General features: G+C 36.1%; 21 protein-coding genes, 2 long non-coding RNA genes and 3 pseudogenes across 43 annotated transcripts; 10 read left to right on the top strand and 16 right to left on the bottom strand.

Annotated features, from left to right (window-relative positions):
- Positions 1–6,520: 6,520 nt before the first annotated feature.
- Positions 6,521–11,310, bottom strand: LOC104751649 (polyadenylate-binding protein 5-like; annotated as a pseudogene). The gene is made up of 19 exons (XR_015585347.1): positions 10,627–11,310; positions 10,446–10,519; positions 10,289–10,357; positions 10,006–10,073; positions 9,666–9,922; positions 9,343–9,374; positions 9,181–9,230; positions 8,981–9,099; positions 8,738–8,824; positions 8,524–8,588; positions 8,321–8,441; positions 7,999–8,081; positions 7,880–7,903; positions 7,698–7,785; positions 7,424–7,494; positions 7,218–7,335; positions 7,044–7,132; positions 6,938–6,961; positions 6,521–6,834 (listed from the first exon to the last, which is right to left on the bottom strand). The product of XR_015585347.1 is annotated as a polyadenylate-binding protein 5-like (transcript).
- A 250-nt stretch (positions 11,311–11,560) lies between these two features.
- LOC104751650 (indole glucosinolate O-methyltransferase 4) lies at positions 11,561–13,595 on the bottom strand. Its single transcript, XM_010473644.3, has 4 exons — positions 12,940–13,595; positions 12,484–12,794; positions 12,262–12,326; positions 11,561–12,111 (listed from the first exon to the last, which is right to left on the bottom strand). Exons 1-4 carry the CDS (start codon positions 13,398–13,400, stop codon positions 11,812–11,814), a joined length of 1,137 nt encoding a protein of 378 aa, XP_010471946.1. The 5' UTR covers positions 13,401–13,595; the 3' UTR covers positions 11,561–11,811.
- A 2,048-nt stretch (positions 13,596–15,643) lies between these two features.
- On the bottom strand, positions 15,644–19,024 carry LOC109129583 (protein disulfide isomerase-like 1-2). The gene is made up of 10 exons (XM_019238010.2): positions 18,528–19,024; positions 18,174–18,204; positions 17,772–18,059; positions 17,483–17,671; positions 17,250–17,375; positions 16,754–16,891; positions 16,543–16,662; positions 16,329–16,446; positions 16,134–16,246; positions 15,644–16,050 (listed from the first exon to the last, which is right to left on the bottom strand). The coding sequence occupies exons 1-10, from the start codon at positions 18,692–18,694 to the stop codon at positions 15,811–15,813; spliced, it is 1,530 nt and encodes a 509-aa protein (XP_019093555.2). The 5' UTR covers positions 18,695–19,024; the 3' UTR covers positions 15,644–15,810.
- Positions 19,025–20,547: 1,523 nt separating this feature from the next.
- On the bottom strand, positions 20,548–24,875 carry LOC104751646 (uncharacterized). 2 transcript variants are annotated; one of them, XR_015583994.1, is made up of 4 exons: positions 22,578–24,767; positions 21,897–22,083; positions 21,555–21,778; positions 20,548–21,472 (listed from the first exon to the last, which is right to left on the bottom strand). XR_015583994.1 is itself a non-coding variant. In XM_010473642.2 (4 exons), exons 1-4 carry the CDS (start codon positions 24,094–24,096, stop codon positions 20,740–20,742), a joined length of 2,676 nt encoding a protein of 891 aa, XP_010471944.2. In that variant the 5' UTR covers positions 24,097–24,875; the 3' UTR covers positions 20,548–20,739. The 2 variants fall into 2 exon arrangements, 1 of the variants encoding a protein (XP_010471944.2); XM_010473642.2 differs by having other exon boundaries at positions 21,897–22,096; positions 22,578–24,875.
- Positions 24,876–26,072: 1,197 nt separating this feature from the next.
- On the bottom strand, positions 26,073–27,527 carry LOC147925904 (uncharacterized). The gene has a single exon (XM_087492806.1). It carries the CDS (start codon positions 27,525–27,527, stop codon positions 26,073–26,075), a length of 1,455 nt encoding a protein of 484 aa, XP_087348932.1.
- A 3,798-nt stretch (positions 27,528–31,325) lies between these two features.
- Positions 31,326–40,185, top strand: LOC104751644 (uncharacterized). Of its 6 annotated transcripts, XM_087490596.1 has the most exons (34): positions 31,326–31,378; positions 31,508–31,589; positions 31,732–31,824; positions 31,911–32,008; positions 32,116–32,175; positions 32,269–32,312; positions 32,421–32,497; positions 32,573–32,683; positions 32,771–32,948; positions 33,045–33,106; positions 33,207–33,479; positions 33,566–33,665; positions 33,759–33,892; positions 33,977–34,052; positions 34,143–34,214; positions 34,305–34,386; positions 34,481–34,538; positions 34,629–34,694; positions 34,776–34,877; positions 35,042–35,133; positions 35,241–35,266; positions 35,358–35,428; positions 35,506–35,597; positions 35,714–35,859; positions 35,967–36,030; positions 36,114–36,188; positions 36,297–36,366; positions 36,529–36,574; positions 36,763–36,815; positions 36,898–36,988; positions 37,129–37,153; positions 38,843–38,894; positions 39,298–39,500; positions 39,676–40,185. In XM_087490596.1, the coding sequence occupies exons 19-24, from the start codon at positions 34,808–34,810 to the stop codon at positions 35,813–35,815; spliced, it is 453 nt and encodes a 150-aa protein (XP_087346722.1). In that variant the 5' UTR covers positions 31,326–31,378; positions 31,508–31,589; positions 31,732–31,824; positions 31,911–32,008; positions 32,116–32,175; positions 32,269–32,312; positions 32,421–32,497; positions 32,573–32,683; positions 32,771–32,948; positions 33,045–33,106; positions 33,207–33,479; positions 33,566–33,665; positions 33,759–33,892; positions 33,977–34,052; positions 34,143–34,214; positions 34,305–34,386; positions 34,481–34,538; positions 34,629–34,694; positions 34,776–34,807; the 3' UTR covers positions 35,816–35,859; positions 35,967–36,030; positions 36,114–36,188; positions 36,297–36,366; positions 36,529–36,574; positions 36,763–36,815; positions 36,898–36,988; positions 37,129–37,153; positions 38,843–38,894; positions 39,298–39,500; positions 39,676–40,185. The 6 variants fall into 6 exon arrangements, 4 of the variants coding, with proteins under 4 accessions (XP_087346722.1, XP_087346725.1, XP_087346723.1 ...); XM_087490599.1 differs by lacking the exons at positions 31,326–31,378; positions 31,508–31,589; positions 39,298–39,500; positions 39,676–40,185 and adding an exon at positions 38,982–39,064 and having other exon boundaries at positions 31,698–31,824; positions 33,566–33,659; positions 35,241–35,277; XR_015583992.1 differs by lacking the exons at positions 31,326–31,378; positions 31,508–31,589; positions 37,129–37,153; ... (1 more) ...; positions 39,298–39,500; positions 39,676–40,185 and having other exon boundaries at positions 31,698–31,824; positions 33,566–33,659; positions 33,977–34,038; ... (1 more) ...; positions 35,358–35,421; positions 36,898–37,037.
- On the bottom strand, positions 33,470–42,785 carry LOC104702532 (L-ascorbate peroxidase T, chloroplastic-like). Of its 3 annotated transcripts, none has more exons than XM_010418390.3 (12): positions 42,372–42,785; positions 42,171–42,308; positions 41,887–42,007; positions 41,694–41,794; positions 41,518–41,605; positions 41,345–41,412; positions 41,169–41,255; positions 41,009–41,083; positions 40,821–40,898; positions 40,633–40,737; positions 40,435–40,494; positions 39,995–40,326 (listed from the first exon to the last, which is right to left on the bottom strand). In XM_010418390.3, exons 1-12 carry the CDS (start codon positions 42,549–42,551, stop codon positions 40,144–40,146), a joined length of 1,284 nt encoding a protein of 427 aa, XP_010416692.2. In that variant the 5' UTR covers positions 42,552–42,785; the 3' UTR covers positions 39,995–40,143. The 3 variants fall into 3 exon arrangements, with proteins under 3 accessions (XP_087346718.1, XP_010416692.2, XP_087346719.1); XM_087490593.1 differs by having other exon boundaries at positions 41,498–41,605; positions 42,372–42,707; XM_087490592.1 differs by lacking the exons at positions 39,995–40,326; positions 40,435–40,494; positions 40,633–40,737; positions 40,821–40,898; positions 41,009–41,083 and adding an exon at positions 33,470–33,619 and having other exon boundaries at positions 41,126–41,255; positions 42,372–42,669.
- Positions 42,786–43,139: 354 nt separating this feature from the next.
- On the top strand, positions 43,140–46,086 carry LOC104751643 (aspartic proteinase Asp1). The gene is made up of 9 exons (XM_010473640.3): positions 43,140–43,607; positions 43,973–44,090; positions 44,166–44,392; positions 44,509–44,742; positions 44,838–44,976; positions 45,061–45,255; positions 45,347–45,419; positions 45,531–45,618; positions 45,775–46,086. The coding sequence occupies exons 1-9, from the start codon at positions 43,411–43,413 to the stop codon at positions 45,893–45,895; spliced, it is 1,392 nt and encodes a 463-aa protein (XP_010471942.2). The 5' UTR covers positions 43,140–43,410; the 3' UTR covers positions 45,896–46,086.
- A 1-nt stretch (position 46,087) lies between these two features.
- On the top strand, positions 46,088–48,783 carry LOC104751642 (replication factor C subunit 5). The gene is made up of 10 exons (XM_010473638.3): positions 46,088–46,464; positions 46,727–46,940; positions 47,171–47,250; positions 47,344–47,503; positions 47,622–47,703; positions 47,829–47,891; positions 48,001–48,130; positions 48,207–48,270; positions 48,355–48,423; positions 48,552–48,783. The coding sequence occupies exons 1-10, from the start codon at positions 46,275–46,277 to the stop codon at positions 48,649–48,651; spliced, it is 1,152 nt and encodes a 383-aa protein (XP_010471940.1). The 5' UTR covers positions 46,088–46,274; the 3' UTR covers positions 48,652–48,783.
- Positions 48,784–48,979: 196 nt separating this feature from the next.
- Positions 48,980–57,568, bottom strand: LOC104753892 (protein CELLULOSE SYNTHASE INTERACTIVE 3-like). 3 transcript variants are annotated; one of them, XM_087490589.1, is made up of 8 exons: positions 57,475–57,568; positions 57,010–57,163; positions 56,541–56,624; positions 53,216–56,282; positions 50,434–52,981; positions 49,827–50,281; positions 49,618–49,734; positions 48,980–49,499 (listed from the first exon to the last, which is right to left on the bottom strand). In XM_087490589.1, the coding sequence occupies exons 3-8, from the start codon at positions 56,603–56,605 to the stop codon at positions 49,338–49,340; spliced, it is 6,414 nt and encodes a 2,137-aa protein (XP_087346715.1). In that variant the 5' UTR covers positions 56,606–56,624; positions 57,010–57,163; positions 57,475–57,568; the 3' UTR covers positions 48,980–49,337. The 3 variants fall into 3 exon arrangements, with proteins under 3 accessions (XP_087346715.1, XP_087346713.1, XP_087346714.1); XM_087490587.1 differs by having other exon boundaries at positions 57,398–57,530; XM_087490588.1 differs by having other exon boundaries at positions 57,349–57,523.
- Positions 57,569–62,072: 4,504 nt separating this feature from the next.
- LOC104751641 (NAC transcription factor 32) lies at positions 62,073–63,422 on the bottom strand. The gene is made up of 3 exons (XM_010473637.3): positions 63,062–63,422; positions 62,707–62,981; positions 62,073–62,623 (listed from the first exon to the last, which is right to left on the bottom strand). Exons 1-3 carry the CDS (start codon positions 63,228–63,230, stop codon positions 62,315–62,317), a joined length of 753 nt encoding a protein of 250 aa, XP_010471939.1. The 5' UTR covers positions 63,231–63,422; the 3' UTR covers positions 62,073–62,314.
- Positions 63,423–64,783: 1,361 nt separating this feature from the next.
- On the bottom strand, positions 64,784–66,938 carry LOC104751639 (proteasome subunit beta type-3-B). Of its 2 annotated transcripts, XM_010473635.3 has the most exons (7): positions 66,798–66,938; positions 66,523–66,704; positions 66,293–66,400; positions 66,120–66,209; positions 65,712–65,796; positions 65,246–65,340; positions 64,784–65,133 (listed from the first exon to the last, which is right to left on the bottom strand). In XM_010473635.3, the coding sequence occupies exons 1-7, from the start codon at positions 66,801–66,803 to the stop codon at positions 65,085–65,087; spliced, it is 615 nt and encodes a 204-aa protein (XP_010471937.1). In that variant the 5' UTR covers positions 66,804–66,938; the 3' UTR covers positions 64,784–65,084. The 2 variants fall into 2 exon arrangements, with proteins under 2 accessions (XP_010471937.1, XP_010471938.1); XM_010473636.3 differs by lacking the exon at positions 66,798–66,938 and having other exon boundaries at positions 66,523–66,710.
- A 376-nt stretch (positions 66,939–67,314) lies between these two features.
- Positions 67,315–69,399, bottom strand: LOC104751638 (caffeoylshikimate esterase). Of its 2 annotated transcripts, none has more exons than XR_015583991.1 (8): positions 69,030–69,399; positions 68,921–68,950; positions 68,703–68,832; positions 68,463–68,609; positions 68,253–68,383; positions 67,930–68,060; positions 67,743–67,841; positions 67,315–67,655 (listed from the first exon to the last, which is right to left on the bottom strand). XR_015583991.1 is itself a non-coding variant. In XM_087490595.1 (8 exons), exons 1-8 carry the CDS (start codon positions 69,285–69,287, stop codon positions 67,437–67,439), a joined length of 1,152 nt encoding a protein of 383 aa, XP_087346721.1. In that variant the 5' UTR covers positions 69,288–69,399; the 3' UTR covers positions 67,315–67,436. The 2 variants fall into 2 exon arrangements, 1 of the variants encoding a protein (XP_087346721.1); XM_087490595.1 differs by having other exon boundaries at positions 67,930–68,067.
- A 270-nt stretch (positions 69,400–69,669) lies between these two features.
- Positions 69,670–74,370, top strand: LOC104751636 (beta-galactosidase 16-like). 3 transcript variants are annotated; one of them, XM_019238387.2, is made up of 19 exons: positions 69,670–69,955; positions 70,387–70,482; positions 70,575–70,671; positions 70,806–70,872; positions 70,963–71,055; positions 71,147–71,290; positions 71,377–71,471; positions 71,561–71,666; positions 71,763–71,847; positions 71,928–72,046; positions 72,133–72,294; positions 72,375–72,556; positions 72,662–72,750; positions 72,841–72,950; positions 73,085–73,189; positions 73,276–73,383; positions 73,458–73,603; positions 73,694–74,057; positions 74,140–74,370. In XM_019238387.2, exons 5-19 carry the CDS (start codon positions 70,969–70,971, stop codon positions 74,248–74,250), a joined length of 2,013 nt encoding a protein of 670 aa, XP_019093932.2. In that variant the 5' UTR covers positions 69,670–69,955; positions 70,387–70,482; positions 70,575–70,671; positions 70,806–70,872; positions 70,963–70,968; the 3' UTR covers positions 74,251–74,370. The 3 variants fall into 3 exon arrangements, with proteins under 3 accessions (XP_019093932.2, XP_087346717.1, XP_010471934.2); XM_010473632.3 differs by having other exon boundaries at positions 69,720–69,955; positions 70,575–70,687; XM_087490591.1 differs by lacking the exon at positions 70,387–70,482 and having other exon boundaries at positions 69,695–69,955; positions 70,575–70,687.
- LOC104751637 (pentatricopeptide repeat-containing protein At1g77405) lies at positions 74,315–76,250 on the bottom strand. The gene has a single exon (XM_010473633.3). It carries the CDS (start codon positions 75,858–75,860, stop codon positions 74,544–74,546), a length of 1,317 nt encoding a protein of 438 aa, XP_010471935.1. The 5' UTR covers positions 75,861–76,250; the 3' UTR covers positions 74,315–74,543.
- LOC104751635 (uncharacterized) lies at positions 76,250–77,207 on the bottom strand. The gene has a single exon (XM_010473631.3). The coding sequence runs from the start codon at positions 77,094–77,096 to the stop codon at positions 76,389–76,391; it is 708 nt and encodes a 235-aa protein (XP_010471933.1). The 5' UTR covers positions 77,097–77,207; the 3' UTR covers positions 76,250–76,388.
- Positions 77,208–83,176: 5,969 nt separating this feature from the next.
- On the bottom strand, positions 83,177–84,620 carry LOC147925903 (uncharacterized). Its single transcript, XR_015583377.1, has 3 exons — positions 84,365–84,620; positions 83,671–83,819; positions 83,177–83,583 (listed from the first exon to the last, which is right to left on the bottom strand). It is a non-coding gene; the product is annotated as an uncharacterized LOC147925903 (long non-coding RNA).
- Positions 84,621–85,301: 681 nt separating this feature from the next.
- Positions 85,302–87,897, top strand: LOC104751634 (cyclin-A1-2). The gene is made up of 10 exons (XM_010473630.2): positions 85,302–85,630; positions 85,767–86,198; positions 86,284–86,376; positions 86,526–86,659; positions 86,752–86,827; positions 86,917–86,993; positions 87,079–87,112; positions 87,197–87,346; positions 87,435–87,569; positions 87,657–87,897. The coding sequence occupies exons 1-10, from the start codon at positions 85,454–85,456 to the stop codon at positions 87,717–87,719; spliced, it is 1,371 nt and encodes a 456-aa protein (XP_010471932.1). The 5' UTR covers positions 85,302–85,453; the 3' UTR covers positions 87,720–87,897.
- Positions 87,898–91,156: 3,259 nt separating this feature from the next.
- LOC104751633 (amino acid permease 3-like) lies at positions 91,157–93,866 on the top strand. The gene is made up of 7 exons (XM_010473629.3): positions 91,157–91,533; positions 91,678–91,911; positions 92,007–92,100; positions 92,202–92,416; positions 92,535–92,674; positions 92,766–93,124; positions 93,203–93,866. Exons 1-7 carry the CDS (start codon positions 91,437–91,439, stop codon positions 93,495–93,497), a joined length of 1,434 nt encoding a protein of 477 aa, XP_010471931.1. The 5' UTR covers positions 91,157–91,436; the 3' UTR covers positions 93,498–93,866.
- Positions 93,867–93,955: 89 nt separating this feature from the next.
- LOC104751632 (glutaredoxin-C3-like) lies at positions 93,956–94,998 on the bottom strand. 2 transcript variants are annotated; one of them, XM_010473627.3, is made up of 4 exons: positions 94,671–94,998; positions 94,482–94,555; positions 94,280–94,378; positions 93,956–94,162 (listed from the first exon to the last, which is right to left on the bottom strand). In XM_010473627.3, the coding sequence occupies exons 1-4, from the start codon at positions 94,841–94,843 to the stop codon at positions 94,107–94,109; spliced, it is 402 nt and encodes a 133-aa protein (XP_010471929.1). In that variant the 5' UTR covers positions 94,844–94,998; the 3' UTR covers positions 93,956–94,106. The 2 variants fall into 2 exon arrangements, with proteins under 2 accessions (XP_010471929.1, XP_010471930.1); XM_010473628.3 differs by having other exon boundaries at positions 94,304–94,378; positions 94,671–94,939.
- Positions 94,999–95,512: 514 nt separating this feature from the next.
- Positions 95,513–98,363, bottom strand: LOC104751631 (auxilin-related protein 2-like). 3 transcript variants are annotated; one of them, XR_015584999.1, is made up of 10 exons: positions 98,126–98,363; positions 97,699–98,024; positions 97,516–97,592; positions 97,179–97,369; positions 96,976–97,084; positions 96,799–96,896; positions 96,441–96,506; positions 96,218–96,351; positions 95,957–96,127; positions 95,513–95,738 (listed from the first exon to the last, which is right to left on the bottom strand). XR_015584999.1 is itself a non-coding variant. In XM_019238604.2 (10 exons), exons 2-10 carry the CDS (start codon positions 98,016–98,018, stop codon positions 95,700–95,702), a joined length of 1,161 nt encoding a protein of 386 aa, XP_019094149.1. In that variant the 5' UTR covers positions 98,019–98,024; positions 98,126–98,278; the 3' UTR covers positions 95,513–95,699. The 3 variants fall into 3 exon arrangements, 2 of the variants coding, with proteins under 2 accessions (XP_019094149.1, XP_087348597.1); XM_019238604.2 differs by having other exon boundaries at positions 96,218–96,307; positions 98,126–98,278; XM_087492471.1 differs by having other exon boundaries at positions 96,218–96,307; positions 98,137–98,257.
- Positions 98,364–98,653: 290 nt separating this feature from the next.
- Positions 98,654–100,260, top strand: LOC104753890 (pentatricopeptide repeat-containing protein At1g77360, mitochondrial pseudogene; annotated as a pseudogene). The gene has a single exon (XR_015584998.1). The product of XR_015584998.1 is annotated as a pentatricopeptide repeat-containing protein At1g77360, mitochondrial pseudogene (transcript).
- A 7-nt stretch (positions 100,261–100,267) lies between these two features.
- Positions 100,268–101,833, bottom strand: LOC104751630 (uncharacterized). The gene is made up of 5 exons (XM_010473625.3): positions 101,688–101,833; positions 101,410–101,569; positions 101,204–101,255; positions 100,782–100,848; positions 100,268–100,660 (listed from the first exon to the last, which is right to left on the bottom strand). Exons 2-5 carry the CDS (start codon positions 101,563–101,565, stop codon positions 100,570–100,572), a joined length of 366 nt encoding a protein of 121 aa, XP_010471927.1. The 5' UTR covers positions 101,566–101,569; positions 101,688–101,833; the 3' UTR covers positions 100,268–100,569.
- A 304-nt stretch (positions 101,834–102,137) lies between these two features.
- LOC109129539 (uncharacterized) lies at positions 102,138–103,872 on the top strand (annotated as a pseudogene).
- Positions 103,873–106,965: 3,093 nt separating this feature from the next.
- On the top strand, positions 106,966–111,389 carry LOC147925902 (uncharacterized). 2 transcript variants are annotated; one of them, XR_015583770.1, is made up of 4 exons: positions 106,966–107,028; positions 107,261–107,317; positions 107,415–107,745; positions 111,170–111,389. It is a non-coding gene; the product is annotated as an uncharacterized LOC147925902 (long non-coding RNA). The 2 variants fall into 2 exon arrangements; XR_015583771.1 differs by lacking the exon at positions 107,261–107,317.
- On the top strand, positions 108,440–111,088 carry LOC104737117 (uncharacterized). The gene is made up of 9 exons (XM_087490416.1): positions 108,440–108,484; positions 108,573–108,776; positions 108,846–108,935; positions 109,018–109,125; positions 109,206–109,457; positions 109,538–109,576; positions 109,665–109,964; positions 110,061–110,579; positions 110,657–111,088. The coding sequence occupies exons 2-9, from the start codon at positions 108,624–108,626 to the stop codon at positions 110,930–110,932; spliced, it is 1,737 nt and encodes a 578-aa protein (XP_087346542.1). The 5' UTR covers positions 108,440–108,484; positions 108,573–108,623; the 3' UTR covers positions 110,933–111,088.
- Positions 111,390–112,146: the final 757 nt, after the last annotated feature.

Raw genomic sequence — 112,146 nt, 5'->3', positions numbered from 1 at the left:
GTTATATGGTATATATGGAACAAAGACCATATTATCATGCTAAACAAGAAGAAAACGTACGTGAGAGAGAAAGAGATGAAAAATAAAAACAAATATATCTTTGTAATCTTTCAGTTATTGGAAATTTGAAATAATCTTCCAATTAACACCAATCAATATCTTGCATACATATGCTCTCGGCCGCGTTTAATAGATCTCTTTGCAACGCACCCTTTAAAAATACGGTATTAAAAATCGTTTAGGTATTAACAGGAGCGTCCCACGTGAATCAGGGGGCTATCACTTTATGGAACCACAAGAGCTTATTATATGCCATTTGGATTGGTGTGTCAAAATATTTTGGTCTTTTTTTATTGGTTAAGTATTGAATTTTTGATCATTTGTCTTTGTCATGTCATATATGATTTCCGTTTTAAAGTAGCAGCTGAAGATCAAATAATAGTTTGTTTAATTAATACATCGTATCTGAGCAGCGGTCATACAAAATCTAGAGGTTAGTTGTATATACATAAAGTTGGAAAGGGAGAAACACTCAAACACATTATTAATAAACATTGACACAATTGCAATTATCACTACTTTTCCAATACTTCATCTACACCCACTTTCCTCTTTCCATCCATGGTGTACATTTGAGGGGTTTTTTACAAGTTTGACATAAAAACTAGACAATTTTGCCCTTGTCTTTCTCTCTCTCTTTTTCTCTCGTTCTTTTATTTTTATTATCATTTATTTAATTATTATTAATAAATTTTGTATTATTTTTGCACAAAGATTGTAACTACATTTTTCTACATTTTAAGATGCATTTGCTATATTTTAGATAAATAAGTTATATATTATACAATTTTAGCTGAAACATTTGTTTTATGATAAGTGGATGGTAAATTGTGGATACTTACTTGATTAAATTCTTAAATTCATAATTTGAGTATTGTAATGTGGTTGGTTGAATGTGGTTTTGTGAATGTTTTCTGTATGTTAAGTAACATGCATGACTTCTGGTTTAGGGTTAAAGTTTTAGGGCTTAAGGTTTAGGTATTAGGACTTATGTGATGATGTGTCTATGTTTTGGGTTCAGGATTTAGGATATTAGATTCACTAAAGTTTAGGGTTTTAGGTTTAAGGTGTAGAGTTTTGATTTTGGGTTCAGAGTTCATGTTTTAGAGTTTAGGGTTTAGGATTTAGAATTTAGGGTTTTTGGTTTAGGCTGAAGAATTTAGGTTTTTTTTACTTAGAATGATGTATGTGGATTCATTGTCTATGTTTTGGGTTTATGTTGTAGGGGTAGGGTTCAGGGGGTATAGATTCGAAGGTACTAACTCCATATGGATTTGAAGGTACTATCCACATGTGTAACTTGTATTGTAATGATATCCACATGATCATGATCGTATGGATTCGATGTATCGTTGTACCCAAACCATAATCATGGTCATATACACATGATCATGATGGTATGGATACAATGAGTTTTTAAAATCAAATTCAATAGAGTAGCAGTGGATATATGAATTCTGGGTTTTTTTTTTCTAAAATCATCGTCGTCAATTTTTTTTCTGGCAATCGAGTTATCCCAAAAATTTATAGGTTTTATATTAAATGAAGTTTTTAAATTTAATTTCAAGGGAGTGGTAGTGAGTGTATGAATTTTGGGTTTTCTTTTAAAATCATGTTCTAGCTTCAATTTTTTTTTTTGCAATCCAGTTTTTCTTAAAAATTATTGACTTTTGATGTTCAGTTTTTTGTTTGTTGTTTTGGATTTTTAAAAAAGAAAACTAAGAAAAAATGAGGTTGGAAAATTTTTTTTTTTGAATACATACCTTAATTTTAGTAGAAATTTGAATTCTATACTAAAATTTTTAAGTCTTTGAAATATACCTTATATATTGCACAAAATGACTATTTTGTCCTTAATTAAAAATTAAGTAAAAAATTAAAATAAATACAATATAACTAAATTAATTCATTAGACAAAATTATTTCTAAAAACTTTGCCTAAACTAGATATTCGAAATTTTGTTAATTCTTTTAAGAAAATGAAGAAATAATTTATTATATATAATATTAATCAATAACTAAAAGATTAATATTCAGATAAAATAAATAAAATATGCCCTTAAGTAATAATTAATATATCTGGTATTATTTAGTAATTTAATTTCAATAATTTATTATATAAAGATAAAATAAAATTAATTAGAATTATTATTTTTGGATTTATGTTTAGTAAAATTTCAGATAATAATAGTTTTAAATATATATATATATATATATATATATATATATATATATAATTCACTAATCATTCTTTAATTTTTTTCAATCAATAAAATTTTTTGAAAAATAAATATATATTTCGATATATTAAATATGTTACTAAAAATTTGAGTATAAGTTACATAAATCTAATATATTTTAAAAATTATTAAGTTTAATAAAATAATCAAATATTATGAGCTTTTAGAAAATAAATCAACAGTCCGAAAAATCGACTATGTAATAAATCAATTAATAAAAAAAAAAGTAGGCTTTTTAAAAATAAGTCAACAATGAAAAAACATAAATCAGCAAGAATAAAATATAAGTCGACAGTTCAAAAAGTTAAAAATATTAATAAGTCAACGTAAAATGAAATAAGTCTACTAAGACCAAACAAATCGATGAAAAAAATTATAAATCAACAAACAAAACAAATAAGTCAACATCGTAAGAAGTCGACTATGAAAAAAAACAATCAAACATAAAAAAAGTCGAGAATTTTAAAATAAATCGATGGAAAAATAAATAAGTCAACAAAAATTAAACTTTAATCAATCATTCAAAACATCGACCTTATTAATGAATCAATATAAAATGTAATAAATCAACAATGAATAAACAAATCAACAGAATATATATATATATATATATATATATATAAATCGATGAACAAAAAAATAAGTCAACAATTAAAAAAATCGATTATATTATAAATCCACTAGCCATAACATAAGTCAATTGTTTTAATATAAGTCGATGACAAAGATAATTGAGTCAACATAAGTAAAAAACAAAACGATTGTTCAAAAAGTCGACATTACAAATAAATCAACATTGATTAAAATCAATACAATAAAACTTGGATGTTTTTCACCAGGTGATGACACATCAACTTTAACATTCAAGCTGGTGTTGACACATCAATTAAAACCAATAGCCAATAAAAACATTTGAATTAATACAACTAAGATTTCTAAATCAATAAAAAAAACTATGTTACATTAGACATATCAATTAGGCCCAGAGCCCAAAGGCTGTTCCGCCCGACCGAACTTTGAAAAACACTGAGCTCAGACTTAAATACAGCCCGTTCGGGTTTAAGAGTTTTATGACTTAGCCCAATGGGGCTCGGACCAGCCCGAAAAGCCCCAGAGCCCTAAGGCTGGTCCGGCCCGACCCGACTTTGAAAAACACTGAGCTCAGACTTAAATATATGTCCATAAAATTGGGCTTTTTGGTCTCAGCCTATTCGGGCTTAAGAGTTTTAGGACTTAGCCCAATGCGGCTCGGACCGGCCCGAAAAGCCATTATACAAATATAATTATATATTTTTTCTCATGATTGTTTGATTGCAATATTTGATTGTAAATAAAGTTTAAAACTCTAATCTTAGTTTTCATATTTACTTAATGCCCTTACTTAATATTTTTAAAATCTTTATCTATGATATTTTATATGAATATATATATTTTTATTTGGTTAAAGTATAAAAATTTATTTGGTTTTAAGTTATTTATTTGTTTTAGATTAAGTTGGTTTTAGTGAATATAGATGAATTTTTTAAGTTTTGATTGATTTGTTTTATATTGCACCTTTAAACATTGCTTTTTAAGACATGTTATAAACTAACTTATAAGTTTGAGTTTTTGATCAGTAAGATAAGCCCGGAAAAGCCTGAAAAGTCTTGTAGCTCTGTTAGAGCCGAACCGGACTTTGAAATATACGCTCAAATATATGTGGGTTTTGTGGATTTCAAGCGGACCGGGTCGAGCCAGCCTGATTGACATCCCTATGTGCCACATCACGTTGTCTTTCACTTCATAAACTCTTACACACATAATAAAAGAAAAACACCAAGACTCTAATTGTTTGTTCGTCTCCTTCACACTAACTTCTCTTGAATTCAGTTAGAGAGAAGAAACAAAAGAATCGTCACAAAGATTTGTCTTCAATAAAACAATCAAAAAGAGAAGAAAACGCATGACTTGTGCGGCAAGAGACATGGAAGAAGCTTAGGTCATTGTTTAATAGGCAAAGCAATCTCACCAAATTCACCTTTGATTAATTCGAACAATAATTTTATCAAAATCTACAGATTATGAAATCAAATTATCTGGTTATCGAGAACTTTTTGGAAGAAGAAGCGAAGTTAAAAGTTAGGATAGGGAAGAAATTTGAAAAGATATACTAGAGAGAGAGAGAGAGAGAAAGAAAGAGAGAGAGAGAGAGAGAGAGAGAGAGAGAGAGAGAGATAGTGATGTGAAGATGAAGGAAGAAGAGAAGAGAGACATAGAGATATCAATTTCTCAGGTAAGCCCCTCCCTAACCACACAATTGTGGTCTGATATACAAAAAAATTAATAAAATTCACGAAAGAGCAACTTAGGCATAACAAAGTTCATTAATTTCTTTTAGAATCGGAGGTCTAATTGAGGTAAAGATGTCGTTTGTGTAAATTGACTCACCTCTTTTTTATTGACTTAGGTCTTGAATGAAGATGATGTTGAGCAAATTGATGCTTTGGACTAGAACGTTTTTTTTTCAAGGTTTAGTACAATAAATGTTACTTACTACTACTCCAGAACTCTCTATGTGAAAATTATCATTATTTATTTCCCTTTCGATCTTAGTAAATTTCAAAATCTTCATCTTTGATTTGTAGCAAACAACAGATGATAAATTGGAATCATGATCAGTTATGTAGTTGCAGTATCTAAAATGGTTGGAAGCGTGCTTCAATATATGAGTTATGGACAAAACGAAACAACTAACACATGCCATATAGAGAACACCATTAAAAACAGAATCACCACCTTCATATGAGAAAGTGATTCTAAGATGTTTGGTTCAAACCGTTGGTTCTTCTAAGCATGGCCAAGACTTCAAAGCTTTATAAAGGATATCTTGTGGAGAAGTTGATAATGATTTAAACCAAACACTTTATTCTAAAGTCGTCAAGCTAACTAATCAACGTCCACTAATAATACTTACAAAGGAAAATATTATCCCGGTTTATCATGTTGTATTGGAAAATTGAACTAAATTGGATGGCTTCAATTATTGAGCTTGATTGACAAAAATATTGTATTTGGTAGTGATATATATATATATATATATATAATGAGTAAGTTTAAATTATAATAAAAAGTCACATTTATATACAATATCATCCAATTTATATATCATTAAAGTAAATTTTAATGTTTATTTATCTAACTATTTAATTTTTCTAAAAACCATTTATGCGGACTCACGTACCAATGTGTAACAAAAATTATAGTAACCACAATTTGTTTAACTCTAATTTTTTTTCTTCAATTTTTACTTTGAAACCTAAAACAAATTATATAAATAAGAATACAAAAAAATTATTATTAACCACTACAAAAAACTTTATTAATTATGATATATTTAATTCCAAACAATATAAAAAACAAATAGTATTCCAAAAAATACAAAATAAAATTAATAAATAAAAAATAATCTAAAACAACCCGCGGCGTAGCGCAGGTACCAGCCTAGTAAGTCTGAAACATTGATATTATATATATATATATATATATATATATATATATTAGAAATTGTATAATCATGAATTATTTATTTTTAAATTCAACAAAAATATTTTAATTCTTTTTCTTTATTCAAAATTTTAAGATAAAAATTTGATTTATGTAATCATTATTTAAAACACAACAAATACATTTTTATTATAATTTATATTTATTAATAAGTTATTTCGAATTTAAATTTTTAAAAAGTAATTTATTTTAAAATTTGAATTACTTTAAAATTTTAAATTTAGTTCATTTTTTAATTGTTAAAATAATTTTTAATAAAAAGGGTATATCTGTCCATTTTTATTTCAAAATGTGTAGTTTTCAAATAACTATAATATTGAATGTAATTTTCAAATTTCTTAAAAATTTAAGTATCTTCTTAAAAATGTCCAAAAAAAAATGAAAAAGCAAAAAGACAAATGGGAAAGAATAATATTTATTGTTTGATTGAGAAAAAAAAATAAAGTTTAAAAAAATAAAGTATAAGAGAATAGGAAGAAAGAAAATGATAGATGTAGAGAGAGAAAGTTAGAGATAGTTTAATAAATTTAAGGGCAAAATGTCATTTCATACTGTAAAAGTATAGTAATAACAAAAAGTGTATGTATTTGTTATTTGCTGTTTTCTCATAAACATTTTATTATTTTAGCCAAATAGTCAAATGTCCAATACTCGTAAAATATAAGCCTGATTATGTAAACGGTAAACCTGATTATTCATTTTAATTAGGTGAAAGAAAAACTTCCTGTCTGTATTGAATATAGGGAACCAGAAGGCAATTAATTAATTATGCGGCTTAAACACATTGTCATGCAAGGCGGGGTCCGTGTTCGGTTTCTCATCATCGTCGTCAGAGAAGGTAATCTTCTTACCGCAGAACAAACCCATCACCTTCATAGGAACCTCCTGTTTCTTCAGATTCTGTTTGGTCTTCATTATTCCTTGTCCAAGTTCCTGTTTCTTCAGATTCGGTTTGGTCATCATTATTCCTCGTCGAAGGTTGTCGTCGTAACTGGAATATATCAAAAAAACCCTAGTGATCATCTCTCCCCATTCACCCAATGGGATAGCTCTTGATAACAAAACACAAAAGGCAAAATAGTTAAATCCCTTACCAAAGCTTCTTTGCAAGGTTGTACCTAATAATTAACAAAGATAATAGCGTTAATCTTCTGTTAATGACATTTCAAAACAAATCTTTATATGGAAAAATCACTTTACTTGGGTCCGACAGGGTATGGAGGAGCTATCTCAGCCACGTCAACAAAAATGTTCATGTATCCCAAATATTTCTTCTTTTGCAGCAGCGCCTACCGCATAGAAAATGTTAAATCAGAAATCCTACTTTCAAATATACACTACTTCTACTTCATCGCAAGTATACACTACTCTCACCTTCTCTGCTTCGTTAGAAGAAGCAAACTCAACATAGCCACAGCCCAAATGCTCGCCCATGTTGTCTACCATAATTCGAACATGAACAATTTCTCCAACATGTCTGAAGTAACTGATGCTGTAAAAATGGAGGGTAAAAGAATATGAGTCATTAGAAACTTGCTCCAAACAGAGAAGAGGAAATTAAAAAAAAAAGTGCTACTTACATAGTTGGTATTATCTGACAGTCGTAAGGGAGATTGGCAAGAAATAGTGTCTTTTTCCTTGCAGCAACTTCCTGAATTTAACACCCAAATGTGTTAGCACGACTCTAAGAATACAAGGACGACTTAAAAAGTGCAATAACAACAAAAAAGTAGCCTCATCCCCAGAATAAGTCATCTTTCGATTTTGTGGTGGCAAAAAAAAACCTGTTATTAAACGCTACGCGTTTCTTCTTAGCCTGACATATTTTGAAGAGAGTCAAAACAGGTACGGTACCTCAAGAAAATTGGGAGTTTCATAAAGTCCTTTCACTGCCTCATCTTCTCCCATCAGAAGGCTTTCTTGTCGAAGGTAGTCTTCGTACCTTGGGAATATCGAAAACCTTGGTGATCACTCCATGTATCCCAAAAACTTCACCCAATGAACAAACTCCAGGTGCAGATAGTTAAATCCCTTACCAAACCTTGTGATCTAGGCAAAACCTAATTAACAAAACAAAAAGCGTTAAGTCTTCTGTAGTGGCATCAAAGCTCCAGCAATAAGTTACAACCAGTGTTACAGAACCAAATCAATTTACTTGGGTGGACTGAGTGGAACTGTCTTAGCCGCCTCAAGACACATCTTGCGTCCGTGCAAATATTCACCGTTCTTTACCAGCGCCTACAGTATAAAAGATTTAATCAGCAATCGTACTTTCAGATGACCACTTGTATATATGTTTCATCACCAATTATACACTACTTTTCAACTGACTACTAAAATGTTATTTTCATCAGTTCTACAGAACGACACTCTCCCACCTTCTCTACTTTCAAATGACCACTTGTATACACTACTTTTCAACTGAATACTACTAAAATGATTTTCTCATCATCACTACTACAGAACGACACTCTCACCTTCTCTACTTCGGTGGCAGAAGCGAACTCAACAAAACCCCAGGGCCTAGGCTCCTGCCCCTGGCTGTTTGCAATAAGTCGAACATGAGCAACTTCTCCAACAACTTTGAAGAAATTGATGCTGTCAATACGGAGGATTAATTATTATTAGTCATGAAAAACTTGCTCCGAGAACGAAAGTGGAAATTTAAGATGCTACTTACATATCTGATATCTTAATGGTTTTAGAGAGGTTGGAAATAAAGAGCGTTTTAGTTATGGCAGCTTCCTGAATATAACAGCCAATTGAGTTAGCAAGACTCTTTAGGAGAAAAGGACTTTAAAAATTGCAGAAAAACAAAAAAAGATCCACTCTAGGAAAGACATTTTTTGGCAACAGCCGGAGGACATTATTTAGAAGATAAGAAGGACAGGTACCTCAACAAAAGCAGGAGTTTGATAATGTCCCTTCATCAACAAAATCTTGTGATCATGCAAATATTCACCATTCTTAAGTTCCAGAGCCTACAGCACAAAAGATTGAATCAGGTATTGTACTTTCAAATAACTAGTTATGTATACATTTTCATAATAAATAAGTAAAGAGACTACTTTTCGAATTATTTGAATACTTTTTTTTCATCATTACTACAAAACAAAACAAAACAAAACTACTCTCACCGTGTTTGCATGGTGAGCAGAAGCAAACTCAACAAAGCCATAGCCCACATTCTTACCCTCGCCGTTTACAACAAGTCGAACACTAACAACTCTTTGCAACATGATGGAAGAAATTTCGGCTGCGAAAGTGGAGGTTAAAATATCAGTGAAGGAAAACTTGCTCCAGAGAACGAAAAGTGGAAATGTAAGGTGCGGCTTACATGTGTGATATTTTAGTGTGGGGAGAGAGATTGGCAATAACGAGTAATTCCTGAATTTAACAGCCAAGTGTTAGCACGACTCAAAGGAGAGAAGGACTTACTTAAACTGCATAACCAAAAAAAAAGTAGCCTCATCTGAAGCAGATAATAAGAACAGGGCACCTCAACAACAAAATCAGAAGGTGTCTCATCTTCTTCTTTTTCTTTTTCTAGTTGAAGGGAGTCTACGTTCCTGATATATCGAAAACCTTAGTGGTGATCACTCCATGTATACCAAAAAGTACACCTAATGAGCTCTTCTTGATAACAAACTCAAGATGCAAAGAGTTAGATCCCTTACCAAACCTTGTGATCTAGGCAAAACCTAATTAACAAAAAAAAACAAAATAAAAGCGTTAGTCTTCTGTAGTGGCATCAAAACTCTAGCAATAAGTTACAACGAGTGTTACAGAAACAAATCTCCGTAACATGGAAGATCATTTTACTTGGGTGGATGGTATGTAGATGTCTCAACCACTCCAATAAAAATCTTGCAACTGTGCAAATATTCACCGTTCTTCGTTTCCAGTGCCTAGCGTATAAAAGATTGATTTAATACGCAATAAGGGTTAATTTCAAATTGAATAGTTGAATAATTGATTCAGAAGCAAACTCAACAAAGGCAGAGTGCGCATGTTCACCGTGGTCATTTACACAAAGTCGAACATGAACAACTTGTCCAACATCTTTGAAGAAATCGATGCTGTAAAAAGTGGAGGGTAAAATATCAGTCATTGAAAAACTTGCTCCGAGAAGGAGAGTGGAAGTTTAAGGTGATTTGCTTACATATCTGATATGTTTGTTTGCCTAGAGAGACCGGCGACAAAGAGCGTCTTTTGTGTTACGGGAACGGCCTGAATATAACAGCCAAGTGAGTTAGCACGACTCTAAAGAGAAAAAACAAAGGACTTAATATTGCATAACAAATCTAATTTGTGGCGAAAGTTGTGTTATTAAATGTCTGAGCCTGACATATTTTGGAGGTAGTAAGAACAGGATGCTTTACCGTACAATATATGCAGACTATATAACAAAGAATGCAATATATATATTTTTGTAAAGTGTATACCTTTACTGAGATTAAATTATTCTGACCAGGCTTCTGCTCAAGACTACAAGCAAAGCCTTCCGTTGTCTCCTGTTACGAGTAGCCATTCGAACAACACAGTGTAAAGCAAAATTGTAGTAAAAGAAAGAACAAGAGGAATCCGACAATCTTAGGTTACCTTCACTTTGGATGTTTCCTTATGTTTCTTAGGAAACGGTTTGGTCTCCAAATCATCTTCGGGCTTTCGCTTACCTAAGAGAAGAGCAGCAAAAAAATAAAGTTAAAATCAACAGACAAGTAAGTGAACAGCACAGTATAAAACATAAGATAAGAAGAGCTCAGAGCCATGCAAAACAAACCAAATAAAATAACTTTGGCGGACGATTCCTTGCTAGAACTGGCCATGGAGAAGATGAAAACGGCGACGGCTTATTTTCCCAGCAAGGGTTGAGAGCACTTTCATATAAGTTAGTTATATAACTAATCTGCTTCGGGCTGGGCTTTGATTGGTTTGTCGGTTTATGTGCACCATGACTTTTTCGGTTATAAATATGATCCTAGAAAAATTTGTTAATGCATTGATCAAAAACATCCTCTTCGTTTCCTCTAACTCCCCAGATTTCACATAACGCTACAATTAAAGCTGTCCAAGAAACCTCATTTTCTCTTAGGCATTTCACCAAACCCCTTACGTGCACTAAAAAAACAATCCTTAGAATTAGCCACAACAACATCTGTGTCAAACACAATTCTCAGGACCAACCCATGATTCCATGAACCAGTACGAACCTGCCCATTGTTAGAACAAACCTTCATAACCAATGGAAGAGTATACTCATCAGGTCGAGCTTAACAAGTTCTCATCATACCTACACACAAGAAACGAAATCCAAAGCTTTTCTATTTGTTTAGTGTTACTATTATATTGTGTTTAATTATTTGTTTAGGGTTATTGGTTCGGTTTGGTGTTTCAAACTGAACCATTCGGGTTGAACAAAAGCTTAACCGGAATGGATTGTATGTACACTAAACCATATATTACCAACCAAACTAAAGCTCAAGGCTGCATACATAACCCACGGTAATTTACCCTTTTGGTACCTTTCCACGGTGTCGATGACGCAAAGCTCCATATTCATTTTCCACGGTTACCCTTAGGATAACAATGTCCATATTCATTTTTCAATATATATATATATATGCTGATTTAATAGTATTGCGAATGTGTAATCAACTCAACGTTTGAAAATCCGGACCGTTCCGGTCGGACTGTTAAACCCGCGATCATAAACATAATGCAAAACACACTTTCATAAAAGCAAAAGGACCCCCCCCCCCCCCCCCCCCCAAGCCAGCACCATATAACATTGTATTACAATAAAAACCATTACCAAAATTAAAAAAAAAAAACAAACAAACTCCTCGTACGTAACTTTTTCATTTTACATATGTAAGAGTAGAAGAGTTGTAGGCTTGTAGCCCCCATAATTTCTCACATAAACCAAACCAGTGAATATTGTATTATTTTGGTAAATTCCAAGATCTTATTTGTGGAGTTCGATAACAGAATATGAATAGGCAAGGCAAATGATGTCACATCGAACAAAACCTGACGCAAATGCTAAACTCTCGAACTGTGAAAGAGATCTCTCTTTACCACCTGAGCACTGTGTTAACATCAACAAGTCCATGGCAAACACAGTGTTAGAGGAAAAGTCACCACTCTTTGGTTCTGTTGGTGTAATCATCTCTACCATTATCACTTTCCCTTTTTCTGGTAGACTCTTCCAACAATTTTTCAGAATCTTTATACAATGCTCGTCCGTCCAGTCATGTAGTATCCACTGTCAGTCATTGTAACCATTTTAGTTCGAATAAATGATTTTCTTAGATAATAACATATTAACATTAAATATATAAATTTATATATCAAGCCTTCTAGCAAAATAAATAAAATATAAAGTTTATCTCTTCAAATATATTTGTAAACTTACTTTCATAAAGATGGCATCTCCCTTTGGAACTTCTATAAACATGTCTCCGGAGACATGCTGGACTCCTATCATTAGTATAATTAAACAATACACAATGTTTAATTAAGAGGTGTAGTTATTAAAAACTAGCAATTCAATATAAATCTGATCAAATGTATATATATATATATATATATATATTAAGAAGTTGTTTAACAAAGAATAGTATTAAATAGTGTGTACCTGGATAAAAAGGAGCCTGGGTTAAAACCTGAGCTAAGTCGAAATTAACACCTTTAATATGAGGGTACTTGGAAGTGACAAGACCTGAAATGGTGCCATTTCCTCCACCAACATCCACCAAAGTGTTAACATCTTCAAATCCTCTGTATACTTCTAGAACCTTCTTCATGATCATGGTTGAAGGTTCCGACATGGCGCGATTAAACATCTCAGCGAATTGTTCATCGGAATTAATGTATTCAAAAATTCTCATGCCGTGGGCAGAGCTGAATGCATCGCTTCCTTCTAGTACCACATCTTTAAGATTTGTCCTGTGAAGACAAAAATCTTCAATTGTTCATTTATGATATATATAGGTTTATATATAGAGAATATTATTTTTGTGTACGTTGGTTATTAATGAACTGGTTTAATGTAATTGGCAACCAACTCGAATGTACTTGCATGATCACTTACCAAGTCTTGAAAAACACTTGGCTATGGAACATTAAGAACAGAGACAAGAGAGAACCAGAGCCGTCACTATCTTTCAAGAAATACTTGCAAACCGGTTCGGTTGCATATTCTCTCTTGATCTTTCCGGTTCGACCATTTTCTCTGGCTTCAACCAGACGACACTTCAAGATCGAGTGGCTGACGAGTAATCGTAGCATCCGGTCCAGAAACACCGGTGCCTCCGGGTTGGTGGGTTTGGTTGGGAGACTAACCACTATCTCAGATGGTGAGAGCCATGCGCCTATTCCTGCAGCAACGATTGTGTCGATGACACCAAGCTCCAAGGCTGCTTTGAGAACCATAGGGAAAGCCACGGTGTTCACGATGCTTTCCGCTTGCAAACTCACCATTTTCTCGTCTTCTTCTTTGATTAAAACCGGTTTAGGGTCAGTGGTTAAGGGATCTTGAAGGTGGTTGGTCATTGTTTTCGTGGTTAGAGAAGTTAATTACGAAAGAAGAGTTTAAGTTCTCGAGTGTGGTTTCAACATTCTTAATTAGTGACATTTTTATAAGGAAACAATGTGAAGCCAAGTAGCCACTAGCCAGCCAAGTGGACGCAAGGGCTTTCCATTTGATTGCCAAACCAATACACAAGACTATGGCAATTGGCAAATTGTATTTTATTTTTCTTCGTGATTCACGAAATAATGAAAAGTTTCATGATCATGGATTGTGGGGACAATGGTTTCAACTTTTATTATAACGAAAATACATGTTTTATGATTTTTACACATGCAAATGAAAAAATAAGACTTAATACCAAATCCATCCCTTTTTTACTACTGTTATTTTAAAAATCTATGTTATTGATATACACATAGAAAGCACAATTTTTTTTCTATCAAACATGGTTATAAAATATATACATGTACCTATATCAAATTCATGATTATAAAAGTGTATATACATAGAAAGCATGAAACACATAGTACTTATTTAAAACAAAGCTAATAAAGGACATGGTATTGATTAGCTTTTACATGGTATTGTATAAATAATTTTTTTTGTGTGGTATTATTAACAGGAGCCGTTGGGTCCACGAAACCACGTGAAATCAGGCTATCACTTTATGGAACCACCAAAGCTAAAGTATATTGTTACTTTACTATTTGATTGGTGTCAAATGGACGAGTACATATTTTTTGTCGTTTTTTTTCTTCTTCTAATCATTCTGATTAAAAATACATTTGATTCTTTATCGTCAATTGTTCATATATTGCGATCATTTGTCATGTGATTTCAGTTTAAAATTGCAGCGAAATTGTAACATTATATTTAAGCACATCGTATCTCAGCGACGTCATACAAAATCTCGAGGTTTAGTTGAATATAATGTGGAAAAGGAGAAAAACTCTTAACTTAACACAGTATTAAAATCGAAAGTAACATTTTGAAGCCGTACAATGTTAATTGTTTAGTATGACCGCAAGAAAAAGGAATTTAGTATGTAAAAATCTAGATAATATTATATTCCATGATTAAAGGTGCTCGATAAGATATAAATCCATTATAGAATCACGTCTTATAATTTACTCCATCTGTTTCAAAATATAAGATGTTTTAGCCAAAGCACACATAATAAGAAATGTTTACTTTTAAAAAGTTTAACCAATCAGAAACAACACTGCATAAAATAAATTATAAAAAAATATAAAAATAGTCTAAAAGTTATCTCAAAAATTGAAAACATCTTATATTATGAAAAAAGCAAAAACCTCGAAAACATCCTATATTATGAAACGGAGGAAGTAGCTTTTAGTATTAGTGATGTTATATCATCAATCCAATTCAAATCACGTGAAATGTATGTTTTTATTATGGGGGAAAATTACATATTTATATGGTCAATTGCATCCTATGTTGCATGGAAACTCTTTTTGAGGTGTGTTTCCCGTTTTCGAAACGTTTCGGAAACGGAAACTCGGAAACAAGCCACAGAAACACGTTTCCTAAAAATCCCAGTTTGGAAACACGATGGAAACTCCATTTCTGTTTTGGAAACACGTTGGAAACTCTGTTTCCGTTTTGGAAACGCGAAGGAAACTCTTTTTTATAATTTTGAAATTTAATAAATAAATAATATAATTTCAACTCTTAAATAATATGTTACCTGTCTATGATCAACTCTGCAATAAATAATATAATTTCAACACAAACAGTCTATGATCAACTCTACAATAATATGTTACAGTTTTTAATTAAACTATTTAATATTTATGTTTTGAATTTGTGTTGTTTCAAAATTTTTTTTTATTAAGATTTTTATGTTTAAGGATTTATTATATCTATATTATATATATATAGATATTATATATATATATATACGTTTCCATTACCTATTTTTCAAAAAAACCCGTTTCCCGTTTCCGAAACGTTTCATTTCCGCGTTTCCGTTTCCGTTTCTATGCAACATAGATTGCATCCACTACACAACCATTAAAAACGTCAGTAGTAAGTAGCTGCTACAACAACTGAGATGCAGGCGCAGGCAGCATATGTGACTTCTATCTCATAGATATGATGAAAATGTTAGCCCTATGTCGTTTTTGGTTTGGTATTGCCACCGCACATGACTTCGAGAGTCATGATGATATTAGGATGACTTACTAAATAGTCCACAAGGAACCATATACCAAACCCTTTGATCAAACAGATAAGATGATTATTATTAGGAGGTTCCTCTGATCGGAACTTTTTTATTAACGGCAGAGAATTTGGGTTTCGAACAAGATAGCCAAAAAAGAAGAAACTATAAAAGAAAAAAGAAGATTCTGATGGATAGGGAGGAGAAGAAGAGAAATGCTCCTACTTCAAAAAAAAAACTCAAGACTTCTACAGTTCGTCCTTTGCAGCTGCTTCCTCGGTAGTCTTCTTTGGTTCCTCAGTCTTGGTAGACTCTTCCCCATGAGAAGCTGCCTTCTTCTCACTGTTCTTCTTAACGAAGTTTATGAAGTCTTCCTTTGTCCTGTCTCCTTCGTACACTATAACGTTTCCGCTTGCTGATCTGAAGTAGATGGTCGGGAACCCTTTCACATCAAAGGTATCACTTGAGATATCATTTGCAGTTGCGTCCTGTACGCACACACAAACGGTTTAGTCACTCCAGTAGAACTATCAAGTGATTGATTTACATGTAAACAATTAAAAGAACTTACTAGCTTTGCTATGATAACACTTGGGTCGTTCTGGAATGACAAAGCCACTTCGTCCAAGATTGGAGCAAGTTTTTGGCAATGTCCACACCACGGTGCGTAGAATTCAATCAAAACTGATACATGAATTGATGTTTATCAGTCTTGGTTTTGCACAAATATTGAAACGATCACTAGAGTTTTCAAAAATGTACTCACCATTCTTTCCAGACTTGAAAACTATGTCGTCAAGGCTCTCGGCTACAACAACCTTCACTGGTTCGTTGTTCTCAGCTGGAATAGGTTGAGATTTTTTGTGGGCGGCAACTTTTCCGTCCTGAAGAAAACATATTCTTTGGTTAAGTTATACTGATTCTATACGTACTTTTTATTACATAAAGCTAGTGTGATAGTCTGCAAAAGAGAATGAAACCTTAAAGTCCTTGATCCATGATTCAATCTGGTCAACCTCAACATTTGCTTTCAAATACTTCTTGCTATCAGGAGTTTGGATGATGATGAGTGGAACTTGGCTTTCTTCAAGTCCAAAGTACTGTTTCACAGATACATGCAAATAAATTGTTTAGAGATGTGTTAACACTGACAGGAGAAAATGACTGTGAGAGACGAAGTTCTATAGTAACCTGGAAAGCGCCTTGGCTGCTCTCAGCATCACCAACAAGGAAGGCAAGATCTTGACCTTTGTTGGATGTAGCAACTTCACGGTACTTTGATTTTAGAGATTCAGCTGTTGCCCCGGTGAAGTTAACGAACATCATTGCCTGATATTCAAAATATTACTATCCATAAAAACCAGAATGTCATAGAAGACTGGAAACAAATGAAAAAACAAAAAGAAAACAGAACAGAACAAATGCTTTCAATAAACTCATATCGACATCAAAAGGGGAACTCAACAATTATCAAGAGAATTATGATCCAGTTACCAAATTTAATTAACGCGTTCTGCTATCAGAGCCTTTGCTACAGTTTACACTATCTAAATTCTAAAAGCTTTAAACCTTCACGCACATACTAATTACTAAACTACCATTTTCAATGACTCTAAAATACTTGTCAAGTAAAAATGAAAGGCATAACTAAAATATCCATTTATGTAAATAAATTCACAAATGATACCTTAGTGGCAGGGCTTTCAAAGAATTTGGCAACATATGGGTGGTTGTTGGGATCACTGTCAAAGACGGTGACAAGTGGAATGCTCGATTCTTTGACGAATTTCTCTAGAGCTTCCCCATTGAAATCCTGAATTCATGATTCGTCAATCAAATAAGTAATCTGTAACATTACTGCGTAAACCATGACTACTCAGTGATGTAATATGTAAAAAATGAAAAAGGGTTCCTATGTACCTTGGAATCAACAAAGAGTTCATCAAAAGGCTTGAATAGCCTGACGACAGGTCCTTGCACAGAAGAATCTCCACGAGGAAGATGCTTGGCATCCAAAGTGTGTGCGAAATCATAGTCAGCACGCAATTTCTCAGCAAGGGCCATGAAAGAATCGAACTCGTCGCCGGATAATTTAGGGAACACTCCAACCTAAGACAACAGAGATAGACATTATAATGGTTGGTTGCAGAACTCGTGGACTGAAAATAAAATCAAGAAAAAAAGAGGATATATAAGAGGCAGTACTTACAGCAACAACATTCTTATCACCAACAACCTCAGCTGCAACATCAGCTGACTTGATTTCAACAGAAGCAGGGCCACTTTGCTTCTTGATATAAGTGACAATACCGTCGGCTTCACGAGGTCCATTGTAATCTTGAATAGTTTTCCCACCATTTCTCAGAATCTTGATAGTGGGGAAACCCTGAATCTTGTACTCGTTAGCGATTCCTTTGTTGGAATCCTCACTGGCATCAATCTTGGCAAGAGCTAGGGGAGGGTTATGACTGCTCAACTCTGATGCAGCCTTCTCATACTGTAAGCAATCACACATATCACACCCATCTTAGTTAGCCCATATAAAACTGGTTTCTCAATAAATAATTAAAAATCCTCATGTAGTTAAGTGATTGAAAGCCAAATTTCTCACCTCAGGAGCAAGCTTCTGACAGTGACCACACCTGAATACAAAGCAATACACATCAAGTTACTCAAATGAAACGAAGATAATTAAAAATCCTAATAGCTTATAGACGCATCAATTACAGACGAAAATAAATCAAAGCATAATTATCACAAATTATTATTCTAAACAAGTATTGTATTCTAAAGTGAATCCAAAACAACACCAATCAAAATCAATCAGCTTCACCGTTCAAAATCAAATACTAGACAACAACAGCAAGAGAGCCACAAAAAAAATCACGAGGACAGAGATGGACCTCACGATTGAGATTGAAACACAAGAGAAATAGAGAGAGAGAGAGAGTAATTGAGGACTTACCAAGGGGCGTAGAACTCGACGACGATGAAATCGTGCTTGTTGATGGTATCGGTGAAGTTAGAGTGATCGAGAGTCAAGACGAACTCCTTCGTCTGTTCGCTTCTGATAGAAGAAGCGAACAAAGACAACACAAGGATCGAAAACCACGCTAAACCCTTAATCGCCATTATTATCTCTGTACGACGACGAAGTGTATTCTTATGTTCTTCTTCTTCTTCTTCTTCTTCTTCTTCTTCTTTATCAGAGAGAGGAGAGGAGGAATAGGATTTGATTATGCCTCCTGCACTGCACTCACTGATTTATATATTAGCGCTATGGATTATAGAAATTTACAAAATCTCTGGATGCTTAGTGGCCATAGTTACACGTGGCGTGTTTTCATTTGAAAATGCCTCGTCATTGGTTTTCATTTAACTTGGCAAGTAAAATATTTTCATTGACTCTTTGACCCACAACGGTTATTGATTTTCTCAATATTTACTTCCATAATCTGCAGTGTCAAAAATTAATACACTTTATTGACTCATTATAATTCTGCTGAGTCAACACTCAAAATTAATGTGCATCTTTTGAAAAGTTACTGACCAAAATTAAATTTATGAAGATTTGACTTTGATCTTTTGCCAGGATTATCATTAACATCCTATAGGTTATGCCTAACCATGATCTCTCTTCTTTTCCTTATGATGTTGCTACCCTGGCTTCACTATGGCAACATTTATAGCCTACTTATATATAACATAATTGTATTTTGAGGAGTATATATTAATGTGGTTTAAGACATAATTTTATCGATATATAACAACCGATATATATTAAAACTTCCGGTAATGAACATAACATTATATTTTAACTCACGGTACACCGCGGGCATATAATTTATATTTTATATTGTATCTATTTGTTAAATATTGAATATTTTGTAAATAGAGGAATAACTAAATTTTCTAGTTGTTGTGCGGCTAAATATTTATATTATTATTTAACCCGCAATACACTTCATGACCATTTGTTGTTATATTTAGTTTGTTTCGTTTAGTGTTTGAGATTCTATTTTGATTTTTTATTATTATAACAAAAAATAAGGGATCTAAATACATAATCAGTAATTATACGCTGTGATTAAGTCACATTTTTCCTAATGATTTAATTATTTTATACAATCTTAGTTAAATCAACTTGATTTTATGTCAAATATTCTAATATTAATAGTGTTGATAAATAATTAAATGAGGATTTAACTCGTATTAACACAAATTTAATAATATTTTATTAATTTCAACATGTTCTCTTTATAATTCATCTACTATATAACCACATTATATAGTATTTTAGAATTTTTTAATTTTACATATTAGTGATAAGTAAATTTTTATTAAGTTTATATATGTTAATTCTAATATTTAAATAATTGTGAATCGAAGTTTTTCTTAAGTTAAGAATCAAATCTCATAGATTTTGGAAAAAAAAATAGGAATCAAATTGTTTTTTCTTTGTTTACGAAGGATTCAGATATTGAATATCTTCAAAACACAACATAATGTATGGTTAAATATATGATAGTTTCTATTCTCATATTGATTGTTGTTATTTTTTTAATTAAAATAAAATGTAAAATATTTAGGAAACAAAATTTGGAGTAATGTTAGTTTTGAAAATTTTGTAAGGGGTAATGTTGTAAATAACTTTTTAAATAAACAAAACTAAAAGGAGAAAATGTACTTCAAAAATGTTAATATAGATGTGAACCATAATATTCGAACACAAAACATGTGAAATCTTTGACATTTCTCTAGTTTTTACATTTTTTTTAACTTGTGAAACGTCTAGCCATTAAAGAAGTATCATAGGCTGCCAAAGAAAAAGTATTAATACTCTATCATAGACATAGAGAGAGCATGCCAAACCATGAGACACTATATTCTTTTTTAAATCCTTGATACTGTTGTGAATTTCAAAATCTTATTTATGTATTCTTGTAAATTTGTAACCAATATCAGTCAGGATCGTTTACAGCGCATTTTCATAGATAATCTCAATTGAATGAGAAAACTTGATCATTTCTTCTTCACCATTTCAAAACGGGTTACAAAGCAAACTAACCAACCAATAAATGAATATGAGCATCAGCATATCTATACCAAAGTTTTCCTATATAATAAACCTATGTATATCTAATTTGTTAAGTAACAAAAACTTCAAAACTCTCTGCTCAAGAAGAAGTCTGAGGATGTTGTAGCCTAACAATTTCATGAGCTTTCACAACTTCTGCTGTGAATTTTCTCAATGCCCCAAAAATGGGAACTAAACCATTTTTCAAGCTACTAGATGACTCGTTGTTCACAAGCTTAACAGTTTCTTTACGCTTTCCTCTTTCCTCTACTAACTTCTTCCTCATTGAATCCAAATCCACTTTCAGATCATCCAAAGCCGATATCCCGTTCTCTGACTTACCTCTCGAAACCAAACTTCTCTCTGACTCCGCATCTCGCTGCTCAAATTGCGCTTTTGCCCTTTGCTCTTCTTCTTGCTTCTCCCATAGCTCGTGTAGGCTTGAAGCGAAACTTTGCATAGCATTACTCACATTATCTTCAGATATTCTACCCATTGCTTCTTGCCAATCTTTGCAAATGATAAAAATGGGCGGTGCACCTATCTGACTAGGAGAGAAAGGAGCGATTCCGTCCTCTGTTGCCTCGGGTTCATAGTGAAGGCATCTCGAGAGCCATCCGTTTAGGGACTGGACGTATAACTTCTGGGTGTTAACCCAGTTGTTGAAGCTGCTAGACCATTCTCTTAGCTCCATCTCAAGATCAAGAATTGCGTTCGAGCCAGAGTCTTTTTGTAAGGTTGTGTTTGCTTTGAGAGATCGAACCTTGCTCTCCATGATTGCCTGGAACTGTTTCTGGTGGCACTTAAGCATCGATCTCCACATTCTTATCAACCTTCAAACACACACAAAAAGTATCAGTTTTGTTTGACAGCTTAATTTGCTCATAGATATCGAAATATAGAAAGATGATTTACCCGTGTATTAACTGTGTCAACTGTGGCTGCAATTCTTCATCTCTGAGTATGTGGATTCTGCTGGAAATTGAATCAACTGATCTTATACAAACATCAATTTTGGTCATAAGCTTCCTAATGGCTGCCCGAGTAGCCTCGATCTTGATAGCTTCTGCTCCATCACTATCCATTTTTTTTAGTCTCCTGCACTTCTCTTCATAAACGGCACGAAACTTTTCTTCGTCCTGCCATCAAACGCAAACCACGATGTAACAACAGGCAAGAATCTATAAGTGACATAAAGTCACATTAGAGCTTCAGAAAAACAAAGCTACTGTACATCATATATAAAAGCATTAATACCTTAACTTCCTTATACAGTTTCTTTTCCCACGCATACAGTTTCTCCAAGGTTGATGAGAGGTTCCCATTGAAGCCTCCATTAACATCTTGTCCATTGTACGCTTTCGCCATTTTCCGTGTCCTTGATGTTAAACGTATGGGCTGAGAATGTGATGACTGTGTGGATGGTGCTACCAGATACATGATCCTGGATAAGATAACTGCAAAGTATAACATTTCATTTAAAACTTCACCAAGCAGCAACAAGAACTCATCCAAAAAGCAGTGTGCACATAATATACGGTTCATAGTTCATTCAACACAAATCAAATCAGTCTAAACCACAACAACAAGATGCTTTCCCCAATCCCCACTATATTAGAATTTAGAGTTTCCAACATTTTTGTTCATAATTCAATTATTTCAGGAAAATCTAGCAGACAGGAGAAATTCCTATTCAGTCAATATAACTTCCCATTACATCAAAGTTTATACAATTCCCGGAGGCACGTCTAAACACGTCATCAGATAACCATTAAACTTAAGTTAATCAGCATTACCTGGTAACTATGACTTATTCTGAATCATGATTTTTAATTATATAGGTTTTCATACATAGATTTGCAAAAAGGAAGGAGCTATATCATCAAGGAGTATCAGAATATCAGACCAGCAAAACATACAAGAGTTAAGACAGGGTACCTTTAAAGCCATTGTTTTTATGCTGATAAGGCAACTTGCCAACCTCAAGTAACACAGCAACCTCCTTCCCACACGAAGAAGCAACCTCGAACTCGCTTTTGATCTCCTTCACAGTTTCTCTGAGATCCCTAGTGGCATGGTACGACAAACTGGATAAACTACTTATCTTGGAAGATTCAACATCAAAAGAGGAAGTGCTCGTCGTTTCCTCCAACTCAAAGCTCACTCCTTTCTTCCTCCCGTACTCTTCCTCTACCGAAATCTTCGTCCCCATTGCCGTCTCATGACTATTAGAAGAACTGTTGCTGCTCTTTCCTTCACCACCATTAACATAGTGAAACTCAGATTCTACATCACTCCCTGAGAAAGAAGACACCGTCTCCGAATCGAATGAGCTCTCAGTGGCTTTATCTGGCACCGGCACTGCCCTCATAGTTTCCTCACCAACATTACCTCTTTTGTTAATACTGTTCTTCTCACGAACAACGTTGTAATCGTCCTCGTCTCTGTGTTCTTTCACCTTCTCCAATCCTGTTCTCTTGGGACGTCTATATACTTGCTTGATCACTTCTTCCCCAGTTATTTCTTCCAGTTCAGGGATCCCTTCTCTTTCTCTAACTTCCTTAGAATCAGGACTGCTTGAGATTGACGTCATTCCCATCGGATAATATCCGGGAGCACGAGAACGACCGTTGCTGTAGTCATATGTATCAAATACGTTCAAGAAATCCCAAGTTGAAACCTTTGGCGGTGACGGAGGAGGAGCCGCTGACGGCGATTTCCGTTGCGCTCCAGCGTTTCCGAATCCAGAATCCGACGGCCACTGTGCGTTCTCCACTCGATGATTCTCCGGCTGAAAGATGAACGGTCGAGATTGCGGCGCGGATTTCTTCATAAAATACATTCCTCGATTTGCGTTTGGGTTGAAACTCGGGTAACCCGGTGGGTACCCCGGTGGATAACCCGGTTGATAACCGGGCATATAACCCTGTGGGTAACTTGGTGGATAACCGGGTGGGTAAACCGGTGGAGCATAGCTAGTTGGATCATAACCGGAATGAAATGTTTGAGTTTGAGTTGACCGTTCTTGTTCAGGAGTGCTATCAATTTGGAGATGATCATTAGATCCAGCTTCTGTTTCGGATTCGGAGTCGGATCCGGAGCTTAGATGCAAATGCGAATCATCTTCGTCTTCGATGATGGAATGAGAAATAGAGGTGGTTGAAGAAGGAGAGATCTTTTTCTGGTATTTCTTCGGCGGCTTCCCTTCGTCGGACGGTAACGTAAGAGCTGGAGAATCCGGCGAAAAAGAAGAAGAAGACGAAGAAGCAAGTAACAAGCCTTCCTCGTCGACGAAACGTTGAATAGCTTCGCCGACGTCGGAGAGAGACTGGAAGTAAGTAAGGTGAGCGACGGCGAGAGCAGAGCGATGATACGACGCCGCTTTAATATGTTCCTTACGCTCTCTGCAGAGAATCACAATCTGTTGATTATCTAGTTTTGATCCTCCGCAACCCATAATAACGTCTTCTTCCTCGGGGGAACTCTAGCCTCTGTTCATTCTGCTTACACTCCGATCATCGTCGGACATGGAGTAGCAACAACAACCATCGTTGGCCTCAGATTTAGTCGAAGAAAACGGCGGCAAAACTGAATGGAATAAAATCGTAGGAAGAGAGCAAAGTTTGTTTGTTTTTTTTTTTTTTTTGTAAGAACAGAGCAAAGTTTGGGTTTTTTTTTCCTGGAGGAGAAACAGAGCAAGAATGTGATTTGAAGAAACAACTACGAAACTGTAATTTTAGTGATCATGTAAGAAAACAAATTTATATTATATGAAGTCTCTTTGTGCATGGGTAAGAGAGGAGAAGGAAAAAGCAGAAGAAGCCATGGTTGCTGATTAATTTGAAAACGTGTTCACGAATCAGACTAGAGAGAGGGACACACACACGCAAGGGTAAAGAAACCAAAAGAGAAAATTCAAAGTCGCCAGGTTGCAATTAATTTTCAGCTTTTTTCTACTAAATTTTATGGATAAAAGATGTGGGAGGAAAAGGTAGGGGGGGGATCTGGGAAAATATTTATTGTGAACTGTGAATTGGAGAAGGAGAAGAAGAAAGTGGCAACGACGAGGAAACAAAATAAAATTTGACAATATATATACTTTATTTAGTTTTGGTCCCCAGATTTCCTACCAATTTGACTAATTTCACAACGTTTTATAATGCTTTCCATTCTTCCTCTCCTGTCCTGGTAAAAGAAGTCAATGGGTGCGTTTCCATTTTTTTCGTTTGTTGTAATGTCGGTATGTCATATGAAGTTTTACTATTCAATTGACATGTTTCTACTAGTATGTATTAAGATTTGTTTAGTTTTAGCCCCTACCAATTTAGTCTGATTATTTCTAACTTTGTGCAGGCAACACGATACTTGGCCGTAAACAATTACTGAACTAATACTAGTCATTGTTTCAGTGGATTATATATTAAGGGGGAAAAAAATGGACATAGATTACCTAAAATTGATATTTGTGGATTTAATCTTCCCCATGACCCCTTTTTATCCTCTCTCTCTCTCTTCTACGTTCTTGTTTTCCTATTGAAAACATCCCAAACAATATTGACAACTATTTTGTCAAAAGCAATGAATCCAATCTCATTTTCAGAAGTCGTTAATAGTATTTGTCAAACTAAATTATCTTCATGAGTAAGTCTCATATCCAAATCATCAAATCCCATCAATTTATATGTTTCCTTTACAAGACAAATTTAAAAGTCTCATTTGTTTTGTAAATTTGTATAACTAATTGCATGTATTATTAACATGAGACATTAAGACTATTGGATGACAAAAGTAGGTCATGTGCTGCCAAATCCAGTTCCACATGCACCTCCTTAATCACAATCCTGAATCTCATAAGAGCCAAAACCATACCATAATTTGTTTTGTTCTTATCATCAAGATCAATATCCTTTTGAATATTGATTGTTTTGTTTAACAATTTGGTCCTTATCAACTCATTCATTTTAGTTCAAATTCGGTTATATATGTCTGGATTGTACAAGAAGGTGGGTCGTCGTCGGTGTGTCTATTTTGATGATATTATTATGATTATCATTTCGAACGAGAAAACATGACCTCATGATTCAGAAGAAAGAAAGAAAAGGTAAAAGAAAAAGAAAAGTTTTTTAAAAAGCGATTAGGAAAATGAGAATGAGTCTGACCAATCCCATCGGCTCATCGTCGTAAGCTTCTTGCGTCACTAGAAGAAGGAAGGCATATCATTTTCCATACCAACCAATTTGTTACATTTTTTTTCTTTTGTTAAAAGGCTTTTAATTAAAATGCATAAAAAGTAATACAGGAATATAATTTGTAGATCATATAGTTTTTGAAAGTAAAGCAATGGGAGATTATACAATGAAACATATTCTAAAAGGAGAAAGATAGAACTAGTGGGAACTGGAAAGTTAATCTTCTAGCTATTTTCTGGATCGATCATCTTCGACCACCACGGCCACCACGACCACGCTTGCCTCGTCCTCTGACCGTAATCCATTGATCTTGGAGTTTCTGGGTAGGTTTGATTGTCCTTCCTCCTCGGGTACGTTGAGAAGATTCATCACCCATCTCATAACCATAATCTCCAACATCGAAGTCAGCAAGTTGATTACTTCCTACGATATTTTTCTGCACAAACTCATTTTGCAAGGAACTTGAACAAGGTGTTGAAAATGGGACAGATACCATTGGAGAAGATGACAATACAACTTCAGTGTTGATGGGGATGGGGTTGCATAAGGCAGTGGTGATGGTAGTAGCTTCAACTGTAGTAGTAGTATGCCCAACCACAAAGGCTGGTGAGGGTGTGCGGACTGTAGTCTCACCAAGTGCAGCTTCAACTGAGTGAGTAGGGGAGACATAAGTGCAGGCAGAAACAGAACCTGCACATAGCACTGCAGCAGCTGCTTGAGAGAGGAGAAGACATCTAGTTTCTTTGTGGCCTACAAACCCACATTTACTACATTTTGATGGAAGCCAAGAATACCCCACATCCACTATAGAGACATTGCCTCTTTTGTCCTCGACAACAACTCTATCTGGAAATCCTTTTTCTAGCTCAACTTCAACTATGAGCTTAGCCACTCCCATTAGAGACGGATCCAACCTAGGTTTATCAGTAGCCATAGGTTCACCTAAACCTGAAGCTATCCAACTGATTCCCCAGTGCGAGTAAAGACGACTAAGGATTTTTTTTAGCGTAACCCAGACCGGCACAGATGTGATCTCTGGCAGAGCTAATGTATCAGCAGAAGTCCATGGAGCAACGAACATGATGCAATCATCAATGTGCCATACACCACGCTGTAAAACCCAGACTCTAGTTGGTGCATCCGGAATATGAAACAAATAAGAGGATTCCCCAAGTTTTCGTGAAAATTTTTTACATTTTTTCCCCCAAATTCTATTAGCCACTGCATTGATGAGACCTCCAGATGGTGTAAGGCAACGATTAAACTGACCTATCACATATTCTTGTTGATTCTCAAGCCCTCTCAACAAGACATGATTTGGAATGTGTACCTTGGGGATGCCATCTTCCATGTATGTTGGTGTTGTTGTCCGATGGAGATTTCGGATGGAAGGGTCCATCTTTGCTGCCCATGGAAATCGTAGTTGTCCATCCTCTTTAATCGCTGGAGGAACGATGTCTAAAGCCGGATCAGATTTGCTTCTTTCTATTGGAATTAGAGTTTCGTGACGGTAAGGCACAGTTTCTGAGATGATCTTAGGTGGTTTTGCCCATGCTAAAATAGTTGGAACAAAAAGAGTAGATACAGGAGCTGTCAGAAGCGGAGAAGAGTGATGCAAGGTTTGAGTTACATCTTCCGTTGCGAGAGGAAAGTTCAAAGCGACGGAGTTCTGACGAGAATCAGTGGCAACAGAATCCATCAAGTCAAATAGGAGTGACTAGATAGCTCACCGGAGAAGAGATTACCGGAATCAGTCAGTGATGACTACACGACGGCGGCGTAGTTGTTGAAGTGAATTGAGATTTACTTTAGGTTTTTCGTCTTCAAGAGAGAAATTTGGGACCTACCGAGAGATTGATGAAATAGTTTAATTTGTTACATCTTTCTAGTTTCAGAATTTAATATTTAAAGTTGGTAGTTGTAAAGGAAACATTGATTTTTCCTAACAACACTTTAATAATCAAATTCTTGAGAAGAAGAAGAATAGATGGAGTTGACGTCAAAAAGTAAAAAAAAAAAAAAAAAAAAAAGAATAGATATATGGAGCATAACTATGCACGTCTCTATGTGGCATGTGGTGTTGAAAAAGTTATCTAAAGTCCCTTTGTATAGATTTAGAAACAAGTACGATGGTTAACCTAATCCAATAGAGAAGCCTTTTCTTTCTTTAGTATCCAAATGGCAGAAGAATATTGAATGAATCTTTAAAAGGCCAAGCAACAGCAAGCCTTATTTAAATGTTTCAAAAATATTCGTGCAAAGGCGTAGCAGTGTGATTCACACACTTTTTATATTAGTTTCTAGTATTTGAATAGCTCCACACTAATCTCATATCTAAAACCACCACACAAGATATTATTAAAGGTGACTTTTCCCAAGCAAACTATATATACCAAAGAATATGTGAACACCAATTGTAAATATGTCTTCAGGTAAGAAAAATCATAGTATATGTATTTTCTAATTTTTCAATTTGGAGTTGTTATTACCACCAAAAAGAATAACAGATTGGACGACAAAAGCCCCAAAACGCCAATGGCAATTATGATGTTGAGGAAGTAATTAGTAGGTAATGGCTTATCTGGATTCCTCCTATGTATTGCTCCTTTACTCTGCTCTTATCTTCTTCTTCATAGAATCCGAAAGCTTCTTGTTGGTGCGGGATTTGGCTGTTACAATAAGAAAGCTACTTCACAAATCATTTTGTAAATCGATTCTATCATGGTAAGCTGTTACAATGTACCGTTTACTATTTTTTTTATGCGATCCGAGAACCGTAATCTGTTTACTCGGTTTGATATGAAACCTAAAACTCTAGACAAAGGAAGATAACTTGTTGCGCAAGTACCAAATGTTTAGCAAAGAAACGTGAAAATTTATCAACTTAAACCATATATAAACCACGCAAATCTGTGTATTTTACCTTCTATACCAAATAAATTAGTTATTGACAAAGAAAAACTCAAGACATTAATTCGGTTCATGCAGGTCGATCAAATGACTTGGTAGTCGTCGCAGAGATGGGAGATGAAAACGAAGAGGGAGAGAAACGCGGGAGTGTTGAATAAGAGGAGTCCAAGAGGAACCATCCAAAGATTAGAATTTGTGGGATGGTATTTGTAAAGCCAATAACTTAGAAACATTAAATCCTCCACATATAATAACACACCATTGGAGACGTTCTCTCGGTTCTCCTTCTTCGTCTTCATCTTCTTCATATTCCTATTCAGGTTGCTTTCGTGGCTTATTAGCATGCAAGAGGATCGAAACAAACATGAAACGATGATTCGAGCTATTTAATCCTTTATTTGGTGAGAGATTAGACGAAGTGAAAGTAAAGAGATGGTAGATTTAATATTAACTTTAATTTCGAGTGTATGAGTAAGTGTATACGCAGTCGGATTTAGAAAATATAATTTCAAGATGAGACCTGATTTAATTTGGTTTGCGTTATTTTTCTAGCAAACGTATAATTTGTTTCCGGTTTAGTTTGACCAATGAATACATTGAAGTTGAATGAAAGAAAAGAAAAAAGGAAAAAGGAAAGAATCAGAGCATAGCAGTTAGCAAGAACAACAAAAAGGAAAATAGAAGAAAAAAAGATATTGTGTATTACAACACATCGAAGCCTATTCGAAAAATAATAAGGAAAAAAAAAAATATATTTTTTTTTAATAAAATTTCTGATAAGAAAAAATAATAATAAGCATATGAATAAAAGGATATTGGAAAAGGAAAAAAAGAAATAGCTAAACCGACAATGTAGTTTTCTAACCTCATCTATAAAAGAAGGCTCTCTCACTCTTTTCTCAGATCATCACATCTTTCCTTATTTTTATTTTTTCTTCTTAGTTCCTCTCTATCGATGTACAACGGTTACTCCGACTCCGAGCGTACGGTGGTGGTCGGTGACATTCTTCTTAACTCGTCTATGTTTCTTTTTCTTTCTAATCGATCATTGGATTTTCACCTTTGCTTTTTTCTAGGGTTTGGTGGTGTCTAGCATATATAGCTTGTACTGTCTCTCCGATCGAACCGCGATCATTGGATTTCACTTGCTTGTTTCTTTTCTAGGGTTTCGTTTTTAAATATTGCGCATCGGTTGCTTTGCTTTACATATATATATATATATGTTCATGTGATTTAATTACTTGTCGTTATGTACCTATTTCAGGTTTTGGATGACGCTTTTATGTATCAGTGATGGGATGGAAACGCTTCTTCTCTGTGCTAACGACGTCTTCAGGGATTTTGTTCTGCTTCTTCTAAAACTCAGTCTCTGTTTTTTTTTTTTTGAACCGATCGATCATTGGATTTTCTAGGGTTTGGTTTCTATATTGCATAGGTTTGCTTTATCTATGTCCATGCTATTTACTTGTTGTTATGTTGTTTCAGGTTTTGGATGATGAGAGTGCTGGATACGCTTCTTCTCTGTGCTACTTCTTCAAAGGGTTTTCTTCTTCCTCTTCACACACGTCTTTAGTTTACTTCTTCTTTTTGTTCATGTTCCTTACGTTTTTTTGCAGGTGGTTTGGAAGCCAGTTATGATATGATCATGGCTTTCTCGCAGGTTCCTTGATCTAAACCCATCTCTATTTGATTATGTATTTGTCTCTTTGGTTCGGTGGTTTTTTCTATTTACATGTTATTAACTTTTCGTTTTTTGGTTTTGTTGGTTTAGGTTTGTGGAGGCTTTGATCGGTGATGGCTTTCATTGATCCTTGTCACTCTAATTCATGATATTCTTCCAGGGTTTGCTCTTTTTAACTAATCTTGGCTCTGTTAATATTTTACATTGTGGAGGAAGGAGGATGCTTCGATCGGTTAGTGATGGTTTTGATGGATCGTTTTTGTTTTCTCTGCGCTACATCTTCAGGTAGTCTTTTTCATCTTTTCATTAACTTGTCCATAACTCCACCTTTGTTCTGTTTTATGTCTCAGTTTATCTTGAACTTGAAGGATGCCTTTGATCTGTCGACGTCGTCGGATCCTGTTACCTCTTTGACGGTCTCCTTTTTCCCTTTTATTTTATTTTAGTGTTTTTAGATCAGCTAATGTCTCTCTTTGATGCAGATCACGACGAACCAGAATTCCTAAACAGAGAACCAACATTCAGATAAGAGATCGATGGTCCACAGATTCTTTTAATTATTCTTAAACTTTGTCCTCTTTAACTATTTTATTCAATATGTCTTTTTAACGAGAATGCATTTCTCTTCGATGCAGATCGTGAAGGCACTGGGAGGAGTGATATGGTAAATCTAAGCCTCTGGTCTGTCATCTCTTTAAGGTTTCTTCTGTGCTACATCTTTTAATTATCATCCGTTTTCTTTACAACCACAAGTTAACCTCTGTTCTTTTATGTCTCAGTTTATCTTGAAGGAGGATGCCTTTGACCTGTCGTTTGTCCCTGTTGCCTCTTTGACAATCTCCTCTTCCCTTTGTTATATTCTTGCTGTTCACACAGCTCAGCTAATGTTTTTCTTTGCTTGTGTTAGATCGTTGGAGGGAAGGCTGGTTACTTCACATCTATACTAATGGCTATTGTTGGTGAGGGTATATATGTTTATCTATACTAATGTTTCTCTAGGGTTTGGTTTTTTAAATATTGTGCATAGGTTGCTTGCTTTATATATATATGTTCGTATGATTTTCATTGTCGTTATGTACTTATTTCAGGTTTTGGATCGGAGGATGCTTTTATGGGATCATCAGTGATTGGCTTTGATGGAAACGCTTCGTCTCCGTGATGTCTTCAGTGGTTTTGTTCTTACTCATGAAGTCTTACCACTGGGCTCTGTTTAAGAATTCTAGGAATTGGGCTCTGGTGTTAATTGGCCCACCATAATTCTTTATTTCTTCTTTTAGGGTCCATTAGTTGATGAGACGTTGTCGTTTTGCAGCATCGTCTCCTTCCATTTCCAAAACGGAACGGAGGACTCAGGAGTGAGGAGTGACGAGTGAGGACTGATCTGAGCTTTCGGTATTGATAAGAGGTTTGTTCTCATACCTCTATTTTATGGCCAAATCCTCTTCTCCATTGACTATATCACCTGATGAGTTTGTTATTTCTCTTTCTCAGGTTGCGAGCCCAACACTGCAGTCAAGTAATGTCCAAGGAGATGGACTTGTTAGCCTTCTTCAATCGGGCTCTTACTTAAGATCCTCTCTAAACCAGAGGTTTGCTTTTTATGCATCTTCGCATATAATTTGGTGTCTTTCCTCTCTTCACCATCGTTGTTGCTTGTTGGTTTGGTCTAACTTCCTTTTTTTATCTGGTGTTTCAGGATGTCCGGTTCTTGGTGTGGGGTTTTACGGCATCTTTGGCCAAAGCGTCGGGATCACAGGTTATGCTTTTTAATGGTTGTTACTTTGACGTTTGATTGAGCTTAATTCAGGTTATGCAACTATTCTATATTCTTTCTTCTTGATGAATTCAGATATGGTGCAAGTGAGTATGGGAGGACCTTGTTGTTTCCATGGCGTATTTCTCTTTAACTACTCTCATCTTTTTACTTATTTGACTGATTTTAGATGGTTTTTTTCTAAAAAAATTTCATGTGTTGATTGATGATTGTCTCACTAATTGCAGGGAAAGGAGTGTCACAAACATAGCTGCTAGCTAGCTCTACCAAGACCATGAGCAACATCCAAGAAGAACCACTCCAGGTTTTCTTTCAATCATCCATCACCATTGGTTAAGTTCAACTGCTTCTTTTTAACCATTCTTATATGTTATTTCAGGATAAAAGAGCCGTGTTAGAACCAAGTAGCTACAACATACAAAGCAAGCCTCAGGAAATAACAATTTACTCCTACCTACCAAAGCACAGAGGTCAACAACAAGGCCAGCAGGTTCTATATCTTTCTTTGTGAGATTGTTAAGTGAGATCATGAGAGGCTATTCTAATTCTTTTTATCTTCTTCTTGTTCATTCAACAGTAATCTCCGGGATGCGGACGTCTGAGCAGAGTGAAACTGATTGTATTGGATTGATGGTGTTTGACCAAGTACAGGTTTACAGACCATGGCGAGTTTCGTCAAGAACCACCCGTGGCCTAACGTTGATGCTCATAGTTGAGTGCTGCTGAACTATTATCGTCTAATTATTGAAAGAAAGGTACAAAACTGCATCGTTATCACTTACGCCTGACTAACCACATGCCTTGTTTTGCTGAATCTTGGTTAGAATTAATTGAGTGACCTTTTCTTTCAGAGTTAGATACTACTACACTGTGCTTTTTGGCTGTCTCAAGGTATCTCGTCATCTGCTCACAGGTACGTACACAGATATACTTTCGCGCTATTGATTGACAATTCTCTTTAAATAAACCCACACTCATCTTTGTGTGATGCTGTTTTCTCTTTCTCGTTTCAGCTGATATGGGACCGGGATCTTGGACTGCCACTAGAGCGGCCAAAGAGTGTAAACATGTCCTCCCAAAGGTGAAACTTTGCAACTTCGTGGGGCTCTTAAGCTCTTCTACATCTCTCAGAGTGAGTCTGTCCCAGCTCTTGAAAAATATTGTCCTTGGGAGTTCCAGCCCAACAAATTTGAGAGATAAGAGACAGAGAGAGAGATCGTTCTAATGGCGACAAGAGAGCAACATGATGATGGTTCGAATCTACTACTCAACAGAATACATGAATTGTGAGTCGAATTTGCTTTTTAAATTTTGTTCTAGTTTCTTTATTTTTGATCGAGACTGAGATTTTGGGTTTAATATGTTTCTGTAGGTGTGGAGAATTTAGGGTTCCTGGAACTTCAAACCTCAAAGCCATGGGTTCCTTATCCCAGATAGAGTATCTATCTATGGTCCAATATTAGTCGGTCAGGGTTTGTTCTCAGACCTTTATTTTATGGCCAGATCCTCTCTTCTCTTCTCCATTGGCTATCACCTGATTAATTTGTTTGCTCTCTCTCTCATAGGTTCCGAGCCAACACTGCAGTCAAGCAATGGCCAAGGAGATGGCCTTGTTAGCCTTCAATCGGGCTCTTAACCAGAGCTTTGAATTTAAAGCCTTTGATGGACACGCTTCTTCTCTGTGCTACTTCTTTAAAGGGTTTTCTTCTTCCTTTTATCATAAAACGCTTCTTTTACTTGTTTTTGTTCATGTTCCTTACGTTTTTTTTCTTCGTTTTTGCAGGTGTTTTGGAAGCCAGTTATGATATGATCATGGCGTATTCTTCTCATGTGCCACGTCTTCAGGCACGTTCTCACAGGTTCCTTGATCTATTTGATTCTGTATTGTCTTCGGTGATTTTTTTCTATTTACATGTTATTAATCTTTCGTTTTTGTTTGGTTGGTTTAGATTCGTGGAGGCTTTGATCGGTGATGGCTTTGACTGATCGTTGTCACTCTAATTTCATGTTATTCTTCTTGGGTTTGGTTTCTAAACTGAATCGTTCTAGGCTTTTTTTTAGTTTATTATGTTCATGCGAGTTTTAACTCTTCTTGGCTCTGTTAATTTTAGATTGTGGAGGAAAGAGGATGCTTTGATCGGTTGGTGATGGTTTTGATGGATCGTTTTTGTCTTCTCTGCGCTACATCTTCAGGTAGTCTTCTTCCTCTTCACCGATACTTTTTTTTTAAATTTTAGAACTTTTTTATATCAAGTGAAAAAAACATCTTTGTTTCTCTTTGATGCAGACCAAGAGGCACCAGGTGGGAGGTTCAAGGAGAAAGAAAGAAAAAAACATTGTGGGGAGTGCGTATGATTTAACTTTCAGATTACCTCACATCTATACACACCTTTAATCTTGGCTCTTGTTTGGTTCTCTGTTTCTTGTGTTTCCAGATGATGTTCTTGCTGTGTGTACACACATTCACATGAGAGATCGATGATTCACAGATTTTTTTCTACGTGAGTTTGTTCCTAAACTTTGTCCCTTTTTAATTATTGGTTCATGTCTTTTTAACGAACAAATCTCTCTCTTTGATGCAGATCATGGAGGCACAGGGGGGAAGGGGACTAATATGATAAACATCATACCATTATGTGTGTGTTTGATTGCATATCCACAGGCTGACATCATTATTCCCAGAGGTACACTCTGATATGATAAATCTTTCTTCTGGTATGTCATCTTTTTATTATCTTCTTCATTGCAACCATAACTCCACCTTTGTTCTGTTTTATGTCTCAGTTATTCTTGAAATTGCAGGATGCCTTAGTGTTCTTAGATCAGCTAATGTCTCTCTTTGATGCAGATCACGAGGAACCAGGATTACTGTGTGGGAGGTTCGAAGAGAAAGAAAAAAACATTGTGGGAGTGCGTTTGGTTTCTGAGTTCAACGTTCAGGTTACCTTACATCTATATACCTTTTTGCCTATATCAGTTGTTCTATTTAATATTGGGTTTTGTTGGTTCTCTGTTTCTCAGATGATGTTCTTGCTGTCATGTCTCAGTTTATCTTGAAGGATGCCTTTGATCTGTCGTTGCTCCGTGTTACCTCTTTCACGCTCTCTTCTTTCCCTTTGTTATATTTGTACTGTTCAGCTAATGTTTTTCTTTGCTTGTGTTAGATCGTGGAGGTTCAAGGCCTTGTTGGAGGGACGGGTAGTTTGCGCGTATAACTTCGAGTTACTGGTTACTGGTTCAAGGCCTCTCTGCCTATTGTATTTTTGATTAACTAATGGCGATTATTTCTTGACCTTTGTGTTTGTTATCCAGATATCACTTCACTTCGGAGACGAAAGATATGTCTTGCAAACGAGTTTGTTCTTCTATCTTTTCCTCTCATAAAAAAGGCTCGACAAAATCAGGTATTCATTTCCTTTTTCCCTCCCAAATCTGTTGCAATCTGTTTGGGTTCCTGAGATTTGGAGTGTGCCATTGGGGAGTCTTCAACATTATTTTGCCATGTTATTGAATTTTTCAGGTTAACAGTAATGTCGCTGATCTTCCTAGTGATGTTGGCATGTATGTTTTAAGCCTAAAACCCTATATTTTAGTGGAGGAGGATGCTTTGATCGGTTGGTGATGGTTTTGATGGATCGTTTTGTCTTCTCTGCGCTACATTTTCAGGTAGTCTTCTTCCTCTTAACTGAATTCTTTTCTAGGGTTTGGTTTCTAAATTGCATATGTTGCTTTATATATGTTCATGCTATTTACATGTTGTTATGTTGTTTCAGGTTTTGGATGATGACAGTGATGGTTTGATGATCAAGCTTCTTCTCGGTGCTACTTCTTCAAAGGGTTTTGTTCTTCCTCTTAACACGTCTTTGACTTCTTTTTTTTTGTTTAGTTTTGTTCCTTACGTTTCTTTCTTCGTTTTGCAGGTCTTTTGGAAGCAAACCATGATGCCAATAATCACGTTTTCTAATCCATGTTATTGTCTTCAAGCGTTCTCATGGGTTCCTTGCTCTAAACTCATCTCTATTTGCTTCTGTATAGTCACTTTGCTTCGGTGGTTTTGTCTTATCTTCTAGTTACATAATCTCGTTTTTGTTTTGTTGGTTTAGATTTGTGGAGGATGATCCTGCGATTGATCGGTGATGGCTTGTTTTTGTCTTCTCTACGCTACATCTTCAGGTAGTCTTCTTCCCTCTTAACCGATTTTTTCTGTTTCTTTCTATATAAAGTTTTAAAAGACATCTCTGTTTAAAAAAACATTTGTTCTTCAACTTTGTCCTTGTTAAACTAGTGTTTTGTATTCAATGTCTTTCTAACGAAATGTATTTCGCTTTGATGCAGATCGTGAAGTCAGTGGGAGGCACTGATATGATAAATCTTACCTCTGGTCTGTCATCTTTTCAAGGTTTTTTCAGTGCTACATCTTTTTATTATCATCATCTTCACTACAACTCGTAACCTTTGTTCTGTTATGTCTCAGTTTATCTTGAAGGTTGCCTTTGATCTGTCGTTGCTCCATGTTGCCTCTTTCACGGTCTCTTTCCCTTTGTTATATTCTTACTGTTCTCAGATCAGCTAATGTTTTTCTTTGCTTGTGAAGGTTCAAGGCCTTGTTGGAGGGAAATATGGTTTGTCATTTGTGTATACTTTCGAGTTTTTAGTTAGTTCACATCTATACACCTTTTTTGACCTTTGTGTTTTTTTTCCCAGATGTCACTTTACTTCTCTGATGAAAGATATGTCTTCCAAACGGGTTGTTCTTCTATCTTTTCCTCTAATGCAGAAGGCTCGACACGTTCAGGTATTCGTTCCTTTCCCCCCCTCCAAAATCAGTTGGTTTTAATATACTCTTTGAATTATCTTTGGTTCCTAAAGTTTGGACTGTGCCATTAAGGAGTCTTTAACATTATTTTGCCATGTTCTTGAATTTTTCGGTCGAAGTTGTAAAAGAGAGAAGCATCTGCAGGTAACTAACTGGTCTGTTGCCCTATATCTCTGTTGGTTTCTCATGTTACATCTATATTTCTAGTGTTTAGTCCTACTCTCATATGCTTGTGATGGTGCTTATTTTTATCTTGTGTGTGAAGTGCTGCTCCCTTCGAAAGACTTCCATGTTATAACCACAATTACCTCTGTTATTTTCCTTTTTGAGTTTTCCAGATTCTTTTGCTGTGTACTCAGTGTGTATTTATATTTATTTTTGTTTAAGTCTCTTAGCTCTGCTAATTAGTCTGAGCGTCTCTGATACAGAAGGCTGGACGTGTAGTTTCTACAGGTTTTTGTTCCTCTTTCACTTTGGTATTGTTCTGCAATCTGTTTTGTTTCATATACACCATGGATTTTGAATCTTAATTAGTGTCCTGAGTTTTGGAGTGGCCACTAGGGAGTCTACAACATTTTTTTGGCCACTAGGGAGTTGCTGATCTTCCTAGTGAGGCTAATTGCCTAACTGGTCTCTTTACCCTTTTTCTCTCAGGCTGAATCTATTCCTATTGTTTGATCCTACTTATAAATGTGAAGTGCTCCTCTTCTTCATTGGTACGTCGAGAATGTTAAGGAGGAAATTCCATTTTGTTAACTTTTCATCTACAGTCTTCAATGTTACCTTGTTGGTGGTTTCTTCTCTTTTACTTGGAGTTATGGTCATATTTTCTTCCCCTTTTCTCTTTTTTTTTTTTTTCTTTCTGATTTCATGATTTGCATTTTTCTATGGTTTAAATGCTAATCACTTCTGTTTGGGATGGTTTTTTCTTTCTCTTTCTATGTGAATTCGTTATCTTCGTATAGGAATTTGAATGATGTATGTAGAATTTCTGTTTGGACTTGTTTGCCTAGATTCCTTTCAAGTCTACAAAAGTGTCTCAACAGGGATGAACTTGGGGCATCCATCTTTGGTTAATTCAGGTGTAATGAGCTTCGTTTTCCTGGGTTAGATTCTTGGGTTTCTTTGTCGTGTGGTTGTTACTACGCCTTTGTCTTTTTGTCATTTTCTTCTGATTGTTATAGTTTTACGTACTGGGTATTAAGCTTTTGATTTCCTCATTGGTTGCCTCAAAATGATCTCAGTTAGTATGTTTCATTTTTGTTATTATTTCTCCTCTGTGTGTGTCTTCATCCTTTGCAGTCATATGGAAGATGATCATACGTTCTTTTGTAACGAAAGTTTTGTTATATGGGTTTGTACTTATTAATTTGTCCTTCTATCAAGATGGATATGTCTACTAACGTAGTTTTTGTATTGAATATTTTGGATTCTTTTACGACTGTTCTAGTCTGAGTTCATCTTATGCAGAAAGCTAGACATATTGTTGTTCCTCAAGTTTTGTATGTTTAATTTTGATCTTACTCTCATATGTTGGAGTTTCCATCTTTGGTTGATTCAAGTTTCATGAGCTGCTTTTTCCTGGGGTTTAATTCTTGTGTTTTTTTTTTTTTTTTTTGCTCTGTGTTTATTACGCCTCTTTCTATTTGTAAATTACTTATGATTGTTATCTTTTACTGGTACTTAAGAAGTAAGCTGTGAGTTCCTCACTGGTTGCCTCTAGGATTAATCTCACAACTGCTATGTTTCATTTTTGTTATTGTTTCTCCTATGTATGTCTTATTGTATTTTCCATGATTTCGTCATCAATCACTTTATTCTGATCCTTTGCAGTCTACTACTCACAATGAGAAGAAAGATGACCACTACATCCTTTTTAAAATGGGTTTGTACTTATTTTCTGTGTTTTTCATGTTGGATGTGTGATCAGCTTTCCTTCCCCTTATCTGCTTGTGCCTGTCTGATTTTGCAGTCTGAATCTTTCCTATAGTTGAGGCATGTAGAAACTGGATTTCCACAATGAATTTGTTTATGGAAGAAAACAAATTCAGTAAAGTAAACTCTCTAGAAAACTGATCTAAACTTTGATATTAGAGGAAAAAGAATTAATCTTGAAGAATTAGGGTTTCTATTGCTAAGAACAAGAAGAGAGCTGAATAATTGTATTCAATAATGGATGCCTTACAATGGAGAAGTCTCTCCCTCTTTATACATATTCATAGATCGCATAATATATTAGCTTTCCTTATCGGACGAACTGAAATAAGGAAAGTTGTTTTATCTTTTAGATCGGCCGCCGGGTGAAGTGGAAGTCGGTTCTTCACCCTCGAGGCTGGGCTTCCTCTATCCGAATTGGGCTTAAATGACCTAATTGAGTTCTTAATCGGATTCCCAATTAAATAACCAAATTGTCTTTCTCGTTTAGTTCGGTATGTCGGGGGTGCTAAATTCCGCACCAACAAGACAAATCCTTCTTCTTGAGATGAAGTCAGTATATCGTTGCATAGGAGTTTGATGATGTTGTGAAGTGGAAGTTCTGTTTCTAATTAGGTCTTAATCGGATTCCCAATTAAATAACCAAATTGTCTTTCTCGTTTAGTTCGGTATGTCGGGGGTGCTAAATTCCGCACCAACAAGACAAATCCTTCTTCTTGAGATGAAGTCAGTATATCGTTGCATAGGAGTTTGATGATGTTGTGAAGTGGAAGTTCTGTTTCGGTCTGCATGCCTACACTCCCCTGTATCTGTACATCATGAGTTTGTGAGGTGGATGACTCACAGTGTAGATTGCATAGGAAGCAAAAACTGAAAGTTTCAAGCTTTTGCGTAGTTATCTCTCAATAGTAATCCCATACAGCATCAAGAACCTGAAATCTCTCACTGATCAACTGTCCTAACGTAACATCATTTCAAGAATTCAGAACAAACATACAATGGTTGAATCTGAACAGAACAGCAATATAAGCAGTGCCTTCAACAGTTCAGTAGGGGGGAAAACAGAGCTTCGTTATCTCAATACGTCTGGCTGTAACTTTATCCAAGCATACTATACCAATGATGTGTTCGTTTGCAACGAATATATAAACACCAAGTATGTATACAGGTAAGAGAAATCAAAAAGTATAATTTTTCAGTTAGAAACCAGAGAAATCGGAGTTGTTGTTTCCACCACCAAAGAGAGTGGACAAAATGACCAAAACGCCAATGGCAATTATGATGTTGAGGAAGTAATTAGTGGGTAATGGCTTATTTGGGCTTCCTCCTATTGCTTCATACTCTGCTCTTATCTTCTTCTTCATCGAATCCGAAAGCTCCTTCTGCATTTATTTCCGGAAAAGTTTTAAACAAAGAATCATTTTGTTCTTTCAAAATGTATATGTTACAATAAGCTACAAGCACATTTGTGTTAAGTAGCAAGGACCAACCTTTCCAGTGGAATACTTAGCAGCTACAAACTTCTCTGGAGCGTTGTCAATGATGATGCCCTGATTAATATCATAGTGACAGATTAGCAGTTTAAAATTACATAGCTAAGTCATTCAACTGGATGTAAAACGCATGGTTCATGTTGGTTAACATAAGTGGCTTGAGATTAGAAATTTCTCTCTCTTTGTGTTATGTACCTCGGGAGGGTCAAATTTCGCCCCAATATTGCTGAGCTTGGCATGAGCTTCAGCGTAATCCTTGAAAAAGGCAGCCGGATCTTCAGCATACTTCTCTGCATAGTTCTGTAAATAGGATTTTTTCAAAACATAAGTAACAAAGAAGTACTATCTCTGCGGCATCTTAATTAATATCAAACATAAGTAACCTTGAAAGACGGATCCTCAAACAGTGCAGCATCAGTGGGTAACACCAAAAGATCTCCGTCCCTCTTTTCTTTGATATCCTGCTAGTCATAGAAGTTAATGATTAAGAAACTGAGGATCGTATTCATCTTCCTAGAAAACTCTTCTTCAGTCCCAATCCGAAGTTACTAAGATCGATAGAGAGGTAGACCTTGAAGTAAGAGTTGTCGAACTTAAGCCATTTCACTGTCCATGACTGTCCTCCTGCTTCTCCAGGTCCACTTTTCTGCCATTTTGAACTTGTCCATAACATCTCTGCACTATCATTGCAACAACAATATAACGAAGTTTCATTTTGTAGTTTATTATACCGTGTACTTTGTCTCAGGTTTTCCCCAACCGCTACGGTCTGGTCTGGCTCGTCCTAAAGTATGTGCCCCGGACAGGGCAACTATTTCCTGCTTGACAACACAACCTTTGCAGTCAGAAAATGAGCATATTCACGTTGACATGAATAACAGAAAATGGGAAAAAAATCAGAAATGACCTTGTCATTTAGTCCCATTCTGTAGAATACATCTCTCAAATGATCAGCTGGTGAAGGAGGTCCAGCATCTAAAACATAAGCATATTTCACCTCATGAGTTCAAATGTCCATAACAAAATCTGAAACAAAACTCATCGAAGGCATGAAACAGACAATGGAAAAGATTAGTTAACCAGGGAGTCTTCCTTCTTCCGGACACTGCTCAGGTGCTACGACATCAACTCTCCCATATTTCATCGGGATTTCAGGACCACCAGCTTCCTGAAGTGAAATCTAGAGTTATCACTAAATTTCAGAGACCAACATAATTGTGCCTGCTAGGCCAAGCCAAGGAATAGTGAAGGAATACCTCTACTCCAGTGGCACTAGCTAATTGAAATAAATCGGCGTAAGAGATGTTAGGATACTTGTCTTTGATAGGTTGAATGAGCTTTAAAGCACTAATGAGACCTGTAAAATGTCAAAAGTAGACATATAAAGACAGCATAAAAAAAAAGGTCTTAAAGCCACAATGCATGTGGGAATTGTGATGGAAGGAGTACCAGCATTAGCAGCATGTTTAAGCTCAGGCTCAAATCTAAGACTTCCATTAGCTCCACCTCTCTGTGGCCACTCCTCAATGTTCTTGTTATATGTACCAGCGTCGTGCCACCCTAATCTAACCTGCAATGAAACGTACGTGACACACACAAAGTCAATTCTGCTTTCTCCAATATGTCTATCACACATAATTCAGTTCTCTTTCTCAAACGTACGTAGTAGAATCATGATCCAGCTGCAATATCATAATCATCAAATCAAAAGAGATAAGAATAGAGATACTTACCAAAATGGGATGGCAAAACTTAGTCCGGAGAAGCACTTTGATGTCTTCTTTAGCACTTTTCAATTGAGCTGCATCAGAAGCGGCACCTTTTGGTGAAATCATCCCCTTGCTCCTCCTCCCATAAATCGGATTCCTTTTCTAAAAATCAACAGAAATTATTAAAATCTACAAAAGTATGGTCTTCCGAACAAACTACGGTACCTGAACGAGGGAGGAATGAGGAAAGGAAGATGCGACGCTTCGAAGAGAAGAAAGAGAATGTGGCGATGATGATGTAGAGGAAGAAACCGCAACGAGAAGAGGAGCTGAGGTGGAGGAGGCGACGGAGGGGGAAAGAGAGACTCTGGTTAAGTGAGAGGCGGCGGAGAGAGAAACAGCCATTTTTGTTGTCACGGCGGAGAGAGAAGCGCCGAAAAGAGTGATAGAGTTAAAAAAGGACAGGTGTCAGTAACTTGGGGATGCGTTGACAGTTGGATCGATTTGGAGTCACTCACTCTTAAAACTGGATAATGATATCAGTATCTATCTATCTATCACAAAGTGAAAGTGAACCTCACGCGCGCCTTAACGGATTTTTTTTTACTGTTCCACTACCAAACAGAGAGAGAGAGAGAGCTAAAAATTTACTGTTTCCACTAACAATAGTATTATTTATCTAAAAATTTACAATAACTGTTATAAAAAAAAATCAATGAAGACAGTTTAGTTAAATTACCTTTCAATTTAATTCATCTTGTAACATTTTAGTAGTGGAATAAATCATGTAAAATTTGAAGTAAAAAAGAGTAAATGATTTTCATCAAAAATTGATAACAGAACCCAAAAAAAAAAAAAAAAAATCACTCCGTAGAGTTTATGGGCTGAGCATATTGGGCCTCGTACGATTGACCTCGGCCTTTTATATCAATCTTTGTTTGCGCGTGCTCTACACGCCAAGTATAGTGAGCGTTAAAAGCGTAGAGCCTTTTTAGCCAAATGCCAAGTTTCTCAATTAAAGCTTTACGGGAACTCAAGGAAACCTCTGTGGCTAGCTCTGTGTGCTGCAACTTGCAACAAATTGAGTGACAGAGAGAGAGAGAGAGAGAGGTGCAACAAACATAAAATACTCACTCACTCACTCCTATAAGGAAGCAACAAGTCTTGGACACAAAGAAGCCTCCTTTTTTGTTGCCCCTTTGTCAATAAAGAAACCTTATTTTTGTGGTGATTTGGTTTCGCTTTCTTGGGGCCAAAAGAGGAGATGAATCCGAATAAGGAGACAACGAACCTTCTTCGCTTCTTCTTCGTCTTCTTCTTCTTCTATGTGTTCGTCCTCTCTGCCCGCTTTCAACTCTCTGAAGCTGCCAAAGACTCGTCGGCTCAACAAGTGAAGTTACAGAGTCGTCTACTTGGCTCCTCCGTCGTCTTTCCTGTCTCCGGGAATGTGTATCCTCTTGGGTAACTGCCAAATTTCACATCTTTTTGTTTTTACTTTCTCTGTTTCTTGCTACTTTCTAGTCACCCATTTGTGTGTTTGATCTTCTTTGTTTGATTCTTCTTTATTTGGGGATTGTGTTCACCGATGTCTTGATTTTGAATTGGTGCGGATACGTTCTTGCATCTGTGATTCTATTGCTCATTCAGTGATTCTATTGATCTGTGAGGGAATTATATAAATCTTGGAACTTTCACGGATTGCAGATTTTGGGCAATGTTGATTCTGATATTCCCATCCCCTTGTATTGAAAACGCCCAATTTGATTGTTGATGTAATACTTTGGCTCATTTGACGAATTCATTTTTCTTCTTCTTTGCACCTCCAGGTACTATTATGTGTTGCTTAACATAGGCAACCCACCTAAGCTCTTTGACTTGGACATTGACACTGGCAGTGACCTCACTTGGGTTCAGTGTGATGCACCCTGCAATGGTTGCACAAAGGTAAGCGTTGATCTGCTTTATTAATAAGTAAAGGTCTTTTCTATCTTACAGTTTTCTTTGTATCTTTATCCGCAGCCTCGTGCTAAGCAGTACAAGCCCAATCACAACACTTTGCCTTGTTCACATCTCTTGTGTTCTGGACTCGACCTTCCCCAGAACAGACCTTGTGCTGACCCTCAGGATCAATGTGACTATGAAATCGGATACTCCGACCATGCATCATCCATTGGTGCACTTGTAACTGATGAGTTTCCTCTAAGACTCGCAAATGGCTCCGCTGTGAATCCCCATTTGACATTTGGGTTAGGTTTCTTCTTCCAATTTTCACATGTTAGAAAAGAAAAGACAATATTCATGGGCTGTAGAAAGTCGGTGATCTTACTAGTGATCCTGATTCTTGAATCAACTTCTCTTTTAGATGTGGGTATGATCAGCAGAACCCGGGTCCACACCCTCCTCCTCCAACAGCGGGAATCCTTGGTCTTGGCAGAGGGAAAATAAGCATCTCAACACAGCTAAAATCCTTGGGGGCAACGAAGAATGTGATTGTGCATTGCTTAAGTCACAATGGTAAAGGCTTTCTCTCTATTGGAGATGAGCTTGTTCCTACTTCTGGAGTTACATGGACTTCACTGGCTACTAATTCACCTAGGTGAGCAATCTTTGAGCATCTTTATGCCCTCTTCTATTTACTCACACTTTTAAACTTGACAAGGTAACAATCATGGTGTGACCTTTTTTCTGTAGTAAAAACTACATGACTGGACCAGCAGAGCTTCTCTTTAATGCCAAGACCACAGGTGTCAAAGGCATTAACTTTGTTTTCGATAGTGGAAGCTCATACACTTACTTCAATGCCGAAGCGTACCAAACGATTCTCGATCTTGTAAGCCAAAACAAAATTCTGAAAAAAGCAGCAATTGTGTTTTACATTCTTATGATTAATTTGGTGTTTATATATCTATTATAGATAAGAAAAGACTTGAATGGGAAGCCTTTGAAGGACACAGAAGATAAAAACTTACCTGTCTGTTGGAAAGGCAAAAAACCTTTGAAATCACTTGATGAAGTCAAGAAATACTTCAAGACGATTACTTTACGATTTGGAAATCAAAAGAATGGTCAGCTATTTCAGGTTCCACCTGAGTCTTATCTCATTATCACAGTGAGTCTCCTATATACCAACTCTGTGTGACTTGTATCTACATCCAAATCCATGGCTGAGAGTCTGTTTCTTTGTTTTTTTGTTATCTTAGGAAAAAGGAAATATATGTTTAGGTATCCTGAACGGAACTGAAGTCGGGCTAGACAGCTACAATATCATAGGAGGTAAGTAAATAGATATACTAAGTTTTCGATTATAGTTTTCCTTTCCCAGGGGTTCTTTTAGGTTCATAACTTGACAACAAAATCTCATTGCTCTGTTTGTGTGTGTGATAGACATATTTTTCCAAGGGATAATGGTGATCTACGACAATGAGCAACATAGGATTGGATGGATTTCTACAGACTGTGACAAGATTCCCAAGTTCTGAACCTTAATTCACCTCTTTTTTTTTTTAAATATAATTTTGTTCTGCTTCTCATCAAATCCATAAATAAAAAAGTTCTCTTGTCGTCTTCTTTTGTGTGTTTTTTTTTTTTTTGCCTCCAACCCACACTCTAAAACTATTCTGTTAAACAGTGAATATGGAGGAGATATATCGGAAGAGGCTTATCCAAGAGGGTTTGGTTTGATAACAGAGCTTTTCTCAGGAAGTGATTCTTCTAAGAACAAGAACTTGGCCTCAGATGGAGAGCTTTGACATTGACACACAGAGAAAGGGTTTTTGATAAAGACTGCGTAATAGAAGGTTTTTGAGGTTTTTGGTTGTATCAGAGATGTTGTTATCATAATAGAAACAAGGAAATATATTTTGTAAATAATATACCGCTTTGTCATCAGATGTAATCAATCATATAATAATGAAAAGAACACGGATGCCTTTTACCAAAATGGCCCTAGCTCAAGAGGGCAAAAGAGGAATTACAGAACGAATACAGTAGACAATGGCGGAACTAGGAAACCTTGAAAAGTAGAGAGAGAGAGAGAGAGCGCTTGGCGCCATCATCGAGAGAGAGAGTGAAAAGACGGCTGAGCGAGAAGAGGTTTCTGAAGCAAAGATCCATTACGCGGCGGCGAAGATGACTGAGATAGCGTCGGTGATGGACATTGACGTAGACGAAAATCAGCCTCGCAAGCCGGTGAACAAGGGGAAAGACGTCGCCGGTTTTGGTGGTGGTCCGCCGCAGGGTAAGGCGACGCCTTGGGTTGAGAAGTACCGACCTCAATCGCTCGATGACGTCGCTGCACATCGTGACATTATCGATACGAGTAATTGAACTTTATACACACATTACTACTCTCAATTTCCATAAACCCTAGGGTTAGGGATTTAGTACGGTTTTCAATATCTTTTTTTTTTGGGTATTTTCTCAAATAGAAAATTGTGTTCCTCTGATGTTACAAAGTATTCTAACGAAGGTTCTTATTTGTTTCTTTTCTCAGTTGGATTGAGAGACTAAATGCAATTTTTATAGGTTCTTATCACTATGCTCACTAAAAGGTTTTGCCTTTTGTGGTTTTTGTAAAACAGTTGATAGGCTGACCAATGAGAACAAATTGCCCCATCTTCTGTTGTATGGTCCTCCCGGTACTGGCAAAACATCCACCATTCTAGCCGTTGCCCGGAAACTTTATGGACCCAAGTACCGTAGTATGATTCTTGAACTCAACGCATCTGATGATAGAGGAATTGATGTTGTAAGGCAGCAGATTCAAGATTTCGCTAGCACGCAGAGCTTTTCTTTGTGAGTATCCTAACGTGATTTCATCCCTGCTTTTGATTTTTGTGGTTAATTTTTTCTTATCATAATAATATGCATTTTGATACCTCAACTGGTTTTTATTACTCATAATATTGGATGCATTGTGATGGCATGCGCTATGTTTAACTGTAGCATCATGCTAAGTATAATAACTTCTCTTTATGTGTAACAAGTTTGTTGTGGATATAAAAATTTGAAATTGATGATTGTAGAGGAAAATCTTCTGTGAAGCTGGTTCTGCTAGATGAAGCAGATGCCATGACAAAAGATGCTCAGTTTGCCCTGCGTAGAGGTATAACCTTATATTGTTCCTATCTCTCTCGGTGATTTTGCTTAAGCACAGTACTAACATCTTTGGCATCCTTATTTTCTTTAATTTTCCAAGTAATTGAGAAATACACCAAGAGTACTAGGTTTGCGCTCATTGGAAACCATGTCAATAAGATCATTCCAGCTTTGCAGTCGAGATGTACTCGATTTAGATTTGCCCCTCTCGATCCTCTTCATCTGAGTCAACGTCTTAAACATGTAGTAGACGCTGAAGGGTGAGAATTAAGCTACTTCAGTCTTGTAAACTTTCTTATTGTGTGTTTCTTCATTCTCCCTCTTTATTATGTGTATTTTTATACCCTTTTTTGTGCTTCCTTTTTGTAATTGGACTAGGCTTGATGTAAGTGAGGATGGTTTGGCAGCTCTTGTACGGCTGAGCAATGGGGACATGAGAAAAGCACTGAATATTTTGCAGGTTCTGGAATATTTCCATTTGGTTCTGGCTCCCTATCAACAATTGTAAATCTACAGAAGAGAATACATTTTAATCACGATGAATGGGTCTGTAAAAACTTCTAACGGGTTTATTGGTGTTGGCAGTCAACTCATATGGCGTCAAAGCAAACTACAGAGGAAAAGAGAAAAGCACTGGACACTTTGCAGGTTCTGGAATATTTCCTTTTGGTTCTGTCTCTTTATCCACACAGATAATACATTTAGATCACTACGAATGGATCTGTAAAAGTTTCTACGGGTTTATTGGTGTGGGCAGTCAACTGATGCGAAGTCAGAGCAAATTACTGCGGAAGAAGTTTACCTCTGCACCGGAAACCCATTGCCCAAGGACATTGAGCATATAGCTGGCTGGCTTCTAAATAAATCATTTGCTGAGAGCTACAAAAGTATGGAACCATAACTGATTTTTACTAAGTTAATGATTCCATGGTCCTGACTCGTTATTGCTACTTCATTCTGCAGACATATCAGAAATGAAGACGAGAAAAGGACTTGCCATTGTTGATATCGTCAGAGAGGTTACCATGTGAGTGACATACTTGGTTGCTGCTTCAAACTGCTGTGTTATCTGTGCCATGCATCTGTAAACTAACTTTTGTTTCTCCATCAGGTTTGTTTTTAAGATCCAGATGCCTTCAGATGTCAGAGTTCAACTGATAAACGATCTGGCAGACATTGAGTAAGTATCTTTTGCAATTTAAATTTGGCAGATTGTTTAATTTTGACTGCCTGGAGTAGAGTATTTAAGCTTGTGTTCCCCCACAATCTTTTTTTTATTTTAATTGTGAGTCATTTTACTGTTTATAGGTACAGGTTGAGTTTTGGGTGCAATGACAAACTGCAGCTTGGAGCTATCATTTCTACTTTCACACATGCCCGGTCTGCTATGGTTGGTGCAGCAAAATAAACCATGTTTTTTTTTCCTTTTTGGAACCTGTAGTAGCTTATATGCACTGTGTTAAGTAACTACTAGAATAGTTCATCTCAGTGATGTTTTCCTAATAGTATTTGTACATTTTATGGCCGTTTGTGACCAAAAGCTTGCCTTTAAATCTCCAACGAAGAGTGTTAGATCCACCTTGTGATCTTCTCATCTCATATCATTAGCACATTGCTCAAAAGGCTCTTTGCAATTTTCAATTCCTAGATCAAATATGTTTCAATGCTCTTCTCCGTATTGCCAATCCGATATTGGTTTCTCGTTTAGTCGTGTCTAACAATGAACCCAGACAAAATGATGATAAAATAACTTAAACATCGCTACAGGGATCAGAGCACTTCGTGCTGCTTAGTTGATCCCCGAGCGAAAAAGGTTTTATGAACAAACAGTCAACACAGAACATCGCGGACCAAAAAAGAAGAGAAACAACCTATACAAAAAGATTTTCTTTCTTGCTTAGGTAGGAACTCTTTGATTCTACGTTCCTTTTTCACACATCATCATACTCATTACCCATATACATGTATTGCTATACATCTGCTGCAGACTTTGCTCTCCTTCAACTACCAAAATGCAGCCATCAAGAGCATTAGACAGATTACGTCTTCCACTGAAAGTGCATTGTGCTTGTGAAGATTGAGCAGTTTGTTTTCTCAATGAGTCTCATCCGTTGTCCTATTGGACCATGCAATCTCAATGTCGAGTGATCTGGAAGAAGCATCTTTGCTGTTTTCATGATTCAGGCTTAGAGATCCACTGTACTCTCCTTCTGTCACGACTTTGTCTATTTGGATAGTAACACGGCCTAGAGTCGTCTGCAGACAAGGAATGTGTTGTGTTAAACAAATACCAAATAAGACAATACATATTGAAGATCTCTATCCAATCCCAACTCTGCAATTTGAACAATGTAGCTTATTGTTACAATGTTACCTTCCCAAATGTGCTTTTGCTCTTGCATATGATGTGAAGCTTTTGTCCTTTGGGGGGAACATCAAATGCCCAAGTAAAGCCTTCTTTCCATTCAGGAGTAGTGCTATGGCTCACGACCTACAGAAAAAGAGACAAGCCCAATGATACAATAATTTTTTTTGGCAATGGTGGGAGTGAGAATAATTCTCTCATGGATGGATTTGCTTTACCTTAGTTTGCCGTGGAGGGCAGTTTCCTATTGTTAATTGACAAAAGGCGTTTGTGGTTGCCATGGACTGCTTTAAGTTATTGGCACGCATGACGTTCACTGTTAAACAACCTGGTAAGCAGTGCAATAAGCTGTCTGCCTTGTCGTGGAACCTAGGAGGGCAGGTTTTCATCAGCATTTGCAGGACAGGAATTGCTTCAGCTGCAATCATGGCTTGAGACTTTGCAACATCTATAGACATATTCGTCCAGGAGTGCCTCAGCAAGTAAAGAATATCCAATACCAATCCCTGGACGTCTTCAACGCCAGATTTGAGCGCCCCTACCAAATGAGGGATGCAGAAAGTAGCAGCTTCTGAGGCACGGAGCTTAGGAAAATTGGAGAAAATCACATTTAAGGTTCTCAAAACTTCGATATTTATAGTTGATGTAGACCACAAGCCTCTCTCCAGTGCAGCTGTTCACAATCATGAGATGTCAAACAGTTAAAGATAAGAAAAAAAAAATTATCAGAATATAAAAAGTGTGGAGCAACGGTCCTGCGGACCAGCAGTTTAATGCTAGAGTGACCGGGATATAGGACTACTATAACTTAAACTGAAAAAGTACCTGTTAGTGATCGTATAAGTTCATTGGAGACGTATTCTTGGAGTGTGTGGTTGGAAAACAAAAATTTGACCATCAGTGCAGCCTGCCCAGAAACTTCTGCATTGCAAGAAAGCAGGAGCTCCTGAATTAACAATACGCCACCAGCCTCTGCAACAGCTCTTCTATTCGTTCGACTATTCATCACAAAATTCTGCAACGCACAGATGGCCACCACTTTCATTTCTTCTGTTGGTTGTTCCTCTAGCACGCTAATGAGTGCCCGACAAGCGGAAACAGAACCACTGGATCTAGAAAGCCCTTCATGCTGAGAAAGATCCCCAAGTGCCAGAGCAGCAAGAAGCCTACCAGGTTCTGATCTTGTCTGAGGGTCCAACAGATATTGAGATAGTGGTGTTATTGCATATTTGCATAACTTCAACTCTCTTACTCTCGGATTGTTAAATATTACTTCAAGTAAGCTTCCCGATTCTTCCTCGCATTGATGAGATCTCAGGAGGTCCAGCAATGCATCGATTGCACCACGCTCTGCCATTTGTACTGTGCTTGAAGCATCGTTTTTCTCATGAAGCATCAATGCTTTTAGAGCCAGTAAAACTGTGCTTTCAATTGTTGAGAACAACAATTTTACCAACACTGGAAGTTCAACTCTGAAAAAGCATTCTACATCATACTGCAGAATGTTGGAAAGAACAAAAGCAGCTGACTCCCATAAGTCAAGAGGGGGCTGAGGATCTTCCTGAAGAATAACCTTGGATAGCTCAAAAATACCTCCAGCATCAAGAACAGCCTTAGGCCAGCTAGCAGATATTTTCTCCAATGCCTTTATCGCAGTTTCCTGCAGGCTCAGTATTCCAATTCCTGCAAGCCGGACCAGAGGAAGAACAGCACTCTGTGTTGTGATGTCTTGCTGGAAATCTTCCATTGTAAGAAAATGGCTCAGCAGTTCTGCTCCAAGCTGCTGGATAGCTTGGGATGAAGATTCTAAAAAGGAAACCAGAGGCACGATAGCTTCACTGGGTGTAAAACTAAAAGCTTCAAGGCTTTGCTGTTTTTCCAATATGTTTACAAGTGCTTGCAGGGCACTATGTTGCCCCCATAAGGTCAAGTCTGACCGGAGCAAGACCGTGAATAAAGGCTCCACAGTTTTTGCAACATCTGGTCTTCTCGCGATAACTCCACTATTTGTTAAAATGCGAAACAGCTCCGCAACAGAGGAACATAATGAACTTGAGGCTCCAGGTAGCAGCTCAAGACATCGCTCAATTATTCCAGCTTCCACCATGTCCAACTTGCGTGGTACTCTGTCTTTCCCCAGCTTAATGAGAGCTGATAAGCTAGCCTCGATAATCCTGTGATTTCTTTCGGAAACCAAGCCAACAAAAAGCTCTTGAATGTTATGTGCGGCTGCTAGTTCTAAATGTTGCTCGTCATCCAATAATATCTTAATAGCACAAACTGCTGCTTCAACTGCTGCACTTCTTTCAGACTGCATCAGTGTTATTAAAGGCTTCATGCAACCGGAGGCGGATGGACTTGTTCTGATGTTTTTATTCAAGAAAACAACAGAACAAAGTCTGGCGGCATTGATCTTTAACTCCTCTGAAGCAGAAGTAGATGATAAGATTTTGATCACGTTTTCCAGTAGACTTCCTTCTACATCAATAAGAAGGGCTGTATTTGGAGTATTTCCTGAGCTTAGTTTGATCAATGCAGCGAGAGCTACCTCTTGCTCACTTTCTGATACAGTACCGAGTATGTCCATTAGTGGTTGAACAGCCTGGCAGGCGATTTCAGAATTTCTGATGTTTTCAGCATCAAATAGCTCATTCAGAGCCCCAGCTGCGCTGTATCTTGCACTTCTCGAACCTAGCCGCAGTACTGCGATTAGCTGATTCAAGGAACTTAGTGCCATTTCGTGTTGTCTAAGCTCGTGGTTGCTAAATAATACCCTAAGCAGTTCAGATATGGCGAACTCAGTTGAATCTTGAGGACTTAGAGAAAGGTACTTTGTTAAAGCTTCAACAGCTCCAACTTCAGCCATTAGTAATTTATTTGTGTCACTTCCATCAGCAATGCGAATCAGGATTTGGACGGCAAACTGAGGGGCTCCAGGCCTATCTGGAATTGGTCTCAAGAGATCTACAAGTAGCGGGATAGATTTGCGTGCAGTGGAGCCAAGCCTCACATCTTCAATTTCAAAAAGGTGTTGAAGAACGACTTGATCAGGCTCTTTCACCAGAGAAAATTCATTTGCCAAAGCAACCAAGTTCAGTATCTCTGATTCCACATAGCCAAGAAGGCTTATTATCCCAGAAACAGCACCTGAGTTTGCAATTGTCAGATTTATTCCTCTGTTCCTAGTACAAACAAGACTAGCCAGTGCATGGGCAGCAAAATACCGATCTATCAGTTCATCAGACCCTAGCAAAAGTGCAAGTGTTGGAATGATCCGCATTGTCGTTGAAGAAAAGGACACATTGTCATCCTGGAACATGATAGCCAGGAGGAGAGCACTAATCCAAATGCCTTCTGTGCCCTCAAATTCAGCCTGGTAAAACAATTCAAGATTACTTTCAACGGAAAAATTCATACAAGGCATCTCTGCCAAAAAAAAAAAAAGTACGAATCAAGTCAAGCCTAAGATAATTTGATAGCAGTGTGATTCAAAACCAAGATGCAGAATCATGCTTGACAAGTGAGACTTGCTGTAACAGAAGTACCCTGTAGGATAACCCATGACCAATAACATGAAGAATCATATAATTAAAAAAGAAATATTTACCTGCGGACTGGAAGTATACCTCGCAAGCTTCCCCAAGAGCACCTCAAGTCCGCCGGCTTCCATAACAATGACCTTTGACTTAGCATCAACGGAAGTGAGTATGCATAGCAGCCACATTGCGACTGTACCACCCAAGATTTTAGCTGGATCAGGAAAATAAAAACTACCTGTATCCTGGAATACATTTTTTTCCAAAAACCCTTTAGGTGTCTGGACTTCAGTTTCTAGAGAAAAGCATGTAGAATTCTGCTTTATCATATCAACTAGAGCATGTAACAAGATTTTTGAAAAACCAGATTGATCAAGTGTCTCCGTGATCAGCTGCTTCTTTTCCTTGGCAGCACATAAGAGCAACGCTGCCCCCCCAACTCTCACTTCTAAGCTGGATGCATTCACTATTCTATCAGCCAGAACGCCCATTGACTTGGGTCTCGAAACTATTAGTTCACTGACCAAAAACTGTTGATCAGAGCAAAGCCTGGACAAAATTTCTATTGCCTTATCTTGCACAAGAGTCTGGCCTTCGGTAAGGCATTGCACAAGGGCCTCTAGGCTTGATGGCACTTCGGCAAGGGCAATCCATGGAGGGTAAGAGAGATTCACCCCATTCTTAGTCTTTGCCAAGAGTGCTACTACTTCTAATATGTCGAAAGTATCTGGGCTATCCACATCAATTAATTTTAGAGAATCAATGAGTGAAAGTATAGCAAAACGGCACTGAGCACTTCCCTTTAGCACATCACAAACTGGAAAGTTCTTAAGTAACTGATGAAGAGCTCTTGATGCATTTCTCTTACCTTCCGCAGATCCATCAGCCAAAATTCTTGTGAAAGCTGAAACAACATCTTCAGCTAGTGCTTCTGCAGCGATATCCGGATCAGACAGAAGATTTGCCAGGGCAGAAATCGCATTTTCTGCAGAATCAACGGATGAGTTCTTGGCCAACTTTATGAGTGACTTAATGTCTCCTTCTGCAATGTAAGACTTCTTTTTATTATTATTTTTCTTAATCGGACGGGACAGTGCGTCCAAAGCCCTAGCCACCTGTTTGGCCACATTCTGATTGTTGTTTGTAAGCAGTTTGATCCAGGGATTAATAATATCATCCGTCGCAAGATGACCGCAGATATCTTGTCTTGAGCTGAAGAGATCAGCTAAAACTGAAGCTGTCTGCTCTTTTGTCTCTTCCCTGGAAGACGTTAGGGACTCGACAAGGGACCTCAGTCCTTTGTTAGCGGCACATCCTCTATGAACAAGATCTTCTTGCGAAGCTTTTGAGAGCACGTGACCCAATACTTTTATTACATGAATCTTTGAAGTCGGATCATCTCCCAGAAGTAAAGCCAACAGCTGATTAATTGTGGCAGGCTCAGCTGTATGGACGAGCTTCACAAGTGTCTTTGCAGATGTTTCTTGGGAATTTGGTCCACCAGTCTTCAGTAGCCACAAGAATGCTGGAATACCACCAGCTCTTTCAACACAATCACGGATTTCCTCACTGTGACAGCACAAATTCCAGAGGATGCAGGCAGCATCTTCCTTGGCCTTCTGAGATCCAGTCTCGAGCAACTGTACAAGTGGAGGAATCCCCCCGGCTGCTGTTACAGCCCATTTACTATCATCCACTTGAGCCGTCAAAATTTCCAACATTTCAACAGCATACTCTTGGTGTTGCTCACTAGACAAACCTAGAAATGATATAAATAACTGGATTCCTTCTCTCTTTCCAATCGCCTCCCAAATTCCAACCTTGTCATGGCATAAGCGAGACAAACAAATTATCAGATGCTCTCGTACATCAGTGGTAGCCATAGTTATTAGAGCGATAAGGACTCTCTTAGCTTCTGCATCATTTAGGTAACACGATAGACTACTGTTTCCGTACAAGCTCGCCATAGCCTCCAAGATCCGTTCTTGGATTACCTTTGTGTCACGAGGCTTTAGTAACTTTACCAAAATGCTCTCTATCACGCTTGGATCAAATATATTCTCCGAACTCTCTGGTTGTTTAAAAATCATTAGAGCATATGCAAGGGCTCCAATTACATCACCAATTGGTTCCGCTAGGCGAGGGGATTGTGATTCTTCTCCAAGATATATAATTAAATGGCGCATCCCACCAAACACATTTGCTAAAGCTCCAGTTGCATGTTCTTGTAGAGATTGTCCATGTTTTCCCTGCATACACTCTTTCGATGGAGCAACAATGGCTCCTATAAGAGCATGTACACCTCCTGCATCTTTGACACATTTCTTAGCCTCATCGGATCTTGATGAAAGTGCTTCCAAAGCATCAGCTGCACTAGCGCGAACATTGATATCATTTTTTTGTTCCAAAAGCTGTATCAGCGACTTGACAACTCCAGAATTTAATATTTTCTGGATGCTATCACAAAAGGAGAGAACTAGACGAGCCAGCAGAGACGCAGCATTTGCTTGAGAATTGGGATTATCAGATGACAAAAGAGACACAACTATGTCCACACCACTACCCTCTAGTGTCAGTCTCCAATATCCATCATCAACGCCACAAAGATTCCTCAAAGCTCCAGTAACATACCCTTCAACCAGTTTTCCCTGATTTCCTTTCAGGCTAAGTTGATCCCACAAAGTTGGCACTACACCTTCTGTGATAAATATTTTCATGCCAATGTGATCATTGGAAATTCCAGCAGAAGAAACCTCATACATAGCTTCTGCCGCTGCTTTTCTAGTTTCAATGGTTCCAGACTTCAAAACCGAGAGTAATGGCGGGATGCATCCTCCAAGAAGCACTTTAAGTCGCAAGTCTTTGTCTTTGCATAAAACACAAAGGATTGAAGCGACATTTACTTTGGCCAAACTTGTCCCATTTCTAAGCAAGGAAATGAATAAAGGCATTGCTTGGCCATATGAACCGATCAGCCTTCTTGCCTCTCTTTTGCCTTTTGCAATACCTAGTAGACGAGCTGTTGTGAGTTCTTTGTCTTGTGGAGAAGATGTTTTCGCGTGAAGTTGCTCTATGAGCTGAGCAATCGTTGCCATTGCCTTCTCTGGGTCGTCCATTTCCAATTTTGCATCGACTTCCCTGCACATATTATTTAGGCAATGATTTCAATTTATGTTTCTCATGGCAACAGATATTGCAGAAGGATAATGTAAATATTACAAACGAAAGGAGGTGGACAGAAAATTGGAATATCAGATTGCCAATGAAGCATTTTTTTCAGTAATCTTAACTATAGAAATTCTGAGCAATATCAATACTCATCTGGCTTGACAGCCTCATCATGGTGAACTTGAAAAACTTTTATCTAAATAAATTTCAAATAAAGAAAATGGCTACCTGGAGGTCGAGGAAGATAATGTTTCCTCCTGGGTTCCAGGAAGGAAGGCCTTCAACATCTGCATTATAACTCGCCTTGGTTTCCTAGACGTGGAAAAAAAAAAAAAACATTGGGGTAAGTTTAAAACCCCAAGCACAGCGATTGACTAGTTTTACCAAACATTAAGACTGTCTTTACTCTAATAAGAATCTTCACAATTTTTGTTACTAGAAAGAAAGAAAACGATCATGATTTCATCTTTTGAATCCAACACTCATATTCCCAACTATGTGAAAATTTCTTCATTCTCAAATACAAGTCATCATCATATACCAAATAAACGTACTCAAACTCAAAGCTATTGCAAAAATCCTACATTCTAAAGCAACAATCCCATAACATTAGCAAGAATTCAAACAACAACAAAAAATCAAACAAATGAAACCACAAAAAAAAAAAAAAAAAAAAAAAAAAAAAAAAATTACAAACCTCGTGGAAGGTGAAGAAACCTAATGAAATCCCCTCACGCCTCGCTTCTGAACCAAAATCCGCCTTCCAGAAGCATCACCGTAAAGTCTCCGAACGGCGCCGGGACTCAGAATCCATCCCTCGCTCAAATTTAACACCCAGCAAAGTGCCGCTTCTGGAAATTACAAAGAAACAAAGGAACCTTCCAGAATCAGGGACGAGGGATAAGAAACAGAGATTTGGATCAAACAAATCCTAGGGCAACCAAAAAAAATTAACAAAAAAAAATGGATTCGTAGTTTCGTTGCATCAATTCAAAAAAAAAAAAAAAAAAAAAATGAGTAATTGGAGAAATCGTACGAGCATTGCGATTATAGTAATAGACGAGGAAGCTCAGATATGAAATCACCTTTTTCTCGCTTTTGGTCGTTGTCGAAATCAAAAATAAAATGGTGAATTTACATCAAATGAGGAAGGAGAACGTACCAGGAGAGAGAGAGAGAGAAAGAAGAAGAGAACAGAACAGTCCCCCTTTGTTTTTTGTTTTTTTTTACTTTCCTTTTTGTTACTTTCCTTAATTATCACTTTTTTAATATTCCCCAACCCTTAATTATCCTTTTTCTTACCTTAATTATCCATGTTTTCTCATCAAAACCTTGTATTTAATTATATGCAGTAGCATTCAAATACTTAAATTGACCCAAAACAAAAAGTTTATTTTGCCTCAGTTGAAAAAGTATTATCATATGATTGAAAAAAAAAAAAAATATATATATATATATATATATATATATATATTGATAGGTGACTTTTCCAAGCATGAATTACCAAGCCTGATGTTTTGCCAAATCAGAAGAAAAAAAAAAAAAATGTATAGGACTAGGTTTAGACTTTTTCAATGTCAAGTTTGTTCGGTTGATTTACTTCTTCTTTTTTTACTTTTTCTGTTTTAACATTTTTTATCAAAAATTACTTCGGACTGGACTCGGAATAGTTCTATGTTGTGTTATATGCCAAAACCAATAAAAAAAATAAGTAACATCGTTATTTTAAAGGTCTATAAAAAAGAAACAGAAGGTTAGTACTACATTTTGTGTTTTTTTAAAGCAGGATGGACAATGATGTGTCACTGTAGCTTTCATCTTGAATCTTGACCATGTCTTTCCAACTATATATGATCGGTCGGTCTATTAATTCAGAATCATTTTATCAAATTATATGTTGTTACATCCGACCAACATAATATAATAATTGAAGATCCTTTAACCAAAAAATATATAGTATAATATATATATATATATATGTTACAAATAACCTAAAAATATAAAAGGGCATGAGGTCCCTAAACTAATTAATGTTTCCACGTTATAAAACATGCACTAAATGCTATTCATATAGAGGCATATAGCTATCTATTGGTATTTTCTTTATTGAGAATTTCATTAGGCAGTGATTTGTGTTGGTTTTAAGTCTGGCTTTGTATTTTAGATGATCTACTATTCTTTATACACAGAGATCTCATGCAATGCAAGTCACAGCACAGCACAGGCTCCCAAAAATATTATAGTTTTAAAGTTTTAACGTAGGGAGAAAAAGATTCTCCTCAGTTTTAATTTAACCAAGGCGTCATCTCGGATCTGCGCGCAACTTAGTTAAAATATACGATATGTTGTTTGTCCAAGATGGAACTTTTCTAAGATATATATTCTTGTGTAACTCTTTTATTTTCTGGTGTAACGTGATTAATGTTTTCTATTTGCAAACGAAACTTCTATATGCTCTTATATTAGTTATACATTATTAGTGATATATAAGTATTCATATAAATAAACACACAACGTTATGAATGTGGATAACAGATTAACACTTTTTAATTAGTACGATCGTATCTGTGGTATGAATTGTCATGATTAATTAGTAGAATTGTAGAAACATATTTAAGAAAGTTAGATATGAGTGTTTAAACAGTTTGGTTGCTATTTGGAAACCAAACACGAATAATCTATATATAATAACAATCCGAAAAAATGCGACTAACAGTTGTGTTTTTTCGATCGTATCTTTTGGATATTTTTCGAAAAGTCGTGATGGATCATTCAAACAGTTATTTATGAAAAGTTACAACTGTTCACTGTAGAGTTGTGATTATTGAAACATTCGTATCTTTTGAAATCTATACATATTTGTCAGTTTGAACTGTTTTCATTTTTTTGCCATGAAACAAAATCAACTAAAATTTCAATCTCAACGGTTTATAAATTTTTCTAAATTACTTTCTAGCATTTATTCTTTTAAAAGTTAAGAAATTACTCTAATTCTTGATTTAACAAAAGACTTTTGGAATGATGAATATAACAACAATCCGAATAAATGCCACCAAAAATTGTGTTTTTTCAATCGTACATTTTGGATAATTTTCCAAAAAAATCTGTAAAAGAATTAGATTGTGTGGTTTACAAAAAGTTGTGATTGTTCATTATAACGGTTTTTTATAAAGTTGCAACTGTTCATTGTAGAGTTGTATTTATTCGAATATTCATATCTTCTAAAATCTATATATATCTGTCTGTTTGAACTGTTTTCATTTTTTTGTCATGATACAAAATAATATAAACTTGTAATCTCAACGGTTTTTACAGCTTTCTAAATTATTCTCTAGCATTCATTCTTTTAAAAGTAAAGAAATTCCTCCAATTTTGATTTAATAAAAGATTTTTGGAATGATAAATCTAATTTACAACTGTTAGTTAATTTTAGATATAAAAATTTAATGAAAATACCTCGAGTTTTTTGTCCAAGAGTTATATGGAGTATATAGTGAGTTTTTAAATTTGACTTTTCAACATGGTAATAAAGATGTATACTATTTAAAAGCAGTTTATATAGGTTATTAGGTATAAATATAATCCAGTGTAGACACAACAGTTGTGATGTTTCGTAGTACCTTTTCGTAAATTTTTTGTTTTTTAAAAAAAAATTGAAATTGTTGTATCTGTTCATTGTAGATTTACATTTGCGTCTATTTATCGTCACTTTTTTCTAAAAAATAGTTTATTATTTAAAAATAATAATAACAATCTGAATAAATGCAAACAACAGCTGCAATTTCTCGTAGTATTTTTTTGTAAAAAAAAAATATTTGTTTTTCTTAAAACTCAAACAATTGTATCTGTTCATTGTAGAGTTGTGTCTTTTCACTATATTTTATTCATATTTTTATCACAATTTTTAGTTCTAATAGGTGTGTATATTTAAATACTCATGTCTTTTGAACTTTTTATATATTTGTCTTTTCATCAATAACTAACAAATCATTGTTTGTTGAAACAAATTTTCCGTTTTGTGTTGAATCTAAATAATTTTGGATATTAATATCTAATATTCAAAGTTATTCTATAATCTAAATCAAATTTTAGAAATGATTATAGCGATAACGAAATTTAATAAACTTAATATAGAATTTACAGTTGTATCTATTTATCGTAAATTTCTCTAAAAACTATTTTCATTTATTTTATTTTGTTTTTAAAAGTTGTGTATTTTAATTTTAATTTTTCGTTGATACAGTTTCACTCACTATTAAATATATATTAATTATAATTATTTAATAGAAAATTATATTTACTCATTACAACCATTAGTTCAATATTTTCAGTTAAGATCACTTTGTTATAATGTTTTTTAATTGTAGCTCTTTATCATAATTTTTCATAAAATATCTTATATATTTATTATACTTTAGACAATGTTTTTTGCAAAGTTGAGTCTATTCTACATAATATTTTTTGTTATAAGTTTTCATTTTGATGGTTGTGTTTTTTAGTAACAGTTTATGTTTAATGTTTATGTATTCAAACTATTCTATTACATTCAAATGATTTTATAATGTATAATTTTATATTTTAAATTTTATTTACTTTTTTCTTAAATATTTACCTCGCAACATCGTGGGGGATATGAGTCCTAGTAGTAATAATAAACTAGTAGTATAAGTGTAAAGATAGATTTGGTTTTGTGAATTGAAAGTGAAGGTTGTAAGAGCAACAACTAACACACCTAACATGCACTTAAAAAACCCCACTCCCCCTGTGAGAGTGAGACCGACTGTATAATTTTTTCAGTTGGCAACAAATATGTCGGCCCCATCTTTTCTATTTTTAATACATATGTGACATCCACAGCTTCTAATTTTGATTTCACTTATTATTATTTATTTTTTTGTTAAAACACTTTGAAAAGATTATCATACAGATTATATACTCCATATATATACTCTCACGTTTTCTAAACAAACTTTGAATTGTTACACCATTTATAATCCAAAACCTTAATCTGTAATAAATTATTGGTATTTTCTAAGTCACAACTTATGAAAACTTGAAAACTACAGTTTAAAGCATAAATAATTTAGAGGACCAAGTAGAAAAAGATATCAAGAATTAATATAAAATCATTGCTAATTTGTATTTAATGTGATATGGTTACACTCTTAAGAATAAATATCAAAAATAAATATAAGAAAAATATCATTAAATTTCACTAGCTAGAAAAATCACGAAGATTTGTACCTTGTATATAATAATTAGATCGGTATTTCAAAAAAAACTTCACATTAAACAATATTCACGATTTCAGCCGTCGATTGTTTTCGATAGATGATACTGTTGATGTTGTAGTATTCGACCTTCGACTCCAATAAACAATTCAACCGGTTTAGAAAACTCGTGTCAAAATCTAATATATATATTTGAAATATATACAAAAGACAAAAACAAATTAAATTATAGCGAACAGTGAGATTTGTATGGATGCAAGTTGCAACGATAAGACTGTTATCTGCCAGACCCTACCATTACCGACAATTTTCCAATTCGACTCAGTCTGTATTAATCGGATCTCGAGCTTCTCTTTGCTATTCTCCTCCTCCCAACACTAGTTATCTATCTTCCAAAACATATAGTGTATACATTTTTTTTTTCTTATATCAGTTACCATTTTTAACTTCTATATAACACAACTAAAACTGTAGTTTCCGGTAGAAAAATCATAATTAAAATAATATATATATATATATAAGTGATGACTTAAAAATGAATTTGTAATGTTTCTTATTCCAGAATAGTTGGATAATATTGCTTTGGGAGCAATAATACAACACAGTAGCTCGTACTAACAGAGGAGAGAAACAAAAAAAGCCAAGGCCCAATTTGTTGCTGAAAAGCCCAACCCGTCACTACCCTTCTGGCCAGCTTGCGGCTTTCAAACCACCTAACCGCACGTGTCACTCAGTTTCCACTAAACTATTATCGCACGTGGAGGACAAACTTTAGAAAGTTCTCTGCTGCCGAACCACAAGTGGATCAAATGTCGACCACATCTGATTCCCGCCGCCCAATAGCCGTGAGACAATCTCGTTATCGGCTATGGCATCCACGTAATTGAACGAGAAATCAAGGGGATTACTCGACCGACCGTTGCTGTACGTGAATTCTGGCGACACCACTTGCTCCGAGTCCGAGCCGGCGACCAATCTCGCCACAGATTCCGGTGAACACGTGTCGTTCACGATCCCGGTCTGTCTCTTCTCGATGACACCTTTCTTGTTATATATACGACACAATACCCAATCGTCCAGCTGAAAATCAAAAACAAAACATATCCGGTTAGCTAAACCCGGTTCAGAATCATAATTCGGATATCGGTTTGTTCTTCGCTCACCCTTAGACTATTTTTCTTGCGGACCGACCGGTCAACGTCAGCGAGCCGGTATTCGTGCATAATCCAGTTGGTTTTCTCTCCGTTGGGAGGTTTTCCGGAGTAGAACACTAGAGCCTTCTTGATACCGACCGGTTTAGGACGACCTATCGGTTTATCAGCACCGGTAGCTTTCCAATAGCCAGTACCAGCTGCACGGTTCGGTCTCGAACCGTTCGGATACTTTCGATCTCTCGGTGAGAAAAAATACCACTCCTTTTCACCGTACAAAGCCATGTCTGTTTAAATTGTATTTCGGTTTGTTAAATTATTAAACCGGTTAATTGTATAGTGTGATTCAAAAGAGAAAGAAACGTACCGGGAAGGTCCCAAGGATCATATCTGTACAAATCGAGTTCGGTGATGATCGGTGCAGGGATCGGCTGCGACGCGCATTTACGACAGAGATACATGAGTACGAGCTCTTCATCCGTCGGATGAAATCTAAAGCCAGGTGGAAATTGCAAATCGGCCCCAAGTTTCATCATAATTTACCTTCTTCCCCCTCTAATATATTGTTCCTCTTTGTTTATAGCAAAGAAAGAATCAGGTAGATGTTTGAAACTTCTGAAGCAATGAAGCCAGATGACTATATAAGACGAACGACGTGGACACCTGGCGGCTATACAAGGCCATAGAGTTGTTTGGAATGAGAATCTGAACAAAATTAGATAAAATGTGAATAGTGGAAGATCCATTTTGAAATAGTAGTAGATGGAGAGGGGACACGTGGCGAACGGTAATGTAGGTAGGTTTTGTCATTGCTTACGTCAGACTATTTGGAATGTAGCGGTCCGAAAGGCATGTCAATTTTGGGAAAGAGCGATGAAGAGTCGACACGTTCGATATCACGCGTGTACCTACTTTCCTAAAGGAGACCCAACGGCGACCGTATCTCTCATTGAGTTTTCAAGGCTTTGCTCTTTTCGATCTTTATATTAAAAAGTTTTTGTATTATTACACTTTTTAGTGTACATTATATCCGCCGTAATTAAAAAGTAACGATCCTCTTATTTTAGATACTAGAGTCTCTGAATCTATTCCACTTGTGGATTTTAAAGTGTAACCCTCTCTATTGTCTGTAACATTACTTTTACAATCAAATTCGAGATATATTTAAGTTTCTTTCTTTATAATCCACGCATAAGTCGATGATTTAGCGTACACTAAAGGCGAAAAAGAAGGAATATCAGCTGTAGATTTTTCATGTTTTCTAAAAACCATCTCATCATAGTTATCAACTTATGCTAATCCCACTTACCTCTGTCATTTTCTCTATATAGACTATATATAGAGCCGCCTGTGCCACCTAGTAGATAAACGCTTGGATCTTTGCCACGTGGAGCCGCAATGTAAGTTCTGCCGCTTTTTATTTTGGTGGGTTGAATTTGATAAAAAGCTCAAAAGTGGCCGAAGACGGACGTAGAAACGTGGCCGGAAGTGGATGGTCCATGGAATTATAATTTAAATGATGAGATGCATGAATTTACGAGCATCGGCTCATGATTGCCGCCTTGCCGGAACACACAAAAGAACACCACCACCGAGAGAAAAATCAGGTCGGCAGGATTTACTTTATATTCGTGTAACGACCAGAACTAATGCACATGCCACGTACGTGCTTTCTAATACATCATCGCATTGCGTATATTTTCACGCGTTTGCCATGCGTACTTAGCCGCTCAGGCTCAATCTAAATGCCATACATAGAACCAGGACACGAGACTTATTCACGATGTGATAAAACCATTATCGGTGTTAATTGATGCTTTTGTTTGTTTCGCCGTCGCAAATGATAAACAATCAAATCTTCGACTTGTAGTTACTGACCTGCTATTTCTGATTCGTTTCTATTTGTAGTACTAGCAAGTGTTCACCAAATCATGTTTATATCGTAGTTTTTGTATGATCGATAACCAAATTATGGTTCAAGAGATTTTGGTGACATGTTAATCCAAAACGATTAGTAACAAAATGTTATTTTTTCAAAAGCACCCAAATTTCTTGTCAGAAATTTATCAGAGACTGTAAACAAACATGATTTGCTAAACAGTATCAACCTTGAATATCAAACCAGAAATCTGGAACACTTGGGCACACATTTAAACCAGAGAACACAACAAGGTACATTGAATGGTCGAGTAATTGGAACAAGACAACAAGTGTTACTCTTCATTTTTTTCTAACTCTATCAGTTGCAAATTAAAAATCCCAAAAGAAGGAACCCAAAATATCCAGTATCAGACAAGTAACAGTTACTATGAGACGAGATAGTTCTTCTACTGAACCAAATAAAGGGGATAAAACTGAACTTGGGACAAAGGTAGATATGTGATTTCAGATCAATCCATCCTTCCCTTGAGAATTTTCTCCTTGATCTCATTTGGTGTTCTGAATAACATCACCAGTAAAATGTTACTATTTATATGATACATTCCCCTCGAAGCAAGTGTAGATGACGCAAGATGTGAAAACAAGAAGAAGATAGGAGAACAAAACTTACACAACGTAGACATGTCCTCCCCATCCACTCAGACAATCACGGTCAACTGAAGAGAGAAGTGCTTGTGAGATTGTCTCAAACAATTCCTCAGCTTCCTGAAAATCAATTTATTCGAGTCGAGTTAAGATATGCTTTTGAATTTAATCAAGTCTGTTACAATGCACTTCCTAGAAAGATGCCATTTAAATTATAGCAGGAAGTCACAGCAGTATAACTCAAACACGAGTGAATTTGAATCACCTCCTTCCTAAGCCAAATGAAGATATCCAAGGGAAATCTATTGGAGTACTGTCATCTATAAGCAGCAATATGCACACAAATATTCCTACCAAATCTAGATACTACAATAGAATTCTTACACAAGAAGGGTTTTACCAAGCTTTCCAGTGATCTTAGCAATAGAAGACTTTGGGTTTTCAGTGATCTAGTATAACAAAGAAGTAGTTTTTTCTTTTACGGCACATACCATATCTGGTTTGAACATGGCTTCACAGGCACCATATAGCGATTCTGAAGCAGTTCCAGAGACAACAAAATCTTTTGCTAACTCCCTGCATTTAGAGAATATAACTATCAAGGCATGCACGCGATTGCAAATTTGCAGCTATCAAGTTCAGTAAACTCTCAACTATAGCAGAAAATCAAATTTGAAACAGCTCAAGACATGTAAAATAAGTCCACTCATATGACATACATACACTGCATTGGATGACAAACGAGCAGAACAATATTTCAACAAAAATCCAAATACCAATTGACAACCATTCTAGCTCACCAAGCAAGTTTCAGGATTACACTCACTGACTAACTAAATTAAATAACATTAGATATCATAGGAGACTAAGGAAAGTAAGGAAGTGTCAAGTGAGCATACTTGGCTCCAATCGAATCCATAGTGCAGATGAAAGGTTTGTTATCGTCTCCCAAGCCAGCAATCACAGGTTGGCACAAGTAAGGACCAAATCTGAAGTGAAGAAGTTACAAGGAATCAGATTGATCAAGGTTAACTAGGAACTAGCAACAAATGGGAGAAGACATTTCACTAACCTTTTCTCATAAAGAATAGCAGATACAAGACTAGCGAAAGTTTCTGGCTTCATGTCTCTTTCTTCCCTAAGCTGATATAGCTTATGTCGAAATACAAGTCGCTGGTACCTTCAGCATTCCCAAAGACAAACAAAAGAAAAACAAAGCCCTAAATTTTGTAATTCACCTAAAATTCTGGGAGGAGGAAATAAGAGTATACATATGAAGATGGAATAGTGAAAAGAGTTTACAATGTCTGGACATCGGTAGCGAGACCGGAAAGTCCGATGAAGAGATGATCGTGGATCTTGGAGATTCTCTGAAAATCGGTAGCTATGGTCTGTAGCTGCACACCAAGCCTCCGATCACTAGCTATAGCGAAACAGTTCTTCCCAACCATAGCTACGACGGCACTTCCATTGTACTCGAAGATCTGCATCACCAATCCATCATTCAGTATCAATCATTGCGCAAAAACAGACAAAAGTGTCGAAATTGAAAGACAAATTCGGGAAGGAACACTTACCGACATCGGATAAATTAGGGTTTATTACAGAGTGAAACTTTGGGAGTTTTCCTAACGGAGAAGAAATCTGAGCAAGAGCGGAGCTAAAATAGTAAAGTCGACGGTGGTGGTGGCTTGGACGAAAATCTAAGAGGTTTTGTTTTGTTTCTCTTATTAATGGGCCTCTCTATTATTGGGCTTCAAAATACAAAAGCCTACAAGTTATTTTGAAGCCTACTAATAGACAGGCCCATTAATAAGAGAAACAAAACCATTTTTTTTTTTGGTCTCTGACTCTCTTGTTATTTTTCTAGTAAAATTAACCAAAATTCTAGAAGTGGTTGAGTATCCTCAAACCGGACTTATTTGGACAGTGAAGGTGCAACGATCTGCTCTCACGGATCACGGTAGCATGAATGACATCGTGGAAATAGCACAATTTGAATTTTCAGGTTTAGAACTTTGAACAGTCCTCAATTTGATTCTGAGGTTGATGTAGCACTAGAGGCACTAGCTAAGCTAGAAAGGGCCAATGTTGTGTGTTCAAGGTATAAGCCACGGACTTTTATTTTTTTTCCGTATGTTATTTATCGCAGAGACTCTACAGTTTTCAGAAGACAGTTATATAAATATAGGATTGTGGAGATATAATATCTAACTTTACTTGGGAGCAACGCGGGCATCGAGCCAAGCAACTATGTCGTTGATTACGGTGAAAATATTTTCGTCTGTATCACCTTCTAGAATGCAATGGAAGCCACCTGGATAGAGTTTTAAAGTCTTGTCTTGGCTGATTGCATTGTCGTGAAGGAATTTGCTCACTCTTGGATCTGTGACTTTATCAGCGTCTCCATGAAGTATCAACAGGGGCAACGAGACCTGCAACATAGAAAAGACACAAGTTATTAGAGATGCGCCAGTCTGTGATAAGAGCTTTACTTTATTTCTTTGGTTCCACACACTAACCTTGTCAACTTGCATCTCAATGTCTCTTGTCGCATTTAGAAGTTCAACAGCGGTTTTCAAACGCGTCTGATCATCGTAGCAAATCACATCATACTCGCACTGAATCCACAGAGAACAAAAACATGGAAGAGGAAGTCAGCAAAAATGCTTCAGAAAGTGTTCCATTGAAAATCTAAAGAGAAAATACCAATTTTCTTTTACTCGGGTCTCTGAAGAACAGCTCGCTCAAGTCTTTCTTTGGAAAGAGCTTTGCTTTCGGAAATAGTGTCGACATCAAGATTAACGTCTTCAAGACTAGCGGAGAAGGTTTTACATCTTCTGAAATCTTGAAACAACTCAAGGTCAGTCAGGTATTTCAAACATGAACTAAGTAGATGCAATATGTGAATACAAATACTCTAAAACTCTATTAGTTGATTTCAGTAACAAACTCTCCATAACTCAATTACATCCTAGCACTAGAGGCAAACATAAGATACTTTTAGAAGGTTATGAAGGGATTAGATTTACCTTACACATAGGAGCAACTAGGATAAGACCATCCCAAGCTTGAGGTTCTTTCAAATGAATTTTCAAGGCAACAGCTCCTCCCATTGACTGTCCAAGCAGGAACCGGGGCAAGTTTCTCAATTCAGGTCTCCCTAAGAATCAAACAAACTAAAGTAAAAAACCAGAAAAAAAAAGCAAGATCCGACACAAAAGCAATAACAGGTACAATACCTTTCATTTTGGAGAACTGTTCAATACAATTTCCAGCTAAGTCATCAAAACTTGGAATGTGACCATGTAAACCATCTGAAAGACCAAAACCAGGATGGTCTACAGCATAAACTCCATAACCAGAACCTGCTATTTGCTTTGCTATACCTGTGAAAAAAAAAAACCATAAATAAAATTCTTACATATAACAAAACAAGACCCTTTCCAACTAATGATATAAGTAAGAGATATCAAACGAACCATCGAAGAAGAAAGTGCAAGTGCTTCCATAGCCATGACAGAAACACACCGAAGCTTTGATCTCGTCGCCTGATTTGGGCAACCAACTCTTGCAGAAAATTTCTTCCCCTTTCCAATTTCTCTCATACCACTATCATTTATACACCAAAGAAAGATTTAAGAACTACTTTTGACTTTGCATATCCATCGGTAAATAAACATAAAATCACTGCGCTTACCTCCTCAGTTCTGATCCCAATCGGAGCTTCCTGTCACCAGATCCAGATTGATTAGAAAAAGGAGATGATGTTAAGATTTTGCTAGTGAAAATTAAAGAGTCAATGCAACCTTGAACAAGCAGTGATCGAGCTGAAGCTGAAAGTCAACAAAAGCAGAACGGGCTAGTCTTCGTGCTGGAGCTTGATCTAAGTTCTGTGAAGCGATCAGATTCAGCTCGTCGCTCACTCCATCGATCGGAGATCGTTTCGCGCAAACAATCGCCGGCGCCAATCGCCGAGTGATGGCCAAAGAACTCCTATATCGGAATTGGAAAGGGGAGAGAGTAGAGGAGGCAGTATCAAAACGGGAAGTTAAAGCACGATCCATGGATTCAATCCAAGAATCGAATCCCCAGATTTGGGGAAGAAGACGAAAAGAGTCTTAATTAATTTTGTGCGGGAAATTTCTCACGTGCAACACGTGCGTTTATACACGTTTGACGACGACTCTTTCTTCTTCTGTCTTGAGTCTTCTACTTCATTCAACAACCAGATTGATTGATCGACGTCAACCGGTTCGACCGTGACCCGAAATCAGTCAAACCGGTTCTATATGCGGTAGTAAATACAAAAAACCCGGTTCTTGGATTTTGCTCCAGCTTATTGATGGGCCTCGGCGTTCTTGGGCTTTCAGATCACACGTCATAGTTTTTTTTTTTTTTTTTTTTTTAATTTTACGATTTACTCAGTAACTGTCACTATATTAAACCGGGATTTAAAAGGAAAAGAAAAAAAAGAACCTTTATTGAGATTCTGCTGCAGTGTCACGCTGAACTATAAAAACTCTGTAGAATCATCAAACGTCAGTGTTTTCTTTTTACATAAGAAATGACGAATTCTCACTATTCGCTAGTTTTGATCATTCTCATCATCGTGGCGGTTGTAGTAGCCGGAGACGCCGCGAACGTAACCTACGACGGGCGATCGTTGATCATCGACGGCAAACATAAGATCCTTTTCTCCGGCTCCATCCATTATACTCGCAGCACTCCTCAGGTATTCTCTCTCTCTCTCTCTCTCTCTCTCGCCGTCTCCAACTTTGTATCCGTTTTGTAACGTCGTATGAGTTTAATTTCTTCAAATTTCCCGACGAAATCACGCCGATCAGTCACGTGAATTAGCACACTAGGTCTGCGGCAGGTTTCGAAGACGAAATACGTGAGCCGTTAGAGCAGAGAGAGAGAGAGAGAGGATAAGATCGTCTTTTGACTCTTTTTCCAATTTATCTCGACTAGGCCGGTTATAACTTTGTTCAATTTTCGAGATTGAGTACTCTTATTTTCTGACATATTCTTATTCGACCCCAAATATTCTGAAATTATTAAAATCTCCTATTAAATCGTATATGCCTTAATGATTTGGCGGGATCGCTTCTTCTTCTTCTTCTTCTTCGTCGGCAAAGTATTAATGGAAGTCGGAACTTGCAGATGTGGCCGTCCTTGATAGCAAAGGCAAAATCAGGAGGCTTAGATGTAATAGACACTTATGTGTTCTGGAACATTCACGAGCCGCAACAAGGACAGGTTCGTCACTCTCTCCTCTCTCTCTCTACACGTACGACACCATATATAATATAAGGTTATGCGATTGATGTATATTGTGATCATATCTGCAGTTCGATTTCGGTGGACGACGTGATATAGTGAAGTTCATCAAGGAAATACAAGCGCATGGCTTATATGTCTGTCTTCGGATTGGACCTTTTATCCAGGGTGAGTGGTCTTATGGGTATAATATTTTTCTTCTTCTTCTTTTGGCCATTAGATCGTTCATATATATTTCTGATTAGTTTAAAGCCAAGTTTCGTGGAGTTTAATTTTAGGTTTTTACAATAACACATTTGCAGGGGTTTGCCTTTCTGGTTGCATAATGTCAAAGGGATTGTCTTTAGAACAGATAATGAGCCTTTCAAGGTATTCATATTTTTACTGAACTCAAATGGCTTCTATACATACTTGATACTTCTATGTTTTTTTTTAAGAAGATAACATTTTTATTTGCAGTATTACATGAAGAGATATGCACAAATGATTGTTAAGCTGATGAAATCTGAAAAGTTGTATGCTTCCCAAGGAGGGCCTATCATACTCTCGCAGGTTTGACATTTTGTTTTTTTGTTTTTACATCTATGTTTCCTTCAAAGTTGTTTGTTTTCCTGTGATCTCAGAGTTATGTACGCAAAAACAGATTGAGAACGAGTATGGGATGATAGCTAGAGCTTTTCGACAAGATGGGAAATCATATGTCAAATGGGCAGCAGAAATGGCTGTGGAGCTTGAGACAGGAGTGCCATGGGTCATGTGCAAGCAAGATGATGCCCCTGACCCTGTGGTTAGTTTGTTTATACGTTTGTTCTGCATTGTGGCTCATTATATGCCATTTTTAGCCATCATCTTATGGTTTCTATGTTGCATCAGATTAATGCTTGCAATGGGAGGAAATGTGGAGAAACATTCAAAGGACCCAATTCACCTAACAAACCTGCAATATGGACTGAGAACTGGACGAGTTTGTATGGTCTCCTTTTCCATTTCACTACATTGCTGTTTGCTTTCCAGTTCCAAAATATGTAATTAACTTTCAGCTGCTCCCTTTGTATAGTTATCAAACATATGGCGATGAACCACTGATAAGGTCAGCTGAGGATATAGCATTTCAGGTCGCTCTATTCATAGCTAAGAACGGAAGTTTTGTAAACTACTATATGGTACTATTTCCAGTCTCACTCTCTTTTTCTTTTAAAAATCTCTACTGTATAATAGAAGCAAGAGTAATACTGATTTGACACTATATCTTATTCTAGTATCATGGAGGAACAAACTTCGGGAGAAACGCTTCACAGTTTGTGATCACCAGTTATTATGATCAGGCTCCACTTGATGAATATGGTATATTTTTCAAGCCATTCACACTTAATGAAAGTAAAACATACATGGTTGGTGACACCTAAAGGAATTACATGCTGTAGGATTACTTAGGCAACCAAAATGGGGACACCTAAAGGAATTACATGCTGCAGTTAAGTTGTGTGAAAAGCCTTTACTTTCTGGACTGCAAACTACAATATCATTGGGAAAGCTACAAACTGTAAGTACATTCTAACCAACAGTATCTTCTCCTGTTTGATATCATGAAGAATATTGGAACAGTGATCTTTATGTCTTATTTAACAGGCCTTTGTGTTTGGGAAGAAGGCAAACCTATGCGCTGCCTTACTTGTGAATCAAGACGAATGCGAAGCTACTGTGCAGTTTCGTAATTCTTCATATCTCTTGTCTCCAAAATCTATAAGTGTCTTGCCAGACTGCAAGAATGTAGCCTTCAACACTGCCAAGGTAAGCTCATACGTCAAGATTTATTTTAAATGCAGTTTTCTTGTGATGATGCATTCATTTGTATTTTGTGGTGTGGATAGGTCAATGCGCAATACAGCACCAGAACAAGGGAACCAAGACAAAAGTTGTCGTCTCCTCACATGTGGGAGGAGTTTACAGAAACTGTCCCAAGTTTCAGTGAAACGTCAATACGGTCAGCGTCTTTGCTTGAGCACATGAATACAACACAGGATACCTCCGACTATCTGTGGCAAACAACTAGGTAAATCCAATTATATCCCGTAAGATATACAGCATTTGTCAAGATATATAAGTAGTATATTCTGTGTTGGATATTCTAAGTTATATTGTTTCTCTGGGAATAAAGGTTTCAGCAACCTGAAGGAGCTCAATCAGTTCTTAAAGTCAATCATCTTGGACATGTTCTACACGGCTTTGTTAATGGGAAGTTCATAGGTATGCCTTTTTACCGTTGAATCCTACTCAAAGTTAAAGGTTTTATGGCATCATAAAAGTTAAATGCTTCTAAGTTTGAGTTCTCTGTAGGTTCTATGCACGGAACTTACAAAGCGCATAGATTTTTGCTAGAGAAAAATGTGTCATTGAATAATGGCACAAATAACATCGCATTACTCAGCGTAATGGTAGGGTTACCGGTGAGCCCCAATCTTTTCTTCTGAACTTCTTCAATTTGCTCCAAACAGAGTACTTCTAGATCAGTATTTGTAGCAAATATCAAAAAACCATATGGAGTACATTATTTCTGACGCCGTATCTCTTTGGAACACAGAATTCAGGGGCACATTTAGAAAGGAGAGTCGTTGGATCACGGAGCGTAAAGATTTGGAATGGAAAACATTCACTGTACTTCAACAACTATAGTTGGGGATATCAGGTAAAAAAATTTCTGAGTTTTATTCTTCAACAGAACTTAATTATCTCCTTTAGGTTAACTGATACTGGCTCAATATCGTTGTGGAGGTTGGGCTGCAAGGGGAGAAATTTCATGTTTACACAGAAAATGGGGCGGCAAAAGTTCAGTGGAAGAAGTACAGAGACTCCAAAAGTCAGCCTCTAACTTGGTACAAGGTAGAACAACAGATTAGTAAAATAGTACTAGTTCAATATATTACTTCATTCTCTGAGATATTTTATTTCTATAGGTGTCATTTGACACACCAGATGGGACAGATCCGGTGGCCTTGAACTTAGGATCAATGGGAAAAGGAGAAGCTTGGGTGAATGGTCAGAGTATTGGTCGGTACTGGGTATCCTTTCATACTTTCAAAGGGAACCCTTCTCAGATATGGTAGGATATATCTGTTCACTCTCTTATATGAATTATCTTGTTATATGAATTAAATGTTATTCTTTGAAGCTATGTTCTCCTCTTTTTTAGGTACCATATACCGCGATCTTTTCTTAAACCCAGTAGTAACTTACTAGTCATTTTGGAAGAAGAAAGAGAGGGGAAACCCCTTGGTGTAACTATAGATACAGTATCAGTCACCGAAGTCTGTGGTCATGTCTCCAGTTCACATCCTTCTCCTGTGATTTCTCAGAGAAGAAAAAGCCACAACCGAAAAAAACACAGACATCTAAAACACCAGTATGATAGGAGGCCTAAGGTTCAGCTCCAGTGTCCTAACGGCAGGAAAATTTCGAAGGTATTGTTTGCAAGCTTTGGTACTCCAAATGGAAATTGTTGGAGCTATTCCGTTGGAAGCCGTCACTCACCCAAATCTTTGGCAGTTATTGAGAAGGTAGCTACTATTTTTCCTGTGAATTCTGCCTTTTTGCTGAAATCATAAAGCTCAAATAAGAGTTTCTTGTAAATGTATGTAGGCTTGTCTCAACAAGAGTAGGTGTTCTGTACCAGTCTGGAGCAAAACATTTGGAGGAGATGCATGTCCACAAGCTGTTAAATCCCTGCTGGTTCATGCTCAATGCTCATGAGAGTGCAATTCTTTAGTATAGTTTTCTGTTACTTTTTTTTCTTCTCTTTCTTATTGTGACCAAATAACAAACGTATTAATGAAATATTACAGAAGCACAATACAAGGTTTGAGTTACATAGTGGTTAGATCTTCCGGTGGCTAAGGCTTAAACTAGGTCTACAATTAGTATTTCAATCAAACTATCTAATGCATCATGAAAGCCATGAAAATTTTGAGCAGGAATCATTCCATCTGTCAGATTTCCTCCATTGCAGAATTTTCATAAACTTCAATCTCGTGAAAACCCGGTTTTCAGACAATCTCTTTTCGAGCCATGATCGGTTTGATCCTCATGACTCTTCTACATCTCTCTTCTATTCTTTCTCTCATTCTCTTATGCAGCTCTTCATCAAGTGTATCCGCCATTCCTTCTGAAGACAGAGCATCCAACACCAACTTATATGTATACTCTCTTGGAACCAACCCGGCCTCCACCATCTCCACTACCAAATCCCGAGCCTCGGCCGCTCTCCTGGTCTCAACAAGAGCGTGTATTAGCGGCGTGTACGTGCTTGGACCAGGTACACCATGACCCATCTTCTTCATTGTCCTCATCATCTCGACTGCACGTTCTATCTCATTAGTAACACTATAATACCTTATAAAAGAATTATAAGTCACCTGATTCGGAACACATCCTCTCTTCTTCATATCTTCAAACAGCTCTAAAGCCCGACCAATACGATTCGTTTTGCAACATCCATCGATCAAGCAATTGTAAGTCACCACATCGGGTACAAACCCTCTGAAGAGCATTTCCCTAAACATTCGATTAGCTTCCCACATCCTTCTCCTTATAGCCTTTCTACACCCGGTATGCATTCCATATCTACAATAGGAGCTTATCAAAATGGTGTATGTATAGATGTCTGGAGGGTATCGAAAACCCGGTAACTGCATCTGATCCAACAGAAATCGAGCTTTTTTGAAATTCCCAACTCGACAAAGAGCATTGATGATTGTATTGTAAGCATAAACATCAGGTTTGCAATGATACTCCTTCATCCTATAAAACGTAGCTAATGCCTCTTTCACAAAACCTTCTTCTCCTAGGCATTTCATCAAACACGTTACAGACGCTGTGGTAACCACATTTTTCCCATTCTCTCTTCTAGAGACTTGCCGGAGAAAATCCCAGAGACCAGTAAAGTCGTTGCCTTTAGCCAATAGACAAGCCATATCTCTACAAGTGACCTCATTATGATCAAACCCGAAATGGGTTTCGATCCAAAAGAAGAAATCCATAGCTTTCTGCAACCCGAGTGAAACTTTCTTAGGATCCATATATGCGGCGGGACCTAGAAAAAGGACTTCGGAACGGCGTCGTTGCGATTCTTCACGGAGGTTTCTCTGCTTTAACGGTGACCGGTGACGAAAACCCTTTTGCCGACCGATGGATCGTGGGGAGATGAAGAAGAATCTTGGGATTGAGCGGAGAACATCGGAAACGAGCTGCTGAGACCATGGATTCGCGACCGTTGAAGAAGCGAGAACGGCGTCGAATGGACGGTTCTGAATCATGGCGGCGATGAGCTGATCAATAATGCGGTTGCATTGCGACGGTTTCATGGTCTCCTCCTACTTGGCTGCTACTTCGAGTTTCGTTAACAAACTCAGGAACACATATCTCCGAACTTTTAAAAATATTCCCATTTTGCCTCATACTTTTAAATTGACCGATTTCGACCAGTCACTTGTAATTTTTAAGTTTTTAATTACTAGTAGAAATTTGTTTTGTATTATTATTATTTTTTTTTCTTCTGTAGTTCAAATTAGCTTGGAGAAGAAAAAAAAACGTTTGGTTAGAAAGTTCTCTTTTAAAATCAAAATAAGATGATTCTAATATTAGAAAAAATTAATTTTACTACATTTTATATCTTACAAAGTTACAATTTCTTCCCGCACTCAAAACTTCAAAATTGTGAAAACTCCAATGATATTAGATATAGGACCCTAAACTTTATAAAAAACTCATTTATAGCCCAAGAGTTTCGCTTTAATTTGAATAAAGCGATTCAATTCAAGCTTTTTTTTCCTTGGTTCGGATGGCTAAAGAACCGACCACGAGCCATTGCATTGAATTGAAAACTCTAGTGCTCAAAAGAGCCCAAAGCCGACCCACTCAGCTTCGTTGGTGATTCGTGGTGAGAATCGGAGAGAAGAGAAGGACGACTTGGGAGAGTCCCATCTTGGTGAAACCGATCTCCGGCTAGAAACAGTCCACGGCGACATCGTCTCCATATCGGAGCAGTAATATTCATTCTCCGATCTCGATCGGTTTTTTCTCCGACTACTACCACCGCCCTTGTTCTTCCTCAGCCTAAACTTAGGCGACGGGAAACATCCAAATCCGGCGATGGCAAAATCGGAGCTTTGTTCGGGTTCGGGTTCGGATCCGGGTTGGATTCGGTTTGGGCGTTGGGGCTGCCACCGTTCCGAGAAAGCTCGCGGAGATGATCGGAAAGAAGGTCCCGGGGAGTAGAATACAGAAGGCGACGACGGCGTTGGTGGTGGCTTTAGCTTCGATGGGGTAGTAGAAAAAGGAGTGAGAGGAGATAAAGGACGGGTTTTTGAGTTGGCGATGAAAGAAGACGACGGCGGAGATAACGCCGGCGGGTAAAGCGGCTGAGAGTGTGACAATGGTTTTAACCGGAGAGGGGATAGCTTCTTTGGAGGGTGAAGAAAAGGAGTAGTGGTGTTACCGGGTTGAGGAATTCGGGTTTTGGGTACACCGGGTCGGATCTCCCAGCTGAAAGGTATAGTTCCTGGTCTCTTGAATGAATCATCAACATCGACAATGGCCATTTGAATTTCTGTTTTTTTTTGCTCTCAAGAAGAAGAGATAAGACACCAAAAAACAGAGACAGAGAGAGATGAGACTTTAGAGAGTTGGAATAAGAAGGATTGAGTTTAACGTCTTTATATGATGAGAGTGGAGAGAGAGAGAGAGAGAGAGAGAAAGAGAATGAGAGTGATGAGAGGCGAGATTAGAGGAAGATAGGAGTGGGTGGCGGGAGGGATTAGAGAAGTTTATCTCTGTGTAATTTGACTTGGTTTCAATTGGTCCCTAGCCTTTTTTTACTTATAAAACTTTTCAATTATGCAATGGTCACCACAATGTATAATTGTATATAAATAACCCACACCAAGTTCTTTACTTTATTAGAAAACAAAAATACATCTTCAATCTAAGGTCAAGAGACCTACCTATTACTTTGAACATTACAAATTTAGAACCCGATACAAGGGCAATATACTAGAACAAACCGATAGGTTATTCAATTATTGACAATCACAAAAGTCAATCAGAACTCTTTATTTAATTCATCTTTTGGTATATGTTTATGATAATCTATGTATGTGTTGACGACTTTTTAAAGTTTTTATAATAATAAGATCGACAGAATTAAAGGCCTATAATAAGTTTTTATAATAATTAGATTTTAACCATGTACCGCGGGAAAATACATTTAAACTAAAATATGAAAATTATAAGCTGCATTTTTTTGTTAATTTTTGTTTAATTTATTTAGTGTTTAAAATTGTATAAGTGTATTTTGATAGTTAATATTAGGATTTAACTCGTAGTATACAGAGAAATAATTTATTTTTACATAATCATAATTTAATCAAGTTAATTAAATATGTCTAATATTTTAATATTGATAAATACTTTTAATGAATAATTTTGTACTACCAAAATAATGATATTTCAAATTTACATTAATACTAATCTAAACCGTGAAGCTATATAACCCCGTGAATTTGAATGATAGACCAAAAATAAAATAAGAAGTATTGTACCGAGAGAAAAGTAAACAAAAAGAGGGGGAGAGACATTTATAAAGCATAAAAACTTTTAAAAAGTCAGCTATTTTAGACTGTTTTCCATCAGCAAAAGAACGTAGAGGTCACAATCTTATCTTTCAGCTGTGGCATGGGATGATGGGAGGCATAGGAACTGCTCCAGATTTGGTGATCACTCCATGACATCTCGACATATTTCATCACAGTTGTATATGTGCAGCTGCCAAATGAGCATAGCAAATAGGTGCATCTTTTTGTGTTGCTGGTGATACTAACTTGAGAATAGGGGTCAACATTATTTATAGGTGGATATATTCAACTTATAGGTGGACATATTCAACTTAATCTCATTAATCACCACATTCAATTCTAAAATACTATAATTTTGTCCCAAATTCCTATATATAAAATCTAAAAACAAATTAATTAAAACAAATTAATAACTATAAAATCGCATAATATATATATGGGAATATGCCAAGTTTATATTATTAGATTAATTTTGATTGATTTTAAGTCATTAATTTTTTTAATATGATTTTATATATAGAAATTCGGGACAAAATTATTGTATTTTAGAATTGAATGTGGTGATTAATTAGGAAGATAGAAAATCAGCTGATTTATAGGCTCCTCATAAATTTATATTTAAAATCGATTATTGTAAAGAATTTGTAGAGAGATTTTAGGAGAATGAAATTTGGAAATTTTATTTCAGATTTAATAAGGAGACAAATTAGGAAATTTTTGTTTTTGTTAATGGAAAAGAGTTGAAATGATTTTTTTTTGTTTTATAATTTTATTAAAGAAAATATTAAATTATAATGGCATGAGATGTAAATAATTCTCAACTTCAAGCCTTCTTTGCTAAAGTTGCCAAATGAGCATAGCAAATAGGTGCATCTTTTTGTGTTGCTGGTGATACTAACTTGAGAATAGGGGTCAACATTATTTATAGGTGGATATATTCAACTTATAGGTGGACATATTCAACTTAATCTCATTAATCACCACATTCAATTCTAAAATACTATAATTTTATCCCAAATTCCTATATATAAAATCTAAAAACAAATTAATTAAAACAAATTAATAACTATAAAATCGCATAATATATATATGGGAATATGCCAAGTTTATATTATTAGATTAATTTTGATTGATTTTAAGTCATTAATTTTTTTAATATGATTTTATATATAGAAATTCGGGACAAAATTATTGTATTTTAGAATTGAATGTGGTGATTAATTAGGAAGATAGAAAATCAGCTGATTTATAGGCTCCTCATAAATTTATATTTAAAATCGATTATTGTAAAGAATTTGTAGAGAGATTTTAGGAGAATGAAATTTGGAAATTTTATTTCAGATTTAATAAGGAGACAAATTAGGAAATTTTTGTTTTTGTTAATGGAAAAGAGTTGAAATGATTTTTTTTGTTTTATAATTTTATTAAAGAAAATATTAAATTACAATGGCATGAGATGTAAATAATTCTCAACTTCAAGCCTTCTTTGCTAAAGTTGCTGTGAAAATAATAATATAGAAGAAGATAAGATTTGAAATATCAAGTGCTCTAATAGTAACAACATCAGCATGCGGTCTTCCATGATTTAGACGTGAAAGGGAAAATTAAACCAAACAAATTGTGGGTAAAAAATTTCAAACTTTGAAATGATCAATGACCCTTTCCCTACATGAGCTCAAAAGGGCTAACCACTTCACTTCTGTCTTGTCCGCAAAAGAATTCCAATGTAGTCTTTAATATATTAGCAAGGCATAATGATGATGATAATGATGATATGTGTCACATAAGATGAAACCAAACGTAAAATGACCACCACCTAGTCTCTGGTTGAATGATTTTTACTGGAATTGCGGAAAGAGCAGGGCACTCTCATCCTGCACCGTATACAAGACGTTGAACCCATAATAAAATGAAGATTATAAGATCTTTCTAGCCATCCGGGACTAATGGAAACTGATATTCAGATTCCTTTTCTCATGAAAGATCTTAGCCTTTTGCTTAACCAATATATCATCAGCTTCAAAGACCTTGTCAAAAGAAAAGGAAAAATCTTTATCTGTAATGCCTTGTTGTTTGTCTCACTGTGAGTTATGGAGAAGTAGCGAATTATAGGTTTACCTCTCGAGCAAATGTGAATAATCATGTCAGTGCTTAGATTCAAGTGTACATCACCTAGATATGAAAGTATCCAACCGGGTAGTTTGGACCGCTTATCATGATGGCTATATCACTTCAATGGCAATGTATTATACTATTACTAGGTTTTGAACCCGCGCATGACGCGGGTATATTTATATAATTTGTTTTAAATTTTTTTAATATTTTTTTGTTTAATAGCTATACATTGATATTTAATAATAAAATAAATTACTATAATGTTTTATTTTTATTCAATTTTACATAATTTTTTATTCATTTAATTTTAATTTAGAAAAATTATTTTAGGATAAAATTAATAGTAGAATTGTATAAAAAATATTGCAGAAATATGATGTGCCATTTTCTCTTGCTAGCTATTAGAAATATCAAATTTAAAAATGTTAGACTTTTTTAAAATATTTAATAATATTTATTTTATTTCCATAGATTAAATTATTTTCTTTTTAAAAAAATCTTATAAAAATGTTTAAAAATGAAGTGGCTAATTCTTATTGGATGTTAACAATATAGTAAGTTTTCTGAATTATAAAAATGTAAAATAATAAAGTGTCTAATCCCTATTGGTTGTTTAAAATCCTACGTGGACAGCTTAAGTAGCTTATAGCTCCAACTTTTATTTAGTATAGATTGTAGAAATATGATGTGTCATTTTCTCTTGCTTGCTATTAGAAATATCAAATTTAAAAATGTTAGACTCTTTTTAAATATTTAATAATATTTATTTTATTTCCATAGATTAAATTATTTTCTTTTTTTAAAAATCTTATAAAAATGTTAAAAAATGAAGTGGCTAATTCCTATTGGATGTTAACAATATAGTAAGTTTTCTGAATTATAAAAATATAAAATAATGAAGTGTCTAATCCCTATTGGTTGTTTAAAATCCTACGTGGACAACTTAAGTAACCTATAGCTCCAACTTTTATTTAGTATAGATTAGACCAAAGAAATGTAACATTATAACCCAAACATAAGCATATAGTCTCTGTTCAGTCCTAAGAATTTCTTCTCTTTTCTAAGGAACAACGTGAGCTATCAAATGTCTATTCTAGAGGCAATCCCAGATACTTGCGAATATACTTAATACATAATAATTTATGTATTGGGAGCATAATAATTTATAAATAAATAAATAATATTGGGAGCATAATATTTTATTAATTTATAGAGGTTTAAATTTCTCGATTATTAATTTATAGAGATACTTTACAAATTTGGCAAAAAAATTCAACAAAAGAAATTAAAAATAATATTTTTATATATAAAATTACAAGAAAAATAACAATTATCATATTTTGAATATAACACTCAAAGATTTTGATATAGTAAAAATATTAGAAATGAACTATAATAAAAAATGTGTATATATATACATATATTTTGATAATTTGATATAATTATTAATTTATATTAATGTTTGGACCATATAATTGCAAATGATTTTTTAAAATTATTATTTTATTATATTATCGAATATTTAAAATGAAGGTTATTAAAAATATAACCACATATAAAGATAAAAACTATACTTGTATATGTTACGCAAGCATATGGTTCATCCCACGTTTCTTGATTGTTTAAGCAACTTCACTAAATGGACTCCGAGTCTACTGTGTCCATTGTCCTTATTGTTTTTTTCTCTTTTACCTGCTCTACCTTAGTACCTTGTGTCTCCTCTTTATTATTTTGGAAGTACATGACTTTTCTTTGTAGACTTTATAATAGATTATGGATGAATGTTTTTGTTAGGATATTGTGACATTCAAAAATAATTTATGGGTATTATGGAATTTAAAATCATTAGAAATGTAATTTAGCAGTTTCCTTTGTTATCATTAGAAATGTAACTTATCATCATACTTCACCTCTCATCTTTATATGATTCTATTTTTTTGAAACAAATAAATTATCATATTATTTCTTATAATTAAAAAATAATTTGATATTTTTAAACGAATATAAATTGTTCAATCTATAAAATATTAAAGTTTTATTTATATTATTCTTTTTAAAAAGATATATTCAACTAAAGTTTTGACTGAATAACGGGTCACTATTTGAATATTTAAATTCAATTTTTATTTATTTTTGTTGTTGAATTGTTTAATTATATATACTATAATAAAAATTTTAAATAATTAACTTTTAAATATTTTAAAATAGTTTAACTTGGTATTTTTAAGAATATTATAAATATTTAATTGATCAAAAGGTTAAAAATTATAAACACTCTAATTTGATTTGTTATAATATGAGTCAATAATATGAAAGAATTTCAAAAAACCAAGTATATTAAAAAAAATTATAACATATATTAAATTACTCATAATACTCACATTTCAAAAACCAAATTTACAAAATTATGTCTTAAAATGACATTCTAAGTCATGTAGAACATACATTATTGAAATAACTTCACATACATAAACTAATACAACATATTAAAATTCTATTTTAAAATATTAAATTTTGTATAGAGTAAAATTTAATACTATTTTAGTAAAGATATTGTTGAACATAAAAAGCACAACATCCTAAATACATCCTAAATAATGAAATAATGAATGAACAGAAGAAAAAGTTTCCCGCTCAATATAGTGGGATCCACAATTGGATCAAAGCACTCTCGTAAATCGTAACGGTTTCTGACTTCAATCGATGGTCAGCATTGATCCGTTTATTATTTATTTATTTATGAACTAGGTTGTATGGAAACAGAAACGGATACGCGGAAACGAAACGTTTCGAAAACGGGAAACGATTTTTTTTCAAAAATTAAGGGAGTGTTATTGGATTAAGGTTTTTAATGGATTTGAATTAATATGTGACAATAGTGGATTTTAAAGTCTAATGTATTTGTGTGGATTTTAAAATGCATATAACCTGGATTTGAAAATCATTTACTAATATATTTTTGGTGATTGTTATAGATTCTTTTTTTTAAGTTAAATATTAAGAAAAAAAAATAAAATATCCATGAGTTCAAAAAGGATCCAAGTCTATCTTAATGAGTTCACTAATCTCAGAGTGCTCCTCCAGTGTCCTTCGTATTTCCTCCGGTACCAGCACCAAGAGACGACGTAACTCGTCATTGAAGTGGTCCTCGTCTTCTAAATTCCAGAATACGAAGGGTGAAGGAGTTTAGTGCGGACGAGTTGGTGAACAGAAGAGACCATTATCGGAGCTTGAGGATTCTTCTTCGTTCAAGACGTAAGAGCGTTGAACCGCGAGGTTGAATAGATCGAATATCATCTAAACCATGAACAGCATCTGCGTGCTCATGGGTTAGAACTATCTACACAAACCATACAATTCATTAATCAGCATAGATTTCAATTCAGACAGCAAGAATTCAAGAAAATAGCAAATAAAAGGGCTTAACAGAATGGATTCGGGGAATCTTATAGAAGGTGAACCAACGAAGGACTTGCTCTCTAAAACTCTTCCCAACATCAATAATTATGTAATAGTGTCTACCATCTTCTTCCTCGCAGTAACTCAAAGGTCTCAATCTGTTATAATCCTCCTGACCTGTTTACAAAACCAAATCAATAGCTGCTACTACTACTACTATTTAAGAAGATCTGATCCCCAATATTTGACAGTGCCTGCGATATCCCACAATCCTAGTTAACAATCACATTAGTCATTAGCGCTTAAGTTATTGGAAAACAGTGGGTACATAATCCTGTTCCACAGAAAGTCACAACATTCAGAGAGATACAAGCTTCACAAAGTGGCATTATGAGATCTTAACATGGGGTTTAATATCTTGGATCAGATATGCATCATTAGTGTAAGCTAAGAGTTTTAAGAAACGTCTATGTTTCAAAGACAATAGAGATATGTAGAATCAAATGGCTAAATAAAGCAAAAGCAGAACACCTAGCACTAGAGGCAATGGAAAATCTGAAACAATAATACCACAAAAATCTTCGATGAAGTTCTACACCAAAACAAAATTAAATTAACAACCACCGAGGCTTTTATAGGTCTCGGTGTGAACTATGATTTCTATGAATTTAATAACAGAGAATCAAAAGTTAATCCTGATTCCTGACAAATAAACAGAATACCTCGCCATTACACAGAAGAATACATGAAAGACGATTCCTTCTCACTGAATGAGTAAAAGAAACAAAGAGAAGATAGTTAAATCCGATCGAGAAAACTACAAAACCAAATCCAGAGATTTTCAATCAGAAGCATGAGAAGTGAAGGAACAAAGGGAATCACGCTCTCAAATTCCAAATCAAACACGAGTAGAGAAAAAAAAATTCCAAAATTAAACACGAAGGCTATAGAGAGGGGGAGAAAAAAAAAATCCCTCACAAAAGTGTAGTATTGTGTTTGTTCATATTTTAGAATCAGAATACGTTTAAATCCAAATTAACACAAAATCCAATGGAAATTGAATAACGCTAGATTTTAATAGATTTTTTTAAATACATGATTAAATAACACTAGATTTCTAAATCTATCAGATTCTTTTAAAAACCACAATCCAATAACACCCTCTAAGTAATGGAAAATTAATGGAAATGTGTAGGAAACGTATATATATATATATATATATATATATATATGTCCATACAGATATATATATAGATATAATAAGTCTCCAAACATAAAAACCATATTAAAAAAAATCTGAAACAACACAAATTCAAAACAGAAATATTAAATAGTTTAGTTAAAAGTAAAACTGTAAAAAAATAAACGTTCAAAATCAATTTTTTGACCAGCATTGCCATATATTTAGGGATTTTAACTTTTAAGCTACTAATTATATTATTTTGTTTTTTATTATATGTATCATGAATACTTATATTTTCAAATTATTTATTTATTAAATTTTAAAATTATAAAAAGAGTTTTCATCGCGTTTCCAAACAGAGATTTTAAAAAATCGTGTTTCTGTGACTTGTTTCCGAGTTTCCACGAGTTTCCGTTTCTGAAACATTTCGGAAAAGGAGAAACGCACATAAAAAGAGTTTTCATACGATATAGTTTATGAATACTTTAATTAGAAATAAATAATTCTGAGTTTTTCATTTTCCTCTTCTTCTCTCCTTCAAGATCTCTCTCTCTCGCAGAAGAGAAACCCTAAATCTCACCGGAATACAAGAACGCCGAGCCGGGGATTTCCAATTTCTTCGTTAACGATGTCTTCCTCGTCGTCATCGAGGAAACTATCCCAGGAGAATCCGATCCCTCGTCCGAACTTAGCCAAGACTCGAACCTCCTCACTCCGCGATGTTGGTAACCGTCGTATTCCCCTCGGCGACATCACAAACCAGAAGCCTCCTGGCTCGAAAAATTCTTCATCGTCGTCTACTCTGGTAAGTTTACCTTGGATTCTATCTTCTTCGTTTTGTTTTCCATTTCAGTTCCGGTGTCTCTTTGTCGAGAATCGTAGTTTTAGGGTTTATCCTGGAAATTGAAGTCTTTAATCTGTGAATGTTATCATCTCTTAAGGTGCATTGTTCGAATAAGATTGGTCAATCGAAGAAAGCACCAAAGCCTGATTTGTCTCGTAACTGGAATTTGGGAATCCTCGATTGCGGTTTACCTCCCAAGTCAATTGCGAAATCAAACGTAATCGTTCCTTGCGAAGACACAGAATTGCCTCAAATCGATGATAAGCTTCTATCTTCATCACCTCCTCTATCATCCTTGGATGCCTCTCCCACTCAATCAGATCAGTTTAGATCCACTCGTGACTCTTTGGAGAGTCCCAAAGTAGAATACATGGTCGAGAGCAGTACTGCTCTCCCGGAGTATGCAGAGTCATCAAACACTGATTTTGGGAATGATCATAAGATTGTGAACATTGATAGTAACTTGATGGATCCACAGCTTTGTGGTGCCTTTGCTTCTGATATCTACCAGCATTTGCGTGTAGCTGAGGTAGGATTGTTGTAGTTTTACCCTGCCACGGTTGACTTGATTCTGTTTCTGAAACGTTTTAAAATTTGGTTATTCTGCTCTGCAGTTAGAAAAAAGACCGGCTCTGGATTACATGGAAAGAATTCAGCCAAACATCAATGCTAGTATGCGTTCTATACTGATTGACTGGCTTGTGGAGGTAAGCTTTTGATGAATCCTGCTTCATTAATTGCAAGATATTTATTTTACATTGATAAGGCAATAAGTTTAGTAATGGACAAAACGTATTATAGAATTGTCACTGGTAGGTAATATATAGTTACAAAGCTGTTCTCTGGATTTTCATAGGTTGCTGAAGAGTATCGGCTTTCGCCTGAGACGTTGTACTTGGCAGTGAACTATGTAGATCGGTATCTTACGGGCAGTGTAATGACCAAGCAAAATCTGCAGTTACTTGGTGTTGCCTGCATGATGATTGCAGCGTAAGAAATATTGATATTTACTGTTTCGCTTCATCCTTTTTTTTTCTTCAGAAGTATGCAATTTCTAATCAGTAAACAAACTGGAATTCCAGAAAATACGAAGAAGTGTGTGTGCCCCAAGTGGAGGATTTCTGTTATATCACCGATAACACATACTCAAGAAACGAGGTTTGTGTTTTGGTCTTCCTGCACTAACTCTTCTTCTTGTGGTTTTGATATGCTCGTAATAAGTCGTTAACCTTTATGCTTTCGAACAGCTTTTGGAGATGGAGTCTTCTGTTCTGAACTACTTGAAGTTCGAATTAACAACTCCAACCGCAAAATGTTTCTTGAGGTAGCTTCTGGTCATATTGATGTTGACTTCAGTCATCATTTTTTAATGGTTCTTTGCTGATCTTAACTTGTAAAAATGGTGTTAGGCGCTTTCTTCGTGCTGCTCAAGGCGGAAAGGAGGTATATTGTTGTATGAAAATTAAAGATGAGCTTTCTAGGAAATGGATGATGGTTATATACGTTTCTCACTGGTTGTTGTATTAGGTACCATCACTGCTGTCCGAGTGTCTAGCCTGCTATCTCACCGAATTATCGCTATTAGATTACGCTATGCTACGATACACTCCATCACTCGTTGCAGCCTCTGCAGTTTTCTTGACACAACACATACTACACCCTTCAAGAAAACCATGGGTATGACCACTGCATTTCTAGGTTTTCAGTAGTTAACTTTATGCAACTCTGTGTTGTATTGAATCCTGTTAAATTGGTGGTTTTTCAGAACGCTACGTTAGAGCATTACACATCGTACAAGGCTACACATATGGAAGCATGCGTTAAGGATCTTCTTCAGCTGTGTCATGGGAATCCCTCATCTGATGTAGTTGCAGTCAGAAAGAAGTACAGTCAACACAACGTAAAAAAAACACTCCACTTTCTTTATTACGAATTGTTATAAATAAGTGTCTGAAGTGCTTACTCTCTTTTTTTTTTATCCTGGCAGTACAAGTTTGCAGCAAAAAAGCTTTGCCCCACATCACTACCGCAAGAGCTATTCCTTTGCTAGGCTTCTCGGTATCTTCTTTTTTCTTCCACTCTTGTCTTGTCTTGTAGGTATTGTTGATAAAAAAACTCATTGGGTGAAGCAAATGTACTCAGTTCTAGATGTGTGGACGAAAAATACTACTAATCAATATGTAAAGGTTTGTTTCTTTATAAAGAAATGTACGTACATATGAACAAAATTCTAAGCTACGTATGTGGTTTGGGTGGTTCAACCGCCTTTGTGGAAAAGGCAATTGAAGTAAATCAGTAATTCCATGATATGAGAATGTTCCATTCCTCACAATTCGATTAGTTTTCTTCATTTTTGACATCAAATCAAAATCATTACCTCTCTAAGGCTAATCACAAGAATATAATTACATCAAATCAAAATCATTAATTTGTTTTGTTTACTTATTGTTTTTTTTTTTTCGCCTGTCGACTTGGGAACCATAAAGACAGTTCACCTAAAGATCTGACGTTTTTGGTTATGAGGTCACCTTATAGCTTTGTTGTAGCGACTGATCATTCGATGTTGCGAAAGCGAGAGAACCGAGAATGACTATTCATTCATATAACTATCAACACAGTACAATACTAATTTCCTTAGTTCTTCTTTCTAATAGGAAACGAAGATTAAAAAATAAAAAATAAAGCAGTTGATTAGTTCTGTTAAGTGTCCTAGTGTTTTTGGACGCATTACTTTGACTCTCGTTTACTCGAAGATATTTTTGTTTTGGACGCATTATTCGTGATTCGTACGTAAATCGAGTAATCGAGTCAAAGAGACCCTTATTTGATGAGGTGAGCATTGAATTAAGTTGTTTGTATGCAAATTATATACTCCAATCCATAAAATATGATAACTACAAGTCTATATATATTCTTCTACCTAACGTTCAAACATTTCAGCTGTAACGGCATTACAATGTTCTTTTTTTCTTTGATGAAGTATTTACCATGTTCGTTACATAATTTTAACCCAGTTTTGGTTTCACTAGAAACAATCTCTATATATTATCCATATTCCATAGAGCTTTCTGCTATACTAATCCAAGCCAACACTTTTTGATAAGATTTCAAATTTCACACATTTTTCTTGCCCTTTAAAATCATACAATCTTCTTTTATTATTTTTTACTTTGCGAGTTGCAATAAAGTGTAGTGCCATGAACATTATAATTATTCAATGATCATTACAAATCGACAAATACGATCTACAATGGATCGAATTTTTATTATTTTACCATGTAAAAATAAAATATAGATTTTGTATATATATAATGCTGAGAAGTGAGGAGTGAGGATTGATTAATGAACTCCTCTTTAGATATTTGTAGTCACGGAGTGGGTTGGTCGATTAATGACGGAAAGCTACAAGTTGGAAAAGATTCTTATATATAGTGCATAGTTACGATTTTTCTTTTTCTAAATAAGAGTATAGTTGTCTTAAGTCAGTTGGTCGCCAAACCTTGTTAAAAAGATGTCAATATATCAACAGATTAGGCATCATCTTGATCTTTATATAAAGACAATAAATATTTGTCTTCAACTAATCTTTACATAAAGACAATACATATTTCTCTTGAACTAAAAAGTGTAACCAAAAAATTAAGTATATATATATAGCATGAGACCATAGTATTCTTATAACTATACTAGATTTTATATTGGAAGGAACCAAAACCTGATATTTTTCTAAGATCCCTAACATTTATTTATTTAAATACTAATTGTAGCACAATACCTACGTAGAAAACCTAACCGATAAAGTAAGCAAAGAATCTGATGCTCCTCTTTCTCTAAATTCGAATGAGATATATCACGGTGGCTGAAAAAAAAAGAAGAAGAAGTCAATTCAAGTGTTTGTCATAAATATACTCATGGCAATATAAGTTTATACTCATGGGATAATATAAATTTGGGTATATAATGAAGATAATACTTTTAAGGGATCAAGTTGAAGAAAGTGCAGTTGAAATGATGAAAGGGGTTTCTGGTTCATTCTTTTCTGATTCGTTAATGGACATTGAGGATGGCTGTGTGCGTGTACTTCAATAAGTGGACGATCTGAACCTTATTCTTGTTCTCAATCTCCTTGATCTTGATTATTAATATATATATTTTTTTTTTCCTCAAAGTACCCAAGTTTTGCGGTTCAAAGTTGTAATTCGAAATAATATATGTTATCTGAATCAATAGAATTCCCTTTATATATTTTGAGACTAACTTGTCCCTTGAATTTTAGGCTAATGAGTCTGACGATAATCATAAATCTTCTCTAAGTCCTTACGGAATATTTGGTTTCCCACGAACCAAACTTCGGGTATTATAATTAAAAAGAAAAAGAAAAAGTTCGTCTATATATGTAGTAACTTTAATTATAATAGAGCATATTGATATATAGAGAAAATTTACAACAAGAAAAAAACCTCAACTTTTTACTAAAGCAACGCAAATAACTAATCAGAAAAAAAAAAAAAAAAGAATACAGATATTATAGTAAACCAGCACGTTTTTATACTTTTTTACACAATTTCTTTTTGAATTGAAAATAAATTTAACAGTCATTACATTACATAGCTGATGAACTCATGAGACAGTTCCCTCTCCACGAAAATCCAATACAGTTTAATTTGCGTGTAACATTTGTGTTTTTAATGAGTTTAGTTGGGAAAAGTAATCAAAAATATTTCATTTTGTGAAGAAAAGATAGCTTACACGCCTACCTCATAAGTGAGATACCCGCGCAGAAACTTCTAAGGTGGTGATATAGTAATCTTTCGAATTCTAGGTAAGATATATATGTGTGTGTGTCAGTGTGTGCTACTATTGATCACACTAAAATCACCTTTTACTGCGTCATCATTTTGAAATTTACACATGATTGCGTGCACTCATTATTTAACATCCAGTACGCATCTCGGCATCCATCTCTCCATATGTGAAACATAAATGTTCGTTTTACATCTTATATGCGTTATTAACACTTCTTACTGATAAAAACAAAGTCGTTTTTTGATTCATTTCATCTATGAGTGTGCACATAACCAAAATGCCTATTTCCTTTTAAACAACATTTTATTTGTCCCTAATCTCATAAAACCCTTGTTATATAAGTACAAGTTTATTTTTATTGAATACTCTGATAAACTCTAGTTGTAAGTGAGAATAAACATAACACACATACATAAGTCATATATGTTTCTTTTATTTTCAAAAAGGCTGAATAAAAGACATTTAAGTCAGCATCTTGGACTCCCAATTTTCCATGCCCATATTTTCTTTCTTCTTTGTTTTATTTTATTCAATACAAATTTTCGTATCGAATCATTCATATAAATCATGCAAGTCAATTTTTCAAGAGTAGTAGTATTATATGGTCCTACCAACTTTTTACCAATACAAGATATAGTATATATATTTTTAGTACACTTTTTACTTTTTACTGTTTAATTTGGCCCAAAAAAATATAACAATTTCTGTGTATATAAATCTGCACTCCACTCTCTCAGTTTCTCTTCATCCACCTTCTCTTCTTCTTCTTGTTCGATTTAGGAAACCAAGAACCAGACAGTTATAGAATCAGTATATTTCAAACAGAGTTAGTAAATTCTGAAACAGAGGCCCATACTGTCTTTATCTTCTAAACTTCTTTACTCTTACAAACACTTCCTCTGCATGTAACTTCATACATTGAACAAACAAACAAATAAAAAACAGAGCAAAACAAACAAAAATGGATCGCAGCCAGCAAACAGTTCTTGCCATCGATATGCTATCACAAACTGGCGGCTCCAAATGCTTCGACGACGACGGAAAAGTCAAACGAACTGGTAAAAATGTTTCTACTTTAGATTCTTATTGAGACTTAGTTATATAGAATAGTTCAAAAATTTGTTAATTCTAAGTTGGATTTTTAGTTATGTTGGGAAAATGAGAAAGATATTAAGTTGTTTTTGGAATTTATGGGTTTTTAGGGAGTGTTTGGACGGCGAGTGCACACATAATCACGGCGGTGATAGGTTCAGGAGTTTTATCACTAGCATGGGCTACGGCACAGCTAGGTTGGATCGCCGGACCGGTTGTGATGTTGCTCTTCTCCGTCGTCACTTATTTCACTTCTTCTCTCCTCGCCTCCTGTTACCGCTCTGGCGACCCTATCTCCGGCAAGAGGAACTACACTTATATGGGCGCTGTCCGATCAAACCTAGGTAGATACGAACTTCGAAGTAGAGTTTCCTTCTTAAAAAAAAAAAAAAGGACTGGGATCATATTAGAACATAACATGTTTCATTGTTCTTGACAGGTGGCGTGAAGGTGACGCTATGTGGGATAGTTCAGTATCTTAATATATTTGGTGTTGCAATTGGCTACACGATTGCTTCAGCTATAAGCATGATGTGAGTGTTCTTCTTACTTGTTAAACACTATAAGCTACGAAATAGGTCAAACGAGTTTGATCAAAATAACCAATTTTGTTTGTTTGTTTGTTTGAAAACAGGGCAATAAAGAGATCCAACTGTTTTCACAAAAGTGGAGGGAAAGATCCATGTCAGATGAACAGTACTCCTTACATGATAGCTTTTGGATTAGTCCAGATTCTATTCTCTCAGATTCCAGATTTTGATCAACTTTGGTGGCTCTCGATCCTTGCCGCTGTTATGTCCTTCACTTATTCCTCCGCTGGTCTAGCCCTAGGCATAGCCCAAGTCGTCGGTTCGTTCTTTGAACCTAAAAAAAACAATCTAGGATCTTAAGTAAGAGATTTCATAAGTTATGGCTTCTAAATGCAAAAAAGTAATGTTTTTTCCTGTTTTTGTTTTTGTTTCATCAGTAAATGGGAAGGTGAAGGGAAGCCTCACTGGGATTAGCATAGGAGCAGTAACAGAGACACAAAAGATATGGAGAAGTTTTCAAGCTCTTGGAAACATTGCTTTTGCTTACTCATACTCCATCATTCTCATCGAGATTCAGGTACTCCCAACTTTTTTGTTTCAAGTTTATGATCAAAGCCATTTAGTATTGGTCCCATCCTGAAGTTTTATTTTTTTGTGGTTTGAAACAGGACTCAGTAAAGTCACCACCATCAGAAGAGAAAACTATGAAGAAGGCAACGCTTGTGAGCGTCGGTGTAACAACTATCTTCTACATGTTGTGTGGTTGTATGGGTTATGCAGCCTTTGGAGACTTGTCTCCGGGAAACCTCTTAACCGGTTTCGGGTTTTACAATCCTTATTGGCTTCTAGACATTGCAAATGCAGCCATTGTGATTCACCTTATTGGTGCATACCAAGTCTATTGCCAACCTCTGTTTGCTTTCATCGAGAAACAAGCTTCCATTTGTTTCCCTGATAGCGAGTTCATCGCAAAAGATATCAAAATCCCTATTCCCGGTTTCAAGCCTCTCCGTTTGAATTTATTCAGGTACACAACATTGCACTTAAACTAACAGGATCTGAGCTTTGGACATGAGGTGTATGTACTAATCAAAGCTTTACTCAGGTTGATATGGAGGACAGTGTTTGTCATCATAACGACAGATATCTCAATGCTTCTTCCGTTTTTCAACGACGTTGTGGGTCTGCTAGGGTCACTCGGGTTTTGGCCGTTGACGGTATATTTCCCGGTGGAAATGTACATTGCGCAAAAGAAGATACCTAGATGGAGCACCAGATGGGTTTGCCTTCAAGTCTTCAGCTTAGGGTGTTTGGTAGTGAGCATTGCTGCAGCTGCAGGGTCAATAGCTGGAGTTGTTCTCGATCTCAAGTCCTACAAGCCATTTCAAAGCAATTACTGAAAAACTTGTGACTTAGCCATTTCAAAGCAATGACTAAGTCCAATTTCAAACACAAAGGATGAATCAAGAACGGTTAAGAGAACCAAGAATATATTGAATTCGGAAAATTTTGATCAGCTTGTGTTTAATAGATAAAAGCAATAATGCTGTTAGTTCAAAGCCTGAAGGCAAGAATTGTAGTCCTAACGAGCATATCTGCCTTCAATCAAATTATCATGAGCTGCAAGAGAATCATGAAGTAGCACTATAATAATATGTATACCAATAGAAGAGGTTTGAGAAACAGCAGTGGTGGTGAAACTGCAGCTACAACATGCATCACTGTTTTTGTATTTTGCTATTCGTAACAGTGATTGGATCTTTGCGGTATGGACCATTTGCTATATAAAGCACACAAGTATGGACTATGTTAAGCAAAAACCATCACCAGAGCAATGGTGATAACGAAAGATCAAGACTTTTATCAATGCATCATCATCATAACTTTTATAAGGAGAAACCGATACACAGAGACATACCAATATCACTTATTCAGTCTACTACTACTAGCAAATAGTATCCCTATATCCTCTAAATCACATTAAATTTCACATTCCAGGTTGTGCAAAATCAACTGGCAGCAAGAAGCTTTTGCAACTGACCATTCTCCAGAGCATCTCCAAGATCTGGAAGCACGTTAAAACAATGCAAGGCTTAGTTTGAGTTAATAAAAAAAGGGAAAATTGGAGAAAAGAATGAAACTTGGAGAAGACAGAGAGAGAGAGAAAGAGTGGAGGTGATACCATCAGATCCACCGATATACTTGCCGTTAACAAAAACTTGAGGGACAGTACGGCGACCAACGAATTCTAAAAGCTCATACTGGATTTGATCTCCATCCTCTGCAAAAAAAAAAAAAAAAAAAAAAAAAAAAAACCCGAAAAAGTTTTAATCTTCAGAACAAGGCCGACGAGGTGATAAAAGAGAGTCCCTGAACATACATACCTCTCAGATCAAGCTCAACAACAAATGGCTCTTCCTTAAGTTGTCTGAATATACGTTTCGACCGCAAGCAATACCTAACAACAAGTTTTGACAAACACAATCGGATTAAAAACTAAGATGATATGAACCAAAAAAAAAAAAAGTTTTCAATTGCAGAGAGACAAAAGAAAGAGGAGAGAAAAGAGTTACGGGCAGTAGGACTTGGAGAAGATGACAATCTTGTTGGACAAAATTGCGTTCTGAACGAAAGCCGACACCGAATTCGCAGCTCCCACGGTATTCCACAGATCGCTCACTACCACCAGTTGTAATAATAGCACCGCCACCACGGCAACACGCCGACTACGCTGCTGGTCAACCATCGCCGTTTCGATCACCCTCGTCGGAATATATATATATATATATTTATATATATTTTTTTTTTCTTCTTTGTTTTATTAGGTGATTTTATTGTTAGCTTTCCAATTTTAAAGACACATATTGACTTATCTAATCTTTTTGGTCGTTCAACCAATTCTTTTTTTTTTTTTAATAATTATTATTATTATGGCTTGGGTAAAAAGCAGTGTTCAAGAAAGCGGTCTAGGCGGCCGTCTAGGCGCCGTCTAGGCGCTAGACGCTCAGCAGACGCCTAGATGACCGCCTAACCCGCTTAAAATTACATACATTTTATTTTAATATTTATTTTTGATTTTTAAATTATATATAATTAAATTATTATGTTTTATATCTATATATGTAATTATAAATATTTATATGTTGTTAATATAACTTAAATAAATGTATTTTTCTTACCATTGTTTATAATTTATAAAAATTTTATTTTTATAACATATATTTTAATATAATTATATATATATATATATAATGTTTTATGTTGTAAACGCCTAAACCGCCTAAAAACCATCTAGACCCCGACTAAGCGTTCTAGGCGCTAGGCGTTGGATCACCGCCCAGATTCCGCCTAGCGCTTTCTTGAACACTGGTAAAAAGTATAGTAAAATCTATAGTTATTAATTAACTATTTTCACTTTTTATATTTATTTATGCTTTATTACGACAAATACAATTTGATTTCAAAGTTTGTACATCAAATGTGAACGAGTTCCGCCGGAAATTAACATATTGTACAAAATATAATAGAGATATTACCATACTTGCATTATTTATTACATATATACACTCTGTGTTGAACTTGTCCAACAGATCCTACAGATTTTAGGATAGCTCCTCTTTGTTGAACTTATCCCAAGCTTCCTGTACGATGCAAATAGTGGCAAGTTAGATCATATTATTCACACCTAAATTTTACAGCTGGTGTACTGAATGCGTCATTTCCAAGCGCCAGCAGCTTGTTCCAAAACTGGAGAGCTGAGATTTCTCAAGCATCAACTTTAAGAGAACTGAACCGAAACAAACCCTTCAAGAAATTGGACATTCCACAACACAAAAGGTTGAACTGTGGAAAAACATACCTTCAAAATGTTGAAGACCTTTTCGGCTATATACTTTTGTTGAGCTCCTTTCTGTTGAACTTTATCAGGATGGACATACAAGTTTGCCTTTTTGTACACTTTCTTCACTGCCGCACAAGTGATCAAATCAGTTAGAGAGACAGCTTTCCAACCGCATCCTGGCCACAGTACCTGAGGATAAAACTTACTAAGAACACTTGAATAGACTTTGAGATATTTTTAACAATGTAAAGAGACAAAAGTTGGTTTAAAACTACTTACGAGATGCAACGATGATAACAATGCACGCATGTTCCCTTCTTTCCCAGCTGCCCAAAGCTTAATCTCCGCATCAAGGGTCTCAGAAATCCTCTAAACAGGATTTAAATCCATTTTTTTCAAAGAAAGATAAGCACCTGATGTCAACATTACTAATGGTTTTGAAAGAAAAGTATGATAGTGAAGAAGTTTTATAAAAAAATATGTGATAAATAGCATCACTTACACTCCTTTCTTCTTGTCCAATCTGAATTTGACGATCACGGTCATTCATATCAGATACAGCCTGATCCTACATATATGAAGAAGACATTGAGTAGCGTAATATCACTGTGAACCAAAACACAGAATCTGCTTGCTGCAAGCTAAAATTTGATGAGAAACAGTAATAAATCACCCTCAACAAACAAACTGGTTACAAAAAGCTTATGTATCGCAATGCAAGACATTTACATAAGCACGGCAAGTGGTTTGGGGAAAAGTTCCATCCATTCAACAAATAGATCGTACATTGCTCAGGTGATATATCATAATAGAGGTAGAAAAGGTTGCACAAAACGAATCAAAGCAAAATCCATGCATACCATTTGTTTCTTTATTCTTTGTTCACGCTCCCATCTAGCTATTCTTCTTTTGTCACTTTCCCCTGGAATTGCCTTAAATTCTCTAAGAAACGGGTCATCTGTTGCATAAGAAACATGGCTTAGAAATAATATAGGAGTAATCTGATATTGAAGAAAACAGATCACCACAACGCCTACCTCCAAAAAGTGGAAAAAGTTCATCCAGGACATGTGCTGGAGCATCAGGTTTCTTTGTACTAAGCGAACCTTCTTCATTACATTTCTCTTTTGGCACACCAAATTCTTCCTTGCAAGATCAAAAAGACGATATACAGAATGCAGATTCGGAACAACGTTTTGTAAATTGGTAACATTTTTAAAAGGGTGAGATTTTTTCTTACTTCAGTTGTAGCATATGAATCTGGTACACTTTTGGACCCAGGGATGAAAATGGATTCAAGGTCATCTACACCAAATTCTTGTTTCTTTTCTTCAACATCTACATCATTGTCAGAATCCAGAGAGCTACAATGCAAAATACCCATAGCAAATTCTGCAAGCTCATCTACAGAAGCAATTCTTGGGTTCGTAACTGTGCCAAAAAAAAAGAAAGTGAAACAACACAAAATTAATAGTATTAACTAACAAAAAGATCAACGGTTCTTTCATTCCCCTGTATTAGAATATGGAGACAATCCAGTTTTGTTGCAAATCCTTTCAGCGGAACCACATCTATACCTGAAGATGGATCTACCAAATTTGAAGGTCGAACCTCAAAAGGGTCATCAGCAATAACATTCCATGTATCGGTCGCGCTGAAACAACAATAAAAAAAAAACAATCCCACAATTCATGATACAGCAGACAGATATCTTAAAAATAATTAGCCAAAGAGTTTGAACTAATATGATGATCACAAACCTGTTACTTGGTTGACTAAGTCCACCACCAAATCCAGGTATCAACTCATCATCAAAGTCATCACTAAAACACGACCTTTTCTTACCATATTCATTACAAGAAAACTTGTTCAACTCATCCCCACCGTCAAACTTGAAATCAATAATAAAATCCGTGTCCCAAGCGCTATGATTCGAAGAACCATACGAGGTCAACTCTGCCGTTTCGCCATTGTTAGGGTTGACCGATCGCTTCTTCAAGGAAGCCATTGCCATTGGAGCAGACTTGCCTTGTGGCTTTAACCCATATCGCTCCGTGACGAGAACAGCGAAATCTTCCATCTCCCACTAATTTTGATCGAGCAAAAATAAAATAAAACAAGTGATGATCAAAGTCAAAAGACACAACCTTTCAAATCGATCCGGTGGAAAATCAAAGATCTTTTCACCTGTAACACACCCACACTAGTAAAGCTGATCGAGTGAGCCGTCCGTTTCTAGGTTTCAGAGGAGCTTAATTTTACCGGTAAATTTCAAAGCTCCTCTTCTCTCTCTCTCTCTCTCTCTCTCTCTCTCATCTTGTCTTCTTCAGAAGCCTCTTTATAAATTTATAAATTTCCTTTTCTCTTTTGACTCGGCGCGCCAGTGTTAGCTTATTGGGCTATTTAGGCCTTCTTTTCCTTTTCTTTACTGGGCTTACACACGTGGCCCATTTATCTCGCTCTCAAAACGATGCGTATACCTCGTCCGTCTTCTTCAGTCGTCGAGTGGAGATCCTCCGGTGAGCAAAACCACCACTTGATCCCTAAAGGTAAAGAAAAAGCGAATAACTTCTGATAACGCATATGTGTGTTAGTTATAGTTAGATAGATATGTTTCTGTATTAATTTATGAACACAACTATAATAATGCTCATCACCTGTTCGACGAAATGCCTCACATTGTTTTTTTTTGGCGATGGGAATGTTAGATCAACCATGACGATCAGGATTCTTAATCATCAATCCAGATTATGTTGTAAGAGTGCGAGGCTGTATAGTTTAAGCGAACAAGCGAGAGATGTTGCGGATGTGGCGAAGAACATATCTAAAGTAATGATGTCTTCGCCGCAATTGGTGCTTGACTCGGCTTTAGATCAAAGCGGGTTAAGGGTTTCACAAGAAGTTGTAGAAGATGTTCTAAATAGATTCAGGAATGCTGGTTTGTTGGCATACAGGTTCTTTCAGTGGTCTGAGAAGCAACGGCATTACGAGCATAGTGTTCGTGCGTATCACATGATGATCGAGTCTACTGCAAAGATAAGACAGTACAAGCTCATGTGGGATCTCATCAACTCAATGAGGAAGAAGAAGATGCTAAATGTCGAGACTTTTTGTATCGTTATGAGAAAGTATGCGAGGGCGCAGAAAGTGGATGAGGCGATTTACGCGTTTAATGTGATGGAGAAGTATGATTTGCCGCCTAATCTTGTGGCGTTCAACGGGTTGCTGAGTGCTTTGTGTAAATCCAAGAATGTGAGGAAAGCGCAGGAGGTATTCGAGAAGATGAGAGATCGGTTTACGCCCGACTCCAAAACGTATAGCATATTGCTTGAAGGATGGGGGAAAGAACCCAACTTGCCAAAGGCAAGAGAGGTTTTCCGGGGGATGATTGATGCAGGTTGTCACCCGGATATAGTGACCTTTAGTATAATGGTTGACATACTTTGTAAAGCTGGAAGAGTTGATGAAGCTCTTGGCATTGTGAGGAGCATGGATCCAAGCATTTGCAAGCCGACCACTTTTATCTATAGTGTGCTTGTACATACTTATGGAACTGATAACCGGCTTGAAGAGGCGGTTGATACGTTCCTCGAGATGGAAAGAAGTGGAATGAAAGCTGATGTAGCGGTTTTCAATTCATTGATTGGCGCATTTTGCAAAGCAAACAGGATGAAGAATGTGTATAGGGTTTTGAAAGAAATGAAGAATAAGGGTGTGACGCCTAACTCCAAGTCATGTAACATTATCCTACGCCACTTAATAGATCGTGGAGAGAAAGATGAAGCTTTTGATGTGTTTAGGAAAATGATCAAAGTGTGTGAACCAGACGCAGACACATACACGATGATGATAAAGATGTTTTGTGAGAAGAAAGAGATGGAGACGGCAGATAAAGTGTGGAAGTACATGAGGAAGAAAGGGGTGTTCCCAAGTATGCATACATTCGCTGTTCTTATTAACGGGCTGTGCGAGCATCATGACACTCAGAAAGCTTGTGTGTTGTTAGAGGAGATGATCGAGATGGGGATTCGACCATCAGGTGTGACGTTTGGTAGATTAAGACAGCTGCTTCTCAAAGAAGATAGAGAAGATGTGCTCAAGTTTCTTAATGAGAAGATGAACGTTTTGGTCAATGAGCCTTTGTGTGATTGACTTTGTTTAAGTTTCCTGGTAACCACATACATTTGTACGTCTTACAATAACTGATCCTAACTCCTAAGCATTCTGCACATGTTTTGTTTGTGCAATTGGCCCATGATCCATTTCAGTTGTTGTAAAGTTTATAACTGAAGTTGAAATCAGATTTTGTTGTGGTTTTGATACATGAGATATATATATATATATATTTATATAAAGAGATGATACGAAACAGTTGATGTGCTGCAGATGATATGACATCAAGCCCAAAAGACTCCAATTTAGTTTCTCCAAGAACATAAACACAGCTAAAAAAGATGATCTTTCTATGATTATAAGATGCAAAGAAAACAGACTAGTCGCATCAACTATAAGATGTCGATCTCGAACTCAAGGTTTCCAAGTATCCCAGTTCATGAATTTGGAAGTGTTCTTGCATCTTCTAGTGCCAAACAAAATCTTAAGTCCAGAACAAACCAACTACACAATCTGGTTCAGTGTCTCTTAGACTTGGACTCGGTTTTGGATAGCATGTATCCAGAGATCTTGTTCACCTCGTACAGTAGCCCAGCAGAGAACAAGAAACTGCAGACATATCAAGAAACAGCAGAGCAATCAGCACACATCTTTATCCTAGGGAGGTATGAAATAATTAAAACATGGAGGATGGATATATATCAAGCAGAGCTAGTGAATTTCCACATACCAGGTTGTAATACAAACCCGATGCACAGTGCTAGCAGCGATAAGAGCTATGATTTCGGCAAGAATGACTGTCATGAAGATAAAAAAAATGACTTCAATAAATTGCAAACCCTTGTTTATTCACGCAGCAGAAGCAGGAGGAGCCAAACAAACTTCTAGTCGTTTGTTACTGTGATTCTCATATAGGTGATCCAAATAAGACAATAGATGACAAGTTTCATGTTCCACCAAGAAAATCACTGAAAGAGTCTTTTATTATCAGAACGTAAACTTAAAGCATCATCAAAATTGAGAAAATGTGTGCACTTGCAAACTAATTCTAGTGTGATGCTGCTGTGTTATGCCCTTAAACTACAAACCCCGATTTCAATGGTTTTGTGACCTTATGAATAATTTTGATTTCAAGAAGAAGCAAGGACATACCAGCACCCCAACCACTCTTGATGCTAGAAGATTCCTGGAAATTGCCAATGAACTGCAAGTAAAAGAAACCGGACATCAATCGAAATTGACACTCAACAAAACGTAGATACAACAAAAGATCTCAGCTTTTACGACACAGATCAAACATTGGAGTTGTAAAGGTAATACATTTCCATGACTACGAGGTAAAATTATAAGGAGCTTACAGTGAGAGAAAACAAAAAAAGGAGAGAGCTTGTGAATCCACCAAGGATCGTGAACAGCTCTGAAGAAGCTAACTTCCCTCTGTAAATTTCTTGAAGCGATAGGATCACTGTAAACACAAGAACAGACCCAAGCATCGATGATCCAGCTCCTGCCATGGTTCTAAATCCCCCAACCAAACAATCAAAATTAAGACCGTCACAACAGACACACACTACTAATGCTCTTGATCGCAAATCAAGACAAATTAAAGCTTCATTCGAAGAATGTGATGTGTTACCTTGAAAAAACCCTAAATAGATCTTCTCTTCTCGCTCGACACTGCCACAGTTCCACTTCGAAGATCGGCAAATTAGCTTACCAAAGGAAGGAGATCGAGAAGAGATACAAGAATTGGTAAATTGGGACTCGCATTGACCAAAAAATACATGTCTATAATCAATATTACATATATACCCTTGCCGTACCAAACGCCGTCGTTTCTTCGAAACCAAACGACGTAGTATGTTACGTAACACTATGAATTTGGTAAATTCCCCGGTTTAATAACTCGTCTTCGCAAACCAGAACAGAGCATTGTATGTACCGCGGGTTTGAGATTTTGATTCTCATAAATTCTCCGGATATGTAGTCGATGCGGCTTTTCATTCCCCGGATAAATTCCCCGCATCGACTACATAGACGGCTTTTCAGGTCTTCAAGGAGATGTCTCAGAAGAGTTGCCTTAGAAATGAGGTTTTCCTACACTCAACTGATATATGGTCTTTGTGAAGCAAAGAGGATCGATGAAGCTTTGAGCTTGTTGGTGAAAATGAAAGATGACAATTGTTGTCCTATTGTTCGTACATACAATGTGCTTATAAATGCTTTGTGTGGAACATGGCGTAAATCAGAAGCGTTGAGTTTGTTTAAGCAAATGTCAGAAAGTTGCATTAAGCCTGATGTGTGTATGTATACTGTGCTAATTCAGAGCTTTTGTAGTGGAGATAAGCTCGATGAAGCAAGTGGGTTACTAGATCATATGCTGGAATTTGGGTTGACGCCAAATGTTATTACATACAATGCATTGATTAAAGGGTTTTGTAAGAAGAATGTGCACATAGCAATGGGACTTCTTAGTAAGATGCAAGAGCAAAATTTGGTGCAAGACCTGATTACTTATAATACATTGATTGCTGGACAGTGTAGCTCTGGTAATTTAGACAGTGCATATAGATTGCTTAGTTCGATGCAAGAAAAAGGATTGGTTCCAAACCACCATACATACAGTAGTTTTATAGATTATCTATGTAAAAATGAGTGGATGGAAGAAGCGCGTGGCCTGTTTGATTCCCTCACTCGTAAAGGCATAGACGCAGACGTCGTCATGTAAACTGCTTTGATCAATGGGTATTGCAAGGCTGGGAAACTAGATGATGCTAAAATGTTGTTTGATAGTTGCGTGCCAGATTTGTATACATATAATGCCTTGATACACGGGTTATGTGGTAATGGGAAATTAAAAGAAGCCTTGTTACTGAAGGTAAAGATGGAGAAGTTAAGGCTACAACCTACACAAAGTACATACACGACGTTTATTGCAAGAATGCTTAAAGCAGGGGACTTTTCTGAAGCTGATAAATGTTTTAATGTTATGTTGTCTTCGGGACAAAAGCATGATGCTCAGAGTTATGGATCATTTATCTCGGCGTATTGTAGTGCTGGGAGATTGCAAGAAGCTGAAGAGATGATGGTGAAAATAAGGGGAGAGGGTGTTACTCCGGATGAGTTCACTTATACCTCAATGGTTAATGCTTATGGATCTCTAGGGCTAACTTATTCTGCATTTGATGTCCTGAAGCGCATGTTGGATACTGGCTGTGAACCTTCTCACCGTACATATATGTCTCTGATCAAACACTTGTTCAAGAAGAAACGCATAACAGAGAAGTGTGGTGGAACAGGAAGTTACTTGGAGTCCACGGATATTATGTGGGAGATGATGGAGTTTGATAGCATTGTCGAACTTTTTGAGAAAATGGTAGAGCATGGGTGTAACCCTGATGCCAAATGCTATGAGAAGCTTTTATTAGGGATATGTGAAGTTGGAAATTTAGAGATAGCAAAAAGATTGTTAAATCGGATGGAAAGAATTAGGAATATCTCCAAGTGAGAAAATTTGCGATGGTCTTCTTAGATGTTACTACAAGCTGCAAAAGTATGAGGAAGCTGCAAAGGTTGTAGAAGATATCATATGCAATGGTCACTCACCACAACTAGAGTTTTGAAAAATGTTGATTTGCAAGCTGTATGAAGAAGGAGATCAAAAAGAGAGAGGCAAATCGGTTTTCAAAAAACTGATTCGATGTGGATTATATTGTGATGATGAAATCGCTTGGAAAATCCTCATCGACGGTATGCTTAGACAAGGCTTTGGAGAGGGGTTTCGTGAACTGTTTCAAGTAATGGAAAAAAGTGGCTGCTGATATGTTACGGTTTTGACTCACTTTGACCCCGTTTATTTGATAGTTTTGTAGTTGTTTGAGTCCTTTTCAGGTTATAATAAGAGGCTAGGAAACTAAAAGCAAGGATTGGAACAGCAGGAGCAATCGGAGCAGAAAGGAGTTGAATCCGAGCAGAAAAGCTGATTTTAGACCCAGGAGCACATGCTCCCGATTTCCGAGCACATGCTCCCAACTCTACGGTTTCATGACGACACGTGGCAAGCATCTAGGCGCCGATTCCCTGCCTAATTCCCCTTATTTTAGGCGATCCTTTGTGAGAGAAAGAGGGCTGAGATCGCTTTTTAATAGGGAGATTTGAATTTGGAATCTTTCCTTATTTTTCTCTACTTGTATGCTATTTAACTTAGGGTTTTTAGGGGAGAGGATATACCTTTTTCTTTGGGTTTTTGAGCGACGTTTTTGTGAGAGGAAGAAGAGCGGCTACCTTGTGAAGCATTCTCTGAACCCTTTTTATTTTTATGTCATTGAATTTCTCATCTTTTGCTATGATTCATTTCTCTATGTCTGAGTAGTTTTCTTTGCTAGATTAGGGGTTTCAAAAGGGGTTTCATGGGTTAGCAACATAACACAAATAGGGCTTTATATAATCGATTGTCTTCACTATTGTTAGACTTAATGCTTAGGTTGATTTGATCACCCAATCTATGATTTTAGGTTTATCTATTCATCAAAAGTGTAATAGGTTGCTAGAAAAGACATTAGTGGGCAAATTATCCTAGACCTGCGAAAGTTGATGTATAGGTGATTTGTGAACTTATCATTCATGTTCTTTAATGCTTGTCTGCGATTCTGGGCTCAAACGACAGTTTAGGGTTTATGGACCGCCGAGCATGTGCTCCGGATGTCTGAGCACGTGCTCCGCGTTTCCGCACAGAATCGATCAGATAGAGTTATTGATGCCACGACAGTGGATCAGTTTATATTTATGTTTGAGTTCTAGACTGGTACTTAATCTATGCCCTGAATAGTTGTTTAGTTGCTGTCTCTGAAATTCCCGAGAATTACCCCTGATCTAGTGTTTTGCTTATTGCCTTTTTATACCGTTTTAATCGCGTTACTGTTACCAAACAAACCCAACTTTGAATTGTCTTAGCTTGAAATTGAACCAATAGAACCATAGAGTAAAACTTGGTCTTCGTGGGATTCGACCCCTAAGTACTATTTCTTTGCTGTGCACTTGCAGTAGGAAAATAGGGTTTAAAACTCTATGTATCAGCTGCAAATTTAGCTATCAGACAATATCAATGCTTATAGAAGGGCTTAAAGGGAAAGACTTGATTTGTATATGTTATTAAATTACTCTGGTCACTTTGATTGGTTATAGATTCTAAATTGGGGACGTGATGTAATATCTTATATAATCCTTTGAGGTTCAGTCAACTTGGTATTCCCATTAATTAATATAAGCCCTTTCTTTAAATACTCAAAGTTAAAAAAACTTAAAAAGCAGAGAGACGCGCGAGTGGCGGTGTGAAAGGTCTGTTTCGAGGCATGAACGCTCGAATGGCCGACCTTTTAGTCGGGCCCAAAACGTGTGAAATGGTGGGCGGTTATTGGTTTTGAGTTGGAAGCCCATATCAAATCCTAATTTAACAAGTTCACTATACATTATATGAAAATAAGAACTTTTTTTTAATATCTTATCGATTGCTGGCCTCCCTACTAGCGAAGGTCTCTTTATCATCCTTCCCAATCACTTGCGTCTACCCTTTAGCTACGATCCTGATTTGTTGAACACTCTACAAATCACCCATTCCTCCTGTGTTTTCACACCCAAAAAAAAAATGTTATTATTACACACTTTAATATTTCTTCCGTTTCAAAATATAAGATGTTTTGAGTGAAAGCACGCAAATTAAGAAATCATCACTTTAAAAAAGTTCAACCAATCATAAACAAGACTGCATAAAATAAATAATAAAAAAATAGAAAAGTAATCTTAAAGTTACTTAAAAAGTTGAAAACATCTTATATTATGAAACAAAGAAAAACCTCTAAAATATCATATATTATGAAACGGAAAGAGTATTATTTATAAGTACATATATATATGTAGATAATTATGACTAACGTGAAGATGGGTGAAAGAAATTATTTAAAAGATAGTTTGACTTTTAATCTGATTATGCAGTTAAATTAATTTTGCAATAAATTGCATTTGAAGTTGGGTCCTCCGCGTCCATGGAAAGCCAAGAATCGTAGACCATGACGTGTTATATGGTTCTATGTACATTGATTCTGTGCCCATGCGTATGCACTAATAAAAAAATATAGATGTAATTAGACAATGTATAACCTTCTATCATTGTATTTGTACAAATACACTACAACAAATATGTATATTGATAGCAGACGGATATAGCTCATTTTCCGTCACTGCTATGAAAGATGAGATTTTTTTTCGCTTACTTTTTAATAGCATCTTATTAACGCTATGATAGGAAAATTATGTAGCGGGAAACAAAAGTGACTTTTGTCCGCCAATACTTAGTGAAATTATTCACTTAATCGCCAAATAAAAAAAAAACCCAAAAACTCGACACACTCTCTCTCTCTCTCTCGTTACAACCTAAGCTCAACCTAAGAAGATTTCTTCTTCTAAATTCTCTGTGTGTGCTCAAATTCTTCTAAATTTCTTATCAATTCTTCAGTTTTATCGCCGTTTGTGAAAAGCCCCAATTTCGCCGTTTGTGAAAAGCCCCAATTTCGCCCTAAATCTCCATATCCATCGCAATTGATAGCTCGAATCCATTTTTGAGGCATGTCTTTCTTCTTCCTCCTAATTTCGTTATTTGTTTCGATTATTTGTGATTTCAAACAGCTTTTGATTTCGATAAGGGTCAGATTTAGTTATCTGTTTTGTTAGGGTTCGATTTATCTAGATTTATTTCGTTATCTGTTTTTTAGGGTTCGATTATTTACAGATTTTGAGAATGTGGAGTTTCGAATCCATCTGTTTTGTTAGGGTTCGATTATTTACAGATTTGACTCAAAAATAGCTTTTGGATTTGAGTATTTGCGCCTTCATAAACTGAACGATTTTTTTTTTTTCCCAAGTGTTGGTGATTGAAATGTTGGGGAACTGAAGCTTCTCATTTCTCTGTACTCACACAACAGGTTAGTATCACTCAACCAATAGTTAAACATTATTATTACACACGAATATTGGTGATTGCTATGTTTTGTCCTTTGAGTCTGATTCGTATAAATAGTGATTAGATTAGTGAGATTTTACACAGTTAGATATTGGTTTAAGAGCATCTGTATGTGTCTGAAGTAGTGCAGTATTGTCTGAATTGTTGCTTAATGTGAGCTTTGTATAATATGTATCTCTATTTTATCTATAAAGGTTAAAATTTATATTATAACATATAATGTTGGACAAGGCATGGGTGCATCTATGCAGGTAAGGAATTATATTTCATAATTAGGTTTTATTTTGGGTTTGGATACTTTAAGATGTTCTTTTAGTTATGATTTTTTTCTTTAATTATCCATTGAAGAGCTGATCCTGGTTATAAAAGTGGAGCTTGGAAATTTGTAAGGGATGTGTCTGCGGCTTTAGGTGACATAGAAATGATAATATGTCCTTGTAAAGACTGTCGTAATGTAGTACGACAGTTAAACAGTGTTGTGGTTGAGCATCTTGTAATAAGAGGGATGGATGAGGCATACAAGGTGCATAGTGATTGGTATCATCATGGAGATGTGAAGTCAGTAGATGAATTTCAAAGTAAACCAACTCAGTGGAATGAGGAAGTTTTTGAGTTATATAAAGCTGCTGAATTTTTTGATCAAGAGTTGGCTTTTAGAGGTGACTTAGCTGACCAACCTGTGGGCGACTTAAGTGAGATTGCAGAGGGTGAGGACCAACAAGAGGATGAGTTCCTTGCAAAGATCCGGGATGCTGAAACCCCACTATACCCTAGCTGTTCAAACCACAGCAAGTTATCGGCTATTGTGACTTTGTTTAGGATTAAGACACATAATGGCTGGTCGGATAAGAGCTTCAATGAACTGCTTCAGACATTGCCAAGCATGTTGCCAGATGGTAATGTCTTTCACACATCATTGTATGATGTCAAGAAATTTTTAAAGAGCTTTCATATGGGATATGAAAAGATCGACGCATGTGTTAATGATTGCTGCCTCTTCAGAAAGAAGTTAAAGAAGCTTGATAAATGTCCCAAATGTAATGCTTCACGGTGGAAGACTAATAAGCGGACTAATGAGGTAAAGAAAGGTGTCCCACAGAAAGTATTAAGATATTTTCCAATTATACCAAGGCTGAAGAGAATGTTCAGATCAGAGGACATGGCTAAGGACTTACGGTGGCATTACACTAACAAGAGCACTGATGGAAAACTTCGACATCCAGTAGATTCTGTTACATGGGCTCAGATGAATGAGAAGTATCCTTCATTTGCAGCTGAAGAAAGGAACATACGGCTTGGGCTGTCCACAGATGGATTTAATCCATTCAACATGAAGAATAGTAATTATAGTAGCTGGCCTGTGCTATTGGAAGAAAGTGAGTCCAGATCTTAAAACACTTCTCTGGAGATCTGTTCAGGTAACAAGAATTTTTTTTTGTTTTTAAAAAGTCTCTCAATTGAACATGTTTACTTTTATAGTTATGGTGTGAGTGTAAGTGAATGCAGGCAAGGTTTGAGCTTGATGAAGATTGGCAAAGGATATCTGTGATTCACCAGATGGGACATTTGTGGCGATCACACAAGTCTGTCACGGTGAAGGCTATAAATTTGGCTGCAAATAACCAAGAGAGGATGAATTTGAGACCACCAAATATTGGTCCTGTTGATTGGCAAAAATTTGTCAAACTCAAAACTAGTGCTGCATTTAAGGTAATTACTTGTGATTATAATTGTTTAGTAGTTGATTGGTGATTAGTAATTAACATGTTTCATTATTAGGCCGTGAGTGAGAAATATAAAGCAAAAAGAAAGAATCAGATACCTCACACCACTAGTCGTAAAGGGATCAGCAGACTAACAGAAGAAATGGCAAGCATATATACTACAACTATGTTGTTTATTATTATACATAGTGCTTGTACTGTTACTGAAATTTTGTTTTCTGGAACAGAAAGCTGAAAGTGAAGATCCTTCCAGCGTGACAAGACTAGATGTTTGGATCAAGTCTCGCACCAAAAAGGATGGTACACCAGTAGATACGAATGCAGCTGATTTGATTGTAAGTCTGAATAGAGTTGTACACCAGTAAATAGTGTGTTATCGACTAGTAAAACCTGAAACTGTCTTTATGTTTTTCAGCAAAAAGCAGCTGAAATTGGTGGAAGTGATGCTCCAGCATTTTTAACAAATCCAGATGAAGATCACCTCGCCAAGCTTTTAGGACCTGACAATTCTGGTAGGCTGAGGGCAATGGGTAGAGGCATGAGTAAGACCAAATTAGCTTGTTTACAAATGCAGAGCAAGTGTATGGCTGAAATGGAAGAGCGGCAAGTAAAATTAGTAAAACAGGTCAATGCCTTGGAAAGTGAACTTGGCAGAATCAAGAATCAGGTTAGATACTTAAGAGTTCTCTACTATTCATCAGCCAGTTAGAGTAATATAAATTGATGTTATTTTTGTTTATGTTACAGAGACCAGAAGCTGAAATGGATGAAAACTCAGCTGCAAGAGTAACATATTCTTACTTCTTTTCATATCAGCTAAGTGATTCTTCTTAGTGTCGTTTATGATTCTTAGTTGCTCATGAAATTGTTGCAGAGTGTAAACAAAAGAGCACATCCTAAGTGTGTGTTTGTTGATTGGTCTGACATTGATGAAAATGTTGGTGAGGGTCGGATTCTTTCTTCTGATCCGGATGACATAGTGAATGACTGTCGTCTTGGCCCTTATGATCTCAAAGTGTTAGTTGAAGCTGCATATAAACCAGATGCATTTCTATGGAGACCTGCACAAAAGATCTTTCATATGAAAGAAGCTGTTGGACATATAATCGCATGGCCAACTGATAAGTGTAGACTGGTAGACAACAACATCCAAATGGAAGACATTGCCCCTATGGTATTTATAATTTCTAGCAATGTGTTAGCAATGTATTACCCCTGTCTATAATGCTAATTAATTATATTGGATTTGTTTACTGATTGTGTTTAACAGGGTATACAAGGAAACAAATGTAAACTATTGGATTTGTCTAAGGGTGACGTCATTGTTGCTGAGGGGCGTTGGGAGACACAAGAACCAAGTGCGTTGGTTAACAGAATTCCTCTTGGACCAAAAGCAGTTAAAGTATTTGTGGATTCAGTAAAGCAGCCTGATACATCACTATGGAGACCTACAGCTGAAATGTCATTTCTTGAGGACTGTTTGATGGCTTACGTATCTTGGCCCCTGAGTAAGGTTGATTTTGAAAATCCCTCAACTCCAACTGGTCAGAATGCTACATCACATGCTTCTTTGTCTGCATCAAAGGCCAAGTCTGCAGCCACAGCTTCTAAGTCTGCTACAGAGTCCAAAACTTCAGCAACAGCTTCAAAGGCTGCATCGCAGGCCAAATCTGCATCTATGTCTTCTAAGTCTGCATCTGGTTCTGAGTCTCCTGTTGATGATGCAACGGGTCCAATATCACCAATAAAGAATACTTTACCATCACAGTCTCCTCTCAGGAAGTCTCCAGTAAGTGTTTTCATATGTTATGAAGTTGTTTTTGTTAATTATATGATGACTGATGGTTTATATTGTAAACATGGCAGCGCATTAATAAAGTTATTTCCAAGGAGAATAAGAAGTGCAAGTTGATGGATTTAACTGAAAAGAATAGGGTTGTGGCTGAAGGACGATGGGGAACAAATGATCCAGAACATAAGGTTCACTTTACTCGCTTGGGTTCTAATGCAGTTAAAGTGTGGATAGATGTTGTGAAGGTGAAAAATGTAAAAGTTTGGAGGCCATCCGATGAAATAGAGATTATTGAAGATGCACTTAGCTCCTGCATTGCTTGGCCAGAGAACAAGGTCATTATGTCTTAAACTGATGGTTTTATTGTGTAATGTTAAGTACTTGAGATTGCTTGTTTATTTTGGATGTTCTTGAGACTTTGATGGTAAACTGATGTTCTTGAGACTTTTGTTATGTATTTTGGATCTGAGACGTTTATTAATCAGATTTTATGAGATTTTATAAAACAGGTTATGTGTGCTATAATCACATATCAGAAAATGCTATAAAAGTACAGGTAAACGTTATGATAAAAGAATATACCATAGCACAGTAAACAAGATAAAACAGCATTTCGCAACAGCTATATTAGATATGTATAACATAGCACGAAAAATTAAATATTGTATAAATTTTTGCAAAATTATAATCTTGATAATACAGCAGTTTATTAGAGCTATGCTATAAAACTATAACATAGCACGAAAAAACAAATGTTGTATAAATTTTTTCAAAATTATGATCTTGATAATATAGCAATTTCTTAAAGCTATGTTATATTTTTATAACATAGCATACGTAATAAGTGCTATTGTATATGGGGTACATATAATAACAGTGCCCTAAAACAGCGCTCATGAAAACGCTATCAAAGACCTATGATAGCGTTTTTCTCTGGTTAACAATGTGCATATTTGTTGTAGTGATAATTCCTTCAAAAAGATATAGAATTCAAGTCAAAAACAGTCATTTTACAAACTGATAGAACTAACTGCGGTTAGATTGGAATGAATCTCAAATTGCGTATTACTAAATTAGTAATATAGAGCCATTGGATCAAGAATTCAAAAAAAAAAAAAAAAAAACGGAAAGAATGTTATGTTTTTTTTTTTTTTGGTAGGTGAGAGGGGACAACGTCCCTTCCAAATTTATTACGAAAGCTATAAAAAATTACACACGAGTTCTTTTCGAGAACGCAGTTCCTCTAGCATCCTCATCCAAAATAGAAACAACAGAAACAGGACAAGAATCAAACAAAACAATCCCGAGGGGCTGAGAGAAGGCATAGTTAGCCAATTCATCCGCCAGACGATTAGCCTCTCTATAACCATGAGAAATTCGGACAATCCAGTCCTTAGAGATAAAACCATAGCACATGCGTAATAGGATAGACAAGGGATGGGTCTCACTTATCCCTGTCTTTAGATATCCGACCACCAACTCCAAGTCTACTACAAAGAATGCTATGTTGTTATATTGTGTGTTCCACACCAAAAAAAATAAAAATAAAAATAGGGTGTTTTTT

This window comes from Camelina sativa, chromosome 16 (genome assembly GCF_030686135.1).
Source record: "Camelina sativa cultivar CO46 ecotype springtype chromosome 16, ASM3068613v1".
NCBI lineage: Eukaryota > Viridiplantae > Streptophyta > Magnoliopsida > Brassicales > Brassicaceae > Camelina > Camelina sativa.
Note: the sequence above shows the minus strand (reverse complement) of the source record. Positions and strands in the feature narration are given on the sequence as shown.

Bases quoted from the DNA above. Each gene is read 5' to 3' on its own strand.
- LOC104751650 (XM_010473644.3), bottom strand. From the start codon at position 13,400: ATGACCAACCACCTTCAAGATCCCTTAACCACTGACCCTAAACCGGTT. The intron at 12,795-12,939 runs GTAAGTGATCAT...TTGTCTTCACAG, and splicing joins CAAGTGTTTTTCAAGACTTG to GACAAATCTTAAAGATGTGG. The intron at 12,112-12,261 runs GTAAGTTTACAA...AATGACTGACAG, and splicing joins GAGATGCCATCTTTATGAAA to TGGATACTACATGACTGGAC.
- LOC109129583 (XM_019238010.2), bottom strand. From the start codon at position 18,694: ATGGCGATTAAGGGTTTAGCGTGGTTTTCGATCCTTGTGTTGTCTTTG. The intron at 17,376-17,482 runs GTACATAGGAAC...TCATGAATTCAG, and splicing joins AACTCTTTGTTGATTCCAAG to GATTTCAATGGGGAAGCTCT. The intron at 16,663-16,753 runs GTTACTATAGAA...TCTGTGAAACAG, and splicing joins GCAGCCAAGGCGCTTTCCAG to TACTTTGGACTTGAAGAAAG.
- LOC104751646 (XM_010473642.2), bottom strand. From the start codon at position 24,096: ATGGGTTGCGGAGGATCAAAACTAGATAATCAACAGATTGTGATTCTC. The intron at 22,097-22,577 runs GTACCCTGTCTT...TATACTTTGCAG, and splicing joins TAAAAACAATGGCTTTAAAG to TTATCTTATCCAGGATCATG. The intron at 21,779-21,896 runs GTATTAATGCTT...GTTTGATGGCAG, and splicing joins AACTGTATAAGGAAGTTAAG to GACGAAGAAAAGTTTCGTGC.
- LOC147925904 (XM_087492806.1), bottom strand. From the start codon at position 27,527: ATGGATTCTGTTGCCACTGATTCTCGTCAGAACTCCGTCGCTTTGAAC.
- LOC104751644 (XM_087490596.1), top strand. From the start codon at position 34,808: ATGATAAACATCATACCATTATGTGTGTGTTTGATTGCATATCCACAG. The intron at 35,134-35,240 runs GTTACCTTACAT...GTCATGTCTCAG, and splicing joins TTTCTGAGTTCAACGTTCAG to TTTATCTTGAAGGATGCCTT. The intron at 35,267-35,357 runs GTCGTTGCTCCG...TGCTTGTGTTAG, and splicing joins TTGAAGGATGCCTTTGATCT to ATCGTGGAGGTTCAAGGCCT.
- LOC104702532 (XM_010418390.3), bottom strand. From the start codon at position 42,551: ATGGCTGTTTCTCTCTCCGCCGCCTCTCACTTAACCAGAGTCTCTCTT. The intron at 41,413-41,517 runs GTTAACTAATCT...CTTATGTTTTAG, and splicing joins GGAAGAAGGAAGACTCCCTG to ATGCTGGACCTCCTTCACCA. The intron at 40,899-41,008 runs GTCTACCTCTCT...TATGACTAGCAG, and splicing joins TCGACAACTCTTACTTCAAG to GATATCAAAGAAAAGAGGGA.
- LOC104751643 (XM_010473640.3), top strand. From the start codon at position 43,411: ATGAATCCGAATAAGGAGACAACGAACCTTCTTCGCTTCTTCTTCGTC. The intron at 44,091-44,165 runs GTAAGCGTTGAT...CTTTATCCGCAG, and splicing joins CCTGCAATGGTTGCACAAAG to CCTCGTGCTAAGCAGTACAA. The intron at 44,977-45,060 runs GTAAGCCAAAAC...TATCTATTATAG, and splicing joins ACCAAACGATTCTCGATCTT to ATAAGAAAAGACTTGAATGG.
- LOC104751642 (XM_010473638.3), top strand. From the start codon at position 46,275: ATGACTGAGATAGCGTCGGTGATGGACATTGACGTAGACGAAAATCAG. The intron at 47,251-47,343 runs GTATAACCTTAT...TAATTTTCCAAG, and splicing joins TCAGTTTGCCCTGCGTAGAG to TAATTGAGAAATACACCAAG. The intron at 48,271-48,354 runs GTGAGTGACATA...TTTCTCCATCAG, and splicing joins ATCGTCAGAGAGGTTACCAT to GTTTGTTTTTAAGATCCAGA.
- LOC104753892 (XM_087490589.1), bottom strand. From the start codon at position 56,605: ATGCAGATGTTGAAGGCCTTCCTTCCTGGAACCCAGGAGGAAACATTA. The intron at 50,282-50,433 runs GTACTTTTTCAG...GATTGTGAACAG, and splicing joins ACTTATACGATCACTAACAG to CTGCACTGGAGAGAGGCTTG. The intron at 49,735-49,826 runs GTAAAGCAAATC...CTTTTTCTGTAG, and splicing joins GCCCTCCACGGCAAACTAAG to GTCGTGAGCCATAGCACTAC.
- LOC104751641 (XM_010473637.3), bottom strand. From the start codon at position 63,230: ATGATGAAACTTGGGGCCGATTTGCAATTTCCACCTGGCTTTAGATTT. The intron at 62,982-63,061 runs GTACGTTTCTTT...CAATTTAAACAG, and splicing joins TGATCCTTGGGACCTTCCCG to ACATGGCTTTGTACGGTGAA. The intron at 62,624-62,706 runs GTGAGCGAAGAA...TTTGATTTTCAG, and splicing joins GCAAGAAAAATAGTCTAAGG to CTGGACGATTGGGTATTGTG.
- LOC104751639 (XM_010473635.3), bottom strand. The intron at 66,401-66,522 runs GTAAACTCTTTT...GGAATGCTGAAG, and splicing joins GCTACCGATGTCCAGACATT to GTACCAGCGACTTGTATTTC. The intron at 66,210-66,292 runs GTTAGTGAAATG...TCTTCACTTCAG, and splicing joins GCTATTCTTTATGAGAAAAG to ATTTGGTCCTTACTTGTGCC.
- LOC104751638 (XM_087490595.1), bottom strand. From the start codon at position 69,287: ATGGATCGTGCTTTAACTTCCCGTTTTGATACTGCCTCCTCTACTCTC. The intron at 68,951-69,029 runs GTTGCATTGACT...ATCTGGTGACAG, and splicing joins TCGATCACTGCTTGTTCAAG to GAAGCTCCGATTGGGATCAG. The intron at 68,384-68,462 runs GTATTGTACCTG...TTTGATTCTTAG, and splicing joins ACAGTTCTCCAAAATGAAAG to GGAGACCTGAATTGAGAAAC.
- LOC104751636 (XM_010473632.3), top strand. From the start codon at position 69,788: ATGACGAATTCTCACTATTCGCTAGTTTTGATCATTCTCATCATCGTG. The intron at 71,056-71,146 runs GTTTGACATTTT...ACGCAAAAACAG, and splicing joins GGCCTATCATACTCTCGCAG to ATTGAGAACGAGTATGGGAT. The intron at 71,472-71,560 runs GTATGGTCTCCT...CCCTTTGTATAG, and splicing joins ACTGAGAACTGGACGAGTTT to TTATCAAACATATGGCGATG.
- LOC104751637 (XM_010473633.3), bottom strand. From the start codon at position 75,860: ATGAAACCGTCGCAATGCAACCGCATTATTGATCAGCTCATCGCCGCC.
- LOC104751635 (XM_010473631.3), bottom strand. From the start codon at position 77,096: ATGGCCATTGTCGATGTTGATGATTCATTCAAGAGACCAGGAACTATA.
- LOC104751634 (XM_010473630.2), top strand. From the start codon at position 85,454: ATGTCTTCCTCGTCGTCATCGAGGAAACTATCCCAGGAGAATCCGATC. The intron at 86,199-86,283 runs GTAGGATTGTTG...TCTGCTCTGCAG, and splicing joins AGCATTTGCGTGTAGCTGAG to TTAGAAAAAAGACCGGCTCT. The intron at 87,113-87,196 runs GTATATTGTTGT...TTGTTGTATTAG, and splicing joins CTGCTCAAGGCGGAAAGGAG to GTACCATCACTGCTGTCCGA.
- LOC104751633 (XM_010473629.3), top strand. From the start codon at position 91,437: ATGGATCGCAGCCAGCAAACAGTTCTTGCCATCGATATGCTATCACAA. The intron at 91,912-92,006 runs GTAGATACGAAC...TGTTCTTGACAG, and splicing joins CGCTGTCCGATCAAACCTAG to GTGGCGTGAAGGTGACGCTA. The intron at 93,125-93,202 runs GTACACAACATT...AGCTTTACTCAG, and splicing joins CTCCGTTTGAATTTATTCAG to GTTGATATGGAGGACAGTGT.
- LOC104751632 (XM_010473627.3), bottom strand. From the start codon at position 94,843: ATGGTTGACCAGCAGCGTAGTCGGCGTGTTGCCGTGGTGGCGGTGCTA. The intron at 94,556-94,670 runs GTAACTCTTTTC...ACTTGTTGTTAG, and splicing joins TTCTCCAAGTCCTACTGCCC to GTATTGCTTGCGGTCGAAAC. The intron at 94,379-94,481 runs GTATGTATGTTC...TTTTTTTTGCAG, and splicing joins TGTTGAGCTTGATCTGAGAG to AGGATGGAGATCAAATCCAG.
- LOC104751631 (XM_019238604.2), bottom strand. From the start codon at position 98,018: ATGGAAGATTTCGCTGTTCTCGTCACGGAGCGATATGGGTTAAAGCCA. The intron at 96,308-96,440 runs GTAAGTGATGCT...AATCCTGTTTAG, and splicing joins TTGGACAAGAAGAAAGGAGT to AGGATTTCTGAGACCCTTGA. The intron at 96,128-96,217 runs GTAAGTAGTTTT...TTTTATCCTCAG, and splicing joins TGTTATCATCGTTGCATCTC to GTACTGTGGCCAGGATGCGG.
- LOC104751630 (XM_010473625.3), bottom strand. From the start codon at position 101,565: ATGGCAGGAGCTGGATCATCGATGCTTGGGTCTGTTCTTGTGTTTACA. The intron at 100,849-101,203 runs GTATGTCCTTGC...TCTTCATGACAG, and splicing joins CAAGAGTGGTTGGGGTGCTG to TCATTCTTGCCGAAATCATA. The intron at 100,661-100,781 runs GTATGTGGAAAT...ATATGTCTGCAG, and splicing joins CGGGTTTGTATTACAACCTG to TTTCTTGTTCTCTGCTGGGC.
- LOC104737117 (XM_087490416.1), top strand. From the start codon at position 108,624: ATGGGACATTTGTGGCGATCACACAAGTCTGTCACGGTGAAGGCTATA. The intron at 109,458-109,537 runs GTTAGATACTTA...TTTATGTTACAG, and splicing joins TTGGCAGAATCAAGAATCAG to AGACCAGAAGCTGAAATGGA. The intron at 109,965-110,060 runs GTATTTATAATT...TGTGTTTAACAG, and splicing joins TGGAAGACATTGCCCCTATG to GGTATACAAGGAAACAAATG.